This window comes from Cibotium barometz, chromosome 22 (assembly GCF_041138505.1).
Source record: "Cibotium barometz isolate CiBa-2024 chromosome 22, ASM4113850v1, whole genome shotgun sequence".
Lineage (NCBI taxonomy): Eukaryota > Viridiplantae > Streptophyta > Polypodiopsida > Cyatheales > Cibotiaceae > Cibotium > Cibotium barometz.
In genome coordinates this window covers 10204770-10313966 of record NC_141067.1, presented here as the reverse complement: position 1 = coordinate 10313966, position 109197 = coordinate 10204770, and the positions used below count along the sequence as shown (strand labels likewise).

General features: G+C 42.7%; 4 protein-coding genes across 5 annotated transcripts; 1 reads left to right on the top strand and 3 right to left on the bottom strand.

The window, feature by feature from the left end:
- Positions 1-28095: 28095 nt before the first annotated feature.
- LOC147626255 (protein CHAPERONE-LIKE PROTEIN OF POR1, chloroplastic-like) lies at positions 28096-65961 on the bottom strand. Of its 2 annotated transcripts, none has more exons than XM_086816406.1 (3): positions 65212-65961; positions 28760-29119; positions 28096-28462 (listed from the first exon to the last, which is right to left on the bottom strand). In XM_086816406.1, exons 1-3 carry the CDS (start codon positions 65602-65604, stop codon positions 28445-28447), a joined length of 771 nt encoding a protein of 256 aa, XP_086672532.1. In that variant the 5' UTR covers positions 65605-65961; the 3' UTR covers positions 28096-28444. The 2 variants fall into 2 exon arrangements, with proteins under 2 accessions (XP_086672532.1, XP_086672531.1); XM_086816405.1 differs by having other exon boundaries at positions 28765-29119.
- LOC147626257 (uncharacterized) lies at positions 47856-49075 on the bottom strand. Its single transcript, XM_086816217.1, has 3 exons — positions 48794-49075; positions 48519-48680; positions 47856-48388 (listed from the first exon to the last, which is right to left on the bottom strand). Exons 1-3 carry the CDS (start codon positions 49073-49075, stop codon positions 47942-47944), a joined length of 891 nt encoding a protein of 296 aa, XP_086672343.1. The 3' UTR covers positions 47856-47941.
- LOC147626256 (uncharacterized) lies at positions 48870-50836 on the bottom strand. Its single transcript, XM_086816902.1, has one exon. The coding sequence runs from the start codon at positions 50751-50753 to the stop codon at positions 49236-49238; it is 1518 nt and encodes a 505-aa protein (XP_086673028.1). The 5' UTR covers positions 50754-50836; the 3' UTR covers positions 48870-49235.
- Positions 65962-85611: 19650 nt separating the features above from the next.
- LOC147626254 (uncharacterized) lies at positions 85612-88289 on the top strand. Its single transcript, XM_086816404.1, has one exon. It carries the CDS (start codon positions 85975-85977, stop codon positions 88000-88002), a length of 2028 nt encoding a protein of 675 aa, XP_086672530.1. The 5' UTR covers positions 85612-85974; the 3' UTR covers positions 88003-88289.
- The last annotated feature ends 20908 nt before the right edge of the window (positions 88290-109197 follow it).

Genomic DNA, 109197 nt, shown 5'->3' with positions numbered 1-109197 from the left:
ATAGAGAGCTTGGGGGTGGACCCTTCACTACCATTCGACATTGTTTCAAATGGGGGTAATAAAGTTCGTTTGGGAGGAAAGGTTTAAGAACCTTCTCTATTGACGATGGGTACTTGCCTTACAAAGGTAGAGTTTGTGTACCATCTATTGGTGACTTTTGGCCAACAAATTCTTATTGAAAGTCATGATAGTCCAAAAGCTAGTCACCCTGGGGTACAAAAGATCTATGCACTAGTTAAAAGACAATTCTATTGGCCTAGTTTGTTCAAGGACTTCTTCCAAGACTTTGTACTGAACTTTCTCCTTGTTGTGAGCCTTGGCTTCTCATTGAGCTTGTTTTTTCCTTTATATTTCCTTCTTTTTTTGTGTCCTCAGCTTGGTAGATGGCTTTGAGTTATTCATAGGAGAGGTCTCCATAGATTTTTCTCAGCTTACTCCCATTCTGAGGAATCCTTCCATTTAGACTCAATATAATGTCTCTAAGTAGAAAACTCCTGTCGAAGGACCTATACCTCTATGCTTGAGTTTTTGTTTGTTTTTCTTGAGGTTATATAACACGACCAAGTCCCCTACCTTAGATTGTTGAGAAATGTGGTGCCAAAGAGCACAAGGAAAAGGTAGGGAGTGAGTTGAGTAAGCCAAGAAAGTGTAAAGCCTAGCATGAAGCCACATGAGCAAAAGGATTTATCCCACATTGATGTACAAGCCCAAGGGTGTACCTCCTCATATAAAAGGGGCCCATTTCAAGCAATGAATCATATCACTTGCATTATCTCAAGTCTCTTTATGTATCCCTAATTCATCTTGGTGTCCAATTGTACTTGAGTGCATCTTAATTAGCACACACTCATTTTATGAGTTTTCTTCATTTCTATCCACCTTAGATTAGTGTTGTCATTAGTGTAGGATTAGTTAATGATTAGGTAGACATCTTGTAATTAAGAGAGCTTGATCCATACTTCTTAACATAAATCTCTTGTTTTTAATATTCAAATTGAACCATCTTTTCCTTCTCTTCCTTTTAAATAAATGCCCACTAATGAGTGCAGCCTAATCTCATCTAGTTTTTCAAGTTCTATGAGTCGTTCTCAGAACATTCATGGCCAGTCCATTCCATTTGTTTGGCTACCCCCCAAAGTTGGGATCATGAATTCTACAGGGAGAATTGCATCTACTCTGAAGACCAAATTGTAAGGAGTAGTCCTTATTATCGAAGTTGTAAGCGATTCGATACAACCATAATGTTGATGAAAGTTTTTGTTCCCAGTTTGTCTTAGAAGTTTTGATTGTTTTTAAGAGCACTGCACATAAGACCTTGTTGGTGCTCTCAACTTGTCCATTTCTCTATAGATAATAAGGGGAAGACTTACGATGGATAACTATACATTTCTCTAAAAGAAACTTCATCACATTATTTATGCAACGAGTCCCTTGGTCACTTATGAGTTCTAGGGGATATCCAAACCTTGTGATAACGTTCTCATACAGGAAAACTTGGCAGTCATCCTGGCATTAGCCTTAATTGTGCACTTAGCCTCCCCCCATTTGGTTATATAGTCCGTAGCCATGATGATATATGGCACTTTGGTCTAATAGACATGATTGGTTATAAGAGCATGATTGGTTATAAGGGCATGATATGTCTTTTTGCTATGGTATTGTGAGGCATTAGCACTCATCACATCTTTTGACGTATTCTATAGCATCTCCAAAGAGTGTCTGCCCCACCATAATCTAGCATACATGAATGATTTCACTCCAAAGTACCCTCCAGTGACCCTGCATGATCTTGTTCAAGAATATCAATGTACTCATCTTTATCTCTCCCTTTTTAATAAAGTCACCCTGAGATAAGCATGTAGGAGACTGTACTCTTGACTAATTGTCTATTCCTTTTTAAGGATATTGATTCCTCTAATGGGAATCCATGGCTCAAGAATTGAGCAATCTCATAGCTCCATCTTGGAACTAAGCTAATTTGGAATAGAGGAGTGTGATCGTCCTCAACTTATGTTGATGGCTCTCTACTCAAGATACTTGACATATGGTTAGCTCTTACATGTGACCCTTATCTTACAAAGATAATAAAATCAAACTCAAGAAAAAGAAACAACCACCTTGTATTTCACCTCGTGGTGCGTGGTTTATTCATTCGATAGATACAAGCTTGATGGTACCAACATAGAATACAAATTTGTTTGCCAAAAGATAATGGCAAAAACCTTTTCACATCATAAACCATCAACAAACCTTCTCTCTATGGTCATATAGTTCTTCTTTGGCTCATTCAACTGTCTACTAGTGTAAGGAGGTGGAATCTCCATGTCCCTATAAGGATTGCTAACAATAATTGGATTCCTAATTGGGTAAGTTGCATCTGCACCATTAGGAGGTGGTGCTAGAAAAGCTAATGGTTGTGGGCGTGCTAGTAATGCTAGAACTTTGGTGACCCTCATCATTTAATGGGCATGCTAGCAGTGTTTGATTCATGATTTCTGTATTCATGGTGCGTGACTACTTCTACAAATAGCACACCACATCAATTCTCATCTAGGGACTAAATGAGAATGGCCCTGACTCTCTTGGTCTAGCTTTGAGTACTCCTTCAGCTCCTTTGATCACAATATTTCCTATGTCTTTCGACACTCTTGGGTGCCTCAGCCTTCTTTGAATATTGTCTTTTAATGGGCTCTGTCTTGGTCATTAATTCTGACCTTAGACTATATATGGTCGGGATGCTAGTAAAGTTGTTATCATAAACAACACACCACATCAATTGTTGTCTAAGAGCTAAATAAGAATAACTCGACTCTCTCACTCCAGCCTTGAGTACTCCTTTGAGTCCTTTGATCACAGCATTCTCTATATCTCAACACTCTTGGGTGCCTCAGCCTCCTTTGAATCTTGGCTTCTGATGATGAGTTCCATCTTGGTCATTCACTGATTCTGACCTCGGACTATGTATGGTTGAGATGATCCCAGTAAAGTTGTGATTAAAGTATATGGCATCCAAGTAACCTAACATTTGATGCCTTTTGGCATACAAGGCATCATGTAGTTTCTTACTCCCTAACCCTTCCAAGAACAACGAAATGAGCCTAGTTTGGCTTGTCTTTCCTCAATACGGCACCTGCTATTCAAGTTCTTGGGACGGTTGATGTAGTCTCTCACCATTGGAGGAGAATCCTGAGCCCAAACCAACCATGATGTATAGGTGGATGAAACGTATATAAGAAAGTGTGTAGAGGATCCCAACTGGCAAAAGCAACGTGACAGACTAGTGGATTTGTGTAGGTGCAAAATGAAAAAGGAAAGAGCATGGGCGAATGAAGGAGTTGGGCGGCACAATGTTCCAGAAGGAAGGCGGAGATGGGTTGAAGAGAGAGAATTGGGAGTTTTTTAAGGGACTCTCCAAGAGGGTGTGGCTAGAGAGACCACCAGAGAGAGGAGAGAGTTGGAGCGATTGCAGTGGAGAGGTCCTGTAGGTCTGTCTTCTTTTAAGGTTGGAGGTTGGAGGTTGGAGGTCCTCTAGGTCTGTCTTCTTTTAAGGTTGCAGGTTGGAGGTCCTGTAATTTTTCAAGTTCACAGAGAAGATCAGAAGAGTGTGAGAAGGTTTGGTGGGGTCAGAGCAGAGGGTCAAGTCTCTGTGCAGCATCTCTATTAAAGACTTGACCCAGTTCAAATCCTGCTCAACTGTAGCTACTATTTGTCAAACTGAATTGGTTTGTGTGTGAGAAAGACCTGCTATTCATGGAAGTGGATTCAGAGAGTTTGAAGACATGTTGTGCTGAGGTCTTCCTGTGGAGGATCTTGAAGCTTTTTGGTGTTTTCTTCTTGTGTGTTTGAGCCCGTGTCTCAGGGATGTTGAGACACTGATGTGTTTTTGTCTATATGATGAAGTCTAAGAGTTTGGATTGTGTCAGGTGTGAATGGATGCAAAGGTCTTTTGGTTTGATGTTTTAGTTGTGGTAAACGTGTTGCTTTGATTGAGTTCATGAAGATAGAGCACCTATGTGTATCGGTCTGGTGTTTGGGGAGGAGCTGATATGCTGAGTCAATGCTGACTTAGTCAGCATCAATTGTTGAGAAGGTACAAAGTCGGACAAGGTCAGCTGAGTATCAGATGAAGTCAGCTCTGCTGAAGGTGTAGGGGCTTGGTTTGGTTTGTCTGGGTTTGAGGGAAGTGTGTCTAAGTCTGATCTGACAGTTAGAGGATTGTCAGTAGTCAGCAGTACAACACTTAGCAGATAGTAGTCGGCGGACCAACTGGATAGTGGGCTGAAAGATGATCCAAAGTCAATTGTGTGTTAGTTGCAATCAGTTGAGAGTCCATTGTGATGGATCCTAGTGAGGTTCAAGTGTTCTAAGGGTCAAGGAGTGTTAGAGGACACATAAGATAAGACATCTGATTTAGTTGAGTCAGCTAGGTCTGATTTCGACAGTTGAGTCAGTTTTTTTAGTCAAACTGGTGTAGTCAAACTGGTGTTAGTAGAAGGTCAGCAAAGTGCTCTAGAAGGTCAGCAAAGTTCTCTATAAGGTTTTGGGGTTGTAGATTTAAGGTTAGCTGAATAATAGAAGAAGTTGGAGGACTCATTTCGGATCAAGGTCAGCATTAACCATTTGATTCCGCTTACTGTCACCTATGTGTCACTGGGGAGGATTCAAGTCGATAAACTGTCAGGGGAGGTCAGCTGGGGCATTTTGGCTAAAGGTCACAGGTGTTGGAGGTCGGAATCGACTTTGGAGGACAGCTGGAGGAGTTAGTTGAGTCAGATTAGAAGGTGTGGAGGTGTCCGATTGTGTCAGCTAAAGGGCTAAGGACAGGAGTAGAGTTGATTGGTACCCTTGGAGCTGGGGTCTTTGTGTCCCTAGTTTTGACCCCTTTAGATTTTCTTCTTGTGTGTCCTGCTAGTGGTGTTATAGAGGCCATCACCCATCATCCTCATACCATGTCGTGTTCAAGCTACTTGAATTGGTATAGGTGAGTTATTGAGCTATGTTTGACACCCGTCTTAGAGAATCCTATCATAAAGGCTAGCTCTAAATCTTCCATGGTTTCTCTTTGGGAATCTTCTAGAAATCGAAACTAAAGCATATCATTATTCTTTAAGGTTAAGTTGAATGACTAGCCAAGTGTTAACTTTATGCATGCTTGCTTTCACTAGACTAAATGGATGCAAAGAGAATGTGAATGATCCATCTAGTAGAGAAATAGTCAGATTCTTACCTAGAGTTCTTTGCGGGTTGTGGTGTAGCATTCATGGATGCCAAAGATGATGTCGATGGGGTGACCTTTCTTTGATAATTTGGCTTCAATTTGAGGCCCCACAACCTCCCAATTATCTCCAAGATCCCCACAATATGAGCTAAACTATCTCGTCTCAGGAAGTTAAATCTACACTCAAAAACTCCAAAACCATATAAGGTGAAGAGCCCCAAGGTAAATAATGACTCACTCCTCTTCACACATACGTGCAACCATGCTTAGTGCATGCTTGGAGGTGTTGGTATGACCCCCAAGTTGAAAATATGCCATGCAAGTGCGTGATGAAAAAACTTACCTGCACTTACCACTATGCTAGATTAGAAGCTAGTTCTTGCCTGGAATGTGCAAAGCAGTTCACTTTGCATGAGAATCTCTTCACATCTACTTCTGAGTCCATCCTTAATCTCTGTTAAGATCCAAAAGCAAACCTATTGATTGAACACCAAAGAAAGAATGCTTATATTGTGCTTTCAAGCTCTTGAAAGCACAACTAAACCACGAAATGCATAAAAGCACTACGTGTGAATGGAAAAAAAAAACCCACACACAAACATAGAGTTGGATGAAAAGCAAGAGATCAAGAAAGCTGTAGCTCTCATGGCCAAAAAATACATCCACTCTTGGTAGTAAGGATAAAAAGTATGTTAACCTTATTTGGAGGTTAACAAGAGTTGCCACTTTAATTCTACATCAAATAGCAAAGATGGAGAGACCACGAGTATGTATGATCAATCTATGAAGCAATGGTGTCCAAATCTACAACTTGGACAATTGCTCGGAAACGGAATACTTATGGCAATCCTGCTTCAAGGGTGTGTGGCAACAAGTTAGAATGAATTCTTTGTGAATGAACTTTATGCATGTAATATGAGATTAAGAATTGTAGAAGGAATAGGCCACTTATAAGCCTTGGGCACCTGGTCAACCACAGTTTAAGTGTGTGTGAATACTTATGACCTTGTATATAAGTCACTTTCTCTCATAATGCAACATACTCTCCCATTGTGCAATTGAGTCTTGCTCTTGTGTTAATCTTCTCTCTAACCTTCTTCTCTAATGCATGCTAGTGAGTGTGTGAGTGGTGAGAGGTGAGAGGAGGGCAAGGACTCATAGTCCAACATGCGATGATGTGATAATTCTCATGTAAGAGACGATGAAAAAAATTGCTATCCAAGGAGGTGTGGAGCTTAGAGACCTTGAGGGTTATAAGCTCGGCCATTGGAAAGATCCTCACATGATGTTTATAGCTTGCTAAGGTAATCTCTTATGAATGTGTTTCTAGGAGAGGCCGAAGTGGGCAATAACATTTTTGGCACTGCTGCTAGGGAGAAATCCTTTGGCTTTTTTTGCTGCTTGTTCTCTAAGTCTATGCATAACCCATTGCCTATACTCTCTACTAATAGTTGATTCCCACAAAAAAAGAGTTGGTCGTATGGAGATTTGTGGTAATTTTGGTTGCTTTTTTGCTCTCTTTTTTGTTTTGAAAAGAATGTGTTTCAGCTTAATTTTGGTTTAATTTATTGTTTTTGTTGTGTTTAGATTGATTTAAATGGTTTATTTAGCATTCACAAAGGTTAATCTAAGCTTACAACATTGCATCATTTGCATTACATTAAGCATTTTAGTAAAAGTTTTGCTCTCTTTTGTATTTTTTTACTTAGACTTTAGAAGCTAATTTTTGCACGTTCAACGAGTTTTTTATTAGATTGGAGTAGATTAGAGTGTTAGCATCTATTTTAGTTAGCAAAAGAGACTTTAAAAAAAACTTTTAAAAACCCAAAACGAGTCTTATTGAAAAAAATATGAGCAAGACAACTAGATAGAAGATAAGCATGCAAAGTGTTGGCATGGGGCATGAATGCTGCGTGCAAGAATGGGATCCGATGTCAAAGTGCCTTGATATAAGATGCATTTTAGACCATTGGGTGCGATTGGTAGAAGGCATGGGTGCGTGGATGGTGGGTGCTAGATGGACCATAAAGCAAGGAGGATTGGTAAGGTCTCTGTATCTAAGTGTCGGTGGCAAAAGGATGTAGGCGAAGGGGATTGAATGTGCACTGAAAACTTATAAGAGTCTGGTTGCAAGTGAAACCTGATTTGGGTTTGGCCTTAGTGGGGTTTTCTTTTGGACTTGCGGGGTGTTTAGCAATTGGACTATCTGAGTGATGTACTTACAAACAAATCTAGTTGTACCAGCTCTACCCTTCGTGTGAGGAACGCTCTACCCACTTAATAGAGAGCCAAAATAAGCAGTGAAAGGAGAGTGAAAAGTGTTTTACCTTCACTTACAAATGTGTTGAGAAGAGCCTGTTCATTGATGTTACATTGGGTGTTGCTTGTCAGAATGCTGATAGTGGCTGAATACGATCTTCTTCTCACCGATTGTTGCTTGTTGGTAGTGATGTTACCTTGTTGCTGGCATCATGTTTGGTGTACCAAGTGGTTGCTTGCGGGTGTGCTAGCTTAGAGATTGGTGTGTTGGCATCACGATCTTCTTACCGACGGGGGGCTTGTAGCTTTGCTAGTGGCCTTGTAGGTCGGTGGATGTGGCAGGTTTTTTTAGTTGCCAGTGGGATGGTGCTTGACCAAGTGCCTTGGCGAGAGCGTGTTGCTGATGGTGTTGAAGAGGCTGATTGGCTTGTGTTGATATACCACCATAGGTTTTGGAGAGACTAGGTTTTTGTTGCTGTAGCAAGGTGGTCGAGAGGCCGTTCTTGCTCTCTCTCTCTCTCTTACTCTCAAGATCTCTTCTCTTCTCTCTTCCACAATCACGCACTCTTACTCTCTCTCACACACACACACTCTCTCCACCGCCTGCTCTCAATGCTTCTTCTTAGTAAAAAACACTGATGCAGCAACATCCATACCTATGACAACCTTGCCAGTGTAACTAACCTTCTCAATTGCAGTCTTTAGAAGCTCCAGACCTTCCTTGTTTTCTAGGATGCGAGGTGTAAAACTACCTTCATTAGGCTCATAATACATTTATCTATTCTACTAAGCATAGGTGTTTCCCCCTGCCACGTGTCACTCTCTCTAGCATCTCCTCTAAAACCATCTCCTCTCTTCCTCCTCTAGCCACGCAACAGTGATGTACAAAGGGGTAGACTCTGCACGGGTGGAGGCACTGCTGCAACAGTGCACGGGCGCGGAACTAGTATTCTCTAAATGAGAAGGGATGACCGAGGATATTACTCGCGGCTTCTATGACAATACATAGGTTATAACATGGGGTTTTACCATATTATGGGAAAGATTCAGAAATGCCTAGGATTCATCAATCCATCATTATTTGATGCAATATTTTTGCTTATGGTGGCTACCAAAAGGTTGTTATAGCCCTCAAAAGGACAGGCTGATAAAGTGTGCTACATTGGTAAAGCACTTGAGGAAAATTACATGAATGCTAATGGCTACCAAAAGGTTGTTATTACAACCCTACAGGCTGATATAGCGTGACAAGCTTTTGGATTGCTTTGCAGCATCTCGGAGAAGGTAGTGGATGAAGAAGAAGAAGCTTGAAATCCTTCCCAACAGCTATATCATGTGCCTGTGTTGATTTCCACCTGCAAAGCTAAGACAAGGCTATTTATTGCCTCCTCAGAAACGTGAAGATCAGGCAAAGGTGGAGGGGCGCCTGTTCAAGAAACTAGACAAACATAACAGCAGAAGTGACGAGGAGTAGATTTGAAATGATTATCGACCGAGTGTAGCCAACAATGAAGTACGCAGCTGGCAGAAGCAAACGCAGGCGCCTTTTTGTTTTTTTTGGGCAGGTAGGGTGTAAGGGGGGTGCGCTTTAAAAAATTAAAAGAGAAAACAGGCTCGCCTTAGCCAAAATCATCCCAAGGAAGGTGATGGGTCTCCAATCTGTCCTTAGGAATCAAGTGAATCAAACCCTCTCCGAGCCTCTCTAGCATGTTACCTGTAGCCATAATCTCATTGAAGGCTTCTCGAAGCCCGCCTTCTATGAGATCCCGGTGGCAAAAAAAGAAGGAAACTCGAAGCCCGTCCACCCTCGGGTATTTGCCTCTAGGGAGAGCTGTGAATGCCTTTGCTGGCTCCTCTGTTGTGAAGGGAGTCAATAAGAAGGTCTGGAGAGCGGGGGCAACCACCTCTCTCGTGTGCCGCCAAACCCTCTCTCGTGCACCACCTGTGGGGATAATGGGGCACCCGTGAGGAGGGATCTGAAAAAGTCCATGGCAATGGCTCTCACATGGGGGGGGGAGGGGGGGTGTCAAAAACACAATCTCAAAGGAAGTCCCCCGTGACTCTATCTCTCTGGCTTGGGTCTAGAAGGAAGGTCTAGCATGGTATCTTTACTCCACCCTCCTCTCCTTGATGGATTTGATCTCTGTACGGGCGGCAGCAAGGTGACTCTCAATCCACGGGCTATCGGGGAAACTCTTCTGAAGACGTTGGAGAGAAGCAAGACTCCTCCAAATGCTCCTCCATTGCTCACAAAATCCCTCCAATATGCTCTACGCTGCCTCTTGCAAAAAGCTGCTGATCTCACCGAAGTGCACATCCAAGGTGCATACGACAAAGCCTGAGATAAAATCCAATCCTACCCATACCTATCCTGCTGTGCATATCTTAGGGTCCGGGATGAGGCTGTCTTGAATCCTAGTGCTGACCTGCCTCCAGGGGTCCTCCAAGGACATAATAACCAGAGCATGATCAGAGAAAGTTGTGCCTGCCAAGATGCCAACAATCATGCCCTCGTGACTGCAAGCCCACTCATTTACATAGAATCTATCAAGTCGAGAGAGGTTGGGGCCGGTGCTCTTCCTATTGGACTGCTAGAAGCACAGGCTCACAGGGCTGCACCCAAACTCTGGTAGGATCCTGTCCTCTGAGTGCTAGGATTAACTCCTCCCAAAGCAGAGTACTCTGCACCTGAGATTGTAGCGTGCCTCCTCCGAGTCTGTCCTGTGCTGACTCGATCATGTTAAAGTCTCCACCCATGCACCAAAAGTCAGCTTGAGGAAGGGCCTGACGGCAGATTGTACTCCAGAAGGTGGCTCTACCTCTACTGATGTTCGGGGCGGCATAAACATTGAGGAAGCCAACACAATCCTCTTCAATCCTAATGGTAATCCACTGCACTCACCTAGTGACTATGACACCTGAGCCAGCCACTGCTGGTAAGAGAGTTGCTCACTGACAGAAATACAAACTCCTCCCTGCGTCCTGGAGGGGCCGAAAGAGGGAGACCAAAAAGGGTGACTCTTGCTTGGTAAAATCTTCTCACAGCGCGACGGGTACACCCCTCAAAAAGGTGGTGCTTCTGGAGAAAGAGAATGTCAATGGGTCCCCCAGCTATAGCTTTATGGAGCTCTTCTCTAAGGACGCCTCGCCTCTGAATGCAATGAGGCCCCCCCAAACCCTGAATGTTCCATGAGGCTATCTGCATATCAATCTTTGTTGGAGGTGGAACTATTGGAACTGTCCTCCACTTGAAGAGTCTTGGGCATGGGTTTCGACCCTGTGGGATTCACTCACAATAAAGGGGGACGTCACCTATGTGCATGAACCTCAAGAAAACCCCCTATATATGATGCTTAGAAGATGATAACACCCCCTTATTTAAGACCTTTAAAAATGACTATGTCACCCCCTTCCTTATATTTGTTTTTCCTCTAGCATTTACACACCCCTCCCCTCTCATTAGATTAAAGTATGTTACTTTGAACCTTATTGAGCGAACATAAGTACTTCAAGCATGCTACTAAGAAATAGATGTTAAGTACTAGGAAATCATCACTGTAAATCACACCCCCCTTGAGGCCCCCTGCCCCTAACTTAAATTTAAGATTTAGTATTCACCTAAATACATGGCCTTACCCCTACCTTATAAGCTTATGCCTCATTTCAAAATATCCCCCTCTTGTACAATCACTTGATATCATAAGTTTTCTAAGAGTGAAGCCCCCATGGTTTCGACGAACATGGAGTAAGCACAATTGGTCCTAAGACATTGGCACGCCAGGTGGGCGCAGATCCTGCCCTCCATGTGTCACTACTCTATCCGAGCGCGAGAGGAGGCATACTCAGAACTCCATTGATCACAATGAAGGTATATGTAAGAGGGGGGGAGGGGTATTGTGAGTTATGAAGGAACACAAAGAGCAGCACCTCCAGTTAGGAAAGGGATGGATGTCTGAGGTGGTTTAAAGAGTCGGGATTAGAAACCGAAGTATTCAAAAAAATACCACGGGTTCGAATCCCACTCCATCCATGTAGGTTGGAGGACACCACCTCCCCATCCATGTAAAACCGGATGGATGTCTGAGGTGGTTTATAGAGTCGGGATTAAAAACCGAAGTATTCAAAAAAATACCACGGGTTCGAATCCCACTCCATCCATGTAGGCTTCCCCTAGATGGCGGCAGCCCACCGACTCCGAATCCCACTCCGTCTTTAGAGCTGCACTCTCTCATGTGGATGGCCTCCAATGATGAAACACCACATAGATCTGAACGGGAGCTAGTGTCTCCTAAAAAAGTATCAGTTCCTTCCATTGGCAGACACTGTACTGGTAGTCCCAAGATCTTGGCACCTGGGGACTATGGTGGGAGAGCCCTCACTAGGGAGGCGGGGATGGTCATCTCTATCGGCTCCGCGAATCAGAAGCGGACGAAGCTCGCCGACTGCCTTTGCTCTAGATCGAGCGCTATTGGAGGGCATTGGGAATGCTCAGCAGAGGCGAAGGGAGGGGGGAGTGTAGGCTTAGAAGAAGAGGACGGGGTAGGGGGGACTGCTGTGGGAAGAGTTGGAGGCAAGGATAGAGGATGAGGGGCGTGGGGTGGGGGGGAGGAGGAGGCGGAGGCAGAGAGAGGGGGGGAGGGAGGTGAGGGGGGTGGGGTGGGGTGGGGTGGGGGAGAGGAGGAGGCGGAGAGAGGGGGGAGGGAGGAGGCGAAGAGAGGGGGGGAGGGAGGTGAGGAAGAGGGAGATGGAGATGGAGATGGAAGCGGATGGGAGTGATCCACCGAAGAGGGACGGTGTGGGGAGGGGCTCGCCGGTGGCTCAGTGAGGCCAGCTTGTGCACATGAGCTTGAGAACCTGAGAAGTCTCAAAACGGGCTAATGGCCGCCATACCGGAGGGGCTGTTACCATATTATAGTAGTGATGTGTGTGAACACACTTAGGACCGCCGGGGCACTTTTTCCCTCACTAGGAGGTTTTTTCCCCCGTGCATTGTATATACGCCCATTATCTTCTAGGGCTTGTAATCTTTCATTTTTGGCACTCATAATACACTACTGTGTTGTGCTCAAGCTTCCTCATCTTCTTGAAGTTGTGTGTGCATTCCTGCAACCCTAATTCCAACAATTGGTATCAGAGCAGGCTTCCTCCTCCCGGGCAGCATCACCGGCACCTGCCGCTTCATCTCCTCCGATTGCAACGAGGTTTCACGAGCGTCTGCAGGTTAGTATATGCCATGGGCGAGCCCGTAGGGCTCGGTCGTTTCAGAATTTTGATCTGAAGTCATTTCGCCCTCCGTTTTTGCATTCCAAGTACTGCGCAGGCAAAATCGTTCTACTGTGCAGATTTTCTGTCAAGTTTAAAATCTGCAGGACAGGTGCCCATTCGTCTGTTTTGGGCTGTGCTATATAGCACAGGTCGATTTTATACAGGTTTACCTCTTGCAGACAGCATTTACATCTAGTAGTACAGTCATTGGCCATGGCTGACAACAATGATGTATTCCGCATGTTGGCTGCTGAGGATAAGTTGGATGGCACCAACTATCCATTGTGGGCATATATGATGCGACATGTATTGGTAGCAAAGGGGTTATGGAATATTGTGCAGGGTATTGATGCACGTCCTATTGTGGCTGGGAATGCTGCAAACACATCAGAAACAGGTACTGTTGATGATGGTGCAGGCACAAGTGCTGTAGCAGCTGTTCGAGAACCACCACTTTCAGCAGAGCAGATTCGTTGGGATGGTAGAGATGCGCAGGCTCATGCCTTGATTGCGCTGTCTGTCAAACGTACCATTATCCCACATATTCGCTCCTGCAGGACTTCTAAGGATGCTTGGGATGTACTTGCCACATTGTATCAGGCAAGAAATGAGGCTCGTGTTGCTTACCTCCGAAAACAGTTGGAGAATGAGCATATGAACGAAGGTGATTCTATGGATAGCTTTTTGACAAAGATCAAGGATTTCAAAGAGCAGCTCATTTCTGCAGATGAAATCCTGTCAGACAGTTCACTTGTGCAGACTGTTTTGAATGGTCTACCAGATTCTTATCAGGGTTTTGCTTCCACTCTTCGCTTGATGATGAAAGGCAATCCCAATGCCTTATCATTTGAGGAGTTAGTTTCTGTTTTGCTGCAAGAAGACCAGTCAAGGCAAAACAGGAATAATATGCGTGTCGCAGATCAAGCTTTCGTTGCTAGTCAGAGAAGCGGGAAAGGTAAAGCTGGCTTTTCTTCTAGTAAGCAGAAATCTGCAAATGCTACGCAACCAAAGAAGGAAGACAAAGATGAGAAGAAGGGTGACAAACAGAAGACATTTTGCAAGTACTGTAAGGGAAATGATCATGTCATCAAAGCGTGTCCTAAGCTGGCTGCGAAAGAGGCTAAGAAGAAAGAGGCTGGTATGGCTGTTGCAGATGCCTCTCCTTCTAACAATGAATCTGCTAATGTTGTGCTAGATACAGAATGGGCATTCAATGCGCAGTGCAGTTATGACCCATCTTTGCATGACACATGTATGTCTGCAGTAGATTCAGATGTATGGTACTTTGACAGTGGTGCCACTAAGCATATCACCTCGCAGCGCAGTTTATTCACTTTCCTTGAGTCTGCTCCCACAGGGAATACTGTCACTTGTGCCAATAACTCCTCTTATCCCGTTGAAGGAGTTGGACAGATTGTGCTGAATGTTGCAAATGGCAACACCTTTACACTTTTTGATGCATTGTATGTGCCAGGGATCAAAAAGAATCTGCTGTCAGTCTCCGCATTTGCCAAAACAGGTTTGGTTATAAAATTTGTGGATGACAGATGTACTGTTCATGATCTCTCTTGTGGTGACATCATTGTAGCATCTGGTTCACTATGTCGAGGGCTGTATAAGCTCAATATGGATGGCAAATGTGCAGAGGATTCAGCATGTGCTATTATGGATACGCAGGCTATTTCAAATGCAAAACTGTGGCATGCACGTTTTGGTCATCTGAATTTTGCAAGTTTGCTGCGCCTGCAGAAATCTGAAATGGTGTCTTCTTTGCCTAAGCTTGAGGCACCTGTCAAGCATGTTTGTGAGGGCTGCATATTGGGTAAAATGCAGCGTGCTTCCTTTCCCAAAGATGGATCAGTGAGAGCTGAACGCAGATTGCAGCTTGTTCACAGTGATGTTTGTGGTCCCATGCAAACTCCATCATTTGGAAACTACCTTTACTTCATGACTTTCATTGATGATTTTACCAGGCATGCATGGGTATATCCTTTGAAGGCAAAGTCCGAAGTGTTTTTGTGCTTCAAACAGTTTTTGGTTATGGCTGAAAATGTGTCAGAAAGTAAGATGGGCACCCTCCGTTCAGATCGAGGGGGGGAGTATATGTCTTCAGAATTTAATGCATTTCTGGCTGAGCGTGGGATAAAACACCAATGTACAGTGCCGTATACACCACAGCAAAATGGTGTGGCTGAGAGAAAAAACAGGTCTCTCATGGAAATGGCAAGATGTATGGTTAAGAGTCAAAGTCTACCACATGGTTTTTGGCTTGAGGCTGTCATGTGTGCCACTTATGTACTAAACAGGTGTCCCACCAAAGCATTACAGGTTGTCACTCCATATGAGGCTTGGCATGGCCGCAAGCCATCTGTTGGCCATTTACGTGTTTTTGGTTGCCTGGCATATGCATTAGTGCCTGTGCAACATCGCAGAAAATTGGATGACAAAGCTGTCAAATGTATTTTTGTTGGATATAGTGCTGAGAGCAAAGGCTATCGTTTGTATCATCCACAGACAAAGCGCATTTTGGTTAGCCGTGATGTTGTATTTGTGGAAGATGCAGTTCAGCCCTTGGTTTCATGTACTAAGGAGACAGATATCAGCTCACGTGATGTCTATGATACATTGTTGCCTCTTTTCAGTGGTGCACAGTCAAGTGCAATACCTCATGAGGCAGTTTTTCAGCCTATGCAGGTTTTAAATGATGGCACAGATCAGCCTATATCTGATGCAGATGTGCATGATGCACTTGAGGATGAGAGACAAGAGATTGAGGGCTCTAGGAACATGCCTAGATGGCTGGTGCAGACTTTGCGTGACAGCAAGTTGGATGCCCCTTTGTCTAGTCGCACTCGTTCTGGCTCTCATGGTGCCTCTTATGCGTCAGATTGTTATGCATTGGCTGTTTCTAGTATGTGCGATGAAAGTGAGCCTGTTTCATTTGATGAGGCACAAAGTTCAGAAAATTGGATGGCTGCTATGCAAGCAGAATACGATGCTATTATGAAGAATGGTACATGGTCTTTATGTGACTTGCCCCCTGGCAAGAAGGCCATTGGCACTAAGTGGGTATACAAATTGAAGCGTAAGCCTGATGGCACAGTGGATCGCCATAAGGCTAGGCTTGTTGCAAAAGGTTATGCTCAAGAGAAGGGCATTGATTTTGATGAGACTTTTGCTCCCACATGTCGTACGACCACTGTTCGTAGCATCTGTGCATTAGCAGCTCATAATGGTTGGAATGTACATCAGCTGGACATAAAGACTGCGTTCTTAAATGGAGATTTGCATGAGGAGGTGTATGTATCGCAGCCTCGTGGTTTTGTTCAAAGAGGGCAGGAAAACAAAGTGTGCAGGTTAAAAAAGGCTTTATATGGTTTAAAGCAAGCTCCACGAGCTTGGTATGAAAAAATACATGCATATTTGACTGCACATGGGTTTCAGAATAGTCCAACAGAAAGCACTTTGTATGTTAAACGTGTGGATGGTGTACATCTAATCATTGCTCTCTATGTCGATGACATGCTGCTCACAGGACCAAATAAGAGTCATATTGCTGATTTTAAGGCTGATTTGAATGCCTCTTTTGAGATGTCAGATTTGGGGCATTTGCATCATTATTTGGGGATACAATTTAAGCAGTGTGATGGAGGTATTGCTTTGTGTCAAACAAAGTATATTGAAACATTGTTGCGGAGATTTGGCCTTGAAGACTGCAAGCCTATTGCTACTCCAATGGAGACAGGTTTGAAGTTGAGTCTTCATGATGCTGGAGATCACTTTGATGTCACACTCTATCAGACAGCTGTTGGTTGCCTCATTTATGTATGCATTACGAGGCCAGACATTCAGTTTGCAGTCTCACAGGTGAGCAGATTTATGCATAGCCCAGGCATTAAGCATTGGCAGGCAGTGAAGCGTATCTTTCGCTATTTGAGTGGTACTCGGCATCTTGGGTTGTTTTATCCCAAGGGGGGGTCATTGCCGCCAGATTTACATGCTTTTTCAGATTCTGACTGGGCTGGTTGTTATGACACACGCGTGTCCACGAGTGGTTTTTGCTTCATGCTTGGAAGCTCATGCATATCATGGTTGAGCAAGAAGCAGCCTACTGTGGCCACTTCTAGTTGTGAAGCTGAGTACAGGGCAGCTTTCACAGCTACGGTTGAGTGTGTGTGGCTCAGACGCCTTATGGCTGATTTGGGTGTTGGGCAGCCATCTGCCACCACCATCTTCACTGACAGTCAGAGCGCATTGGCAGTTGCGCGGAACCCAGTGTTCCATGCTCGTACGAAGCACATTGAGGTGCACTACCATTATGTCAGGGAGAGACTCTCTGCAGGAGAGATCAGTTTGGCTTATGTGCCAACACAGGATAACCTTGCAGACCTTTTCACAAAGGCTCTGCCTCGTGAGAAGTTCGAAGCTTTTCGCAAAGCTTTGGGCTTACTCCCTTTTGTGGATTCGTCCACATAGCTAAACACTTCCCTATACATGAGTGCTAGCTCTTGTTCACCGCATCACTCCAGGGGGGATTTGTTACCATATTATAGTAGTGATGTGTGTGAACACACTTAGGACCGCCGGGGCACTTTTTCCCTCACTAGGAGGTTTTTTCCCCCGTGCATTGTATATACGCCCATTATCTTCTAGGGCTTGTAATCTTTCATTTTTGGCACTCATAATACACTACTGTGTTGTGCTCAAGCTTCCTCATCTTCTTGAAGTTGTGTGTGCATTCCTGCAACCCTAATTCCAACAGGGGCTGGAACCCTCGCAGTGATTGGGGGGGGGCCATCACTGAGACGGGTGGGTGCTGCAATAAATGCTCAAAATGGTTCTTTGATAGAACCAAATCCTCATGTACTCTACCAGCTTGCGCACACGGCAGCGCCGCTTAGCTCTAGAAGTCGACTGGCGGTTTTGGCTTGGGCCAATGGTCTGCCTCTCTTCGGTAGAGCAGAGTCATCCATGGTCGGGTCCTTGTGCTCAGCTATTTGAGGGCCTATCTCTCTCCCTCTCCCCTAATGATGATCTGAGTTGGGACCGGGGGGGACCATTGGGGGCAGTCTCCTAGACTGGCGTTGAGAGCAAGCTCCGGTAAGGTGTCCCATTTGCCTACAAATGAAGCATTGGCCAAGGAGGCCAAAGTACTCCACTCTCTATAGGATGGGATCTCCCCAGAGAGGCAAGGAAGGATACGATGTGAGGCACTATCTCCAGCGAGGCACTCGAATGAGGCAATATAGATGTGAAGGGATGGAATCCCAGCTGCCCGTGCAAGGGACGAAGTGGCAATGGGGGGGAATTCCATCACTCTCCCAATGGTTCCACCAATCACCGAGAGAAGAGAGAGGTATTCCTTCCTAGGGTTCTGGGAAGCAGACTGTCACGAGAAAGCTTGAAATGCCAGCCAGTGGGTCAGATGCACGTTCGTAGCCATGTTACCACCTTGCAAAGAAGGGTTGGGCCGTACGCACTGCGATGGGGATTAATTGCATGACTCTATCTGATGCCGCTAGCAAGTCAAACTCAACCTGGTAGTAGTCGGGCCCCAAAGAATGAGTGTGTGTGATCTTTGTGGCGCTCCAAGGAGGCTAGCCTGTAGAAGATCTCCAAGCGGCTACCAACAATCTTGCACACCAAAGTGGAGGCCTCTAGAGATGCAACTATCGTATAGCGAGGAGTTGATGGTCCACTTCTGAGAAGGATAGGAAAGGAATGGCGACCTCAGTCGGGGATGACGGAGCGGCTACCATGGAGTCCACTTGAGGGGTGAAGACCACAAGGGGCCGAGGCCTGCCAAATGATAATTACCAAGAAGAAGAGAAACTGCTTGAAGAAACAGAGGGAACGGAGACACGGAACCGAAGGGGAAACATGGGGGCTGGAGAGGTTGTGGGAGGGAAGTGGGGGGAAAGAGGGCACAAGAGAGAGGGAGGGGACGTAGGAAGGGGGGGCAGAGCGAACAGAGGATAGGGGGCAGGTGGAAAGAGGGGGGGCTGCCAGATAGAAGGGGTGAGAGGGGGCCAGTTGGGGGAGCACGCGTAAGAGGAAAAAAAGGGGGTGTGGGAGAGAAAAAGGGGAGGAGAGGTTTGAATGTCGGGGAGTGCTGTGGTGAAAAGGTAGGGGGAGAGCATAGGTTGAAGGGGTGGGGGAATGCACAGGCGGAAGGGGCTGGGGGAGTGCGCAAGTGAGCAGGGGGGAAAGGTAGCAGCGAAGGGGGGCGAGCAGGCGGAAGGGCAGGGGGCTGCGCAAGAAGAGGCAGCAAGGGGGGGTGCAGGCAGCTCAAAAGTTCGCAGGGGGAGGATGCTCATAGCTCACGCTTAGACATTGTTGATTTCTGAAACTATGACCAAGTTTCCTCATAAGCTCTTGGGCTTGTTTCATTCTCTCTTTCTCTAACATGAGGTTGGAATACTCTTTGAGTTTCTTTGGAAGGTTTTTGTTTGTAGTTAATCAGTTTTTTCTCTTTGGAAAGAGCTAGTTCGGACGGGAGATCGCTCGCTGTCTACAAGGGAGGCAACTTCAGAGCTATCATCTAAACCACTTTCAATGGTCACACAATGTCATTGCCCTTGACAACTAATTGTGCATTACATTTCCACTAGTTGTTCGAGGTCTTCTTCTTCTCGACCTATGGTTGCGGTTCATTAGCCTTTTTAGGGGCTGTTGACCTTTGGGGCTTGCACCTCTTGCTCTTGGTCTTGTGGCTTCTTGCAAGTCAAAGCTTGAGCTTTCTGCTTCTTCATTGCCTTGGATTTTTCCTTGGCAAAACTGCCCTGGACTTGGTTTGGAGCCTCGTGATAGCATTAAAGGGGACTGTATGAATAAGTCCACCTTCAACACTTAACAAGTTAAGGCTTGTTAAAGTGGCTGATGGTCCAGCCACTAGGGTGATGATCACTATCTTTGAAAGTAGTTCGAATCCACATTTGTAGCGTGTGTCTCTATATGAAATGACATTAGGGTTTGGCACTGGACTTGGGGTTTGGCACGTAGTCCCTAGACCTATAGAGATGATCATATTTTTTCTTGCTCTTAAGTTGGACCATAAATCGATCGATGACCATAAATCGATTGATGACCAATAAGTCATCTAGTCTTTCGGCGGTGATGCATATCATGTGGAGATACTTGGTTCTAGCAATGTGATATGGTTTCTCCCTTCTCCTACTTCAAGTTATAGATATGTGCAATAGGGCTCAATCTAGCTCCACTGGGAGAGAAATCCACTATAAAAGTGTGTCTCAAGACCTCATAGCTTGCATTTTCAAGTGGGTTTAGTGAGCTAAACCACTGGCCTGCTTTACCTTTAAGGCAATTCCAAATGAGCATATCTTGATGGGATCATTAATCTGTCCCATGGCCACACAAATTTTGATCGAACTTCTCTAGGTACTAAATAGGATCTCCAGTTCCCTCAAATTTGGTCAGCATCCTTGAGATATGGATTGGCTTGGTTTTGCCCAACTCTAAGCCTCTAGGTGCTATGTTGGTTGTAATCCCCCTTCCCATCTCAAATGCCATCCTAAGTATATCTTTTGTGTATTCACGTGGTGGTGGAACGTTGAGGTGGTTACGCGAGACCCCCCCCTGCTTCAGGGTACAGGATCTCTTTCCCTATGGGGTTTGGCCACGTGGTTTCCAATGGCACTTGTTTTCCGCCGGCCTAGCTTTGAGGCTAGTGGCGCGTTTACGGTCGAGACTATGCTCTATGAATGCCCCTGTGGATGCCTTTGTGAGGAGTTAGTCTCTGACATTGGATCTTTACCCTTGCGTTCCATGTTTCTCGTCCAAACATAAGAAGAATTGAAACTTGGTTCTCTAGTAAAGGCACTTCTATAGTGGACTCCTATGGAGAGCGGGACGCTTGCTTGCACTATGTGCGCTTGTTCTTGTGTGTATTGTGAAACATTTATCCCTGGTGGTACAGTAAAAGATACATGTCCCGTTTGCCATAAGGGCAGGGCAGTTGTTGGGCTACTAATCATGGTTTGCTTGGGCTAAACCCAGATCAGGATCAACAGCAAATATTTGAAACATTGTGGCATCGGACATGGTTTGACCGCTTCCTATGGGAGCGAACCTTAAGGTTCTAGGTCCTGCTCATGCTCCTTCATTGGAGATGCACCCAAAGATAGGGTGGTTAAATGCCTTTTTCATAAAATTTAAGACGTTTATAGACCTACTTTGGTGAATCCAGAGTTTGGAGGACCGTGGTGGGAAGCTCCCTATTTAAAGGAGAAATAGGATTAAGGTCCAACAAGACTTTAGTGAGACTCAGTCTAGTTGTCAAGTTACAAGGAACATAGGAGAATAAATCCTTAGACAAGTAAAGACTTAAATAAAAATTAGGGCAAGTTATTTAAGACAAAGCAACCATCCAAAAATTATTGAGGAAAAGAAGACTCTTAACGTGATATGCATAAAGATTCACATCACCTTAAGCCCATAAGACTCTCAGAGACTACAAACATTAAGATAATAAAATTAAGATAAGAGAATGGTGTAGTTGACCTTAGAAAGACCCCTATTGTACTTAAAAGACTATATATTAAAGTTGTGATGGGTGAGCATTTGACCAAGGAGTAATTTCCTAAGAGAATCTAGGTTTGATCCCAAGAAGTTAGAAAAGAAATGTCTTGAGAAGACCTCACTAGGATATATGTGGCTGGAGAAAGTCAGCTGACTCAAATTTTGATTGGATAGCTGTGATGTCTTGTCCAGCTTGCGATTGTTTACACAACAATTATGGGTATAATGCATGATGCTACTTGAATCCGTCTTGAAATTACTATTTTTAGACATTGTATTCAAGTGATGCATATGTGTTGTTTGTTTGTGGAATCATGTGAAGGTTCCTCACATGGTCTGGATTGCAATATGGATATTATCCGTGGGGTGCATCACCTAAAGGTGGTCGTCTGAGACCTTAAACCTCCCGATCGAACGTGGGTGGGATCCTAGCATGATTGGTGTGATGATAAGGAAGCGGCTCTAGATTGATTGGGGGTAGGGTGGAGCCTGGAGTCTATTTATGTGTGCCAGTACTAGAGATATGTAGCCCCTAATGTGAAGCACTAGGTGTAAATGCTTTTGGGACTAGCAACGGCTAGGTGAAGTGTCTCCTTGCAATGGTGGGATTTCATGGTGTTGGTGGATGTGAGATATATGTGGGCTCTCCATGCACTTATCTCTTTGAGATCCAAGAGTGATCATGCTCTACAGTACATGTCTTGTTGAGGATCACAATCGTGGTGCAATGAAATATATATTGATGATGTTTACCTTGTGCTTAATTTCAAATAGGAAAAGTCCAAGGACTTTGTGTATACACTTGCTTAAGACTAGTAATAGAGACTAAACCTTTTTTGATTTTAGTTAGTCGAGTGTGAAAACTAGTCACTTGTATATAAGTCATTTTGTACAATAAGCAATACACAATCATTCCTTTGCAATAGAACACTTGCTGCTTAAGACTAGTAATTGAGATCGAACCATTTTTGAGTTTAGTCAAAACTAGTCACTTGTATATAAGTCATTTTGTATAATAAGCAATACACAATCATTCCCTTGCAATAGGACAATTGTGATCTTTTCTCTGTTTTACTCTTACTTACTTGTATGTTATTAAATTTATGCAGGCTAGATGGATGCCTGCTTGAATAAACCAGGTTTTCCTCTTCCGTTAGCTTCTTCATTCCCCACCTTTTGTGAGAGAGAACCAACTTGAAAAACCATCTCTTGCTGCCTCCATCTAGGCATAGAGAGCTCTCCCTACACCCCTTTGGTGCAAAAGAGCATTCCCGTGTGATAATGGAGTGAGGATGCGACGAAGGATGTGACGAACGAACTAACACACCCACATAGGGAAGATACAATTTAAGACAAGAACTAACAACACATGCTTCAACAAGATTAAGGTAAACTCAAACACTTCCCAAATGAAACCCTACACCTTATCTAATCCCACATCAAACATCACTTGGAACAAGGTGCCAATATATTTCCCTGTTGTTCTTGTCATTTGATTAATCAAAGTTGACAAATGGACCTTGAAAGTCATGTGTTAAAAAACATTTGTAAGGATTTAAATCTTTGGTTGTGTGGATGGAAATCTTTCATACAAAGTAAGTTAGACTCGTTCCTTCTCATCTATGGGGCAATGCCCATTGACATGCATGCTTCATGCCTCTCACAACCGTCTCTCTCAGATGTTCTTGTCCAACATGTGTGTACTCATGTACAAAGTCTCTCTCTCTCTCCCTCTCTCTCTCTCTCTCTCTCTCTCTCTCTCTCTCTCTCTCACACACACACACACACACACACACACACACACACACACACACACACACAAGCTGAGAGGAAGGGGAGAAGGATGTGCAAGCGTGGAGGAGGGGGATTGGTGATCCCTTTCCTTTATGGCATTCATAGCAATCACTTACAAAAAACCTCCTTTTACATCGATCACACCCACCTATTTCCAATCACTGTTCAACAAGTTATAGATTTGGTCCCATCTCTCCTCCAAAGAAGAGTGTTTCCAAGATACATGGTAGCCCAGCTGCATACATGCCACAAGCAGAGAGTCGATAGTACAGCACTTGGGAGTATGCTCCTCCATACAATCTTCTTTAGTCCATACCTTCCCATCAAGTCTCAATAGGGTTCTCAATGAAGGCCACAAATGTATAGACCAACTGCTTCTTCAAATACCGCCTCCTAGTTTTGGGTCCAAACTTAGGGTATCTTGCCTTCAAGTTTTTCCCAATATAACTCTGGCACATGTCAAACTTTGTTAGGTTTCCCTAGTATGTACTAATATCTCAACTGCATAAAAACAAATCAGCCTATCCTAGCTTGTAGGGCCCCAACTATCTTAGCAAAAGAATTATCATTCATTTTATTTACATAATATATAGACCAACATTGATACACACATTTATACATCAGCTCAAATCACATCTAATCCCTGATTTGACCCTTTTTGAAACACCAGCCACTTCTTGGAGTTTCAAATCTCCCGAAGGCAACAATATCTAATAAGACAAAACACTAGATTAATACCCCCTTCAGCTTCAGTCACTCTCCCCAATAGCCATAGTCCCCCCAGGTCCCTTTTATTCCTATACAACATAAAACCCATTTATCAATCTTACCCCAAAGCCCCCTAATAGCAGGGCAATCCTAAAAGGCATGTCTACCATCATCAATTGTTGTTCTACATCTAGGATAGATTCTAGTTGTGAAGTTCCTTTGCAACAGTTTATATCCAATAGGGAGAGCCCACATACAGACCCTCCACAGAAAAGTTTGAGCCTTCACAGGAACATCCAGCTCCCATAGTAGTTTCCATCTCTTCATCCAAGTAATAGGGTTCCATCTGACTCTCCAAATTTTGTTGCAATACATCCCATTAATCTCACTCTTGCTCATCTCTTCATACAAGGCCCTAGTAGTCACTTATCTAGCTTTACTCCATTAAACCATTACCAGACAGGAACATCCAGCTCCCATAGCAGTTTCCATCTCTTCATCCAAGTAATAGGGTTCTATATGACTCTAAATTTTGTTGCAGTACATCACATTAATCTCACTCTTGCTCATTTCTTCATACAAGGCCCTAGTAGTCACTTATCCAGCTTTACTCCATTAAACCATGACCAGTCTTTTAGCCAGCAAGCCTCAGGAGGCAGTGGAAACCCAGCCCTTCTCAATTTGCTCCAGGGCATATCTTACCACCTATAGATTTATCTGTTGTAGCCCAAACTCCTCCCTTATCTGTCCCAAATCCTTCCAACCTAAGTGTAATCCCGGCAATCACCCAACCTTCTCAGTCCTCTGTATTCAGTTTCCTAGCTATCCTTGCATCAAAGTGGACCAGGGAAGGGTTGATTTTGTGAGTCCACCATAGGCTAAGATCGAAGAGAGAGTTCCTTGTTTTCTCTGGTGCATCCATCCCACTTCATCAAGCCCATCACTTCCTTCTAGTTTAGGCCTAAAAACTTACAAAAGGGGGAACTGGTAATTTTCAAAGGAGCATAAGACAACAACTTAGCTTTCCAATCCAGCTCAAGCCACCTACCTTTGAAATGGACATTGGCCTCTTCAATTACTTCTCTAATTATCCTGGTCCAAATCTAGGTAAACTGGTTACTACCCTTGCTTTGGCATGAACAGGCGAATGCAGGATCCCAAGACCTCCCACCTTTTTGGGCAAACTTACTTTATCCCAAGTCAACCAAGCTGAAGCCTTACTGCCATCGCTAGAGTTTTTCCATATGAAGTTCCTCTTCCAATGGCACTTTCTAAAATCTAATACATGACAAAGAAACATAATGTATGCATTTAGTACAGTGTTAGCAATGACCACATGGTACCCTAATCCCTTCCCATCTCTTCATCTTATCAAGAAACCTTTCAATTGCCGAGTTAGTTACCTCTTTGTTTGACACCCCTACTCCAAAGGGAACCCCCAGATGTCTAACAATCTGCCCCTTCTTTATAACCTCACACCCCCATCTACCCACGTCAAAGTCATCCTCCTCAGTTAAGCTAATGTTCTTGGATTTGTAAATGGTGCATCTAGATCTAGAAGCATCAACAAACACTTGGACTATCTGTAAGGCATGCCTTACATTATCATTATTAGCCTTTAGAAATAACAGTGAATCATCAGCAAAACATTGAATCACCAACTCCTCCCCATCTTTCAACCTCAACCCTCTTGCACAGGCTTCCTCCATAGCCACAATCAAGGGATGAGAGGCAATGGCAAAAAGCAAAGGGACCAAAGGACATCCTAGCCTCAGATCTTTTGATATTTCTAACCCCCTACTAATCTGCCATTCAACAACAACCTGGACTTACGACCAGAAGTAAGAGTATATATGCAAGTAGTCATCTTGTTCCCAAATCCTAGCTTTTCCATCACCTTGGCCACAAAAGACTAGTGGACACTGTCATAAGCTTTCGCTAGATCCAACTAGAGAATAACACCCTTCTAACTAGCTCTTTGGGCCTCTTCTTTACCCAACATGGTAGAAAAGATGTTGTCATAAATAGATCTTTCTTTAATAAATCCATATTTTTTTTCTAGAAATCACCTCCTGCAAAATAGGGCTAATCCTCATAGCAATGACCTTAGCTAATACCTTGTAAACCACAGTAAGCAGAGTAATAGGTCTCCAATGGTTGAACATGTAACAAGCAGCTTATTTAGGGGTTAGCTTCACCACTACTTCCTTTAAATCATTGTCCAACCTTCTAGTGGCAAAGGCATTCTTACATGTACTCCAAACCAAGTCCTTGATAGACGGCCAAAAGGTAATGAAGAATTCTGCAGATAATCCATTCCACCCAAGAGACTTCTCCTTCCCAAGTTTCAGTAAGGCCAACCAACATTCTTTCATTTCCACTCCTCTTTCTAGCCATCTAGCTCTATCAGACTCTAGACTCTTACTAACCATGCCTAACAAGCTACTCTCTACCTAAAACCTTTGGAAACAATCCTCCCTTCAAGCTCAATGTGGACCCAAGGAATTCCACCCATTTCACGGAAGTCTAATCAATATCACCCACCTCTTGGCCTCTCTCATCCGTAATCTATCACACCACTTTCATATTCCCTTTCTCCTTAGCTAAACCAAATAAGTATCTGGCTAGCTTCCTCTTGTTAAAAGATTTCCACCTGACTCCTTTTTCTCTCTCCCTGGCCAACTTATCATCTTCTCTTCAAATAAGTCTGGCACTCAATGTATTGACTAACCTTTGTCTCAGAAAGACCTCCAACATATCTTTTCCTTCGTAAGTACTCCAATAGCTCACCCCAAATCTTCCTTTCCTATCTCTTCTCCTTGGCCCTTAATTTGGCAACTCTCCTAATAATACCTTGCATCTCATTAGCAAAGCTTCTCCAAGATCCATCCCTACCCCCTTTGTTTCTCGATCTTCTAATAGCCTCCTCAATAAGAGAGGTAAATAATTCATTCTTAAGTAGAAGATTATTGTCTAAGCTTATCTTCCCCCCAATCAACCACATGTCACCCCCATTTCAAGGGCATATGATCTGATAAAGCAAAGCAAGATTCAACTTTAGCGTAGTAGGTGTGAGGAACCCATGTAGCATGCTAACTGAAGAAGACCTTGTCAATTCTCGAGTATGACCCAAATTACTGAAGACTAAAGTACGTATGTCCAGGTTCGAATCCCCAAGCTCCCAATTCCCATCCATCAGCAAGTCCCAACTTACCTCTAACTAAGACTTTCCCACTTCTTTCTCTCTTGACCCATCAAAATCGTGCTTCCTCCACATCTACCAACATGTTTCTCTACCATTTTTTTAAGTCCCCTATAATGATGCAGAGGCATTGGATGTCTACTTTATCAATCCATTCCCACATCTCTCCTCTAACCTTATGACTATGAGCTCCATATATATTAACTACCCACACCCTCTCCTTCTCCACTTGGATTTCTACTACCAAGATTCTACCACTAGGATGATTAAATACAATAGTAAGTTTTAAGTCCTTAACAATAGTCAAAACATCACTATATCCCGAGTTCACCCCCCTATATAAAACCACCCAATCCAAAAACCTATCTTTTCTCCAACATTTCGTACCAAGCACATTGTGCTCTTGAACTGCCATCACTAATATCCCCCACTCCTTGACTAGACCCCAAAAGGCTAAGTTCTTCTTCTTGTTCCTTAATCCCTTCACGTTCTAGGTACACCCCTTAACTTCACATCTCTTATTCATTCCAAAGCAATCGCTGGTCTTCTTCGCCTCTCTTTCCCCTTCTTCTTCCTCACGGCTCTTCATTTCCTCGTCTGGCTCCCAGTCCCCCCAACCTGCATCGCCACCCTCATCGAACTGCTCCTAGATACTTGCCATCCTTTGGTTCTCACCGCCCCAACCGCCTACATGTGCGAGAGGCACGTTGGCCACCAAACCCCGTACCAGTGCATGCAATCACATGCGCCACATTAATACTCCACGTTCCAAGAGCAAACTATAAATCTAAAGGGATATCACTCCCTACTTTACTTCACATTAAAATATATTTAGATTATACACAAACTTATCAATGGGATGTTACACTCTTCTATGCTTCAAATTAAAAATTCATGTACTGATTTAATATGTACTTGCTTACATTGCATAATGCTATAAAGTAATATTTTATGTATAACATGAAATGGTCTACAACGTACCCAAAGGCAAGCACATGGACTTTTCACTTGCTTGTTAGCATAGAGTGCCAGAGCTTTTTTAAGTGGCAAAACACATACACACCCCACACGCACATACATTGGGCAAAATAAGCAATTTAAGGCCACATTATGAACGAAACCAGATTACTCCTCAGCTTACTCAACCCATTCATTATCACTATTTACAAAGTGCATAACTAAATAGAAATGTAATGCACATAATCCAAGCCATCTACCACCACTATGCAATGGAACCAGCACTCTCATCACCTTGTGTAGAATTTTTCACAGCTATGTTACCGTGTCTCACCAATGAAACCATCAACGCAGATAGAGAGATGAAAGCCACAGAGAGACCAGCACAAACTCGCTGACAACCACAGCAGGTGACCCAATCCCGAAAACAGGGATTAGGTCCACTCGCAACCATGACTCAACAGCGCCACCAAAAACTGATCCTGCCACCAAACCAGCAACTGTCAATGCAGCTGCTTTCCCTGCACAAACCAAAAAAAGAACAAGAAGAAGAAGAGAATATATCAGACAAAATGAAGTGCTCTCCAGGAGTCCCAAGATAGGTGTATATATCCAATCTTATAAATTGGATAAATTCCAATCTACAAGCCATTGCTAGCTCCTGCCATCTATCCCAAGTTATGCCCATATGCATCTGATGTGAGATGGCGATGCATGTGACAACATACTGCATAGCCCAGAACTTGACTGAGGCCAAATGGTTCCTCTATTTGTACTTCTAAGAAAACCACATACGTACAGAGAAGCGCCAGAAGTACCTTACCCAACTTTACATTCTGCTTCCTTAGAAAATAGAGTGAAGCACCAAATCCAATAGCCAAAATCACCCCAGGCACATCTGAATTTGCATTCAAAGATGGTTGAGAAGAAATCCCACTTGCAAAGGTCCAAACTGCCAATCCGGCATATACAGCAGTTTGAGTCCCAATAGTACTGGGTGGCGGAGTCTCCACTGCCACAGGGACTCTGCTGAGGGCCTCTCTGAACCACTGTTGTCCCCCCATCCCAGAGGTATTGGCCTTTTTCACATCAGCGTATAGAATACTGCTGTCAAGCACCTTCCCTAATCTCCGCTGCATCAAGCTCTGCATAAGTAGCACATCATATGCAGCCTCTACCTGCAATAAAAAAAGCAAAAGATGCTTTGGGACAGTCCTATACTGTTAAGGGTGCAATTTTTCGGAATCAAATTGTTAAGGGTGCAAGATGCATTGTATACTGTAAAAGTCGCAGCAAGTCTTTCACCATTATTTCAGTAACTTCCAGTGGCAAGCAACAGTCTAGCAATGCAGACTATTTTATGGGGTAGAAAACTCTTCCCTTTACTTACAATAACCTTCCATCTATGATCACCTAAGGTGAGAAGTGGGCAAGAACAGTGCGGAAGTGTGACTTTTTAAATTTGACCTATTATAACACCCACACATATGAACTACCAGAAAGGCAAACTCCTTAGAATCACTCATTGGTAATTTGGTTCTAGACTTTTCTAGGCACTCAAACAGCGTTAGGAGAGAGAGGACATGACCTGGCAAATTCTCTCAAAATTACGTAAAGAAAGCACATTGATAAACTAAACATACACCGGGTTTGTTGGATATTCGGAGCTTTAGTGTGTGAACACTCCCTATGAGTGTATGTGTGTGAACGTCTCTTAAAGGTGAATGTGTGTAAGTGTGTGTGTGAACAAGGGCTTATAGCCACTTAAGTGTTTGTGTGTGTAAGTAGTGATGTCACTACGTAATGCTAAGTGTCACTGTCCCAGTGAGTTGAGTGTTGAGAAAGATATGGCATTTTGCCTATAAATGCATTGTACCTTGTAAGCTTCAAATTAATACAAGCATCCCATTCATAGTTGTTAGGTACGATACCATAGGGTTCGTACGATACGATACCATACAGAAAAACACGGTACGATATAAAAAATTCTCTTATTGTACGATAAAATACGGTGTTTTAAAAAAATACTTATAAACTTAGGTATTTCCAAGTCCAGATATGGAGTATTTTAGAAAGGAGGGAAGCATCATAGTACAAAGGAAGCTCAAACAGCCATAGATAAGCAAAAAAAAGATCATTACCTACCCAAAAAAAAAAGGGAAAAATTTTATTTTCGGGAAAAAAATAATCAAGAGAGTGTTTTTTTTCTAAAAAAATCCGTACGAGTACATAGCTATACGGTATTCCGTACGATAAGTTGTCGTATGCCGTACAGAAACAACCGTGATCCCATTGTACTGAGCAATTATATGATTTCACTTGTTACATCACACTCCCTCTCTCTTCTACACATATCCCATGGAGGTCCATCATCCTCCAGAGCACTCCTTTGTTAACCCTAAATGTCATGTGCACCCATGCACTGTGGTACACGGTGACAAACTGGCTCATTAACAGTGCAAGAACCGTGTACAGAAGTAGTATCTTTTAGGATATTTTGTCGTATGCCGTGACCCCTTTGTGAGCCCCAATCTGGGACATGTTAGGCACGAGCTACGTAGGTCAATCTCCCAGCCATAGAAGTCAGTGTCAGGTCAGTCCTCTTAACCCATTGTGGAGAATTCAGCAAGTGTTCATCATGTAGGTGAAGGAATGCATAGCGGAAGATGGGAAAGTGGAAACACAGGGGGGGGGGAGAGAGAGAGAGAGAGAGAGAGAGAGAGAGAGAGAGGTGGATACCTTCCCTCGATATCAACCAAACAAGAAACACATGCTGGTACAAGTCCCGAGCAAGAGGGAAAGATGATCTCGTATGTGAGGGACTGTAGCGAGCCAATATGTAGAGGCACTAAGGCATGCAAGAGGCACAAAGCAATGAATGTGAGGGAGGGAAGGCCTGGCTATGTATATGCCCGAATAGGGGCATTCTTATACATGCATGTTTCATCAAAAATGACATCATTGCTGCGTATAATCTTTCTATTCACTGGATCCCAAAGTCTATACCCCATTTCACCTCTGTCACCATATCCTAGGAATATGCATTTGTGAGACTTAGGATCAAGTTTGGTGCGCATTTCCCTGCGTATGTGCACGTACACAACGCAACCAGACACTCTCAAGTGCTTGTAGGACGGAGGCTTCCCTGTCCATACTTCCTCTGGCACTTTCCCACCAAGCCTCGTGTTAGGTGACCTGTTTATAAGACGAACGGCTGTCATAACAGCTTCAGCCCAAAAACCATGAGGTAACGCAGCATGTGACAACATAGAACGGACCTTCTCCTGAATGGTCCTGTTCATCCTCTCTGCTGTCCCGTTTTGTGGAGGATCATAAGGAGTAGAGAGCTCCCTCTTGATGCCTTTAGCATCCAAAAGTCCTGAAACTGTTTGGACATATACTCTCCACCATTGTCGGAACGCAAAGCCTTCAGTGTTTTGCCAGTTTGATTCTCAACATGAGCAACAAACTTCTGAAACACTGAGAATGTATCACTCTTTAAACGAAGAGGATAAACCCACACCTTGCGTGTGGCATCATCAATAAAAGACACAATATTTTGCCCCTCCCAAAGAAAGCTGAGGCATCTCACATACATCTGTATGCACAAGCTCTAACTGAGCATCTTTCTGTCCAAGAGCTTTCTTGTGGGGGCACTGGAGTTGCCTGCCATATATACAATGCTCACAAAACTGAAAACTTGAGAACTTTAGAGAAGGCAAGTAACCAAAACGAGACAATTGCTCCATTCCTTTGACACTCATGTGTCCCAACCGGCTATGCTACATAGATATTTCCGGCAGCTCGGTTGCATTTACATTAACATGGTGACAAACACCAGCATGCATGAAGTAAAGAGTGTCCACCTTAGAGCCTTTGGCAACAACCAGTGAGCCCTTACTAATCTTCCACTTTCCACGACCAAATGTGGTAACATAATCAGCATCATCAAGCTGTCCAGTAGAAAGCAGGTTCTTCTTGATCTCAGGCACATGCCTGACATCATGGAGCATAAGCTGTGAGCCATCTGAAAACACAAGCCTCACATCACCTCTGCCAAGAATCTTGCATGCATGGTTGTCACCCAAATAAACTACTCCTTCATTGCCAGCAGTATACTTGACAAACAAGTCTCTGCAACCTGTGACATGAAAGGAGGCACCTGAATCAATGATCCATGAGTGCATACCATGACCATCTCCTGCAAGGAGTGAATGGGCATCAAGTGAAGATGTGAATAGGACTTCATCCTCACTGTCACCTGCATGTGACACATTGACTTCTTCAATCTTGACTCCACTTTTGCCCTTTGGCTTTGCATCTTTGGCTTCATCTTTGTCTTTGTCTTTACCTTTGCCCTTTTCCTTTTGATCATTCTTCCATTTGTAGCATTGCTTTTTGAAGTGTCCCTTCTTGCCACAATAATGACATTCCAAGTCCTTTTTGGAGCGGGACTTGCTCCTTCCCCGTTCTTGGCTTTTACCCCTTTGCTGGGATCTCCCACGTGCATTCATTGCATTGGACTTTCCAACAGAGTTGTTCTTCCTGTTCATCTCCTCTTGAAGAAGAGCACCCTCCACATCTGCATATGACAACATAGCATTTGAATTGCTAGTGGCTGTCCTGAATGTGTCCCAACTCTTTGGCAAAGTGCATAAGAGAAAGGTGGCTTTGAACTCATCGTCCATTGCCAACTTTTGATTGATGACCTGGCTGACAACACCATTAAACTCATTTAGATGGGCTGCCATAGACGCCCCTTCCTTTATTTGAAGACCTATGAGTTTCTTCAATCAATACACTTTGCTTGAGGCACTTTGCTGGGCATACAAGTCCTGCAATCTTTGCCACATTCCCCAAGCTGTCTTCTCTTCACGTATGCTGAAAAGTAAAGTGTCTGACACAGATAACATGATAGTGGATCTTGCTAGCTCATCCATATCTTCCCATTCTTCAGCAGTAAGAGAAGCGGGCATTACACCCCTTTCTTTGATGGGCTTGTGCTGCTTCTTCTGGAGCAACACATTATAGCACTAGGTTTGCCAAATGTCATAGTTATGTGAGCCTTCAAGCTTCTTGATGTGAAGCAATGAAGAGCTCTCACCTGTGGTTGCCATAGCAATATGCAACCTTTGACACAGGCAATGCCTGACTCCCTGCAAGATGTGCAAACACTGCACCAAAAGCACACAAAGTGCTCACAGTTGTTCTCCCAAAGTTTATCTCCCACTGCGGAAGCACGAATGCATTTTTCCTCCCACTGAATGTGATAAAATCACCAAAATCTGGTTGCTGCAGATTTATGACAGCACCTTAAATGTGCTCTGTTCCCCTTCCAAAGTAATGTACAACAGTACTAAGTGCTCACCAATGATGTATCAAATCTGAACCTTTTCCTCACTCAAATCAATGTACAGCCATGCCAAAACTTGTACAAAGTTGAATAAATGCTCTCCTGGCTGTCCAAATGAGTGAAAATCAGACTTCGACAGTCCTCACCACTGCATACAACAGTCCCGGACAGAAATTGGGCAAAAGCCCCTTGACTGCAAGTGGATTTTTGAGGGTTCAAGGCATAAAAGTCTTCCCTGCTGCTTTGCCAAGCTCAACAAGCATAAAATCTTGAAAAGCCCCTTGATTCAAGATCAATTTCTGATCATACATGGTACATTAACGCACATGAAGGCATCCAGAGCCTTCACAATGCTTCCCCCTGGCCACATATACATCCAATACATAAAAGCCCCTTGATTTACAGGCACATTGAGTGCTTGACAGGCATCAACACATTGCCCAAAGCATCAAATGCCAGTGCCTGCATGCAAATCAACACAATTGGCACAAAAGCCCTTTGATTTGCACTCCAATTTCTTGCAATTTTGCCCCCAATGTGAGATTGCTCACATCATACAGCATGTATGAATGCCCAATGGCATAATTACATCAAAAGCCCCAAATTTTGACGTCCAATTTCCAGCAAATTGACGCGGAATGTGACCAATGTCACCTAATTGTTGCCAATTTTGCTAAAAAATTGAGCAATTTGAACCTGTACCTGCTCAATTGATGATTGTACCTGCTCAATTGCAAATCCCAAAAAAAATTGAAGCAAATACCTCAGGCAATTTTTGATTGCAGGAAAGGGGGGGGTCGTGCTGATGCCGCTGCAGAAAAATTGTGTAGATGAAGGACTCCTCAGGCGTGAGTATCCTCAAGCGTGCTGCAGAAGACTGAGCCAATGGAGGGCTCCTCAGGCAGAAGTATGGTTGAAGGTGGTACGTCGACGGAGGGAACTGCAAGCTGGCGTACACAGCATCTGACCAATGCTCACACACTGATCAAGCTCAAGCACGAGCTAACCACGTCACAAACTTGCTGCGAGCGCTGCCCCAGCGAGTCGGGAAGAAGGCGACGGGCAAGCGAACTAGTCGACATGTGCCACAAGGGGCTTTTGCTCGTTGACGCCGCCTCCGCCTAGTGGCCAGCGCTACACGCGACGGGGCCTGTTCGTTGACGCCGCCTCCGCCTAGTGGCCAGCGCTACACGAGACTCCCTCTTGTGGCCAGGCGCTGACGCCCAACGACTCGTGGCCAGTTCTGCAACGCAGCTCTTCGCCGCCTCCGCCTAGTGGCCCTTCAATGCTGCGCACTGCCCTCAAGCTGGTTTGCCCTGTTCTGCACACAACAGCTTCACATGTGCCTTAGCACCTACACAAGCTTCTGCCCACGCAGCACACCCAGGCGACCAGTTCTGATGCAACACGCAAGTCCGTACAGTACATGCAGGCTCTGATACCAGTTGAAGGAGCTGTGAAAGCTCAGCTGTAGAGAATTAGGGTTTCATGTGGGAGACATACACAGAGAAGAAGGGAGAGAGAGAGAGAGAGAGACTTGTGGGGATAAGTCAACTCGTAGTATGAATGTGTGACTCCCCTATCACACATGTATATTTGCACTAGTACACATAGTGCACTTAGTACATTAAAAGTACTAAGTGTACTATGTATTATAAAACGTATGGACTTGTACACACTATAAGGGTGGGCATAATGCCTTTACCCCAACAAAGAATTACTCGGTGATCAAGAACTCCTTAGCATGATCCAGGCCCTGAAACATTGAAAACATTTTATATATGGGAAACGACTTTGAGGTTCGCACTGATCATCACGCATTGCGTTGGCTTCATACGATGCCAAGTGTGCAATGGAGTGAGTGATCGGCACCATCATTGGAGCCAAATCTTCCTACAGTTCAGTGGCATGATTGAGTACCTTCCAAGCAAGGTCAATCTAGTAGCCAATGTATTTTTATTTTATTTTTTTCCCAAGCAAAAGATCCTTCTATTAGTTAATGAAAAAACCGCCACAAAGGGCTGAATACAAACTCGCCTCATTTAAGGGTGGGAATCAAATGACCAAAAGGGGAAGAGACGCTTCTCCTCCGGCTGGCCGCTCTGTGAGGAGAATGCTATCTCATACGGGGGGAGGGGAGGGGGAGACAACCACACATGGTCTGTAATGCCAAGTGGGGTCACCACCTCTGTCTGTAAGAAATGGGCCAGGCCTCCATAGCCTCAAGAAAGCTTCCTGCCGCTTCCACATGCAATCAAAACCTCCCTGTAGCTTCCCCCATTGACCACGGAGGGTGTGAATGATATCCAGCCATATGCTCCTAATGGACTTAGCCGGCAGAGTATGGGCACCCTCAATGGCCTCGCTCGCCAAATGTGTCAAGCTGCTAATAGCTATGGTACAGCAAATCTCCCATCTCTGGCATTAGCCTCGTCGCAAGTCGCTTGTAGGTGGGGCTGTGACTGGTACTATTGCAATACTATGGTGAGAGACCTGAAGGGCTAGGCCTGCCCCATCCTCCTCATAAGTCCTAACCACTCCCGCCTCTATGGCCCAAGCAACAGTGCCCCATGTAATGATCCAGGTCGATGCCCTGTCCATAGTGAAGATGTGGAGAATCCGCTGCCAAATCTGTTGAGCCTTCGGGCAAATCCCAAAGACAATGTCGTTGAGACTCCTGAGAGTGGCCATACCATGGGCAGGTTGCTGGCCGACCTCCAACTGCCAACCAAGTACCAACCGCCAAACTCTTGTGTGCTATCAACCAAAGAAAGAGGGTGATCTTTCTAGGCCGAAAGCTGTCCCAAATCCTCTTCCAGAAATCTGAAAGGAAGTGTTGTGAGAGACCCTGTGACTGCCAATGTGCTGCTGTTGTCGGTGTGCCATCTATATTTGGCATCTGGATCCTACGGTCTAGCCGTGCTGTGTAAGCAGAGTCTCCTCCCCACCCGCGGGGTCATGCCAAGTCCACTCTCCCAAGTCCCACTGTAGGCGTGTGAGAGGTCGGCACTCCCATATCCATAGCTGCCAAAGTCTCTCCTTGGCCACTTTGGCCAGTGCTAGGTCTATGTGCCTCTCGTGCCCGAAAACCAATCACCCTCACCCTCTGCAAAGTGTAGCACTGAAATCCTACGAGCCATGGATGGCCATGTTGTAATCATCTAAATCTTTTCCATTGAAATTGAATAAAGAAATAACGAAAGGGGCGCCAAGATTTGGGGCCAACAGGTGTCGTTCTCTTTCTTGTTTTGGAGCACTCTAGCTCCTGTTTATTTGTTTATTAGCTGGACTACAATTGGATTGGGTGACTGCTAGTCTACCACACTTTGGTTTCTACCAGAGGCCAGTTTCAAGGTTCCGTTGCCAGGACCATCATCAACTTTCTTAAGGGGGTGAGCTCGTGGTTGTCTCGAGGGAAGCCATTGCTGAAAATTTCAGCAAGATGTCAGACACAGAAGTTGACTATTTTTATGATGATGAGGAAGAGCAAGAGACCACTCCTGAGAGGATTGAATCTGAGGATGTACTTGCAGGAGAACAGGCTGCAGAAGATGCACGTTATGAGGATGTAACGCAGCCAGAAGACATGCCAAGTAAAGAGGAAGATGATGCTCAGTTTAAAGCTCGTTTGGCAGGGGCAGTGGATGTGTTTATGCAGCTCACACAAAGTGAGAAGTTTGCTGAATTTATGAGAGCCCCTTCTGAGCCTAAGAAGAAGAAGAAGAAAGAGCGTTCTAGGAACCCACCTCAGGGCAATAGTGGTGCCTTCCCACAGGATCCTGCTTTTGGACCGTTTCCTAACATGCAAAACACTTATGGTGAAAACCCACAGAGTTCCTTTTTCGGACAGCCACCTATTCCACAACAATCTATGCATCCAGGCTATTTTGGCGGTGGTTCTGTGTTCCAATCTATGACTGGGGGTTACCCTCACGGAGGCATGGGAATGCAAGGGAATATTGGAGCTAATTTTCAGCCTGGTATGCAAGGTAATATGTATGGTGGTATGCAGTCCGGAATGCAAGGGAATATGCATGGGGGCATGCAGCCCGGAATGCAAGGAAACATGTATGGGGGCATGCAACCCGATATGCATAGTGGTATGTTTGGAAACATGGGGGGATCAGCAGGAATGCATGGTATGCCAAGTGTGGGAACTGGCAATGTTGACCCTATGATGGGCATGAATGCAGGGGGTAGCAATCTTGTGAGGCCACTTCCGTACGATAATCTAACGCCTATGAGTAAGGTGAAGGGGGAGCTACAGTAAAATTTGATACATTCAGTGGGGCCAAAGACAAGCTGAAGGCACTTACCTTTTAACAGCAGTTTGATGCTGCTTTTTCTGGTGAAAAATCCTCGAAAGTGAGAAAAGCCGCAGTTTAAACAGGTTTTCTCTTCTGTGTGGCTCACATCTACATTTGAGGTGGATGTAATGACAACATGGCACAAGTTGGATGCATCAAAATGTGAGAATCTTGAGGATTATAATAAGAAGTTTTGGGAAGCTTTTCTCCTAGCTAATTCTTATCGTGCAGTGCCATTGTCTAAGCAAGTTGAGAAGTATTGTTGTGGGTTGCCCAAGGACGTGCGTGACTATTGCATAAAGACTCCAGTAACAAATATGACGCATGTAACATGCACTCTGCACTCAGTGCATGGTGACAAGATGGCTCATCATCAGAAGTGCAACAGTTGTACAGTATTAGAACCCTGTAGGATGATATTTGTCGTACGCCGTGACCCCATTGTACATCCTCAGTCCAGGATAAGTCAGGCACGAGCTACGTAGGTCATTCCTCAGCCTTAGTGGGTCAATCGTCAGTCAGTCAAGTCCCTTAGCCCACTTGGAGAGAATCATTCATGCATGTAGAGTCAGTAGAAGCCTTAGGGTTTGCATCACAAAGCACTCTGCATCTTGCATAATATGCATGCATATGCCTGTGCATCATTTAAAACATCCCAAAAGTCTTAGGGAATTTACTAGGATTTATCTGGCATTTTTTCCATATTTTATAGTATTTATTTAGCATTATTTGCATTATTTGTCATTTATAAATATAAACTTTATTAAATGACCAGCCAACTTGACCAACCTCCAGTTAGTATAAATAGGCTTGCATAGGGCTTAGTTTATCATTCAGTCTTCATTGTGCTAAGAGCTCTCCTCCTCAGCCCTAGGAGTATCCTTGCCTTCAGCCCTAGACTAATCCAGCCCTTGGAGCTTATGAGCTTGTTTCTCCAGCCCCTTGAGAACCTTTGCTTCAGTCAGCCCTAGGCGCCTGCATTCAGCATCACTTCAGTCCCTGATTCAGCATACAGCCCAGCCCCAGTTCAACGCCAGAATTCAGCAGCAACATATCTGCGTTTCTGTCCAGCCGTACAGCATATCTGCGTTTCTGTCCAGCCGTACAGCAGCAGCCTGCGTTTTCTGTCAGCATCAGCATACCTGCGTTTTCAGACCAACAGCATCCCTACAGGTCTGCGTTTCTGTCTACAGCAGTTCTCAGCCCTGAATCATCAGTTTACATCAGTATCCAGCCTTCTGTGCATCATCCATACATGCAGCAGTCATCTGGTGAAGGTAACACAGCATTCATAAGCATTTACAGCATTCTAACATAGCGTAGAACAGACCACCATCTTCTTTTCTCAACCTCAGGTGTGCAGACCTTCCTCATGCCCTTGGGAAGAGTGCATAGGCTCGAGATCAGGTCATCGAGGTGTTTCTACAGCCGTGTACAGTTCAGCCAATCTCCGATCCTCCGAGATCTTGCGTTTGGCTTATCTACAGTCCACAGTCATTCTCTCTAAAGAAATAAAGCAAATACTATCTCGTTATTGGGATCGGGGGCCCTTCAGTGGGTAATTCGAGACCCAATCTGGTGTACAGTTCTCATATCTCTTTAAAGTTTGAAGTATTAAAGTGGATTGCTAAACTCACGAAACTCAGGATACAGAAGACGGTGTGAGCATTTGTGTGACAGGATCTTCCAATACAAAGACTTCCGCTGCATATCACATTGGTATCAGATTCAGATTGTCCACACACACCGTATCCTAGCGTGGGGGCATCCTTGGATGGTTAGATTGCGTTCCGGCACGACCACCGACTTCAGCATCATGTCTACAGGAGAGAGTACTCATCAGCCGGAAGACGTTTCCCCCGAAGGAGACCTTGTTCTTCCGCCTACAGCAGACACCATAGCTCTTCTTAGAGCTCAGAACCAACTGCTCATGAAGCGTCTCCAACTCTTGGAGGCAGCAGCAGCACGTCCTTCTACACCTCCAGCAGCACCCGACTACATCTCCCTCTTCTTTCAGATGGAACAACAAAGGAGAGAGGACGAGGCCCGAAGGAAAAGAGAAAAAGCAAAAAGACGGGACTATGAGGAAGCCCAACGCAGGATCGACGAAGACCGGCGTCAGGCTGAACTCGCCGCTCGGGAACACCAACGTGAGCTTGATCGAGAACGTATGTTACTCGAACACCAACGGGAAAAGGAGGCCATACACTTGAGGTATCAGCAGCTCTCCTCAGTCTCCCCAGTCATAGGTGTCACTAGCCAGCAGTCCGCAGCAGCATCAACCACCATCATTCGCAGTCAACCAAACTTCAGTAAGTATGATGGTAAGTGTGATCATTCATCAGTTAATCAATTTATTCATCAGTTTAATGCTCATTTTCCATTAGCTAGGATCACAGACCCTCAAGACAAAGTCCACTTAGCGGCTCCCCATCTCACTGGTGAGGCAGTCACTTGGTGGCAGCATTGGTCTAGTATTCATACAGACCAGACCACAAGTGTCACAGCCTTTGACTGGGACATCTTTGTCCATGACCTGAAGACCAGATTTCTCCCGCCCCAGTACATGACCGGTCTGAAAGAGGAGTTCTATGGACTCAGACAGAACGGATTCCCAGTGCTTCAGTTTTCTGGTAAGGTTATTACTTTAGCACAGCAGTTAGGGTTATCTCAGCAGGCCAAGATGGAGCAATTCATTCGTGGATTGGACTAACATTCGGTTCACAGTTCGTAACTTTGAACCAAGTACTTATGACCGGGCTCTGACTCTCGCTCAGAATGAAGAAATGAAGCTTAACGGGGGCAAGCCCAAACAGGCATCTCAGTCCAGTACCAAACCCCAGCAGCAGCAATCAGCTGCACAGACAGGGAAAGGTAACGCGTCTTCTAAAGATGCTAAGAAGGACAGCAGTAATAGCTCGAGTTCAGGGGGTAAGAAGGACAGCTAAGAAGGACAGCAGTAATAGCTCGAGTTCAGGGGGTAAGAACGATAAGGAACCTAAGAAAACCCCTGATGAAAAGGCTAAAGCAGGCATTACTGGAGGTTATCTTCCTCCAGAGGAGCAAAGGAAGTACCAGTCAGAAAATAGATGTTTTTTCTATCATATTATAGGGCATGGTAAGAAGGATTGCCACAAATGGCAAGCGGCACAAGCCGCCAAAGCTCCTTCTGCCACAGTTGCCACAGCCTCCCTAGCTCCTCCAGCCCCGCCTCCTACCTCAAATGCAGTTCAACTTTTACCTTCCATGCATCCTATGCCATCCGTGGTATTTGATGCTAAGCAGGAGGGTGAGAGCGATGCTGCTCATGAGAGCCTCATCCGAGCTTATGGCTCTGCCCAGGGCCGACAATTTGTAGTCCTTTTCGATATGGATAGTTCTGAAGACGCCATCTCTCCCCAGTTGGCTAATAAATTGAACTGCACATTAGTCCCATATCATCTGGATGTGGACGGGTTTACACCTGGTCTTCGCACCCACATTTCCCAGAAGGCACAGCAATTTGCCTTTGCAGTTCAAAAGGCCTCATTTCAACGAGATTTCATCGTCTCACCTCTGTTGGGGTGTGACATGATCTTAGGAATTCAGTGGTTCCGTCAGTTTGAGCCTATTTCCAATTGGGGACAGAACACTTTTACTATTTGTAAAGGTTTTCCTGAGCCTGTCATGATTCATGGGGATAGAAGCATTCTTGGCATCCCATTGATTTCACATCTCCAGGCCAGACGACGAGCTATCCACAAGGGAGCAGAAGGAGCACTCGTTTATGTTCGTGCTCAAACAGCCCCTCCCTCATTAGTAGCATCCCTTACATCTTCAGTCCCTCAGTTAGCAGACCTCCTATCCAGACACCAAGACATTATGCTTAGGGACAATCTTCCGCCCAGTCTCCCACCCTCTCGCCTTGAGGACCATCACATTGATTTGGTCCCTGGATCAGATCCTCCTAGCAGGTTTCCCTATCGTCTTTCCAAGACTTTAGAGGGCGAGTTAGAAAAGCAGTTATCTGAGCTTCTCCGAGCCGGATTCATTCGGCCTTCTTCCTCCCCATTTGCTGCACCTATCCTATTTGTCCAAAAGAAGAACAAGTCTACACGCCTTTGTGTAGACTACAGGGCATTAAACAAACTCACTATCAAGAATAAGTTTCCTATGCCCAAGATAGAGTACATTTTGGAGCGTTTAGACGGTGCTAATTTTTTCACTAAGATCGACCTCAAGTGGTTACCATCAGGTCCGCATTTTTGAAGCTGACATTCCAAAAACAGCTTTTAGGACAAAGTGTGGTCACTACGAGTTCGTATGAGCCTTTTGGGCTTACAAATGCACCCGCAACGTTCAATAAGATGATGTCCAAGATTTTGTTTTCATATTCCTTGACGACATACTAGTCTTCTCAGCCATTGCGGAGTAGCATGAGAAAGATGTGGAGAAAGTCTTGCAACTTTTGCGAGATAATCAGCTCTACATAAACGCCAAAAAGTCTGTCTTTAGTGTTAAGGAAGTTCAGTATTTGGGCTACATCATCGGTTCCGATGGGATTAGACTGGACCCATCAAAGGTTCAGGAGATCTTAGATTGGGACATTCCTAAGACCGCCCAAGAAATCCGTTCATTCGTAGGTCTTTGTCAGGCCTATAGTACCCATGTCCATCAGTTTTCCAACCTTGCAGCACCTCTTACCGACTTGCTCAAGGGGGTGAAGACTCGCAAGCACAAAGTCTCAGTTACAGGTAAGGCACTTGATGCATTCCATGCACTCCAGAAAGCTGCCTCAGAAGCACCTGTATTAAAGTTAGCATCATGGGACGAACCTTTCGAGGTCATCACCGATGCCAGCAATGTAGCCATAGGTGCAGTCCTCCAGCATGACAATAGACCCTTGGCATATTATAGCAGAAAGTTGGATGTCGCCGAAAAGAATTATTCGGTATATGACAAAGAGCTTTTGGGTGTGATCACAGCGCTCAAACATTGGAAGCCATTTCTTTATGGATAGGCTTTCACAGTGAAAACAGACCACCAAGCACTTAAGTGGCTTCAGACTATGCCAAGTGCCCAGTGGAGTGATCGACACGCCAGGTGGAGTCAAATCTTCCAACAGTTTGGAGGTATGATTGAATACATCCCTGGTAAGCATAACCCAGCAGATGCTCTCAGTCGAAAGTCCAGCATCAAGGCACTCCAAGAAGCTACCATTCTCGAAATCATGGGGAAGGACTTGGATAGTATGAAAGACCAATATGTCGACTCCCCTGAGTTTGGTACTCAGTATAGTTTGGCCCTCACTTCTGAGCCTGGCCACTATTCAGTACAGAACGGTTCGTTATTCTACAAGAACCGTCTCTGTGTTACTCGGGAAAAGCATTCTGCTCTTCTCCACGATGCCCATGACTCCTTAGTTGGAGGACATAGGGGTATCAACAGTACCCTCGAGAAATTAGAACGATCCTTTTATTGGCCAAAGATGAGGCGTGATGTCTATGCACATGTACAAGCCTGTAAGATTTGTCAAAAAGTCAAGGTTCCCCATACAAAGAAGGCAGGTTTACTTCAACCTTTGCCTATTCCCGACGGACCTTTCATCGACATATCTATGGACTTTGTAGGGCCTCTACCAGCATCCACTGGATCCCATAACACTCAGTGTTTTACCATTGTGGATCGCTTTAGTAAATTTTGCATGCTCATCCCATGCAAGCATACGGCCACAGCCGAGGACGTAGCCCGTCTGTTTCTCAAGCATTGGTATCCAATTTGTGGTTTGCCTAGCACCATAACATCAGATAGAGATTCCAAGTTTACCTCGCATTTCTGGAGGGCATTATTTGAAAACTTCGGAACCAAGTTGCAGTTGTCTAGTGCATTCCATCCCCAAACAAATGGCCAAACAGAAATTTATAACCAGTTGGCCTTTGATGTCCTCAAGTCATACTGTCATGACCAGCAGTCCAAATGGGAGCACTATCTTCCATTGGTCCAAGCTATCTTGAACGACACTCATTCATCCAGTGTCGGACGGACTCCATATGAAGCAGCCTTTGGTCGCCGTTTTTCTTCTCTTTTGACGAGAATGGTGTCTCCATCTTTAGAGGCTAATAAAACCACGGAAGCATTTTCCGAGATCATTGAGTCAGTTAAGGACCGCTAGACCAAAGCTCAGGAAGCATATAGCAGACAGGCAAATAAGTCTAGACGAGATGTCCACTTCAAGGAAGGGGATTGGGTCTATTTGCGTATCATGAAGCAGAGATTGAAACAAGTGGGCAAACGTTGTCCCAAGCTTTCATTCCGTAGTTTTGGCCCTTTTCCAATAGTTAAGAAGTTAAGTGATGTCTCCATGAAGTTAAAGCTACCTGCCAGTTGGACAATGCATGATGTTTTCCATGTTTCTTGGCTAAAACCATATGTTGGTCCAGAAGTGTTTGATGTTTCAGATGAACAGCAGCCAGACGTGGTAGACGAGGCAGAAGTGATTGAGCCTGAGCAGATCCTTCTTCATCGATGGAAGCATGGTTCCGGTCGACGGATTCGTCAGTTCTATACGAAATTCCGAGATCGAGGCACCCACGAAGCCGTATGGCTCAACGAGGAGTTCTTCCAGGAGTACCCCCAGTTGTTGGCGGACTACTTGGAAGCCATGAACCTGCCGCCAAGCTAATCAGGAGGGAATGTCACATGCACTCTGCACTCAGTGCATGGTGACAAGATGGCTCATCATCAGAAGTGCAACCGTTGTACAGTATTAGAACCCTGTAGGATGATATTTGTCGTACGCCGTGACCCCATTGTACATCCTCAGTCCAGGATAAGTCACGTAGGTCATTCCTCAGCCTTAGCGGGTCAGTCAGTCAGTCAGTCAGTCAAGTCCCTTAACCCACTTGGAGAGAATCATTCATGCATGTAGAGTCAGTAGAAGCCTTAGGGTTTGCATCAGAAAGCACTCTGCATCCTGCAGCATAATATGCATGCATATGCTTGTGTATCATTAGAACATCCCAAAAGTCTTAGGGAATTTACTAGGATTTATCTGGCATTTTTTTCATATTTTATAGTATTTATTTAGCATTATTTGCATTATTTGTCATTTATAAATATAAACTTTATTAAATGACCAGCCAACTTGACCAACCTCCAGTTAGTATAAATAGGCTTGCATAGGGCTTAGTTTATCATTCAGTCTTCATTGTGCTAAGAGCTCTCCTCCTCAGCCCTCGGAGTATCCTTGCCTTCAGCCCTAGACTAATCCAACCCTTGGAGCTTATGAGCTTGTTTCTCCAGCCCCTTGAGAACCTTTGCTTCAGTCAGCCCTAGGCGCCTGCATTCAGCATCACTTCAGTCCCTGATTCAGCATACAGCCCAGCCCCAGTTCAACGCCAGAATTCAGCAGCAGCATATCTGCGTTTCTGTCGAGCCGTACAGCAGCATATCTGCGTTTTCTGTCCAGCCGTACAGCAGCAGCCTGCGTTTTCTGTCAGCATCAGCATACCTGCGTTTTCCGACCAGCAGCATCCCTACAGGTCTGCGTTTCTGTCTACAGCAGTTCTCAGCCCTGAATCATCAGTTTACATCAGTATCCAGCCTTCTGTGCATCATCCATACATGCAGCAGTCATCTGGTGAAGGTAACACAGCATTCATAAGCATTTACAGCATTTTAACATAGCGTAGAACAGTCCACCATCTTCTTTTCTTAGCCTCAGGTGTGCAGCCCTTCCTCATGCCCTTGGGAAGAGTGCATAGGCTCGAGATCAAGTCATCGAGGTGTTTCTACAGCCGTGTAGAGTTCAGCCAATCTCCGATCCTCCGAGATCTTGCGTTTGGCTATCTACAATCCAAACACTTGGAGAATGTGTATAGATTACAAGAGATTGAACAAGTTGATAATTAAGAACCGTTATCCTCTCCCTAGACCAGATGACTTGATTGACCGCTTAGCAGGAGCGAAATATTTCACGAAGATAGATTTACATACTGGCTATCACCAGATACGTATTCATGAAAGACATGTCGAAAGAACCGCCTTTCCGACAAGGTATGGCCATTACGAGTTTCTCGTATTACCTTTTGGGTTAACCAATGCTCCAGCCACTTTCCAGCAAATGATGAACGATCTTTTTCGTGAACATTTGGGAAAATTTGTGATTATGTTCCTAGATGATATTTTGATATATAGTCGTACTCTTGAGGATCATGTTAGACAACTCACGATTGTCTTATCTATTTTAAGACAGAATCGACTATATGCTAAATTAAGTAAATGTGAGTTTTTTATGACAGACATCATTTACTTGGGACACAAGATCACTAGTGCTGGGTTGAGCATTGACTATGACCGAGTTCAGAAGGTTCTGGACTGACCTATACCGCGAACAATGAAACAACTTCGTTCTTTTCTCGGTTTTGTTGTTTTTCTTCGGAAATCTGTGCGGGAGTACTCTCAGCTCACACTACCGATGACCGACTTGTTGAAAGGTCGTGGACGTAAGTCAAATCAGCCTTATCACTTGGAATAACGATCTGGATATGGCCTTCAAAGATAAAGTCAAGAAAGCACCTGTCTTAGCATTACCCGATCCTAGTCGGCCTTATGTTCTTGAAACTGATGTGACTATGCCATCGGGGCTGCTCTATTTTAAGATGGTAGACCGGTTGCTTTTGAAAGTAAAAAGCTAGACGACACTCAATCTCGTTGGCCAACCCTTGAGAAGGAGCTTTCTGCTGTGATACACGCTCTCAAGGTTTGGAGACATTATTTATATGGCTCCAAGTTTGTGGTATTGACTGATCATCAGTCAATCAAGTATGTGTGTGATGCGGATGATTTGAGAGGAAGGAAAGCTCGTTGGGCTGAGTTAATGCAAGATTTTGATTTTGAGATTCGTTATCGAAAAGGGTCCATGAATAGTGTTGCAGATGTGCTTAGTCGAATTAGAGAGGTGAATACTTTGTCGTTCACCGAGATTTCTACTGACTTATTTCAGTCATTGAGAGGGCTTTGCAGGACTGATAGTTATTTTGGTCCATTTTGGCAGAAGAACCAGGACGGGAGCTCATTGATTGACCAAGACTTGATGACTGAATAACCTACCATTCAGGCTGCAGGAGGCCAGTCTCGATGATTCGGAATGGTTTACTATTCCGTAATGACAAAATTTGTGTATCACAGATCCCGAACATTAGGTCCAAGATTCTTAAGGAGTGTCACGACGTCCCTTCTGCTGGACACCCTGGACATTATCGTTAGTAAAACACACTTTTTATTGGCCAAAGATGAAAGGGTATGTAGAAGATTATGTTCTCAAGTGTCAAATTTGTCAAGCAAATAAAGCTGAACGCTTTAGACAGGCTAGGTTGTTGCATTGTTTGCAAATCCCAAGTAATAAATGGGAAAGTATTTCCATGGATTTTATTACCGGATTGCCAAGAACACATCAAGGCCACGATTCTATTTGGGTTGTGGTAGATCGCTTGACAAAAATGGCTAGATTTTTACCGACCCGGAAGACCATTACAGCTACGCAATTAGCACGGTAGTTTATCGAGCATATGTTTAGACTGTACGGGTTACCGCAGGACATAGTTAGTAATAGAAACTAAGTTTACGAGTGATTTTTGGAAACTTGTTTTTGAGAAGTTGGAAACAACTTTGAATTTGAGTTCCTCAGATTATCCTCAATCTGATGGCCAGACTGAAAGAGTGAATCAGATTTTGGAGGATATGCTTCGAGCATATGTATCCAAAAGACAGAGTTCACGGGAGGATTATCTTCCTATGTTAGAATTTGCATATAACAGTACTAAGCATACGAGTTCAGGTTTTAGTCCTTTCATGCTTATGTATGGTGATCACCTGTTACAGTGGGATTATCAGGACTTCAGCATGATGCAGCACAAGGTGGTTCCAAACGTTATGTACTGTACAGATCCGTACGTACTGTACGTTGTTTGGTACGGGAAAAAATTTTAAGGTACGTAAAAATACGTACCATTGGTAAAAAATACATAAAATCTCAGAAATTTCAGCCACCTACATAAAATTTCAGTCCATATCCACATTGACATATAATTTTATAAAACTTTCAAAATAGAGACACAACAAGGTCAAAAACCTACTAATTCAAAAGTGAGAAATTAGAATCACAAAGTCGTCAATCATACTTAAGTTAATCGTACTTAAAACTTAATACTTATTACTTAAGACAAGTCACATTGTCACAAGTGAGTCGTGACAACTCGCAATTCACATCAGAAAATGATGAAATTTGAAAATGAGTCTATGAATAATGACAAAATGTGCCATGTCCATACAACACCAAATCAAAACTAAGGTAATCCAAATCAAAACTCATCATCCGATGAGGATGATGACCCTGGAGAATCAAGCATATAACCCTCCGTGATGACATTGCCCTCGTCATCATACTCGGGCCCTGTCATCATGGGCACAGGTGGGTGGGCTGCCTCAGATGTCCCTGTCCCTGCCTCTGCATCATCCTGCTGGGTAGTGTGAATGAGGCGAACGGCCTCATTCGCACGTGCTCGAGGAGTCTGAATAGGCAGCTTCCCTCTCCGGGGGCCTCTCCGGCCAGAACTCTCTGCATCTGCAGGTCCCTCATGTAGCTGAATTTTATAAGCCCGGGCTCTTGATCTCATCACCCGCCTGTCTACACTCTCCAACTCTCTATGCAGGAGGCAAAGAATCTCGTCCTGCTCATCTCTCAACCGTTGCTCTGCCTCATCAATGGTGGTAGGATCTGGGACCAGCTTGACACATGTTGGATCCACCTATTCAACGTAAAACCAAAGAGAACGCGGAGTGTCAACGACTCAACTTTTTGTATACTATAGTTACTAGTATAAAAGCTATGTAAATGGGAGGCCAATCCCCATAAGAGAATGAATAGGATAAACTCACCTGTTTTGGGGTGCCCAAAGCATGATAAGCTCGTACGAGCTTCATGTTGGCCCTACAATAGACCAGTCTCTCTAGTTGAGAGGTGCTCAAACGATTACGTATCTTTGTATGTATGAGCGAGTAAGCGCTCCAATTGCGCTCACAAGCACCTCCTGAACAATCCTGCACTCCAATTCAAAAAAAGTGCTTCATTCATGTGAGCTCGGCAATTCCCATTGCCCAACAAGCTTCACAAGACTAGTTCAAATGGCATAGTACATACATGATATACATACCTGAGATAGCACTCGCAAAGCTATATCTGTAAGCTGTGGAAGACCCTGTCTTCCATAGCTTTGCCACCAAGTAAGAGGAAGCTTGGTGGCCTCTGGTCTAAGAGCAACAACTCTAGCAAATGAGGGTCCCAAGTTGTTGACCCAGCTGCAGAGCTCCGCATCAATCTCCAATTGCTGCTCCACATCATACATACTATTAATGTACCTATCTCGTAAGGTGAGCAGCTCCCTATCATGAAAGAGAAGTGGCGTCTTGTAGAAAGGATGGAGGAATGCAGCCATCCCATGAATGGGGCGACTCATATACCCCCATCGATAATCCACAATAGCCAATATATCATCTCGGCTGCAAGAGTAAAATAAATAGAGAAGTAGAGCAATTAGTAAGTCAAGACTCAAGAATCAAGATTCTGTAATCGGCCATCAAGAATCAAGATTTTACTTACCAATTCTGTGTGAGGGACGTACAGGCTGCAATATGACTCTTCATCTGCATGAAGAGGTGGTACACTAAGCCCAAAGTGGAGCCCTCCATGTCTGTGACTCGCAGAAGTACAAATACTGGCTGCAAAGCAACTAAGAGAGTTTGCACATCCGTCCACAGGGTCTCATCCAGTATCCGTCTCTGTATGTATTTGGTGGACTCTGTCTGTGAATGATACATATCTCTCCACTTTGGATCCACAACTGTCTGTAATAGTGGATCTCTCAATTTGAAAAGCCTGTGTAGCACCAAATACATATAGGCAAATCTTGTCTTGGATGGCCGCACCATATCTAGGTTGCTGTGGCTCCTAAAGATAGCCAATGCCTGCTGCTTCTTTCTGAAGAATGTAGTGATCTTCGTGGCATCAGAAACTGTGGGTTGCACCCAACTCAGCTTGCCTATGTCCTCCATAAGCAAATCAAGGCAATGGGCTGCACATGGAGTCCACACAATGCGAGGAAACTCCGCCTCCACCATGTCTCCCATTGCCTTGCAATTAGCAGCATTGTCTGTTACAACCTGCACCACATTCTCTGGACCAACCTCAACAATTGCCTGGCGAATATGCTCGTAGATACTCTCAGCAGTGATGCGTCCGCCTGTCTTCCCAGCATCCACAGCGCGTAAGAAATACGTACCAAGACATGAAGAGACAAGAATATTGATGATGTGTCGTCGCCGTGTGTCACTCCAGCCATCCGAAATAATAGTGCAACCAAATTGTTGCCAACCTGCTTTCACTGGCACCAATGCCTTGTCTATCAAGGCCTTTTGCTCATCAAGCAGCGTGGTGCACATCTTTTTGTACTCAAGCCCTGACCATGACTCCGTGTGTCCAACCTGGGCTATAGCTCTGACCATCCTCTTCCATTGGTTAGTCCTCAAAACATTGAAGGAGATATTGCACTCTATGAGAGTGCGAGCAATCTCCATCTCAGCCACCTTTTGCCTTTCTTTGACCCAAGACTGTGCATGCACAAGAGAAGGCAAGGTGGTTTGCCTTTCCGTATGTGTATCACCCTCATTCTCATCTTGCATGACAGAAGGCCTCTTTCTGGCAGACGATGCCTGCTCAAAAGAGACAGGCTGAGATTCATCAACCTGCGTGGATGGACCGGCCAAGTCCACAAGAAGAGCATCATGAAGCGCATCCTGTGTCTCTCGTGTGCCTCTTCCTCTTCCAGCTGCCCCCATTGCAGGGAAATTTTCAGCAATCAAGTGATCTCTCAATGCTTCTGGCACTCTCTTGCACCCTGCACAATTGTTGGTGGTGCCAATGCCTGTGAGGTGCTTGATGACACGAGTAATTGTACTCGTGAGGGTGAAATTGCAGTACTTGCATTGCCATTGTCGAGTGCCACTACCTGCCTGCCCTGGAGTAGTCACAATGCGAATGACGTTTGTGTGCTCCTTCCAGTATGGGTTCTCTCGCTTCGGCATGATTACTCTGACAAATTCAATGCACAATGCCATACAATTTCAATCAGGATTCAGCAATCATGCAATGCATAATAGTTAGTGGGCAGCTCAGCTGAGAGTGAGAGTGAGAGTGAGAGTGAGAGGGGCTGAGAGCTAAGTGCATGGTCCACAGATGGTGGCCTAAGGCTCTGAGAGAGAGAGAGAGAGAGAGAGAGAGAGAGAGAGAGAGAGAGAGTTATGTTGCTGCCTTGGGGGCCTGAGCAAGGGTGGGTGGGTAAAGGGCACCGACGGCCCAGCAACACAGGAGATGGCGAAGGGTGGCAACAAAGGGGGCCGAGAGCAGAAGAACACAGAAGATGGCGAAGCAACAGTAGCGGGGAGGGGGAGAGAGAGAGAGAGAGAGAGAGAGAGAGAGAGAGAGAGAGAGACTGTACCGGAAGGTGTGCGCTGGCGGCTGTACGGAGTCCAGGTGCTATCGCTGGCGGCAGTACGGAGTCCAACGCTATCGGCGAAACCCAAAAGAATGCGAAACCCCAAAAAAAAAACGTTTATCGCAGGCGATCAACGAAAACCCCACCAAAAAACACACACACACACGTACGGATCGATCCGTACGTACAGATCCCCGTACTGTACGGATGTACGGTACGGATCGGATCCGTACGTACGTTTTGGTCCTACCTTGATGCAGCACGTAATTTTTTGCAAGATATGCAAGAAATATTACAAGTTGCGAAGGAATCTATTAGAAGTGCTCAAGACCGAGACAGATTTTATTCTTATAGACATCGTTCACCCAGAGAGTTCTCTGAAGGAACGATGGTGTATTTGCGAGTTCCGAAAGATTCCGAGACTTAAGGACAGATCGATCTCCGAAATTATCCCCTAGATACTGTGGATCATTTCGTATTACACGACGGATTGGTTCAGTTGCATATGAATTGGATTTGCCTTCTCATGTGAAAGTTCATCCTGTATTTCATGTCAGTAGACTTAAGGAAGTACTGGGTGGAACAAACCAGTTGGTTACTCCTCAAGAAATTATAGACGTTGAGGGCATGACATTTGTTCCACACGAACCTGAAAAGATTCTTGGATTTCGTGAAAGAAGATTGCGTAATACGCTTATCACGAAATACAAGATCAAAGTGGAAGGATCGTGTTTGAGGAGGACGCTACATGGGAGACGTTGACTACTCTTCAGAGAGATTACCCTGGCTTCTTAGTGAGCTCAGGAGTGAGCTAATAGAGGAAGGGGAGTATGTCATGTGCACAGTGTGTATCTACCGTGTGCTACACGCACATAAGACTAGCTTCGAGATTTGGGGAGCTTGGAGCTAGGCAGGCTGATTGGCAAGGTCTGCTCTCTGAGCAGTTTCCTCATTGCCTTGGTTCAGTTCGCTGAATTGAGGGTCTTTAGAGGTTCTGCATGCCAGTTGTACTACAGGTTGAGGATGCTTGGGAGCCTCCACTCATCATTCGTGAGTGGCAGCTCAAGCAGGCTGCTAAGACCCTCCACTGCTCCATCGACTACCTCTCTCAGTGGTTTACAGCAGTCCAGGATTTTACCTCAGCCTCCTTTATTTCCCTGTTACCTCCCGATATTCCACTTGACAGGGCTATTATTACAACTAGTTCTCCCAGGCAGGAGAACAAGAGACAACGCAGTTAGTATTCTATTTACTTGTGATGGATCTACACATACTTTCTTGGAATACTAACGGCCTTGCCTCCTCTCGCCTGCGGGGCTCCCGCAAGCGTTTCTTGGGTCAGGAGTTGAGCAAACATGTAGTCGGTATTGTGGATATTTTACTTGTGCATGACAGGCCAAGAGCCTATAAAAGGGTGGCCAAGGTTAGTCATTAGTCATATAGAGTCTCGCGTGATTTGTGAGAGCTCTATGGTCTGGAGCTTGGATCTAGTGCAGACGTGCACCTGCTTCATGCAGCCGAGGGCGACAGCAGTCTCGAGGCCCGCAAGGGTAGCTTCGTGGCGGTATGGGACGTCACAAGGTAGAGATTAGTCGGTATGTCTATCTAGTTAGCTCAGCTCAAGGCTCGGTGGGGACAGCCAAGTCTTCTGGGCTTGCCCACGGCTGTCGTGGTTGGGAGGTGAGTCAGGCCTACACCCCCTTCTTATTTGTTTGGTTTGTTCGCAGGTTTAGAGTCTCGTACCAGGAGCGTTCTACGAGGAGATCCTATGGGATTTTGACGATGCCGAGAAGCATTTTCAGGTTTATGAGAAAGAGATGTTGGCTGTAATTCATGCTCTTTCTACATGGAAACACTATTTGCTTGGGTCTGATTTCACTGTACAGACAGATCATCAAACCTTGCGTTATTTCCTCACGCAAACTAAACTTTCTGAGAAGCATATGAGATGGGCCAACTTTTTGTCTATGTTCCACTTTCAGATTGTACATGTGGAAGGCAAAAAGAATGTTGTGGCAAATGCTTTGTCACGCAAGCCACAGGTCTCAGCAGTTTCACTTGCTTATCATCATGAGCTTGATGAGATAAAAGAGCAGTATACCCACGATGAGGATCTTGGAAGGGTCTATGATCAGATGTCTGAGGGTCTGCGGCATGATCATTATACTCTCAGGGATGGCTTTTTGTTGATGCATGGTAGACTGTGTTACCAGGCAGTTACGACTCAAGGTTATGATTGAAAGTCATGCTCCGCCGTATGCAGGTCATAGAGGTATTGACGCCACGGTAAAGGCAGTTGAGGCTTTATTTTATTGGCCGACCTTGAGAGCAGACGTTGATGCTTTTGTTAGGCAATGCATCGTATGTTAGAAGGTGAAGTATGACCGTCACAAGACACCAAGGTTACTTCAGCCTTTACCTATTCCAGATAGACCATGGGAGAGCATTGCCATGGATTTTATATTTGATCTTCCGAGGACACAAACGGGGAATGATGGCATTTGGACTATCATATGCAGGTTTAGCTCATTTCATTCCCGTGCGTAAGAAGATCAACGTTGATCACATGGTGAAGTTGTTCATAGCGAACATCTTCAAGTATCATGGCATGCCCTCGTCTATCATTAGTGACCGTGATCCACGGATGACGAGTTTATTTTGGAGAGGGTTGTTTGACAACATGGATACAACTCTCAAGTTTTCATCATCGTTTCATCCACAAACAGATGGGCAGTCGGAAGAGGCTAATTCCACAGTGTTAGATCTTCTCAAGTGTTGTGTGTCAGAGCACAAGCAACAATGGGAAAAGTATCTTCCTTTGGTGGAGTTCACTTATAACAACACCATCCATACCTCGACGGACAAGGCGCCTTTTGAGATTGTGGAAGGAGGACCCATTTTGCACACAAAGGATAAGATCTTTAAGGCTGACCAATATGTGGAGAACATGGATGAAGCTTATAGGAGAGTTAAGTTGGCACTCCAAAAGACTCAGCAAAAGCAAAAGAAAGCAGCAGACCGTTATACAGGCATGCATTAGAGTTTGCATTGGGTGATTGGGTTCTTTTGCGATTTGAGAAAGCTAGGCTCAAAAAGATGAAGGATAAAGAGCGCTTATTCCCTAAGTTGAGCATGCGCTATTATGGACCTTTTCAGGTTTTGGAAAAGATTGGTGAGGTGGCCTATCGTTTGAAGCTACTCGATCACTGGAGGATTCACAATGCATTTCATGTGAGTCTACTTAGACCTTTCCGTGGGGATGTGCCTGAGGATGTATCACATGAGGCTCAGCCGGAAGTTCAGGAACTTGATGAGGTTCTTATTCCCAAAGTAGATACTGGCACATAAGGAAAGAAAGGTGCGAGGTAAAGTTTCCCGTCGCTACCTTGTGAAGTTCAAGAACTATTCACCGATGGATGCGAAGTGGATGGAGGAGGGTGACTTAGCAAATTCACCTCAGGTATTGTAGTTTTATCTCGATGCCTTTGAGTTGGAGCGGACTCTTGCTACGGTTCATTCAGGTTCAACAGAGCATGGGTCTAGAGCATTGCCTGATGCTCAAGAGGGGGGTAGCACCTCTGCTCCCTTGATACATACAAGCTTAGATGACATCTAGAGGTCGCTTGGTGCAGCTTTTGTCTCACCCGAAGGTACTGACAGCTGACAGTACATCTGCTTATGGGACTTCTATGATATATGTGTACTAGTCACATTGGATGTTGTGGTTGTGTATGGTTCACAGTGGTATACAACTTGGACTATTACTACACCATTGGTTTGCAGTGAATGTTGTTACATATGCGTGGCTTAGAGAGATTGGGACACTAATCTTGCCATATTGTACATTTCACTTTTAGTTGGATCACATGGCTGATATCTTACTGTATCGGGCAGACTTTGTTATCAGTGTGGTTCCACTTGGATGTCTTGCTGTATCACCAGATTGCAATCGAGGACGCTCGCCATTTTTCAAGAGAGGGGTATGTCATGACTCTCTGAAATGGGTGCAGCACAAGTGTGAGCATGGTGGTCGGTGAGCAAGATAAAAATTTTAAGATTCATACTTGGGTGGCCGGACAAAAAGGTAACATGTGTGGACAACCCCAAGTGTGAAGGGGGACCAAGGGATTAAAGTTCATAAGGTTTATAACCTTGGGTGGCCCCTAGGTAGGTTTTAAAAACCATAAGTGGCCTCTAGGAAAGTTTTAAAGTTCATAAGGTTTATAACCTTGGGTGGCCCCTAGGTAGGTTTTAAAAACCATAAGTGGCCTCTAGGAAAGTTTTAATAGCTTTAAGGGCCCCTAGGATAAATATGGAGGGGGGGGGCTACTCCACTTTTGGAGTACACGCCTCCCTCTTGAATGGGAGAATTAGGGTTTCATGTGAGAGACAAACACACAGAGAAGAAGGGAGAGAGAGAGAGAGTTGTGGGGATAAGTCAACTCATCAAGTGTGAGTGTGTGACTCCCCTATCACACATGTATATTTGCACTAGTACACATAGTGCACTTAGTACATTAAAAGTACTAAGTGTACTATGTACTATAACTTATGGGCTTGTACACACTACAAGGGTGGGCATAATGCCTTTACCCCAACAACCTCCCACTTAAAGGCAAAGTGCCCTTAAATGAAGGAAAAGAAAAATCAGCATGTACATAATAATATACAAGGCCATATCAAGGCTGAAATTGGCCTCATCCAATGCCCATCAAGTGTCTGCAATGAGCAAACCGCTCCGGAGGCAGACTCTTTGTTAACAGATCAGCCGGGTTGTCATCCGTATGAATCTTAACAAGCTGAATTTGCTTGTTCTCTATCACCTCTCTGATGAAGTGATACTTCACATCCACATGCTTCGTCTTTACATGAAAGACAGGGTTCTTTGCCAACTGGATGGCACTCTGATTGTCACAATGCAACAATGGAATATCCCCTGTATAACCCAAATCAACCACTAACCGAGATAGCCATAATGCCTCCTTGCAAGCCTCTGTGGCTGCAATATACTCGGCCTTTGTAGTAGATAAGGCAGTGCACTTCTGCATCCTGGATATCCATGACACAGCACCTCCTGTGAATGTAAACACATAACCGGTAGTAGACTTCCGGTTATCTGGATGACCGGCATAATCCGAATCCGTGTAGCCATGCACTAATGCATCCTATTTGCCAAAGCAAATGCACATATCCTGTGTGCCCTTTAGGTATCTCATGACACCCTTCACTGCTTCCCAATGCTTCTTGCCAGGTTTGGCCATGTATCTAGAAACCACTCCCACTGCAAATGCAATGTCCGGTCTAGTAGCAACCATGGCATACATGAGACTGCCACAAGCTGAAGCATACGGAATCTTGGCCATATCAGCCTTGTCACTATCCGACTGTGGGCTGTCCATAGCATTGAGTTTCACATATGGAGGCAAAGGAGTACTAGTCTTCTTCCCCCCATCCATATTGAACCTCTGCAAAACTTTGCCAATGTATTCCTTCTGAGACAAATACAACACATGCTGATTTCTGTCCCGAAGTATCCGCATACCCAAAATGTGATTTGCATCCCCCAAATCCTTCATATCAAAGGTCTGATGCAGCCTCTTCTTCAAGGCATCCATCTCTTTACGAGATTTTCCGGCAATCAACATATCATCAACATACAAGATGAGGATCAATAGACTGCCATCCAAAGCTTTCTTGGTGTATAAGCAGTGATCTATGTCACTTCTCCTGAAATCCTGGGATTTCATGAATGTATCAAATTTATGATACCATTCCCTTGGTGCCTGTTTGAGCCCATAAAGACTCTTTTTCAGCTTGCATACAAGCTTCTCCTTTCCATTCACTGCATAACCCTCTGGCTGTTGCATATATATCTCCTCATGGAGATCACCGTGAAGAAAAGCAGTCTTCACATCCATCTGAATCAAATCCAGATCATCATGTGCAACCAAAGCTAATACAGCTCTAAGTGTGGTCATTTTGACCACTGGAGAGAAGATCTCATCAAAGTCCACACCATATTCCTGCTTGAAGCCCTTAGCCACTAACCTGGCTTTGTATCTTGGCTTTGCATCAGGTGCAACTTTGAGCCTGTAAACCCACTTGCATGGCAAAACCTTCTTGCCTGTAGGCAAATGCACCAACTTCCATGTTCCATTTTTGTGCAAAGAATCCATCTCTGACTTCATAGCACACTCCCAAAGAGCCTTGTCTGCCCTCTGTAAAGCCTCCTTATAACATGAGGGCTCCCCACAGTCAGTGAGCATCAAGTAATCAACCCCTGGAACAAACCTGTCAGGGGCTCTAGAGGGTCTTGTGGACCTCCGTACCCAATGACCATCATTTGCAGGTTGCTGTCCAGCCTGCATATCACCTATTGGTGGCTCCTGTTCCATGCCATAAGGTTGAAATATCATGCCCGGTATCTCCTCTAACTGTGGTATATCCATAGGGATATCTTCTGCCATCTCTGGCTGTCCATTTGGACCATTTTCAGCACCATTTAAGGGCTGGTTTTGCTGCTGTAATGGCTGATTTACAGCCCTTGGTTGTTGTCCATGATGTCCATCATCATCAAAGATGACTCTGCCAGGCTCCTGTTGCCTTGCAGGCTCCTTATACATGCATGTTTCATCAAAAATGACATCATTGCTGCGTATAATCTTTCTATTCACTGGATCCCAAAGTCTATACCCCATTTCACCTCTGTCACCATATCCTAGGAATATGCATTTGTGAGACTTAGGATCAAGTTTGGTGCGCATTTCCCTGCGTATGTGCACGTACGCAACGCAACCAAACACTCTCAAGTGCTTGTAGGACGGAGGCTTCCCTGTCCATACTTCCTCTGGCACTTTCCCACCAAGCCTCGTGTTAGGTGACCTGTTTATAAGATGAACGGCTGTCATAACAGCTTCAGCCCAAAAACCATGAGGTAACGCAGCATGTGACAACATAGAACGGACCTTCTCCTGAATGGTCCTGTTTATCCTCTCTGCTGTCCCGTTTTGTGGAGGATCATAAGGAGTAGAGAGCTCCCTCTTGATGCCTTTAGCATCACAAAAGTCCTGAAACTGTTTGGACATATACTCTCCACCATTGTCGGAACGCAAAGACTTCAGTGTTTTGCCAGTTTGATTCTCAACATGAGCAACAAACTTCTGAAACACTGAGAATGTATCACCCTTCAAATGAAGAGGATAAACCCACACCTTGCGTGTGGCATCATCAATAAAAGACACAAAATATTTTGCTCCTCCCAAAGAAAGCTGAGGCATCTCACATACATCTGTATGCACAAGCTCTAACTGAGCATCTTTCTGTCCAAGAGCTTTCTTGTGGGGGCACTGGAGTTGCCTGCCATATATACAATGCTCACAAAACTGAAAACTTGAAAACTTTAGAGAAGGCAAGTAACCAAAATGAGACAATTGCTCCATTCCTTTGACACTCATGTGTCCCAACCGGCTATGCCACATAGAGATTTCCGGCAGCTCGGTTGCATTTACATTAGCATGGTGACAAACACCTGCATGCATGAAGTAAAGAGTGTCCACCTTAGAGCCTCTGGCAACAACCAGTGAGCCCTTACTAATCTTCCACTTTCCATGACCAAATGTGGTAACATAATCAACATCATCAAGCTGTCCAGTAGAAAGCAGGTTCTTCTTGATCTCAGGCACATGCCTGACATCATGGAGCATAAGCTGTGAGCCATCTGAAAACACAAGCCTCACATCACCTCTGCCAAGAATCTTGCATGCATGGTTGTCACCCAAATAAACTACTCCTTCATTGCCACCAGCAGTATACCTGACAAATAAGTCTCTGCAACCTCTGACATGAAAGGAGGCACTTGAATCAATGATCCATGAGTGCATACCATGTCCATGTCCTGCAAGTAGTGAATGGGCATCAAGTGAAGATGTGAATAGGACTTCATCATCACTGTCACCTACATGTGACACATTGACTTCTTCAATCTTGACTCCACTTTTGCCCTTTGGCTTTACATCTTTGGCTTCATCTTTGTCTTTGTCTTTGCCTTTTCCCTTTTCCTTTTGATCATTTTTCCATTGGTAGCATTGCTTTTTGATATGTCCCTTCTTGCCACAATAATGGCATTCCAAGTCCTTTTTGGAGCGGGACTTGCTCCTTCCCCGTTCTTGGCTTTTACCCCTTTGCTAGGATCTCCCACGTGCATTCATTGCATTGGACTTTCCAACAGAGTTATTCTTTCTGTTCATCTCTTCTTGAAGAAGAGCACCCTCAACATCTGCATATGACAGCATAGCATTCGAACTGCTAGTGGCTGTCCTCAATGTGTCCCAACTCTCTGGCAAAGTGCATAAAAGAAAGGTGGCTTTGAACTCATCGTCCATTGCCAACTTTTGATTGATTACCTGGCTGACAATACCATTAAACTCATTTAGATGGGCTGCCATAGACGCCCCTTCCTTCATTTGAAGACCTATGAGATTCTTCAACCAATACACTTTGCTTGAGGCACTTTGCTGGGCATACAAGTCCTGCAATCTTTGCCACATTCCCCAAGCTGTCTTCTCTTCACGAATGCTGAAAAGTAAAGAGTCTGACACAAACAACATGATAGTAGATCTTGCCAGCTCATCCATATCTTCCCATTCTTCAACAGTAAGAGAAGCGGGCGTTACACCCCTTTCTTTGATGGGCTTGTGCTGCTTCTTCTGGAGCAACACATTATAGCACTGGGTTTGCCAAATGTCATAATTATGTGAGCCTTCAAGCTTCTTGATGTGAAGCAATGAAGAGCTCTCACCTGTGGTTGCCATAGCAATATGCAACCTGTCAATGCTTGACTCCCTGCAAAATGTGCAAACACTGCACCAAAAGCACACAAAGTACTCACAGTTGTTCTTCCAAAGTTTATCTCCCACTGCGGAAGCACAAATGCAACCCTACTCCCACTGTATGTGATAAAATCACCAAAATCTGGTTGCTGCAGATTTAGGACAGCACCTTAGATGTGCTCTGTTCCCCTTCAAAAGTACTGTACAACAGTACCAAGTGCTCACCAATGATGTACCAAATCTGTACCGGCAAGTACAGCAGCTGAAAATGAGTCTTTTCTTCACTCAAATCAATGTACAGCCATGCCAAAACTTGTACAAAGTTGTACCAAATCTGTACCGACAAGTACAGCAGCAATAAATGCTCTCCTGGCTGTCCAAATGAGTGAAAATCAGACTTTTACAGTCCCCACCACTGCATACAACAGTCCCGACCAAAAATTGGGCAAAAGCCCCTTGACTGCAAGTGGATTTCTGAGGATTCAAGGCATAAAAGTCTTGCCTGCTGCTTTGCCAAGCTCAACGAGCATAAAATCTTGAAAAGCCCCTTGATTCAAGATCAATTTCTGATCATACATAGTACATTAATGCACATGAAGGCATCCAGAGTCTTCACAATGCTTCCCCCTGGCCACATATACATCCAATACATAAAAGCCCCTTGATTTACAGGCACATTGAGTGCTTGACAGGCATCAACACATTGCCCAAAGCATCAAATGCGAGTGCCTGCATGCAAATCAATGCAATCGGCACAAAAGCCCTTTGATCTGCAATGCAATTTCCTGCAATTTAGGCCCGAATGTGAGATTGCTCACATCATACAGCATGTATGAATGCCCAATTGCACAATTACGGCCCCAAATTTTGACATCCAATTTCCTGCAAATTGATCCTGAATGTGAATAATGTCACCCAATTTTGCCAATTTTGCTCAAAATTTTAGCAATTTGGCACCTGTACCTGCTCAATTGCAAGTCCCAAAAAAAAATTTGAAGCATCTACCTCTGAAATTTTCTGATTAATGTTGCAGAAAGGGAGGAGTCGTGCTGATGATGCTACTGCTGTGCAGGTTCTTGGAGGTGATCCTTGGAGAGCTTTGATGGCTGCTCCAATCAAGCTACTACCTTCCAAGCTAGAAGCAAAAGGAAGGTCTCGAGACCCCAAGCGCCGCGGTCGACGTAGTCTCCATTGAACACGAAGATGCGGGAGGGCGAAGGGGGCCCGCCATGTCGAGGAGATGGACGAAATCATGGAATTGGCCATGCAGGTCGCCCACAAAGACCACAGAGCAGGTGGGCTCCACGGCCACGTGCAAGCAATTGGGCTCGCGATGCAGGAGCTTGGAAGCCGAAACGACAAGCGAATCGATTACAGCCACGGGCAGCACAGAAGCCAGCTGCGATGCGGGCAACACTCGCGAGGCCGAGTCCAGTCTGTCTGTGAAGGCACCTCAATGTTGCCGCCGCCTTCGCCTTTTTACCAGCAGCTCGAGCGAAGCTCCGCCAGCCTGTTTGTTGCTGCCGCCTCTCACTGTCTTGCAGCGCCCAACACGACAGCCTGTTTGTTTGCAGCGCATGTGCTCCTTGTTGAGCACCACAAAGCTCCTCTGCTCGTGCCAAGCTCAAGGCTCCATAGCCGAGCTTCTTCTTCGCGATGAAGATGACTCCGTACACCTGCACACACACGGACACAACCGTGGCTCTGATACCAGTTGAATGGGAGAATTAGGGTTTCATGTGAGAGACAAACACACAGAGAAGAAGGGGGAGAGAGAGAGAGTTGTGGGGATAAGTCAACTCATCAAGTGTGAGTCCCTATCACACATGTATATTTGCACTAGTACACATAGTGCACTTAGTACATTAAAAGTACTAAGTGTACTATGTACTATAACTTATGGGCTTGTACACACTACAAGGGTGGGCATAATGCCTTTACCCCAACACCTCTCTCTCTCTCTAACTTGCTTTTGGGAAAAGTGAGGCTGGCAGGCAGCGCAGGTTGGAAGGGGAATTTTCTAAAAAAAACGCATACAAACAGGGCTGCAGGGCTGCGCCTCTCTTATGCTTGCTTTTGGAGAGACTACAGGCAGGCAGCGCTGATTGGAGACCTGGAAAAACAGTCAGGAGGAGCTCCACCCTGCTGGTCACGAATTCCTTCTTGGAAGGAGGTACAGCCGGGCTGTACTGCAGAGTATAGAGGTACTGTCGGGCTGTGCTGCAGAGAACAGAGGCTGCTGTGTGGCGCTACAGGGCAGAGACACAGGTCTATTACTCTCTCTCTCTCTTCCTCTTTAGGTCCTGGAAGATTGGTTGGCTGTGCTGGCTGCAGAGCATACAGGCACCTACAGATTCTCTCACTGGTTCTCTCTCTCTCCCGACTGCAAGACAAGAGGACATGTCACAGGACAGTACGGGGCTTTTCCTCGTGTCTTTTCTCTCTTGTGGAAAGCGACATAAAGACTGTAAGTTTCTCTCTCTTTGTGAGCAAGTGGGACTGCAGGTGATGTCATATGGAGTCTCTCTTTTCACTGGCTCAAGACTGTTCTAGAGTGGTTCTCTCTAGCCCTTTGTGAGAGGAAGGGTTTGGCAATTCAGAGGGTGGAAACAAGACAAGATTGTGGGCTGATTTGGATGAGTTTGTGGACTGTTTTCATGGCTGAGTTTATGGCTACGTGCATGGTTCAGTCAGATGTATATCTAAGGCCTTAGGATGATGTACAGACTTAGCAGATTAGAGGAGATAACAGTGTGGTGTTCTTGGGACACAAGGCTGTGTAACCTCTATGCTAAGAGGTCCTGAGGATTGGCAGATTGGACTTGCAGACATACGAGCCATGGATGGCCATGTTGTAATCATCTAAATCTTTTCCATTGAAATTGAATAAAGAAATACCAAAAGGGGCGCCAAGCTTTGGGGCCAACAGGTGTCGTTCTCTTTCTTGTTTTGGAGCACTCTAGCTCCTGTTTATTTGTTTATTAGCTGGACTACAATTGGATTGGGTGACTGCTAGTCTACCGCACTTTGGTTTCTACCAGAGGCCGGTTTCAACAGCCCTCAGCCATTGTCTAAAATCATCTCATTCTTCATTCTATTCAACAGAAAAAAAGTGCAAAATATGCCAATGAGGTGATAGCCAAGTGGTGAAGGTGTTTGCCTAGGACTAGGAGGTCCTGGGTTCAAAACCCCACAAGGTGCTTCCTCAAAGGCATCGCGTATGGGCGATTTTAAAATAACAAAAAAGCACCTACGGGCGGTGGAAAACGGTAAATGTGTGTCATGTGCACAGTGTGTATCTACCGTGTGCTACACGCACGCAAGACCAGCTTCGAGGTTTGGGGAAGCTTGGAGCTAGGCAGGCTGATTGGCGAGCTGAGTTAGGGATAGACTAACGGGCGGGCGCCCAAGTGTGGACGTCCAATGACCGGCCAAGAGCCTATAAAAGGGTGGCCAAGGTTAGTCATTAGTCATATAGAGTCTCGCGTAATTTGTGAGAGCTCTATGGTCTGGAGCCTGGATCTAGGTTGACGTACCGACCAATCTCTACCTCGCGACGTTCCATACCGCCACGAAGCTATCCTCTCGGGCCTTGATACCACTGTCAAATCCCCAAAGGATCTCCTCGTAGAACGCTCTGGTACGAGACTCGAAACTTGCAAACAAACAAACAAACAAACAAGAAGGGGATGCAGGCCTGACCCCCTTCTTATTTATTTGTTTGTTTGCAGGTTTCGAGTCTCGAACCGGGAGCGTTCTACGAGGAGATCCTTTGGGGATTTGACAGTGGTATCAGAGCGTGCCTTGTGAACGAGCAAGTCGGTAGGTAGAGAAGATGAGGTCCAAGAAAGGTATGTGTTCAAAAAGCTTGGAGAAAATCAATAAAAATCTAAGAAGCCTAAAAATCCTCTGCGCTACAACCCATTTTCAATGCTCCAGCCTGTCCAATTAGCATCTAGCTATGTTTGCAACACGACATCAATTTCACGGATGTGTAGACAAATCTATGCACTATGGCAATAAACTCTTGTAACAAAGCTTTGGGCATCGCTTGCCACCCGCCTCAACCTCAATTTCATAATTCGGAGATATACCTAGTCGCCTTCCAAAAACTTAACATCTCTCCGGTCTTTGTTGCCCTGCCATGTGTAGGCCTTCTGCTTAACATCAAGTACATGAGATGCCATGGAAGGGTCTCCCAAAAGCCACTTCATATGGGCTCTAATGGAAACGAATCATTTAGTACCTGCTTAGAAAAATGGCCAAAACAATTTCCACTTTACCCTGCTGGCCGTGACATAACATTTTAACCAACTAATTGCAAATCACCATGGCGCTGTGTCTGTACATGAAAAGCACTAGAAATCCTTGTGTTTTATGTGGGCTGCCTGAGGCATGTACACCAGCATGTGGGTTCTTGCAAAGATATCAGATGCCTGGAATGGATTGTGGAGCACCCTTATATAGTGGGTATGGAGCAGTTGGGGTTGGCCAACTGCATGTAGGGGCTGGCCAGCTTGAAAAGAGGAAAGCAAATATAATATTTACTTTGCGTTTTACACATGTTCTCCCAAAGATGGGCACCTATACCTACGCGTCCCTTGTGGCCTCTTTACCCTTCCATTTGGCCTGGCAAATGGGATGAAATCAGCCCATGGCCCCTCAGCCTTCATAGTCCCACTCCGGGTGTTGCTAGTTTCCTGCCTCAGATGGGTACATGTGACTGGGCGTTCACCCAGCCAACTAGCCTAATAAGTGCCCGGGACACCAATACATCATTCAATAAGGTTACATTGGTGTGTGTGACAATCATGACTGACATGTGCGGGATGTGCACAACTAACACTGACACACCTATGGTGGCACACTGGCTGACATGTCCCTGGACAGGGGACCATGTATCCAACCACATGGTCTTGCACTTTTCCTATGCAGTCATGTCCATGGCAAGTGCAGGATGTACGTGACAATTCTAACTACAACAAAGATGATTGAGATGGACTTCTAGCAGCAAGCCAATCTTGTTCTGTCACAAAAAGATCAAGATTGGGTGTTCTTGATCATGGAGAAGATCACAATGATTCTTGCGATATCATTCAGCTTCTAATCATGCTGGTACATCTACACTTGATACATGCCATGGTGCTACCACGCACCTCACCATTCTAGAAATAGGTATCACTGGTAATCTACCTGATTATTTTTAAAGTAATTGTTCCCAAAAAAGAAGGAAAAATGCTAAAATCTGCAAACCTGCAAGGAAACTTCTTGATCTCCACTGTGTTTGCCAAGCAAGCTGTTCTTAGCCCTCAGGATCTCTTCAAAAGAAGCTCCTTCTGCAACTCCCAGGATCTGCAGAGCATTCTCCAACGACATTTCAGAAGGAAGGGGGTCTTCTGCTTTAGAATTTGCTGAAACCTGCAAAATTCCAAGCTCTCTGAGCCTGGCATGCCTCCAAGACATCCATTTCATGGTTCTGAAACATCCTACATGCTGCTGCTTGGGGCTAGACTGTGGCTTTCCAGTTCTTGAGGCTTGAAGGCGAGCATGGAAGCTTGCAGGCAGAGGAGAGGGCGACCCAGAAGCTGAATTGAAGCTTATGGACGAACAAGATCGGAATGGAAGGGGTTCCAAAGAAGGAGCCATTCACAGTCTTACACTGTCTCTAGGTACGGTTGGGATTAAGGCTGGTTCGAGGCAGGGTTTAGGGCTGTTAAAACCCCTGGTTTTCACACAGAGTAGAATCTGGCTAGGTTTAGGGTTAGGGATATTCTCCCACGCTGAACAACTGATTGGGTGCCCTAGCAGTGCAGATTGCATGACTTGCAATCACTACAGCCCTTCTTCTCCATCACTGACTGAGGCCCATCTCCAGGTATCAGCTGAAAATCGATCCTTGATGATCGAAATGAAGTTGGATGCTGCTTAGACTGGGGATCGTAACCCTGGATGAAAGAACACAAGGAAACGCAACCAAGCAATCAACGAACTTCTCTATGAATTAAGAGCAAGCTGAGAAGATACTCAAACAACCACGTCATTAGCATCGTAGGGGGTCCCATTAATGTTCAAGGGAGTTCATACTACCCCCAACATAAAGTCAAGGTCCCCCCTTCTCCCACCCATTCACCCCTCCCAAAGTATGAAACCCAAACCTGGGCTCTTAGAGTACAATGTGTGGGTGGGGAGACGGACATGGGAGACTCCCTATCCACGAGCTTGGGTGGGAGAGATTTCCCCTAATTTTTGGGATTCTCAGTGCAAACAAACAAGGGGGCACACAAGATCTCACTCAAGGTCATGGCTTGCTTTTAAAGCTCCCGAGGTGGTCGACTTCACTTTCCTACTCAAGAGCCTATACCTTTCTTTCTTACTTACTCTGACAAGAGCTTTACACCCAATGTGTTTTTGTCTCAATATGCATGTGTTGTTACTAGTTGCCTTGTAGATTGTTCCTTTATCTGTCCAACATGTTGTTGCTAGTTGCCTTGTAGATTGTTCCTTTATCTGTCCAACATGTGTTGTTACTAGTTGGCTTGTAGATTGTTCCTTCATCTATCCAACATGTTGCAAAGGTTGGCTTGGCCACCACACTCATCTTTTTTTGGGGGGGCCCACTCCGGGAATTGAGGGTATATCAACCCTCTTTATTTTTACCCACACACCCATAAGCGGTCCTCCCCTTGCCCCCTTGCATAGCACATTTGTAGCTACATCAATCGCCTCCACTTGGGACTCTGAAGTCTTAACCAACCAGGCTACACACCTTGGACAGCCACACCACCCTCATCTAACCAAAGTCAGTGAAGGGATGGGTTTAGAAGTAGTGATTCCCACCATTCTCAACTCATTTCATCTTCATGCAATGTGCATCGCTCGAAAGGAAAGCCCATATCACATCCCAATTACTAACAAGAATTTGGAAAAACATGTATGGCTTAGGGCCATCACGGATGAGGAGCATGGTAGGCCCTTTTAAGATATGAGCATGGTAGGCCCTTTTAAGATATGACCTCAAGACAAACACACAACATGTAAGGAGCATGGAGAGCCTGCTAAAGTTCAAACTACTAATCTCAATTTGTCAACTGACAAGCCTTCACCACTTGCCCCACTTCACTTTGTTGAGATGCAAAGTAGAGTTGCACGTCTGAGGTTAGAGACATCATGGAACAACTTAGCTACGTGCTTCACCTATTCGTGAATGGTTATGAAAAACAATTTAAGGAGTTGATTAAAGATAGAGTGGGTGAACACCTTCTCACTTTGCTGAGTGAACCGCAACTCAATAGGGCAGTAGTAGAAGCTCAAAGTATGACAAATTAGTGATTCCACTTTAGGGTAGTAGGGCCATGTTATAAGGTTATCAAATACATGAAATCTCAATCATTACCATGCAACTAAATGGTTCTTGTTTTAAATCCAAATTTTATGTTAGACTTGCTAAGAAATGCCAAACTAACCTCCAAAGAAAAAATAGGCTTTTTACAATTCTACTAGGGCTTGTCTTCATAAACAAATTATGGGTTTAGTTTTATGTTAGTATATAACCTAGAATTGAGCAAAGTAATTTAGCCGATTGTGACCTTGAAAAAGGTAAGATCGACTTTGTCCTTGCAAGAAGAACAAGTGCTCAAGAAATTACTTGATCATCATCAATAGTTGTAGATCATCCTTTCAAAATAGAGGCACATAGGTGTGGATGCAACCGGAATCTTATTCTAGGAATTGATTGTGGAAAAGTAAAGAATTAATTCAATCATAAAAACCATTGCTTGTAAGCTCCAACTAAATCAAATCAATTGAAAAATTAAACACTTAAACAAAAATACTTAGCTCCAAAAAGACCATATTGGGTGCAATCTTCCCCCCTCTTGTGCGTGGCCTCTCCCCACACAAGAGTATTTCTTTATTAGCTTTCTTTTTCACCAAAATTAGACCATAGCCCCCAAAATATACAAGATGTGCTTTTTAGAGAGCACGGCACTCTTCTTTAACAAAAATAGAGTGTCAAATTGGGACTAGGGTAAAGCCATATGCTTTAATAAATTCCACATAAATAAATGTATCTTTCCTAAAGTTCAAAATGGAAAAATCATTTGATAAGGTTACAAGCTAGTATGCTTGCCAAAAATAAAATGTGATGAACCAAGACATTTCTTCCAAAGTAAACTCTTCAATTTCCATAGTCTCCATCACCTGAAAATATAAGCCCAATTAATTATTAAATTAATCCCACAAATATTAAACAGGCAATCATCACCAACTCATGACTACCAGGCGTAAGTACCCCAGGAATCATCCTGCCATACAAACCTAACTGAAATAATCATAGGTGGCCTCAAACATACGTCATATACCGCACGTATTAATATTTATAGTGGTATCACCCACAATATTAACCTAGCCGGCATGACGCAAGAGTAATCTAGGCGTCCCCAAATTACTCAAGAGGGGATAAATAATATTTTTCTAGAGGACTTAAAATATATTCTCATGACATCCCTCTTGCTTGAGTTTGCAATTGTCTTCAATTGCGGATTTGCTGGGTTTGAAAAGAATGAAGAATTTCAGGGTAAACTCGGAAAAATTTCTCAAGCATCCATTTAGCATCTTCTTGTGGATGATTCTTAAAAGTCAAAAGATACTTGAAGTATTGATTACCTGTTCTTGTTGTTGTTATCTCCTGGTCAATGATAGCATCAGGTACTAATACGTCTTCCTCTCCTTCAATAAGAGGTGGTTCCTCATATGTTGGGTGAGTAGGAAGTATTCCTCGAAAAGGTTTCAAGAGATGGATATGAAAAGAATTGTGGATGTTCCAATTAGATGAAATCTCTAGTCTATAGGCCACATCATTAATCTTTTGAAGGATTTTAAATGGCCCATAATATCTAGGCGCTAGCTTCACTGCAGGGAATTTTTCCACACTCTTTAATCGACGTTTTTCAATTCTCAAAAGTACATAATCACCTTCTTGAAATGAAAAATCTTTGTGTTTCCTATTTGCTTGAGATGTATACTTCTCTTGAGCTTTTGCAATACAATCATGCACTTCAGATAGAATGCGATCAAAGTCTCTAACATATTGGTCGGCAGCTTCAATCTTATGAGAGAGTCTAGTAGCCGGAATAGGCAATGCTCTTCCATAGATAATCTCAAATGGTGCTCGACCAGCAGTATGAGGAGTATTATTATAAGCAAATTGGAGTAGATGTATGTACTTATCCCATGCACTAGGTTGCTAGGAAACATAGGCTCTAAGCATATCTAAGATAGTGCTATTTGTAACTTCGGTTTGTCCATTCGATTCTGGATGGAAAGCCGTGGAAAAATCTAACTTAGTGCCTAAGTTTGAGAAAAGAGCAACCCAAAAAGTGACTACAAAATTTAGAATCTCTATCAGAAACTATCACTTTGGGTAGTCCATGATGAACGAAAATTTGCTTAACAAATATGTTTGCGGCTTGCTGAGAAGTTAGTGTCTTTTTACATGGAATGAAATAGGCTTACTTACTAAATCTATCCACTATTGTCCGAATCATGTCATGGTGACTGGAAGTAGTAGGGAAGCCAGTAATGAAATCCATAGACACTTGTTCCCATGGTCTATCACGAATAGGTAGAGGCATAAGCAATCCTAAGGCTTTGCCTTTGTAGATTTTGATTGTTTGGCAAATGTTACATTCAGCTACAAACTTAGCTACATCATTCTTCAAATGAGGCCAATAGAATTCTCGAGAAACTACTTGAAGTGTTGCGGAAACTCCTCTATGTCCCACAAATGGTGGTTGGTGCATCTCTTCCAAGACAAGTTGTCTGTAAGGTTGAGTAATACACAATCTTTTCTTAAAGAAAAGATAGCCATCATTATGAGAATAACTTCCTTGAGGTGTCCAATTATTTTCACGCAATTTGATCCATATTTGAGAAAAATCTGGATCAACTTCATAAGTTTCTTTCATGAGTACAAATGGTTCACTTTCAATTATGGAAATGTTGTTGATATTTGGTCTTCGACTCAAAGCATCGGCAACAACATTTTCTTTTCTAGGTTGATATTGGATCATAGGTTGGAAACTTTGAATGAAAGCTGCCCATTTGATATGCCTATCTGAAATAAGAGGTTGCGTAAGCAAATGCCTAATGCTTTGTTGATCTGTCTTGATAAGAAATTCAGAGCCCATTAGATAATGCTTCCAGATTTTCAAAGCATGCACTACTGCTGCTAATTCCTTGTCATAAGTGCTATAATTTTGCTCTGCAGGCTTAAGCTTTCTACTTTGATAAGCAATAGGATGGTTGTCTTGCATAAGAACAGCTCCAAATCCTTTGCCACTAGCATCAATCACTACTATAAAGAATGGTCTTTGAAAATCAGGTAGTGTTAGAACTGGTGCTTGTGTTAAAGCATTCTTGAGTGTTACAAAAGATTTATCTTGCTTTTCAGTCCAATTGAAATTTGTAGCTTTCTTAAGGAGTTCAGTCAAAGGATGAGCAATACAAGCAAAATTCTTGACGAACTTCCTATAATAACTACATAAGCCAAGAAAAGATCTAAGATCATGTATGTTTCTAGGCGTAGGCCAAGAAGCAATACACTCAATTTTCTTAGGATCTACACGAATCCCTTCGACCGACACTATATGACCTAAGTATTCAATCTCCTCTTGAAAGAAAGAACTCTTTTCAGGATTGACATACAATTCATTTTCTCTCAAAAGGTTGAACACTTGTTCCAAGTGTTGTTCATGCTCTTGTCGATCCTTGCTAAAAACAAGAATGTCATCAAAGAACACTATAACAAAACTTTGAAACTTAAGGAATATGCGATTCATCATACGGCTGAAAGTAGCTGGAGCATTGGTCAAACCAAATGGCATAACCAAAAACTCATAATGACCAGTTTGGGTTCTAAAAGCTGTCTTGAAAATGTCAGATTGAGTCATACGAACTTGATGATACCCAGACTTTAGGTCAATCTTGCTAAAAACCTTTGATCCTCTAAGCTTGTCAAGAAGATCATCTACCCTAGGAATAGGATATCTGTTCTTGACAGTAATCTTATTCAATGCACGATAGTCTACACACATTCGGTAAGTTCCGTTCTTCTTCTTAACAAGAAGTACTGGAGCTCCAAAAGGTGAACTACTAGGTCGAATAAGGCCTCTCTCTAGCAAGTCTTCTATTTGGCTTTGGATTTCTTTTTGCTCTAAATTGTTGACTCTATAGGGAGCTTTACAAGGCGGGGAATTTCCAGGCAATAAGTCAATACTATGATCCTCAGGCCTTGACTTAGGTAATCCTGGAGGCAGATCTTCCATGAAACAGTCACTAAATTTGGAGATAAAAGAATCAAACTTTGGTCTTTTGGATGTGTCAAAACTCAGCATCAAGCTGGTTAACCCATACCATATAAGTCTTGTCTCTTTTTCTTAGAGCTCTCTTTGCTTGAGTGTGACTCAACAAAGGACTCATTTCTCCTTTGACTTGACACTGGAGGATAATATTTTCATTGTCCTTCCTTAGAGAAATGCTATGAGTGTCATAGTCTATAATAGGATTGTATTTGTGTCTCCAAGGCATACCCAAAATTATATCTACCCCTTGTAAAGGTGCAACTAAGAAATCCCTCTTTTCTGTTAAAGGTTTGATGCATAAATCCAAATCTTTCACCTCTTGCATGCAATTATACTTTGTTCCAGTAAATGCTGCTTTGACTTTATAGTGCGTAGGTAAAGAATGAAGATTTAATGCTTTAAGTACCTTTTCAGAAATGAAATCATGTGTACTACCATCATCATGCAAAATAAGAACTTCATGTCCATTTATCGTTCCTTTTATTTTAAGCAAAGAATGAATATGAGGTTTACCTTCTTGTTTAGAGTAATCTGGATCGGAATTACCCTCTTGCTCGAATGATTCTTCTTCATTGTCGTCTTCTTCAATCATGTTGACTCGAGCTGCTGCTGCTTGTGTCGAATTCTTGGTACGCTCCGGACAATTCGGTGCTATGTGACCTTCTTTGTGGCACTTGAAACATTTGATAGGAGATGTCTTCGATTTGCCACCATTGACTTTCTTATTGGTACTCATGTTGCCTTTAGCCTTGTCCTTGCCTTTGTCATAACTTGGTTTATACATCCTCTTTGAAGCATAAAAAGATTTAGTAAATGGTTTAGAAGAAGTACCCTCATGTGCTTTAATCTCTTTAGGAAAACCATTTTTACGTTCTGAATTAGTTGCCAAAGATATTGCAGAAGATAGTGAATGAGGTCGAAACATATTCACATCGGCCCTAATGGTAGATCTAAGGCCCGATATGAACTTCCTTTTTTGGTTGTTCTCGCTGACTCTATCCACAACCTGCACCTGTAATAAAGTATTCCAGAACTTTTCTACATACTGTGACATAGTCTCCTTTTCCAATTGATGCAAAGTGTCCCATTGGTGCCTAACTTTGGACTTGAATTGTGAGGGTAAAAAGTGCTTTTTAACCAGCCATTGAAATCTTTTCCAAGAATCTGGCTTGTCACGACCTTGCTTTACTACACTCCACCATAAAGCTGCACTGTCTATACCAAATGATTGACTGCACATTTAATCTTATCACTCTCTGAAAATTTTTCTCCAGAAAAATAGTCATCTAGTTGACTAAGCCAAGCTAAAATGACCCTAGCATCCTTCTTTCCATCATAATTTTGAAATGTGAAAGCTTTCCGACTAATCTTGGATTCTTTTTGTGACCTTTGTGCTTGCAATGTAGCATTTACAGCCCTTTGAATAGTGTCATCTTCGTCATCAAAAGATAGCGAAGAGTCACGCTTGCGTCTACGACTCGAGAGCTGTCTCTCCAATTCAATACGCTTCTCTCTTTCTTCTACAATTTGATGTTGTAAAGAAAGGAGTTGCTCTTGAATTGATGGCGAGATAGGCAAATCTGCCATAGTGCTTGTGCAAATGATGTAGATAAATAAAATTTTACTTTATTTGATGTAAATAAATAAAGCAAAAATGAGTACTTATCTTGTTTTTCTCCCGCAATTTGATCTTGGTTGAAGCTGAACAAGATGTTGTTCAATGGCTGAATTGAATTCTCGTTGTCTCAAACAAATCCCGAACGATTCCGCGTGATTCAAGAGTCTTGGGCTAGTCGAATTGTTGATGGAATAATTTTTTTGCACTTTGAAACCTGCTGAAACAGTCCCGCAAACCTTGCCCAATCTCTGTAATATTTTTTTGAAATTTTCAGAATTTTTCAGAAGCGATTTCGAAATTTTCTGGCCTTTTCTAGGCAATTTTCAAGCCTTTTAAAACCTATAAATCACTTTTCTGCACCCAGAAATTTTCAGAATTGAAAACCTTTGAATTTCTCTTCAAATTTGGAAATAGGAGAAAAGTAAAGGTTCAAAAAGTGATGAGACTTGCATGGGAATCGGGAAAAGTAAGAGTAGATTAGGATTAGGAGGTAATTAGCTTATGGAGTGATTAACCTCTTTGGAAATTTTTTTAATTCTCCTCCCCACGAGTTTTTGCGCCGCGACAGGCTGCCGCCGTGCGCTTCCTCCTTGGAATTTCTTTTGGAGAATTTTGTATGGCTTTTACACAAATTTACCTGCTCCGTCCATTATAGATTCACTCATGCTTGAAGCTTTCTGATTTCTGAGAGATACCCGTGAGGTTTTTGGCTATGAGGATTTCATCCATACGGTCAGATTTTGATTTCACTGAGTATTTGGAAAAACCACTTTTTGATAGAGAGGGATGGTTTTGCAGGGTGGTGAGTGGGTTTGAGAGTATATCTAGTTTTGAATCTTTGACCTTTGGGTAAAGACCTGCAAAACACCCTTCTGTCCACTGAATAAATTCCTGCACTTTCTTGATTTTTGAGAAGTTGAAGCCCTTTCCTACCTTCTCCACAAATCTCCTAGCCCAAGCTCTGATACCACTACAACCGGAATCTTATTCTAGGAATTGATTGTGAAAAAGTAGAGAATTAATTCAATCATAAAAACCATTGCTTGTAAGCTTCAACTAAATCAAATCAATTGAAAAATTAAACACTTAAACAAAAATACTTAGCTCCAAAAAGACCATATTGGGTGCAATCTTCCCCCCCTCTTGTGCGTGGCCTCTCCCCACACAAGAGTATTTCTTTATTAGCTTTCTTTTTCACCAAAATTAGGCCATAGCCCCCAAAATATACAAGATGTGCTTTTTAAAGAGCACGGCACTCTTCTTTAACAAAAATAGAGTGTCAAATTGGGACTAGGGTAAAGCCATAGGCTTTAATAAATTCCACATAAATAAATGTATCTTTCCTAAAGTTCAAAATGGAAAAATCATTTGATAAGGTTACAAGCTAGTATGCTTGCCAAAAATGAAATGTGATGAACCAAGACATTTCTTCCAAAGTAAACTCTTCAATTTCCATAGTCTTCATCACCTGAAAATATAAGCCCAATTAATTATTAAATTAATCCCACAAATATTAAACAGGCAATCATCACCAACTCATGACTACCAGGCGTAAGTACCCCAGGAATCACCCTGCCATACAAACCTAACTGAAATAATCATAGGTGGCCTCAAACATACGTCATATACCGCACGTATTAATATTTATAGTGGTATCACCCACGATATTAACCTAGCCGGCATGACGCAAGAGTAATCTAGGTGTCCCCAAATTACTCAAGAGGGGATAAATAATATTTTTCTAGAGGACTTAAAATATATTCTCATGACAGTGGAGCTTACAACCATTTATTATATATGCAATATTGTTCTTCATCTCTCGTATTGTGCAAATTGTGAGTTTGAGTTTTGTGTTATAAAGATGCTACTTCTTGTGAGTGTTGCCTATATATATCACACATTATATCCTCTTATATCTACAGCAGGGTTGGTTGCCCGCCACACCAGAGTCCTTAATTCTCATGTACGCATACCAGTAGGCAGTATGGAGCGGAATACAACACAAGTGACATGATTACAAGCGGAACAAGAAGTTGGATAACACTTGCACTACTCCAAAACACTGTTACATGTCCTTCACTATAGCGTGCACACTCAGCACAAGTCACAGAGTGAAGAGAACAACACACAGCTCAGGGTGATGACAAGTGACTACAGCACTCGGCCGAGGCTAAGGCTAGAATGTAGCATGAAGGATGAAGCAAGAAGGATGTGCTTCAGGATGAGTCAAGGGACCATATAAGCAGTCCAGCAAGACGTAATGAAGTCGGTGGAGTAGGTTGCATCTCCTATCTCTGGTAGATGCCCTTGAGGTGGCAACCTTTGGTAGAATCAACTATCTCTAGGAGATGCATGTTGGAGTGTCAGTCGATGCCTTAAATGTCAATGTGTGTAGCACCGCTCTTTGTGTTCGTTGTGGTGCGCCCCTCTGCTTATGGATGGTCCACTGAATACTTTAGGATGGTACCTCTAGGTTGACCCACTGTCGCGGTGTGATAGTGTGACATTGTTATGGTGTGGCGATGTGACATTGTTATGGTGGTCCATCCAATGTGGGCACCCTTGGTGGCTACAGGCTGCCCACCACTAGAGTTCTCACCATCCTCGATGAGGAGATAAAAGAAATGGCCCGAAAGAAGACGGGAGGAGAGCATACTAGTGGAGAAAAAAATAAAGACTTTTTTCTTGTCTTTTCTTTTTCTTTTTCTTTTTCTTTTTTAGTCAGAAAGATAGAAGTCTATCATCAAAAGAATGCAAATTAGAATCTTAGTTAGCTAGTAACAAAATCACGAACATGACTAAATGAAGTGTGACAAGCTCCCTCTGTAGCTGTAGAAACCTCTCTTTGTTCCATAACTAAGAAGAAATTGTAGATGAAAGCCACGAACTAAATAGAAAGAATTATTTAAAAAACTCAAATGATTGGGGGTGAGAGAGTCTCAATGTAAGAAGAAATTTATTCGGGCGTGTCATGTGCCATTATGTTGGCCATGTGCATTAAGTAGAGCCTTAGTGGGCCTGATAATTGTGGCTATCGATGGGCGGTAGAAGAGAGACGAAGAGAAGAGCCCTCTGATTGAGCTTAGTGAAGTTGACGCAACCGCACAGACACGAAAGCTATGCAAGGACCTTGCAGTAGGGGTTATTAGGGCTAGGGATGGGGGTTCACACCCGTCACGTAATCCTCGCACAAGTCCATCACGCTGGCCACCACAGCATCACAAACGTCTAGCCCTTGAGTTAGCACCTCACCTCCACCGCCTGACACAAGAGCCATCATTAGGAGCATGACGACGAGCAACAGCAAGAAGAACAACAGTCCCCCTCCAAGAGGTAGCCCCCCACATAGTCAAAGGAATAGTGATGGAACTCCAAGTCGAGCAAAAAGCTAGAAGGAAGACATCAGATCCCTTGTAGCTCAAAACCTCAATTTGTTGTAGTTTTCATGACTAGCAATATCCCATAGACCGAGGTTTACAATGTTACCATCAACTACCACATTTGTACTAAATTTTGTCAAACATTGTATGAACATAGCTAGTTGGGAAAGTACTGCTAATGTAGGAGATGAGCATGCAAGGTTTGCCCACTGCCCCATCTTACTGACAGTCACACATTATCTAGCACTACGATTTTTACTGACAGCCATAGCGCGTTAGCAGTTGCTAGGAACCTAGTGTTTCATGCTCACACTAAGCACATTGAGGTGCATTACCACTATGTCAGGGAAAGACTCTCTGCAACAACAAAGATCAGCTTGGTCTATGTGCCTACACATGACAACATGGCAGATTTATTCACGAAGGCTCTTCCTCGTGAAAAGTTTGAAGCTTTTCATAAAGCTTTGAGCTTACTGCCTTTTCAGGATTGATTGGCTATACCATGTACATGTTCACATCATCACTCTAGGGGGGATTTATAGCATTATATGGTAGTGATGTGTGTGAACACACTTAGAACCGCCGGGGCTAGGAGGTTTTTTCTCCCGTTGTGCGTATGTACACTCTCTTATCTACTCATTTTGGGGTGCGTACTTATCTTTTGTATATGGCACACATTTATTGATTCTAATCTAGTGAGTTTGTGTGCTCTCTGTTGAGATTCAAGCTCGATGTCAGTGTGAGCCAGCTATGCTATGTGCTGGCAGATTAGGTAGGAACATGTGTGAGACATAAATGACCGCGTGTCCAGCTGGTCATAGTGTGTGGACATTAGCTAGGGTTAGTAGAGTGTGGACACAACTCGTGTGTTGTGTGGATTATGGATTAGTGCATTATGCTTTGTGTGAGAGTGGACATGGCTTCCCTCTTTGGTTAGGGTTTGCAATAGACATTAGGGTTTGCTCCTGTGTGTGTGTCTCCTCCTCCTCTACCGTTCTTTCAACATGGTATCAGAGCCTTGTGCTGTTTATTAGGGTTTATGAGCGAGTGAGTGAAGAGGGAAGAAGAAGCTGTGAAGAGAAGCTGTGAAGCTTGCCATTGGAGTTGTGAAGCTTGGAGCACACCAAATACTATCAGATCTGAAAGCTTGGCCTACTGGGTAAGGTCACCTGCAATCCGCTCAAGGATGTTTAGAGGACCTTACCCGGTAGGCCAAGCTTTCAGATCTGATAGTATTTGGTGTGCTTCAAGCTTCACAGCTCCAATGGCAAGCTTCACAGCTTCTCTTCACAGCTTCTTCTTCCCTCTTCACTCACTCGCTCATAAACCCTAATAAACAGCACAAGGCTCTGATACCATGTTGAAAGAACGGTAAAGAAGGAGGAGACACACACACAGGAGCAAACCCTAATGTCTATTGCAAACCCTAACCAAAGAGGGAAGCCATGTCCACTCTCACACAAAGCATAATGCACTAATCCATAATCCACACAACACACAATGAGTTGTGTCCACACTCTACTAACCCTAGCTAATGTCCACACACTATGACCAGCTGGACACGCGGTCATTTATGTCTCACACATGTTCCTACCTAATCTGCCAGCACATAGCATAGCTGGCTCACACTGACATCGAGCTTGAATCTCAACAGCCCCTCTCAAGCTCATGATGTACTGCCGATGAAGATGTAGATGAGCTTGGGATATCAAGACTCTCAACACTCCCCCTCAAGCTCATCCCATGTACTCCCAACATAGTCCGGAAGTACTCAAACTTCTCCCTGCTAAGTGGCTTCGTAAAGATGTCTGCCACCTGCTCATCAGTCTTCACATAGTGAAGATCAACTGTACCATCCAGTACCTTTTCTCTGACAAAGTGATAATGGACCTCTATGTGTTTGGTCCTCGCATGAAACACTGGATTCTTTGCCAACTGTATACTGCTCATGTTGTCACAATGAATGACAACTTTGCCATCAAGAGGCTCACATAAATCTGTCAAGAGACTCTTTAACCATATAGCCTCACAAGTAGCAATGGCTGCTCCTCTGTACTCAGCCTCTGTACTGGATAAAGCAACTGTATGTTGCTTTTTGCTACTCCAACTCACCACAGCACTTCCAAGTGTAAAAGCATATCCACTAGTAGACCTCCTGTCATATGCGCTACCTGCCCAATCAGCATCTGTGTAGCCATGTATGTCCAAGCTTTTACCACTCTTATAGAATAAACCATAATGTGCTGTGGTTTTCACATATCTCATGATGCGTCTCACTGCATCCAAATGTGGTTTCCTGGGGCTCTGCATAAACTGGCTGACTAGCCCCACTGCATAACTCAAATCCGGGCGTGTGATAGTCATGTATATGAGACTACCAACCATCTTCCTGTACATAGAAGGATCATCCAATTCCTCGCCATAATCAGCCCGCAACTTCACATTTTGCTCCAATGGTATACTCATAGGCTTACACCCTGTCATGCCATACTTTGCCAACATATCCAATGCATATTGGCGCTGTACTAACCAAGTACCTGCATGATCTTTCACCACTTCAATGCCAAGGAAGTATCTCAACTCACCAAGATCTTTCATGTCAAATTTCCCACTTAAAGCTTTCTTGACATGCATCACATCTGCACCATGATCACCTGTGATAATCAAGTCATCCACATAGATGACTAGTAAAACAATCCCATGCTGTGTCTTCTTCACATACAGTGAAGAATCTGCTGTAGAAATCTGAAAACCAAGTGAGATAAGATATCTACTCATCTTATCACTCCAAGCACGTGGTGCTTGCTTCAGACCATACAATGCCTTTTTCAACTTGCATACGTGAGTGGGATATCTAGGGTGTACATACCCTTCTGGCTGTGCCATGTACACTTCCTCTTGTAGATCTCTATTCAGAAATGCATTCTTAACATCCATCTGATGCATTTCCCAGCCATTAGCTGCAGCCATAGCAATGACTGCTCTCACTGTGCCCATCTTAGCCACTGGACTAAACGTCTCATCATAATCCAATCCTTGGGTCTGTGCATAACCCTTTGCTACCAATCTTGCTTTATGTCTTTCAATAGAACCATCAGATTTGCACTTCACTTTGTAAACCCATTTACATCCAATAACATTCTTGTCCTTTGGTAGTGCAACCAAGTCCCATGTATCATTATGGACCAATGCGTCCATCTCCACATCCATTGCTTTTTCCCATACATGCTCTCCAATAGCCTCTGTATAGCATGTAGGTTCCACATGCTTCACCATAGATGTCATGTATGCATAGTGCATAGCAAAATCTCTATATGTCAACCTGTCAACAGGATATCTGACTCTCTGGGATCTCCGCAATGCATGCGGGTCACTCTGTACACCTGTAACTCTAGCATGTGGTGGCACATATCTATCCTGTCTAGCACCATGTGTGCGTAAAACAGGTATGCCAAGCTCCTCATCCAAACTTTCAGAACTGGATGACTCATATCCTGTGATTCCAATTCCTTCGACTTTCTTTTTGCCTTTATCCATAGCACTACTCCCAGTGCTTACACTCTCATGCCTCAAACGTCCTGACCGTGGACGTACACTGCTACTCTCAGCTTCTGCTGCTGGCCCAGACATAGTAGTAGAACTAGAACTTGCTTGTGGTGGCAAGTTCACATGTACATCAGCCTCAAGTGACTCAATAACTCCCTCATCTTTTGCTTTATACCAACTAGCAAGCTCATCAAACACCACATCACGTGAGATGACCACTTGTCTAGTTTGTGGATTATAACACTTGTAGGCTTTTCGATCCTGTGCATATCCCACAAATACACATTTCTCTGCTTTAGGATCCAACTTCCTTCTTCTTTCATCAGGCACATGCACATAAGCTATGCATCCAAAAACTTTAAGATGTCCAATGTCTGGCCTGTAACCTGTGAGCCGCATCTCTGGCGTGCTTCCATGAATGGCTGCTGTAGGTGTTTTGTTCAATATGTATACTGCAGTAGCACATGCTTCTGCCCAATAGTAATCTGGCATGCTCTTTTCATTAAGCATTGCCCTTGCCACTTCACATATAACTCTATTCTTTCTCTCAGCCACACCATTCTGCTGAGGTGTATACCTGCATGTCAATTGTCTTCTTATTCCATGCTTCCTCAAGAAATGCTCAAAAGCTTTTGAGGTGTATTCACCACCTCCATCTGTCCTCAGACATTTAATCCAACAGCCATACTGCTTTTCTGCAAAAGCTTTGAAATCCATGAATTTTTCCAACACTTCACTCTTCTCTTTCAGAAAGTATATCCATGTCATCCTGCTAAAGTCATCAATGAATGTAACATAGTATAAACTGCCTTTGATAGATGGGTTTTGTGCAGGACCCCATACATCACTGTGTACTATCTCAAGTGGCCTGTTACTCATATTTCCTTCTCTAGGAAATCTCAATCTTGCCTGCTTCCCAAACTGACAGGCTTCACAAACATGCATATGTCCATCATATTTGAACCTAGGCAATCCATTGACAATGCCTCTTGTTTGCATGTTCTTTAATCTCTGTATATTGACATGTCCAATCCTCTTATGCCACATATCAATATCCTGTACCACATTCCTGCTCTTTGAGAACATGGCTGATTTTAGCTCAGGAATTCCAGCATCCAGCTTAAACAATCTTCCTTCTTTCTTGCCTTTAGCAATCACTCTACATCCATGTTTAAAATCTTCAACGAAGCATCCATGCTCATTGAAGCGAACCTGTAATCCCTGTTCTACCATTTGACCAACTGAGGCCAAGCTTTTAGTGATCGAAGGCACATACAGCACATCTGACATAGACTTTGTTTGACCATTATGCATGACCAATGGTACACTTCCAACATGTGTAATGACATGCTGGGTATCATCACCTGTTTCCACATAGCCTTTGACATCCATTGGCTTCATGTGCTCAAACCATTCACCATGACATGTCATATGGTTTGATGCTCCTGAGTCCATATACCATGTATTATCATTCTCAGCATTTGTTGTCATAGAACCCACAACATGCTTCATGGCAAACAAATGATTTGCAGTTCCATCATTGCTACTTGATGCATAGTTGCCACCATGTTGTGCATAGTTTCCACCATAATGACCACCACGTTGTGCTCTTCCCCCTCTCAAATCATTCTGTTTGCGAAAGCAATCTCTCGCCATATGACCATATTTGCCACAATAATGGCATTCCACATCTTGCATAGAATTTTGTTGGTCTTGCCAACGTCCTCGACCACGGGGGGTACCTCTGCCTCGCTGAGGTGCATAACCACGACCACCTCGAGCACCATATGAAGGCTGAAAATTCTGTTGTGGAGGTCTATCCTGCCATCCACGACCATTACCACCACGTCCACGTGATGCGAATCTCCCCCTGCCTCTAGTAGAAAGCCTGATTTCTGCCATCATCATGGCTAGTAGATGCATCCAGAAATGAATCACTGAGCTTGATTTCCTCAACCAATAAGAGTGAAACCAACTCATCGAACTCGGGTAAACCTGTACTCCTCACTGAGATAGATGTATCAAAAGATTTGTATTCCTTGCCAAGACCACGCAAGGTAATATCCACCAAATCATCATCAGGCATGGGGGCATTTATTGTGGCCAATGCATCTGCAAACTTCTTGATTTCTTGCACATAATCATGTATACTTCTTTTATTCCTTTTCACATTGTGTATTTGCTGTCGCAATTGAGACTTGCGAGCACTCGTATCTGTATCAAACATCTTGACCAAAGTATCCCATGCATCTTTGGGATTCTCAGCATCCTGAATGTGTATGAGCATAGCATCAGAAATGCATATAGACAAATAATGCAGCACTTTGAATGCTCTCTCTGACCATTGCTTATGAGCAATAAGCTGCTGCTGTGTAGGTTGCCGAGGTAGCTCAGGCTCTGGCTCAGCACCTCTAATGAGATTCCAAAAACCTTTTCCTTTCAAGAAACTCTTTATCCTGTACTTCCATGCCTGGAAGTTCTTCCTATCCAGCTTTTTACCAACAATCTGAACTGGATTGTCCGACATGTTGCTCAATGCGTACAACTTCCGCACACTTCAAATCTGTAAATGAGCCTTCCTCAGCTCAACCACACTCCAATTAATGTTCCAGATACTCCAAGATAGCCAACAAACTCCAAATTTGATGTAGAAAATCAACCTGTAATCATCCAAGATGAACTGTCTCACGCAGTGCGGGATACCCTGAATTGACACGCCTTCCAAGGCTCCAAATCGCAATGTAATGGTGCAATCAAGTCTAGGCAACTTGCATTGACACCTAATGAACCTCAATGTTGAGTATCAACTCCATCTGACATGTGTAATTATCAATTTTTGAAAACCCCTTTTTCTGTTTTTGGAAAAACCAGAAAAACCAGTAGAAAATTTGCTCTAATTTCTTCAATATTTCACCAAATTGAGCAACCAGGCATTCATTGGCTTAGCAATAGTGTCCATCAACTCCATGTAAGAGGAATTTTTCCAATTGTAAAACACCAAGGATTAATTGCTCAATTAAAAATGCTCTGTTTCTCTGCAACCAATGGACAACCTGTTTTAATCAGCTCATTCCCAGCTCAATTAAGCATCATTGACCAAACAAATTACATAGCCCTCTTCTCCAAGATGTAAAGCATCCAATTGCTAAGGAATTTGTGGAAGATATCAAGCAACCAATGAGAAATCAATCTCCTCGTAGTCAAAAAACCAGAAAACTGCTCTGTTTTCTCCTGTCTGACTGCGCCGCCTGCAATTGAGGTGTTTGGGAGTGTTTATAATGTCAATTGATGATAGTTATAGGTGGCCAACACACATAGGTACATGTGCAATCCACCAATGCTTGGATTTTTGTAAAAACCTCACTCCAAATGCATCAATTTTGGGCTTCCTTCTCTCTGTTTTGTAAGAGCTCAAAAACCAGAATTTTCACGCATTCAAATGCTTTCAAAATGCTCCAAAATCACCATAGGGCTTGCATAAGAGTTGCCATTACATCTCTCATTGTCAGATACATGTTTGCTTTGCCAGATTTACATGTATTTCCACCATACATCAATGTTCCCAAGCTTTAATGGAAACCTTCAAAAACCAGAATTTTGCTTTGCTTTGATTTGCTCTAAACTGCTTTGCTTTTGCCTGTTTCACCTGCAATCCGCTCAAGGATGTTTAGAGGACCTTACCCGGTAGGCCAAGCTTTCAGATCTGATAGTATTTGGTGTGCTCCAAGCTTCACAGCTCCAATGGCAAGCTTCACAGCTTCTCTTCACAGCTTCTTCTTCCCTCTTCACTCACTCACTCATAAACCCTAATAAACAGCACAAGGCTCTGATACCATGTTGAAAGAACGGTAGAGGAGGAGGAGACACACACACAGGAGCAAACCCTAATGTCTATTGCAAACCCTAACCAAAGAGGGAAGCCATGTCCACTCTCACACAAAGCATAATGCACTAATCCATAATCCACACAACACACAATGAGTTGTGTCCACACTCTACTAACCCTAGCTAATGTCCACACACTATGACCAGCTGGACACGCGGTCAAAGTTATGTCTCACACATGTTCCTACCTAATCTGCCAGCACATAGCATAGCTGGCTCACACTGACATCGAGCTTGAATCTCAACAGCCCCTCTCAAGCTCATGATGTACTGCCGATGAAGATGTAGATGAGCTTGGGATATCAAGACTCTCAACACTCTCAAGCTTCTCTATCTTGTGTGTGTGCATTGTTGTAACCCTAATTCCAACAACATTTGATCTTCAAATTTTCCCACACTTTGATTTTTCATGCATAGGTCCAAGGACAGACCTACTTTAGACAGGGGGAGGTGTTAACCTTAATTCTAACAACATTTGATCTTCAAATTTTCCCACACTTTGATTTTTCATGCATAGGTCCAAGGACAGACCTACTTTAGGCAGGGGGAGATGTTAACCACATTTTCAATGGCGATTAATTGGGAATTGGTTTAGGCGGTCCCACCAACATATTTTTCAAAGGCCGTCTAAGCAAAGCAAGTGGTCGTCATTCATCAAGTTATTTCAAAAGGGTCACTTGTAATTTTTGAACCGCCCAAGTGGATTTTTTAGCACTTCATAAAACATTTTATGGATTTTTCCCACTCAAATGAGCGCATCACAATGTAAACAAGGGATGTCCGAGCTAAGTGTAATGCCGGCATCACATACACATATACACTAGTAGGTGTAGAGACACATAGTTCTCATTTTTACATAATGGCCGCCCAAGTTTGGGTACGCAGCTAAGTGTAATGACGGCATCACATACACATGCACACTAGTAGGTGTAGAGACACATAGTTCTCATTTTTACATAATGGCCGCCCAAGTTTGGGTACGCAGCCACTTATAAGTTTTGTATAAATAACAATGTAAGGAATGAGAACACATACTTCCCTTGTGCAATCTTAGAGCTCTTGTGTTCTCTTGCTCTTACCTTCTTTCTAAAGTATGTGAGAGTGTTCTCTTGCACTTACCTTCTTTCTAAAGTATGTGAGAGTGTGTGAGTGAGTTGCTTGTAGGTTATTGGGTTGTATCACCATAGCTATGGAGTCGTGAGTGGGTTTGTCCAAGGAGTTCTACATCAAACACCATAGGTAAAACGACGGTGGTAGCTATTTCAAAAGGTTAACTGCAAACAACAATGGGTTGGAGAGCCTCCATTGGGAAGCTCTAAACGGATCACTCCATCATCCCCATGACAAAGGTAAGCATTCTATACTGTGTAATGTGTTTAACACTATGGAGAGGGTACATCTCCTTGTGACTCCTTACTGTGTGTAGAAAATAGCTTAACAGTCCTTCTGTGGTTAATTGAGGATACCTAATTACCACTATGTTCGTAGCATAGCACTTGGGTGATTCCAAATATTCCATGTGTAGGACATCAAATCACTAGGCTTTTAAAAACAAAATTAGTTGCATCAGTTCATCAGCTCTGCTTCTAACTTAGCAGTGGGAATGCGGAATGCAGTAGAAGCTGCCACGTGTAACTGTAGTTGCATTTCTGAGCTTTGTCTGACCTCTGTCTCCTCACGACCATGACGGTGGTGGGAATGGCCATGGCCATTCCCTACACCTTCCAAGTTTTTCACTTGACTGGCTAGTGAGATGATCTTTGATGACCCTTAATTATAATATTTTGCAGCCCTGTCCATGCCAACCGTCCATGGCCAACCTCATGTGAATGTTTGTTGTATGCATTCAAGCCCATAAGCTCATCCTCTCTCAAAGCTTTGGTATGCAGAATGGGGCTCGTGGGTTTCAATTCTGAGTAGAGATTTTTCAGAATTCTGATCGTACATAACTTCGCCATACATGCCCATACACCTCCATGTGCTTTCTGCTCCAATTTCCTTGCAAAACAAAAGAAACTCTAGTTGATTTTCTGCTTTTTCTTCTCTTCCTCCATAGCCGATCTTCGACATTGACGGTTTAATTGCGCAAACATAAGGGTTTCTGCATAGAGAATGATCGCAGGAGAACAGAAGAAGCTTGGAAGCTGGCCAGACAGACAGCGTAGGGATTTAATTCAGGTTTAGGAACTTAGGGGTTTATCTCTCTGCTCTTGTTTGCATCTGCAAGATGCAAGAAGCGATAGAAGCTGATCAAGAGAACTTTCTCTCCAGCGGCGGTTCTTTCTTTGCTGAAGATTCATTGCTCCTCTCAGACTACCTCCATCGCCAAGCAGAAAAGGCAGGTAATCGTCTCCTCCATTACAGGAAACCCTCGATTTTCTTTCGATCCAAACATCTGGTAACAGCATCAGCACAGAAAGAGGAAGAAGAAAACTCAGATCGCTGTTGTCTTTCGGTCTTGAAAGTGGCTTCGAGCTCTGTGGAGTTTATGCCTGCGGGTTCAATCACAGCTCCGAAAGAAAGCTCAGAGAGCTTTGTAGGTAGAGAATGCAGCTCGCGAATCCTTTCTGAGCTTGAGCAAGAAAGAGAGGAATCTGCCTTCGTGTACAGAACCCTACCTTCATCTGTTTCCTGTGTGGAAAGCTCCGAATGCTATGAATCTGGTGCAGAGGCCACCACAAGGATTGAAGTGAACGGTGAGAGCTTGCGCGATGGGAGATTTTGTTGCAGATCAAAAGAAATGGATAATTCGCGTGAGGACAAAGGAGAACATGATGATGATGATAAGAGGGTTTTAACTGTGGGTATCAACAATACGGTAGCTTTGGATCTGCTTGTAAGTGCTGCTATGCAAGTAGGGTTCTATGGCGAAGAAGATGATTATGATCATGTTGCTACCCCTGGCCCTTCGAAGAGGACTGTTAGTTCCAGTGAAGTTGGTCATGATAGATCTGAGGATGCATTCTCTGTCCACGGAAACTCTCCAGTTTTGAAGAAAAAAGTGATCAGGCGTGCAAAAAGCGCATTCCAAATGCAGAAGGGCAGTGACTTGCTGCAGAGATTGGGAATTCCTGAAGTCGTTGCAAGGATTTCCAAAAAGAAGAAAAGAGGTGCAGCTGAGAAAGATGAGGGCCGCATGAAATTCCCAGAGGTGGCACAGATAAAGCATTGGGGCCGTGTGATTCGATACAAACGAAGAAAATTACAGGATATGCCTATGAAGCCCTTAAATGCTTGCAAAACAGAAGTCTTGGAGATGGCATGCATGGATGATGAAGACTGGGTGAACCAATTACAGGATATGCCTGCTGGGCCCTCTGGCGCTTGCAAAGCAGAAGTATCGGAAGTTGCACACATGGAGGATGAAGACCAGGGGGCTCGATCCAAGCAAGGGAAACTGCAGGTTTCACCTACTAAGCTACCTGATGTTTGCAACCCACAAGTCTCAGAGATGGTGCACACAGAGGATGAAGACCAGGGGACCCGATCCAAGCGAGGAAAACTGTGGGTTTCACCTACTAAGCTACCTGATGTTTGCAGCCGAGAAGTCTCAGAGATGGTGCACACAGAGGATGAAGAGCAGGGAGTTCAATCCAAGCAAGGAAAATTGCAGGTTTCACCCACCAAGCTATCTGATGTTTGCAACATGGAAGACTCAGAGGGGTTGCAGATGAAAGATGGGCAATGCAGGATCTGGTTCAAGCAAAAAAACTTGCAGGGTTCGCCCACATCAGAGCTGCCTGTTGCTATCCTAAATCCACTTGAGAATGTTGTGAAATTTGAGGCTTCTGAAGGTGTGCCAGAGGTCAATTTTGGCAGAAAACATCAGAGAATGCTTTCAGAAGAGAAGCCTGAAAGCCAAGAAAGAGAAGCTCGTCTTGATGTTAAAGCACCAGAGGTGGCGCAAGTTAAGAATGGAGGCTCAGTAGTAAGGTTGAAAATTTTGCCAATTAGGTTGCCCAGTCCAGTCCTCCCCTCACTTCAGTCTGAAGTCGTTCCAGAGGCTCACATGATCACAAGAACAAGCAAAAGGCTATTAGGTGGGGAGCATGGGAGAGAAAAAGCTCCAAGCATGCAGGTCTTGGAGTTGACAGTGCACAATGCTGCCAACATACCAGATAATCAAGTGGATGATGGAGATCCAGTCATCCGATCCAAGCGGGGCAGATCTCAGGTTTTGCCTACAAAATTCTCCGATTCTGTCCTGCAACCATGGAAGAGAACTTCTAGGAAGAAGTGCAAAGGTAAGTTTTGAGGATCTGGAGACTGGGATAGCACAAACTAACAAAGCTAACCTAGGGTGGTTAAGGTTTTTGAACCAACAGAAGAGAAAATGGGTACTCCATGCCACAGCAGTTTAGTAGTTTTTATTTTAACCTGCCTGAAACAGACATTTTAGAGGTGTTTTGCCAACATTGGCGGAGGTTGTTCTTCCATATTATGCTCATGCAGCACCTGAGATGCATCATGCCACCAAACAGCAACCATCCAATTACCCTTACAAACTTTTCCCTGAAAACTTAAATAATTTTGTTATTCTCTCAATGGCATCACTTTTGAAAACTTTTCATTTTCTGCCTGACATGTGCTTTTATGGTTCACCTTCATTGGTTATGTAATGCTTTATGGTTTCTGCATCTGTAGTGGGCTGCCCATGGCAAGAAGTCTTGTTGTGCAGTGGTTCATGTGGGTATCCTCCTGATATAGACATATAAAGCATGGGAAAGTAGGCGTGCCCTTGTCGTCATGGACGGGGTTTGGCAGAAGGGGGAACTGCACCGTTGATTTCAGGAGCGTTAAATTTCAGAATACGAATCCGGTGCACTTGCATGTCGCCATCCCTTCTCAGTGCTGAAGTGTCCACACCAAGAACCACGACCTGTTGCCATTCCTTCCTGCTGCTGAAGTGTACAACTGACGATTACAGGCCTGTCACCATCACCTTTTCTAGCTGCTGATGTGTACGACTGAGACCTCTGCCTTCCCCTGTCCATGATGGCCAGGAAAGGCTGTCGGGAGGCCTTTCCGGTCGGAAGAGGGCTCCCGGCATCCGCCCCTTCCTCCCGGGAAAGCCTCCCCACGGCCTTTCCCTACTCCAAGAATGTCTCGTCATGAGTGGGTATTGGCCTGCCACTGTGCAGGTCCAAAATTCGCCTACATATATCAAACAAGAAATTGTGTGTTTCTAAATCGAGCAAGCTACTTAGAAAAGCTGTGAGAAAAAGTTGGGATGGTCCATATGCTGCAAGTGTCCACTAGACCATTGAGCTCTTTAATAATTTCCCTCTTTTCATTTTCCTCTCTCTCTCTCTCTCTCTCTCTCTTTTTCTCTTTTCTGAACTTGGATTGAAATCACCACACCTCCTAACAAAGATGGATAGCATGAATTGTTTTCTCCCATATCACCATAGATGGACTCATTTTTAGGCCCATACTTGCAGATATATTTGTTACATGCTCTGAGGATTGCTTTTGGTTAGATTAAAGTTTGATTGTGCCACTTAAGATGTGTGAGAAAGCTATATGGAGGTTCACAATCACATTAGAATTGCAATATTTGTCCATTGTGATGGAGGAGATTATGATGGAGTAGTGCTATCTTTTCAGATGCCTTCTAATATGAGACTTTGTGAAGCAACATTTTCTTTTTTTGTGATGGTTTTGCCTCTCTCAAGTTTCATTCAATGCAAAGATTATTGATGCTTGGGTCTTTCTTCTCGTGAGGAGACAGTAAAGGGATTAGTGTGTTGAAACCCAAAGGAAATACTGTGTTGAAACCCCAAGGAAATACATGGCGTATAGGTAACTTTTAGATGGATCAGAACCTTTGACCATTGAGGATGTGCCTCAAAATGTTTGTAGATCCAGAACTTGAGAGGAGCAAAATAGGGCTCGAGAGAATCTTGTAAAATATGCTCTTAAGTCAGAGGAGGGAAAATGTGGGGCACTGAGTGCACAAGGCGGGGTGAGCATAATGTGTAAACGGGCTTGAGGAGCCTTCAACTTAGGAAGGCAGACTATCCCTGTGAGTCAATTGAGATGCACCCTTTAGAGGCCTTTATTGCAACTTTGGAAGGTGTTCTTTTCATACAGGCTCGAGACTCGCCTTTATCATGCATGCTTCACTTAATTCATAGCAAGTAAGCCATTTGCACACATTAAGTCTTAATAACACACAGTCTCTCTCCCACCCCCTTCCTTAAGAGGAAAATGTTAAACCATAGAAAGAGAACTAGCTATACAAGCCCATAGTTATGTCTGGTGGAAGGAATGGCAATGGGAGAAAGGTTGGCTTACAAAACCAAACATGGCAGCTATGCCTGATAGTTTGGTATACATACTTAACAAGTGAGGGCCTTCCAAGTGAGCTAGTTCTTATGAGATTCCTCCACTAGATTTGATATTGAGCATGCTGATGATTTTAGGCTTGCCATCAACTAGGACACTTTAAGGTGGAACCACTAAAGATGTCAACCTTGCATGATCATTGCAAAGCAACTTCTCTATGTGCCAAGGACCTCTCTGTAAGCACACCTTGGATGAAATGACTGAGCAATAGTGTTCTTTAATGCTGAATAATCAATCATAAATCAGTTAAATGGATGGCTTATAAATAGGCTTGTCAATACTCAAGCTTGGGCCAAATAATGTGGTGGCAAGTGAAGCTCTTTGCAAAAGCATTCAGTCTAATAATATATAATTTTGCAGTGGAAGGGATCGCAATAGGAGATTTCAATAAAGCTCTGTTGTGTTCGGAGTATTAAATAGTAAGATTTACTCCTCGAAGCTTTTGGGCCATGGTTGATATTTTGTAATGGGCTCCAAGACCTTTTAATCATTAGTAAATTATAATGAGAAGACCTTTAGAGACTTTTTTTTTTTTGAGAGAGAGAGAGAGAGTTTTTGTCATTAACAAAAGGAGGAAAGTAGTATATATATGGATATATACTATTTTCCTCCAAGAACTTTTAATCATTAGTAAATTATAATGAGAAGACCTTTAGACACGTTTTTTTTTTTTGAGAGAGAGAGTTTTTGTTATTAACAAAAGGAGGAAAGTAGTATATATATGGATATATAGTCTCATCAGACTCCCTTCAGCCCTTTGGCAAAGGAGCATTTCGGTGTGACAACGGAGTGAAGACGTGACGGACGAGCTAGCGCACCCACATAGGGGAGATGCAATTTATGGCTCTAAGGCAAGAACCAACGACACATGCTTCAGCGAGGCTAAGGTAAGCTCTTGACTTTAACATATTTGGCATTCATTGCCGGTGGGGTAGGAACTAACCTAGGGATTAGCTCCGTTTATCTGTCTAAGCTATTAGGATTACCCAATATTCATTAGGATTACCCAATATTCTTGATGTTCATTAGGAGGATAAAAAAACATACAGTTTGGGAACCTTGGATAAGTTAGTTTTGTTGCTTTTGATTTTAATTTGGAGTTTATTTGCATTAAGGTATTCTAGTTTCATACCTTGAAAGAAGGAAACTCTGATTTCTTGGTGATTTACATGATTTTGGATCTCACAAGGCTTAGATTTCATCAGATTAAGCTAAGAAATAGCTTAGCAATTATGATTAAAAAGTGGAATCCACTTCAAAAACATGAGTGTTAAGTTTCATTAGGTGATGAGTAGGTATGTCTTTACAAGTCTTTAAGGTAATAATAATTTGTTGGTAAAGTATTAGCTATTATTTTCCTTACAAGTATTTTACGTATGTCCTTATTACAAGTCTTTGAGATAATAATAATTTGTTGGTACAATATTAGCTATAATTTTTCTTAGAAAATCATAGCTGGTACAAATTGTATGACAAGGAAATCCTTAAAAGAGATAAGTAAGTATGTCCTTACAAGTCTTTAAGATAATAATAATTGGTTGGTACAATATTAGGTATACCTCTAGACTCACATGAGTCAACCAGACTCACGTCTAGTTAACTTACATCTCGAGACTCACAACTCACATGTCCATGCTTATAGATCATGTATTTAGACTCATGACTCATGTCTCCAGGCTCATTCATGTGTGTTAACTTATGTGTTTGACTCGTGCCTTTTTTCGCGGGACTGTGAGCTCACATCTCCAAACCGAGAGAGACTAATCCCTCGGTTCTTCCAAAACCGAACCGGAAAAACTTCCCTCGCCCAGATTGCACAGGCGATTCCTCCAGGATATTTTTATTCTAACGTAGTCAAGAGCCTTAACTAACCAAACTGATCCGACCGCACCCGTAAGTCACATGGTCAGATCAAGGAAAAGACTTGCACTTGGATCATAGAGACCAACGTTTTTTTCCTCATCGAGAGGCACAGTTGTTGATTCTTTTCCATAGAACAAAGACTATCTGGGATTTAATTCATCTATCGTACCATAACAGAATTGAGTCTCATTTTAGGGATCCATTAGTCCAGCCTAACCCCATCCAGACCCATGGGTTAGCCAACTGCCCAACCACTGTAGTAATAGGATCCATTTAAGAATTTGGTTATGTTTTGTCTCGGGTACTAGGGAAAAGAGTTTCCACGCCCCCTAGTCGGCGCTTCAAGCAAACTTCAAGATAGTCACACCACTTATACACCCAATATGAAATTGTTTGTTTCACAGATTCAGCTATCTTTAAAACAATCTTTTAATGAAACCATAGTATCACTGATCATAATCCTCCAAAATATCCAAGTTGAATTCTAATTTCCAATGATTCTTTCATCGGTGTACCTATGGCATCATTGGGAACCAGAACGCTCACCATCTGTCCACTCAGGGGCCTTTTCAATAGTTCCTAGCTCATAGTACCCGGAAATATATTCACTTATAAAAATCCAGATGGACTCTCCGTTGAAGATCAGCAAGATCAACCAACAGATCCATATAAAAGAGACATGGACTCATCCGTTGAGGACCAGCAAGGATCAGCAAGGACCAGCAAGGTCAATCAACCAGATCCATGCCCGAGTTCAGAAAATAACTCTAACACTTTATTCCATTTTCTTCCTCGACGCACGCGTGGGTATCTTCGGCGACCCAGAGCCCGAGCACCGTATGGTCAGCACCCTCTAGGATCCTTCGCAGGTCACCTAGCGCTTCACTCATAGGCCGCTTCCTTGGTCCCTAATCCACCGTACCGGAAGCTCACCATTTAAATCGAACCGAGGCTAGTCAAGACCTCGGTCGAGACCTTGCTACGCGAGACGTCCTCCATTGACTCTCCATCAGCTGTTGCAACTTTATCACTTAGGTCTCCACGACCTCATTCACAAGATGGTCAAAATGCTTCCCCAGCATTCTTGACATAAAACAGTCATTTAAAAACAGGTCATAAATACAGTTTCTAACGAACTCTCATCTTTTCACATCGTTCCATATCATTTCCCGTTATTCCACATTCTTCTAAATCAATTCACTTTGCTTAATCCACATCCAATCATATGTATTCTTATCGTCCTTCATCCATTCTCATCCAATCACATCATATTACATCTCATCACATCTATCCTAAATTCCTCAATGGATCCTATCACTATAGTGGTTGGGCGGTTGGCTAACCCGTGGGATTGGATGGGGTTAGGCTAGACTGATGGATCCCTAAAATGAGACTCAATTTTGTTAATTTACGATAGTTGAAGTAAATCCCGGATATTCTTTGTTCTATGGAAAAGAATCAACGGGCTGTGCCCCTTGATGAGGAAAAAAGCGTTAGTCTCTATGATCCAAGTGCAAGTCTCTTCCTTGATATGACCATGAGATTTACAGGTTTGGTCGGATCAGTTTGGTTAGTGAAGACCTTGACTACGTTAGAATAAAATATCTTGGAGGAATTGCTCGTGCTTTCTGGGCAAGGGAATTTTTTCCGGGTTCGGTTGTGGAAGAACCGAGGGATTAGTCTCTTGACTAGATATCCGTGGGCGAGGCCCCGAGTGAGAGGTTCTGCCCTGCGCAAGAAGGGCTACTTCCGCTGCTAACACCCCCGAATTCGTTGCGCGGAGGGGGCAAGGATCTTTTAGCTGACGCTTTTTTCCTCATCGAGAGGCACAGCCGTTGATTCTTTTCCATAGAACAAAGACTATCCGGGATTTACTTCATCTATCGTACCATACAAAATTGAGTCTCATTTTAGGGATCCATCAGTCCAGCCTAACCCCATCCAATCCCATGGGTTAGCCAACCGCCCAACCACTGTAGTGATAGGATCCATTTAAGAATTTGGTTATGTTTTGTCTCGGTTACCAGGGAAAAGAGTTCCCAAGTCCCCTAGCCAGCGCTTCAAGCAAACTTCAAGATAGTCACACTACTTACACACCCAATATGAAATTGCCTTTTTCACATATTCAACTGTCTTTAAAACAATCTTTTAATGAAACCATAGTATCACTGATCATAATCCTCCAAAATATCCGGTTGAATTCTAATTTCCAATCATTCCTTCATCGGTGTACCCATGGCATCATTGGCAACCAGAACGCTCACCACCTGTCCACTCATCAGGGGCCTTTTCAATAGCTCCTAGCTCATAGTACCTGAAAATTATATTCACTTATAAAAATCTAGATGGACTCTCCATTGAAGATCAGCAAGATCAACCAACAGATCCATATAAAAGAGCCATGGACTCATCCGTTGGAGGACCAGTAAGGTCAATCAACCAGATCCATGCCCGAGTTCAGAAAACAACTCTAACACCTTGTTCCATTTTTCTTCCTCGACGCACGCGTGGGTATCTTCGGCGACCCAGAGTCTGAGCACCGTATGGTTAGCACCCTCTAGGATCCTTCGCAGGTCACCTAGCGCTTCACTCATAGGCCGCTTCCTTGGTCCCTCATCCACCATACTGGAAGCTCACCATTTAAATCAAACCGAGGCTGGTCAAGACCTCAGCCGACCTTGCTACGCGAGACGTCCTCCATTGACTCTCCGCCAGTTGTTGCAACTTTATCACTTAGGTCTCCACGACCTCATTCACAAGATGGTCAAAATGCTTCCCCAGCATTCTTGACATAAAACAGTCATTTAAAAATAGGTCATAAATACAGTTTCTAACGAACTCTCATCTTTTCACATCATTTCCTGTTATTCCACATTCTTCTAAATCAATTTACTTTACTCAATCCACATCTAATCATATGTATTCTCATCGTCCTTCATCCATTCTCATCCAATCACATCATATTACATCTCATCATATCTATCCACATCACATCTCATCCATTCTCATCTACCCATATCCACATTACATCACATTACATCCATTCATTCTCATCTACCCATATCCACATTACATCCATTCACATCTCATCTCATCCATTCACATCTACCCCGATCCACCACATCACATCACATCCATTCACATCACATCTCATCCATTCACATCTATCCTGATTCACATCACATCTCATCGTATCCATTCTCATCACATCTCATCTATTTCCATTTATCCCGACTCACATCACATCACATTACATCCATTCACATCACATCTCATCACATCCATTCTCATCTATTCATATCTATCCCGACTCACATCACATCACATTACATCCATTCACATCACATCTCATCTATTTACATCTATCCCGACTCACATCACATCACATTACATCCATTCACATCACATCTCATCTATTCACATCTATCCCGATTCACATCACATCTCATCACATCCATTCTCATCACATCTTATCCATTCACATCTATCCCGATTCACATCACATCTCATCCATTCACATCTATCCTGATTCACATCACATCACATCACATCCACATCACATCTCATCCATTCACATCTATTCTGATTCACATCACATCACATCTCATCCATTCACATCTATCCCATTCATTGCATTCCCATCCCATCACATACATTCTATCCACATTACATTGCATCCATATCCATCCATATCTCATCACATCCATACACATTCCATCTCATTCATCCACATCCATCCAGTCATCCACATGCACGTCTATCCACATCTATTCATATCTCATCACATTTACATCCACATCCCTTTACATCACATCACATCTCATCCACATCCACATCCACATCCATTTACATCACATCACATCCTATCACATCCACATCCACATCCATTTACATCACATCACATCCTATCACATCCACATCTACATCCATTTATTCATTTACATCACATCACATCCTTTCACATCCACATCCACATCCACATCCATTTACATCACATCACATCCACATCCATTTACATCACATCACATCATTTCACATATCCTCACATCTCATTCTCATCTCTTCATTCACATCCACATTCATTTATATCACATCCTTTCACATATCCTCACATCTCATTCATATCCACATCTATTTCACATTTAGTAATATTTTCTATTTTTGATACCGATGGGACTTTTCTAATATTTCTGCCAATTGCTTGGCCTAGGTAAAGGTTCTTTTTCTCAACGGATATTTTCATATTCTTTCTCAATTTTCTCAAATGAAATATATTCAATATTCTTCTTTTTGAGTAAAAGATTCATGGGATTTACAAAAATCAATTCTACCCATATTTTCTAATAATGCTAAAAATTCCACTTTTGATAAATACTCATAATTTGAATTATGCTAAAATTTTCTCTTTTAATTTCTTAGATCTCAAATATCATGGGAATTCCTCTTTTTGCATTTAATTGATTGAATTCCAAATCTAATGGGAATTCCTCTTTTATCATAAAATAAATTTATCTAAAACTTCTCTTTTCTTTAATAAAATATCCATTATTCCAAATATGCCAAGAATTCCACTTTTACTATTTAAATGATTGAATTCCAAATGTCATGGGAATTCCTCTTTTATCATTTAAATTTTTTCATGCATAAAATAAATTTATCTAAAATGCCTCTTTAAATAAAATACTCATTATTTTAATATACCAAAATTTCTCTTTTTCCATTTGATTACATGGATCTCCATTATCATGGGAATTTTTCTTTTTGCATAAAAATAAAACTACCAAAATTACCTCTTTTCTTAATTACTTATTTATGCATAAACACTAAAATTTAATTTCCCATGAATTTGATGAAAATCATTCTTTTAGCATAGGATGTCCCATCCTAGGATGTCCCATCCTAGAATATGGTAGGAAGTCCTCTTTTCACATTATGCATAAAAATGATTTATGTATTAATTTCTAAAAATTTTACCATAGCTCTGCTCTGCTATTACTGATAATTTTTAATATTTTTGAAAAGAATAAGACTTTGTGGTACCATTATGATAGAATAACTATCATTAGACCTAAATCCAATTTATGGATTTAAATCATAAGTTTACTATAATTTTATTAATATATAAGCATTAAAAAGCCATTTCTTTAACCTCTAGCTTAACTAGCATAGAGTTTGATTTTTGAATTGAGAATTTATCAATGAGGAACATCATTTGAATAGAGAATTGGTCATAGGAATGACCATTCTTTTGGGGAGAGAGAGATATACATAAAAAACATCCTAAATTAAGCATAAAGATAAACTTTTCTTAATTATTCATTATAACTCTTAAGAAAAGCTTTACATTATAAAAACTTAATTACAAACTTCTCAAGCTAGAGAGGGGTTGAGAAGTGAAAACATTGAGAATAGTAGAGAACAACCATGAAATTACATCTTACCTCTTGATTTTACTTGCTTCTCTATCTTAGAAGAAGCCCCCAACCAATCAATTGGTTAGTGTGTTGAGAGGAAAGCTCCAAGGATGGTTGAAGAGAGAGAGAAGCTCCACTCTCTCCAAAAGTAGAGGATGGGAATTTCTCTTTTTGCATAAAATAAATTTATCAAATATACTTCTTTTACCATTTAATTTCTTGGATCTCAATTATCATGGGAATTCCTCTTTTTGCATTTAAATGATTGAATTCCAAATGTCATGGGAATTCCTCTTTTATCATAAAATAAATTTATCTAAAATTTCTCTTTTCTTTAATAAAAATATCCATTATTTCAAATATGCCAAGAATTCCACTTTTACCATTTAAATGATTAAATTCCAAATGTCATGGGAATTCCTCTTTTATCATTTAAAAATTTCTCATGCATAAAATAAATTTATCTGAAATTCTTCTTAAAATTAAATAAAATTATCCATTATTTTAATATACAAAAATTTCTCTTTTTTCATTTAATTACATGGATCTCCATTATCATGGGAATTCCTCTTTTTGCATAAAAATAAAAATACCAAAACTTTCTCTTTTCTTTAATCAATTATTTATGCATAAATACTAAAATTTTATTTTCCATGAATATGATGAAAATCATTCTTTTAGCATAGAATGTCCAATCCTAGAATATGATAGGAAGTCCTCTTTTAGCATTATGCATAAAAATAAGAGATGTATTATTTTCTAAAAATTTTACCATAGCTTCGCTGCTATTACTGATAATTTTTAATTTTCTTAAAAAAGAATAAGACATTGCAATACAATTATGATAGAAGATCTATTCATAAACTTAAATCCACATTATGGAATTGAATCATAAATTTAACCATAATCATAAACTTAATTATGATTAATCTACTAGATTAGGTATATTTCTACTATTCTTCTTTTTCCAAAATGATAGGATTTATCTCTTTCACCTTTATAATCACTTAAAGTAGTTTTTTAACTATTTATAAGAATTTACCATTAATTTATTATCATAAAAGCATAAGAAAGCCATTTTCTTAACCTCTAGCTTAACAAGCTTAGAGTATGGTTTTGAATTAAGAATTTATCAATGAGAAGCATTCTTTTTCTAAAGAATTAGTCACAAGAATGACTATTCTTTTGGGAGAGAGAGAGATATACATAAAAAGCATTTTAATTAAGCATAAAGATTAACTTTTTTTGTGATTAATCATTAAAACTCTTTAGAGAAATCTTGATTTGCATTAAAAACAATTAATTAGAAACTTCTCAAGCTTGAGAGGGGTTGAGAAGTGAAATCATTGAGAATATTAACAAAAAAACCATGAAATTCTTCTTACCTTTAGGTTTGGCTTGCTTCTTTATCTTAGAAGGAACCCCCCAACCAATCAATTGGTTTAGAAAGCTCCAAGAGTTGTTGAAGAGAGAGAGAAGCTCTAAGTTCTCCAAAAGTAGAGGATTTTTAAGGGATAATAGCAAATATCATTATTTTAATGTAATAATGGCATGGTATAGTTCACATATTTTTTTACAAAAGACTAAGGATCTATTTATAGGTGAGGGAGGTCACTAACCAAGTCCAACTGGGTTCTAGAATTTTCCACGTTCAATTTGACTCAATTTGGACAAGATTTGGACAAGTTTGGCTCCCTTTTTGATTTGGTTTGATCCAGGAGAGAGGAGAGATAAAAATATCACAATTTTTTTTAAATAAAAACCCTTCCACATGTGTGAAATAGGTGACTACCTCAAGATTCCCCCTCTCCTTACCAAGGTGTCAAAAATGTATCATTATTCTAAAATATCTCATTTTTTTTAGTAATATCTCAATTTTTAACTAATAAACCTTGTACTCAATCAACTCTTCATCTTATGTGAGCATTTACTCATTTTTGGGTATTTTCTTTTATTCTTTTAGATTTATCTCATCCCAACACTTGGATTAATCCAATTGGCCCATTGGAACCTTAATTGGACCATAATCCAAATTTTTTTGAAAATGTAGACCCTTAGGCTAAGGTCCTTTATACACATTTTTAATTAATTCCAAATGCACATTGGAAAGTTCATTTTGAATTTTTGTTTCAAGGGAATTCATTTTAGACACTAGGAGGATTTTTATATCCAAAGATATCTTAATTTAGGATTCTCTTTCTCTAGACTTTTTCTCTCTCTAGGCCAAAATAGGGTAAAACAAGTTCTTTCTTCTATTTCAGAGAGGGGAATAATTACAAGAATAGAAGGGGAGGTTCTTACACCTTTACACCTCAAAAGCTGGAGGGAGGAATCTTATAGAGAGATTATTTGGCATGGTTTTTGAAGCTCTTTGCAAAAACATTCAGTCTAATAATATATTAAGGTCTCAAGTATTACAATGGAAGGAATCGCAACAGGATATTTCAATAAAGTCTGTTGTGTTCGGAGTATTAAATAGTAAGATTTACTCCTCTAAGCTTTTGGGCCATGGTTAATAATTTGTAATGGGGTCCAAGACCTTTTAATCATTAGTAAATTATAATGAGAAGATCTTTAGAGATTTTTTTTAGAGAGAGAGAGAGAGAGAGAGAGAGAGAGAGAGAGAGAGAGAGAGAGAGAGAGTTATTAACAAAAGGAGAAAAGTAGTATATATATGGATATATAGTCACATTAGACCTGAGGTGTGTGTATGGCTAGAGGTGTGCAGCCTTTTTTGACAATATGAAATAGAAAAAGTTTAAAGACTTTGAGTACATACTTGCTTAAGACTAGGAATAGAGGTCGAGCCATTTTTAATTTTGGTTAGCGTAGTGTGAAAACTAGTTACGTATATAAGTGTCATTTTTGACAATAAGCAATACACAATCATCCCTTGCAATAGAATACGTGTGAGCTCTTCTTTTCTCTACTCTTGCTTGCGTGCATGCTATTGGATTCATGCAGGCTAGATGGATGCTTGCTTAAATAGGTTTGCTTGTAGGTTTCCCTTTTCCATTAGCTTCTTTGTTCCCTACATTTTGTGAGAGAGAACCATCTCTAGAGAGCTCTCTCTTCACCCCTTTCGCAACAAGGAGCATTTCGGTGTGACAATGGAGTGAAGACACGACGGACGAGCTAGTGCACCCACATAGGGGAGATACAATTTATGGCTCTAAGGCAAGAACCAACGACACATGCTTCATCGAGGCTAAGGTAAGCTCTTGACTTGAACATATTTGACGTTTACTCCCAGTGGAGCGGGGACTAGCCTAGGGATTTGCTCCGTTCATCTGTCCATTTTAAGCTATTAGGATTACCCAATATTCTCGATGTTGATTAGGAGGTCAAAAAAACATACAGTTTTGGAGCCTTGGATGTGTTAGTTTTGTTGCTTTTGATTTTAATATGGAGTTTATTTGCATTAAGGTATTCTAGTTCATACCTTGAAAGAAGGAAACTCTGATTTCTTGGTGATTTGAATGATTTTGGATATCACAAGGCTTAGATTTTGTCATATTAAGCCAAGGAATAGCTTAGCAATTATCATTAAAAAGTGGAATCTACTTTAAAAATATGAGTGTTAAGTTTCAAGAGATGAGTAGGTATGTCCTTACAAGTCTTTAAGGTAATAATAATTTGTTGGTACAATATTAGTTATAATTTTTCTTAGAAAATCATAGCTGGTACAAATTGTATGACAAGGAAATCGTTAAAGGGAGGAGATGAGTAAGTATGTCCTTTTACAAGTCTTAAAGGTAATAATAATTAATTAGTACAATATTAGGTATACCTACCTGCAGACTCACATGAGTCAACCAGACTCACATCTAGTTAACTTACATCTCGAGACTCACAACTCACATGTCCATACTTATAGATCATGTGTTCAGACTCATGACTCACGTCTCCAGGCTCATTCATGTGTGTTAACTTATGTGTTTGTCTCATGTCTTTTTTCGCGGGACTGTGAGCTCACGTCTCCTAGCCCAAGAGCTTGTTTGGCCTGGTTTTTGAAGTTTTTGAGGTTTTTTGAAACTTGATGGGAGATGATTAAAGATTTTGATCCTAAGTTAACGATTATTATTCAAGTAACTAAGTGCTTTTTGTTGGTTTTGCATGCTTCTAAGTTACCAATTCAAGCAATGCATGAAAAAATATGAAATACATGAATAAAAATGAGCTATCCTACTCTAAGCCACAAATCTTCGATCCTATTAAACAACCAACACTCAATAGAGCGCTCCCCTGTTAAGAAGGAAAAACTCCTTCCGATCATATCCACCTCAAGCAAGGAGATTTGGGATAAAATAAGCCAACTAAACACAAACGTGAGTGGAGAAATAGCATAATACCTAGAAATAGGAACCGTAGTTAATCACAAACCCACATAATATCATTGCATTAGAGTTGATCCAAGTTCATCCTTTTATAGCTCTCATGGAGCTCCCAACTCACAAGATGCGTGCACACTAGTGCCAACCATGTGTGCATAAATTCTCACATGACATGTGCTCCCTTGCACTTTCCATGTGCTACCTTTTTGACCTTTGATTTCACCTTTTACAACAAATCAACTTTTGCCAATGTACCCTTAGTCTATTCCTTTTCTAATGTGCATCCTCGCTGTACTCATGTTGCACCCTCACACATTGCATTTCTCAACACCTCCCCTCAATGTGATGAGGTTGGAGCGGTCCGCCGTCTAGGTTTCTCTATGAGCTAAAATGTTGGCTTTTTCTTGACACTTTACACACCAGGAGAGTGGGGTTGCAACCAGGGGTTAGGAGCCATGCTCCTCATATCTTCTAGAAGAGATGATCGATGTTGTCTCCATCCTACAAGGCCTCATCACTGTCTTCCTTCTTTGACATTACATTGGCTTCTTCGGATCTCTTTTTATGCCAGCAATCCTTTGCTATGTGACCAATTTTGCCACAATGATGTGACATGTTATCTTTGTCCTTGGTCCTTCTCTGGTCCTCGGTCTTGGTCCTCTTGAGAAGAGTGCTTTCTCCTTGCTTGATGTAGCTTCTTGAACTCTCTTCTCTTGAATCCGCTTCTCTTCTTCTATGAGTGTTGCTTCCACCCCTGCAATGGTTGGATCAGGGAGGTTCTTCAAGGTAGCCACTAAGAGCCCATACTCCTCAAGTGTCATGCTTTTTAACAATATCGCTATGGCATCCTCTTCTTCTAATGTTGCCCGAATGCCAACCAATTATTGAGTTATACACTTAATTTTGTTAAGGTGTGCTCCAAACAATTTCTCTAGCTCATCCCAAGCACCCTTAGATGTATCTTGTGATGCAATGTGATGGATAAATCCATCTCCCAATTCTAATGCAATGATAGCTTATCCCTTTTCATTTCAGCTTAGCCATTTGTTCTTTTCATCCCCTTCATTCTCTAAACATTTTTCCCTTCCATTTACAATGCCCCATAGCCCATCCCTCATTAACATCAATTTGACTTTAACTTGCCATGTGTGGAAGGACTCCCCTTTGAGCTTATCAAGCACAAATGAAGTATTCATCGTTAGGGGTTGAGAAGGTCTTAACACTTGAGTACTACTCAAGGTCAGTGTCTAATCTCAATACAAGAGAGATTGAAAGAAGAGATTAGTGCTAATGTAAGTAATTAATCATGAAACCTCAAAAGAAAGCTCACTACTTTAATGCAAAAAACTATCAGTGATCAAGTGAAAATTTGACCATTCAAATTAAGGGGAAGATTGAATGTGATGATGTATAATTGTAGAGAAACTCTCAAAATTATGATTTGAGCTCTCACTTGCCAAAAAACACCAAGAAATGAGTGAGATAAAGGCATGAATAGAGGCAATTTTTGAGAGTAAACCAATTTTGAACTCCAACTTGCAACTTAATTAGCTCACCAAAACACATAGAACACTCCACATGCTGCCATTCCTTAGTCCATTTAAAGACAATCAAAATCTTATACAATGGCCTAGCAATATCAGCATAGAAAGCCTCTGGTAATAGCCTACGTGACCTATAAATATTTTAAACACTTTTTATAGACAAGTTAATTGCTCCATCCATTGGCGAATGCACACATAGATCATCATCAATGAATACCTTCAACCGCTTTTGTAAGTAATCCGTGAAAGTTGTGCTCATTAACCTCTCGAATGTTGCGAGAGATTTGGTAAGTCCAAATGGCGGGAGATTTGGTATATACAAAGGTTCCCATATGGTGGTGAATGTTGTTTTATGTTGGTCCTCTGGTGCAATGATACATGGTTGTATCCTAAGAATCTGTCTAAAAAACTATAAGCTTTTTCTCCAGCCACTCTTTCCAACACATGCTCCAAGTATGATGATGGGTAGTGATCCCTGCGGGTTCCCGCATTCACATTCTTTAAATCGGCACATACACAAAGCTTTTTATTTTCTTAGGTGGATGCTTGTACAACTGCGAAATTCTTATACGACATGAAAGGTGGATGCTTGTACAACTGCGAAATTCTTATACGAGCATATCATATTAAGATTTGGGTGTCCCTTTAGAGAGCTGTTAAAGCGATAAGGGTTCCCGTTTTATCAATGAGGTTATTAAACATCTGTTGACTAGATTTCTCATGGTTCACCGAAAGTCATCACCATACTATCCTCAAGCTAATGGGCAAGCAGGACGTACTAATAAAGTCCTTTGTAGTATCTTGACCAAGACTATAGAATCTAGTCAGAATGATTGGGAACATAAGTTAACAGCACAACAAATGTGGGCCTATAGGACTTTCAATAAGGTAACTACAGGGAAAACTCCTTTTTGGCTCACCTACGAGATTGAGGCAGTGATGATGCCTATGGAATATGTAGTGCCCAGCTTGAGGATTTCAGTGAAAGAACATCACAGGGGAGAATTCTCTAGCTAAGAGACTGATTGAATTAGAAAAACTTAATGAAACTAGAGTAATTTCTCTCCACCACGGGATGATAGTGGAGAAGCTCAGGCGCAAACGATGGTTTGATCAAAACCTGAAATCTAAAGAGCTATAGGAGGGAGACCTAGTACTTATGTATGGACTCGATTCTTCCAAGAGGAAAATTTTGAAAAATTGAGGGCTTGGGCCATTTAGAGTTGCAGAGATCACCTCCTAAGGTGCAGCTTACATTGAAACCATTGATGAAGTTGAGATGGAGGGCCACATAATGGAAGCAAACTCAAAAAAATACTATGGACCCTTAACCCAAGACATGTTAGAACGGTCATGCAAAAACAAACAAGAAAAGCTAAAATAAGAGAGGCTCAGGAAAGAGACACAAGAAGAGGCTAAGGCAAGGGTAGCCAAAGCTAGAGCAAAACAAAATGAGCTAACACTCCAAATAAACATGGCTACTCTAACCCTAATCGAAGAAGATGACCTTGAGTGTTAAAACCCTAAGATCTCTCTAGATAATTGTTATGCATAAACCATGCATAAATCAGGCATAAACTCAACCACCCAACCACCCCCGAGCCCAAGGGATGCACACATGAATAATGAATGAAATACATCATACCTCTACCTTGATGTCCCATACCATCAAGAGGTATAACACCATCCAATAGCATGTAGCTAAAGTGTGAAATGGTAGATGAGTAGATATGGATCTCTACACAAGAGACCATAGCATAGCCCAAGCTCCCAAAGCTTCCAAGCTCCCTTGAGTGTGCCCCATGCCCCTATTATATAGGAGGGCCCTCAAGTGACTCTTGACTTTCCATTCCTCATGTGTGACCCTTGGATGCCTGACCCTAACCTTAACCCTTAAGGTTAGTCCTAACCCATGCTCCACTAGAGCTTGTTCCCATGCTCCCATGCTCACAAGCCTAATGTGGGTTAGCCTCCTAGTATATGCACACATAATGTGTATATAACATAGCACACATAATGTACATATAACATACTTCCCCTCTCTCAAAACATTGCACTCTTGCAATGAAAAGAAGAAGAACTGCGCTGAACAATCTCAACTAACTTCCAAGTCGAATCCTCAATTTCCCTATCTTTCCACCTTATTTTAACCTCAGGGATTAGTCAACTACAAAGTTTCCTTTCCTGAATTCAAGTACCTTAACAGGTTCATGTGGAACATAGGATAATCCATCGACTTCAACGAGTTCTTGAGGAGTACATCCTCACCTCCCAGTTTCCCTTTCAATCTATCGATATGAAAGACTGGATGAACTCTAACAATTGGAGGTAGTTTTAGTTCGTACGCAACCGTGCCAATCCGATATATAACTCGAAACGGACCACAATATCTAGGAGATAAATTCGAGCATTTTCCCATTGACAAAGTCTGAGAATCTTTAAGAACATTAAAATAAATCAACGCTCCTGGTTCAAAAGACCGAGATAAGCGTCTCCTATCAGCATAAAACCGTGCCCTATCATGAGCACTCCTGATAGAATCCCGAGCTTCGGTCAGAATTTCGCATATCTCGCAAGAAATCCCTCGATGCATCAAGCTCGATGTCCTTAAGACTAACATCAATAGGTGCCCTGAGATGATACCCATACATAAGTATGCACGGATTAAAATAATAGCCGTAAATTTAGAACTGTTATAGGCAAATTCCATCATTGGAAGATATTTCCCAATATGATGATTTTCTAGAGACATATGCACAAAGCATATACACTATAATCTGATTCATACACTCTGTTTGCCCATCAGAATACTGCGGATGATCAGAACAATTCACATTCAAAGTAACTTCCTCGTTGTAAACCTTTCGGAATAAAGTAGGAAAACATGGCATTATAACAGCAGAAACCAGGGATTCATCGGCGCCCCGACATATCCACATCTGCATATGGAACAATCAATGTCTCGAGTTATCCATATCAACATAGAGAATCATCAACGTCTCGATGAGTCACATATGTCCATCTGTAAACCTATCAGGTTGGTTGTGTAAATCACCTAAAGTACGGAACTAGAGAAAGAAATGCCAACAAAGGAAGAATCCAAATTTCCTTATCCGAACACAACAAGATAAACTTGTTTGAACTCTAAAGAAAGAGATTTCAACAAGTGAAAATGCCGACGAGATTACCCTCATCAAAACATGCAGGTTATAGATAAAAGAAGTTTATCTAAAGAATGCCCACACTATAACTTCTAGTGAATTTAGAAAATAAGATTGTCTTTGAATGTTGAGTTCAACATGCTAAGTGATGTAAGCAAAGCAACAATCTTGAGCCCAAATTATCCCATAAGATAATATATGTGAGGGATCCCTAGCGTCCCATACCACCATGATACCACTCATACATATCTTAACAATTTGAAACTCCTTAGTATGCCGTCTAGGAAATATGAATAAAATCCTGTATAAAAGGAATAAGATGGCCTTATCCAGACTTTCACATACTAAACCTGTCTCTATATACTTGAGACTACATCAAGGAATAAATCCTTCTGAGTACATCATTAGAAAAGAAATTGAATTATTGGCGCCTTTCTAATGATAACTACCCAAAACACAATAAAGTTAGGGTAGAAAAATAACTCACCTAGATATATAAGCAACTAGGTATCTGAGTTGGAATATATACAAGAGTATTAGAAATATACTCCAAAATTACGTGCAAAAAACGAAGGCAAATGCTACCTTCAAAGCACATGTAATTATTCAAAAGATCAAAAGATCCTTATAAAAGCATGGATAAAAGCATAGAAGCTCCTTAAATCCATAAAAACTATAGTTGATCATAAAAAACAATGCATACCATCTAATGGACATAAATCATGCCAAAAGAAGCATTTAAATTGGTGGCCAACTCATCAATTTGGAGCATATGAACATTGTGTTGTTCAAATAAAACTCCAAAGTAAGAAAGTGAAACACATGTGTGTAGCACTCAATAAAAAAAACCTAGACATAAGTGATCTAGGCAAAACCTGATGAGTCCATAAAACTTGGAAAACATCCAATAAAAATCCACCAAAATAAATTGATCAACTGACCCATGATAGAGGCTTAAGAAATTAAGCACAAACCACACTTTAACAAGTGCCAAAATAAATTATCATGGAAAAGTGTCAAAGGTGAAACACACTTTGAACGAAAATTATAGCCATCAAAAGAAATTCAGGAACATGTCCAAAAAGAATGGCTAAATCATGGTAAAAAATCATGAATACATCGTTTAGAATTAATCCAAACATAAATATCCATTAATACGAGATATAATCGTATTAAAAATATGCGAATAATCCGCATCTATCTAATGTCAGCACGAGAAAACGTACTTCAACATTAAATAACCCTCGAAAATATTAAATTCTCGAGAAAAAGAATTATCATGATTTTTTTCTAATTTTCCCTAATTTATAGGGTCTCAAAATATAATAATTTTGAATTCCACCAAACCTATCTTATGGCATTCCAAACCTATATTTTTCCAGAAAATTTTTAGCAATTAAATTTGCCAAAATACCATTGATATTTAAAAAATACCAATTTTTAGGATTTCTAAATATAATTTCAGAATATTCCTAATTTTTCCTGAGAATCCCATCGTTCACGAAATTTCCAATTCCGCCCGACAATTCTCAAATCCAATGAAAATTTTCAATTTTAATGGATTTTTCTAATTTTCTGGGTCAAAAAATATAATTTTAAAGGAATTTGAATGGTCATGGATGCCCGAATGGACACACCACATGCCAAACACCAACCCCACATTTTTCCAAAATTTAAAATAACCTTTGTCTAATTTTCCACTAATTTTCAGGAATTTTTTGAAATTTTTAAATTACCTCGAACGCATTTAGAATACGAACGGTCAAAAAATTTCGGAATTCCAACGGTTTTCCCGGAATACGGAAAGCCAAAAGTTTTGGGAAAATGAAAAGACAAAAAAAATCGGAATGTGAAAGGTCAAAGGTTTCCGGAATACGGAAGGTCAAAAGTTTTTCTGGAATTTGGAAAGCCAAAAGGTTTTGTGAAAACGGAAAGCCAAAGGTTTTTCGGAAGTTGAAAAGCCAAAAATTTTCAATAAGAAATTTTCAGGAAATTTTCAGAGTTTTTTTACTCAAATCCTGTAATTTTCAGAAATTTCTAAGCTTTTTTCCCAAGCTTTTTTCTTGAAAAATATCAAAAAGCTTTTTTTAAATAAAAAACTCATTTTTTTTAAAAAAATGAAAAAAAAAATGGCTTTATTGGCTTATAGCCAATTTGATTTTTCTTAGGGGGGGGGCGTTTTTTTCCGCCCGGCTGCAGCGCAGCCCCCCCCCCTCCCGTCGCCTGCGCATGGAGAGAATGAGAGAGTGAGAGGCTCTCTCTTCTCCCCTCTCTCCTCCCTTTCCTCTCCAAATCAAACTCTCCTCCAATCTCTTCTCTCTCTCTCTCTCAAACAGAGAGATTAGCTTAATCTTCAATTAAGCTTTTTTAATTAAACTTTCTTTTAATCATAATTATAATTAATTATGATTTATGCTTGAAAATCATTTTAAAGAGATTTTTCACCCGGAAAAGAGAAAGAAAAATCAGATTTGAGAGGCGGAGAGAGTCCCACGCACACGGGAGAGCAATTTATGCATCAACACGCTGTCCCCTACTGAATTTCAGTAGCAAATTGACAGAAATTTGATCGCATTCCCGCGGAAAAAACCCGCAAAAAATGTATAAAAATACATTTTTAATCATAAAAATGCTCAAAAAAATTCCTAAAAAATTAGGAAAAATTTCTAAAAATTCTAGAAATTCAGGGAATCCATCCTACAAAAATATCCACCATAAACTTTATGGTATTTTTGTAAAAAATTCCATTAATGCTTGATTTTAACCATAAAGAATAGGGAAAAATA

Bases quoted from the DNA above. Each gene is read 5' to 3' on its own strand.
- LOC147626257 (XM_086816217.1), bottom strand. From the start codon at position 49,075: ATGGCTGCATTCCTCCATCCTTTCTACAAGACGCCACTTCTCTTTCAT. The intron at 48,681-48,793 runs GTATGTATATCA...ATTGGAGTGCAG, and splicing joins CTTTGCGAGTGCTATCTCAG to GATTGTTCAGGAGGTGCTTG. The intron at 48,389-48,518 runs GTGAGTTTATCC...TACGTTGAATAG, and splicing joins CTTTGGGCACCCCAAAACAG to GTGGATCCAACATGTGTCAA.
- LOC147626256 (XM_086816902.1), bottom strand. From the start codon at position 50,753: ATGGCATTGTGCATTGAATTTGTCAGAGTAATCATGCCGAAGCGAGAG.
- LOC147626255 (XM_086816405.1), bottom strand. From the start codon at position 65,604: ATGGCTCCTTCTTTGGAACCCCTTCCATTCCGATCTTGTTCGTCCATA. The intron at 29,120-65,211 runs GTTTGCAGATTT...TTTTTATTGCAG, and splicing joins ATCAAGAAGTTTCCTTGCAG to GTAGAGGCTGCATATGATGT. The intron at 28,463-28,764 runs GTAAGGTACTTC...TGGTTTGTGCAG, and splicing joins GAAGCAGAATGTAAAGTTGG to GGAAAGCAGCTGCATTGACA.
- LOC147626254 (XM_086816404.1), top strand. From the start codon at position 85,975: ATGCAAGAAGCGATAGAAGCTGATCAAGAGAACTTTCTCTCCAGCGGC.